This window comes from Erinaceus europaeus, chromosome 10 (genome assembly GCF_950295315.1).
Source record: "Erinaceus europaeus chromosome 10, mEriEur2.1, whole genome shotgun sequence".
In the NCBI taxonomy this organism is placed as follows: Eukaryota; Metazoa; Chordata; class Mammalia; order Eulipotyphla; family Erinaceidae; genus Erinaceus; species Erinaceus europaeus.
The window spans coordinates 96,377,154-96,511,326 of NC_080171.1; the positions used below are offsets into that span (position 1 = coordinate 96,377,154).

The 134,173-nt window shown below is 46.4% G+C and overlaps 3 protein-coding genes and 1 pseudogene across 4 annotated transcripts; 1 reads left to right on the plus strand and 3 right to left on the minus strand.

Annotated features, from left to right (window-relative positions):
- Positions 1-13,766: 13,766 nt before the first annotated feature.
- Positions 13,767-37,550, plus strand: ADGRD2 (adhesion G protein-coupled receptor D2). Its single transcript, XM_060200795.1, is given in 8 exon segments — positions 13,767-13,831; positions 14,110-14,335; positions 15,088-15,287; positions 15,289-15,445; positions 15,447-15,577; positions 16,785-16,924; positions 36,353-36,422; positions 37,460-37,550. Coding segments are annotated over 8 exon segments (1,080 nt in total).
- A 5,407-nt stretch (positions 37,551-42,957) lies between these two features.
- Positions 42,958-70,194, minus strand: NR5A1 (nuclear receptor subfamily 5 group A member 1). Of its 2 annotated transcripts, none has more exons than XM_007539974.2 (7): positions 70,032-70,194; positions 66,544-66,660; positions 66,283-66,424; positions 63,249-63,874; positions 55,419-55,538; positions 53,760-53,907; positions 42,958-44,698 (listed from the first exon to the last, which is right to left on the minus strand). In XM_007539974.2, exons 2-7 carry the CDS (start codon positions 66,643-66,645, stop codon positions 44,451-44,453), a joined length of 1,386 nt encoding a protein of 461 aa, XP_007540036.1. In that variant the 5' UTR covers positions 66,646-66,660; positions 70,032-70,194; the 3' UTR covers positions 42,958-44,450. The 2 variants fall into 2 exon arrangements, with proteins under 2 accessions (XP_007540036.1, XP_060056140.1); XM_060200157.1 differs by lacking the exon at positions 70,032-70,194 and adding an exon at positions 69,771-70,000.
- Positions 70,195-81,144: 10,950 nt separating this feature from the next.
- NR6A1 (nuclear receptor subfamily 6 group A member 1) lies at positions 81,145-112,761 on the minus strand. The gene is made up of 7 exons (XM_060200159.1): positions 112,711-112,761; positions 107,058-107,212; positions 104,807-105,031; positions 102,892-103,146; positions 92,308-92,429; positions 89,458-89,610; positions 81,145-86,524 (listed from the first exon to the last, which is right to left on the minus strand). The coding sequence occupies exons 1-7, from the start codon at positions 112,747-112,749 to the stop codon at positions 86,436-86,438; spliced, it is 1,038 nt and encodes a 345-aa protein (XP_060056142.1). The 5' UTR covers positions 112,750-112,761; the 3' UTR covers positions 81,145-86,435.
- LOC132541002 (small nucleolar RNA U3) lies at positions 100,628-100,707 on the minus strand (annotated as a pseudogene).
- Positions 112,762-134,173: the final 21,412 nt, after the last annotated feature.

Here is a 134,173-nt window from a genome sequence, read left to right on the forward strand (position 1 = left end):
TCTGTCCTATCCAACAACAATGACAGCAAATAACAACAACAGTGATAAAAAACAAGGGCAACAAAAGGGAAAAAAAATGGCTTCCAGGAGCAGTGGATTCGTAGTACAGGCACCAAGCCCCAATGATAACCCTGGAGGCAAATTAATTAATTAATTAATTGATTAAAAAGAGGAGATGGGCTCAAAAGATGGTTCAGTGGGTAGAGTGCATGTCTGAGGCCTTGGGTTCCATCTTCAACACCCCTATCTTCAGCACTTCCATCTTCAGCTTGGAACACTATGGACAACAGTAAGGGAGCTTCACGGGTAGTGGAGTAGTGCGTTGATATCTCTCTCTCTCTCTCACTCAAAATATGGAATAAAAAATCTGGCCAGGGGATCAGAAGACAGCATAATGATTAAGCAAAAAGACTTGCATGATTGAGGTTCTGAGGTCCCAACTACAGTCATCAGAACCACCCTAAGCTAGAGCTGAGCAGTGCTCTGGTAAAATTAACAAATAAACTAGGCCATGGAGACAATTCAGCAATACTGTGCATATTTTTCTGGGTTCATTCTCCTACAAAGCATTAGGGAAAAAAATTAACAGATCTGAAGCTAATGTGATTTCCCACATTGCAATTTGGAGGCAGCTATTTCTGGGCAGTAGCCATGTTGTCGCTGTCACCTGCCTCCATAACTGACACTGTCTATACAGCAGGCACTGCTGGAGAGCAGACTGGCTGTAATCCACACCCACTGGGGATACCCAACACAGGACCTAATGGAGAGGAGATGTCAGGTTATTTATTGGAAACCAGGGAAAGGAAGAGAGATGTGAGAGAATAGGGGGAGGAGTGACACCCCAAGTTTTCTTGTTAAAACAGCAACTTAACAAAATTCCACAGAAACCCACAGAGAGTCACAACTCACTCTGGCGAGAGGGGCAGGGAAGCAGCCAGCAACATCTACATGAAGTTTGAAGTTTGACTACTGTTGTGTCCCCAACTGAATGACGGCAGTCTGAGGAGGTGCTTCAGAGAAGGGAGTGTATAAAAAGCATAGACTTGGAGCAGGTCTCTCTCTTTGGCTGCTGCTTCTTCTCCTGGTCAGACGCATCTTGGCAAAGGTGCTCCAGGTATCCGCCATGGATATTTCTTCTGGGAACTGAACACGTGTGACTCTGCTAGCTGGTAAACTTTTAGACCCCTCTACAGCCATGAGCAATCTATACCTTAGCTGATAATTGTTTAACTTATGGGACTTAACTTTTGATAACTATACTCAGACTTTATGGACCTAGAGTGCTTTTTTTTTTACATTTACTTATTCCCTTTTGTTGTTCTTGTTGTTTTATTGTTGCAGTTATTATTGATGTTGTTGTTGTTGGATAGGAGAGAGAGAAATGGAGAGAGTAGGGGAAATAAGAGAGAGGGAGAGAAAGATAGACACCTGCAGACCTACTTCACCACCTGTGAAGCGACTCCCCTGCAGGTGGGGAGCCGGGGGCTCAAACTGTGATCCTTACGCTGGTCCTTGCACTTTGCACCATGTGTGCTTAACCCGCTGCGCTACCACCTGACTCCCCTGACCTAGTGTACTCTTAACCTTTGATGATAATTGCTTATTTTGCCTTTTACCTGTTTCACCCTAATAAACCTTGCATTGTTTAAACCCGTTCCCAGCTCCCCACTGTGAATCCTTTTATGTGCCTCAGCAGCCCCAAACCCTTTTTAAGTTACAACAGACTACAAACTCTTGAAAATGTCTTTTATTTTTAATTATCTTTATTTACTTATTGGATCAAGACAGCTAGAAATCAAGAGGGAAGGGGGTAATAGAGAGGAAGAAAGACAGAGAGACGCCTGAAGACCTGCTTCACCACTCACAAAGCTTTCTCTCTGCAGGTGGAGGAGACTGGGGGCTTGAACCCAGATCCTTCAGCATTTGTAACATGTGCACTCAACCAGGTGTGCCACCATCAGGCCCCCAGACTCTTGAGAATGTCTGGACACCCACTGAGCAGAAAAACAGGAGGAGGCATTGCAAGTACAGAAGTGTGCAGACATGAGCAGACACAGTATATCTGGACCTTCTCAAAAAGTCTGCCACAGTTCAATAGGAGGCTGTCTGGAGAAGAGGGAAGAGGAGAGAAGTTAGGGACACTAGAAAGGACTTTCTGAGCTGGGTCAAATTCTGAGGATTTTATCCCCTTGATTTCAGGGAACACCCACTAGAAATTCACAAGATTGAATTAATGTCATGGTCAGTTGCTGAACCAGCATAAGAGGAGGGGGACCAAGCTCCAAACACTAGAGGGGCAGAAGCCCCAGAACCTTATTCCCTGCCTGGGCCCCCAAGCAGCTGTTCCTCCCTTCCCGTTGACTTGAGCCTGGATGTTTTCCTCTGCTCTTGATGAAGTTAAAATAAGCTCTCTCTGGGGTGAACCACAGCCGTTCAAATTGGATTGGCACTCAGACGTGGAGCAGTTGGTGGCAGGAGCCGGGGGACCCAGAGAGCAGATTTTCGCTGGAGGGGACATGAGCTTTATTTCCCTCTTGGTTGCTGACAAGGAAGCAGCTGTCCTTCCCTGATTATTTTTACCTCAAGTCACAGTCACTGATGTTGATCCTCCCCAGCTCCCACCTGCCTGCCAGGGCCAGGTGAAGAGCCTGCACCCCAGCCCACTCTGCTGTGAGCCGCGAGCTCCACCTGCTGCTGCCTTGCTTGCTCAGGACCAGGAAGGAGTCCATTGCTAGGGGCCAGACCTTCCCACTACAGGTGAGGTCAATGTCCAGGAGAGAGAGCATCAGGGTGGACTTAAAGATTATTTGAGAGAAAAGAGAGAGGAGAATAGGATTGGCCAACCATATAGCTTGTGGTAGAACATACACCTTGCAAACAAGGTTCAGGACTCAGCCGCTGGTACATATACACGCTCATACACCCACCAAAAATAATAATTATGATACTAAGAAGAGGAGGAAGAGGGTGGGCAGTGATGCATCTGGTTGAGCACACACATTACCGTGTGCAAGGACCCAGGTTCAAACCCCCAATCCCCACCTATAGGAAGTGTATCTCTCTTCCTCTCTATTCCTCCTTCTCAATTTTTCTCTTTCCTATCAAAATAAATAAAATAAAATTTAATTTTTTTAAAAGAACCAATTTCCATCCTCTTAACACAACAGCTCATTTCTTCTCCTTCTATTCCTCCTCCTTCTTCTTGCTTTACTTTAGAGTTTGTGTTAGGTGACACTAATCCTGAGTGTCATTTTACTGTTAACTCAGGACTCCCAAATTTGCCATGTCATCCTGTCTTTGAAATCCCCCAAATAGACACACACACACAAGTGGGTTACATAGTGGAGGAAACTGAGAGTGGAACTGGGAGGAATAAAATTTGAGGCCCAACTTATCCAGCTTCAAATTCTAGACACCATCCACTGTGCTCTCCAGTCTTAATTAATTTATCAGTTAACAACTGCCACTAACTCTAAATAAATGGGAGCTCATTTTCCCTGTACACCATAAGATGAAAAGTTAGTAGATATTTCTATGGTTGGGAGGCAGGACAATGTCTCATGGGACCAGGGTCTTTGCATCTTACTGTTCATTCCATTATCCTTGACAAATTACCTTTTCTTTTTGAAAAAGAGCCAGAGAGGCAGAAGCAGAGAAAGAGAGTGAAAGACACCACCACACCTTCATTACCTTCAATGCAGTGGGGGCCAGGCTCAAATCTGGGCTGCACACACAGCAGGTATCGTGCCTGAGGCTCTAATGTCCCAGATTCAACCTCCTGCACCAGCACAAACCAGAGCTAAGCAATGCTATGGCTAAAAAAATAAAAATAAGATATTGTACCAAAGCAAAGGACTTTGTGCAAGGAGAGCAAGGAGGGGACTGGAGGAGGGGAGCTTTGGAGTCCTGATGCATGACGATGGAAAAGGACCTGAGTTGGGGGGTGAGGGAGTTTTGCAGATACCTATCATAAGAAATTTTACCCATGTGTCAACAACTGTACTGTAAACTATCATTCCCCCCCCAATAAAATGAATATTAAAAAAAAGAAGGGGAGTCGGGCGGTAACGCAGCAGTTTAGGCACACATGGCGCAAAGCAGGTCTGCAGGTGTCTGTCTTTCTCTCCCCCTCTCTGTCATCCCCTCCTCTCTCCATTTCTCTTGTCTTATCCAACAACAATGACAATCATAACTACAACAATAAAACAACAAGGGCAACAAAAAGGAATACATAAATAAAATATTTTAAAAATTCAAAAAAAGAAGAATTATCTGGGTTAAAGATTTTAGCTTTTGGGGGGGTCGGGTGGTAGCACAGTGGGTTAAGTGCATATGGTGCAAAGCTCAAGGACTGGAGTAAGGATCCTGGTTTGAACCCCCAGCTCCCCACCTGCAGGGGGGTCGTTTCACAAGTGGTGAAACAAGTCTGCAGGTGTCTATCTTTCTCTTCCCATCTCTGTCTTCCCCTCCTCTCTCCATTTCTTTCTGTCCTATCCTACAACTATGACAACAACAATAAAACTACAACAATAAAACAACAAGGGCAACAAAAGGAGAAAAAATAGCCTCCAGGAGCAGTGGATGGCACCGAGCCCCAGCAATGACCCTGGAGGCAAAAAAAAAAAATTGTTATCTTTTTTTGTTGTTGCTCTTTATCTTCCTGATTTCAGAAAGAATTGTACAAGTCTACACTGTGTAATAATGCCTGCACAGAGTATTGCCATTTTAAAGACTTTTAAAAATCCCTACTATCATAAAAATGATGCCTTAAAGTTGTTGCCATGATTAAAACTAAGAAAGAACACTTTCCCTGTGTGTTCTTCACTTAGTATTTTCTCTCTTTAGTAAAGCATTCCTTTCTTTATCCAGTCACACTCTGGAGAGAGGGACCCATTTTTGTAGAAATTATTCTACCATTTCTGGTATGAACTCTGGGTATATTATAACTTAACTCTTTCATTTGATCCTACAAATTCCTGGGCAGAAGAACAGAAAGGGAAATGCAAGGCAGAATCTGACTGAGTTTGCAGTATTACACCAAAGTAAAAAAACTCTGGGTAGAGGATGAGGGTAGACATTCAGTTTCACTATACAAGGGTGGGTATAGGGACAGAGATCTTTGGTAGCAGGAATGGTGTTATTATACACATTAAAAAAAAAACAACAACAACAACAAAATTCCTGAGAAGAAGGCAATGGAAAGAATAGGCTCTTAGCTACAGTTCAGCTGTTCTGTAAACCTGAGGCCCCAAGTTCAATCCCCTGCACTGCATGCGAGTGAAGTGATGCTCTGGTTCACTCTTCCTAAGTAAATGAGACTTTTTGAAAAGAAAAAAAAAAAAGTGGAAAAATTCTAGTTTCTGACTCTTTCATCCGAGATCCCTGTCCCTGGCTGAGAGGTAAGGACAGGGCCAGGCCCCAGGGGTGATGTGCCCTCACTGCCCCCACTTACCCATCTACTCAGACAATTAAGCCTCAGGGCCAAAGACTATGTATGGCTCACTCATAGCCTCCAGGAGAAACAAGAAGCTTGTCAGAGTTGTTTGCCCAGAAAGCTGATGAATGGCCCCTGGCCACCAGCCGGACACTGTCCAGGCCCTGGAGAGCAGAGATTGGGCTGGCGGTGGCCCAAGCTAGTCCCAAGCTAGGTCCCAAGTGCTCCAAGTCAATGCACACCCTCCCCACACCCCTCCCTGACATGTCTAGAAATGACTCCTAGGAAATGTGTTTCTACAGAAGCAAGGAAATTGGACTGGGGGCCTCCTGGCAAGGGAAGGTCATTACTTAGGCTACTGGGAAAGATCTCAGATGATTCAGGAAGAGAAGAGAAGGCATACCATCAAGGAGGCTGGGAGAACGGGGTGGACACAACACCCCTCCACACACACACCCAGAGAGAGGAGGAGCACTCCTGTGTAACTATGTCACCTAGGGTGAGACCCATCTTCCCCTACGGCTCCCTTGCACATATGTAAAGTGGGGGTTCCACCTCTACATCCCTGCCGCTGCACCCCTGGGCCATCCTCTGCACGCCAGCTACCACCTGGCCCAGACTCTCCCTCAGAGACCAACCCCACTCCCCTCCCTTCAAACGGAAGTCTCTTTCTTACCCCTCGTCTGGACTTTTCAAATGAACTACAGGAAGACTCGAAGATGCAGGTTCAAGGCTGGGATCTCAGGGCCAGGTGATGGCAGCACTCCGTTAAGCACAAGTTACCATGTGCAAGGACCTACTTAGGTTCGTTCAAGCCCGAACCCACCACTTGTGAAGCCCTGTGGGGATTGTGTTGCTGTTCTCTATCTCTCTCCCTCTCGATCTCCTTCTTCCATCTCAGTTTCTCTCTGTCTTTATGCAATAAATGAATAAATAAATTCAACAAATATTTAAAAAAAAAAAAAAAAAAAGACTGGGTTTTGAACCATTACGATCTCCAACCTGGGGCGAGAGATGGGGCTGGGAGGGCAAGGCTTCTTTGCTTCCACAAGTTACTTGAGAATTAGATCTCACAAAGGAGCCCAGCCCCCAACCCCTGCCTCAGGCTGGGAAGTCACCTATCCAATCCCCCATACAGAGGAGGGAGGGGTCCCAGACTCTGCTGGGCTGCGTCGAGAGGCGGGGTCTCCTGGCGTGGCCTTCAGACACCTCCCCTGCCTGTGTTCCAGCTGGGACACAGATGGCGCAGCAACTGCGCCCCAATTCGCTCCCAAGCATCTCAGAAATGATCACAGAAGCCAGACCAGGTAAAGCAGCCGAGGACCTGTGGAAAGACCTGCACCGGTGGGAGAGAATTTACTAGGATTCCACCACCCTCTTACACAAATTGGTGAGCAAACTTTGCATCTCCCTTTTGGGTGCCAAGCAGTGACTGGTGAACAGGACTGTCAGGTGACAAGGAGGGGGGTGGGGTAGGTAAATACAGGGAACTGCGAACTGGATCGAACAGTCAACATTCTCTGAGCCATACTATGTGTTCAACATATATAGGCACTGGCTTTTGTGGGTTTTGGTTCTTGTTTTTTTGTTTTGTTTGTTTTCCAGAGTACTGCTCAGCTCTGACATATGATGATACTGGGGATTCAACCTGGGATCTTTGGTGTCTTTTTGCATGGCCGCTATGTTATCTCCCCATTCCAGGAGACACATATCTATATATCTGCATAATCTTATTTATTTTACACAAAATAGAGAGGTAACAAGAACCAGAAAATCACTCTGGCACAAGAGGTGTGGGGTATTAAATTTAGCACCTCTTGCATCCAACTTCAGCACCCTTACTCACTGTACCTCCTCCCAGACCTTAGGCTCTGGGTCCTGACCCCTGGACCCACTCCTGCAGGACTCCACCCAATTGGGGGTGGGTGGACACAAGTGCTATTTATAATGAGGGGAATGGCAATAAGTTAGTGCTTTTCAGAGTCCCCTAAATATGAACCTCTGTGTCATTCCATGCTCGGTCATGTTTGATTTTCACACTTACAGATTTTTATCTTAAGGGGAAATGGGTATGAATCTAGGCTGCCAGCTGGTGTGAGGCCAACTCACAGGACACAGCAGGGCTAAATAATTGTTGTGAAATAACATCTCTGTTTTCTGAGATTCATTTATGGTTGACCACGGCTGGAGTAGAGAACCCCCCCAGGCTGCCAAGAGGGACCCCAAATCATCCATGATTTGCTCCTGTTTGCCAAGCCATCGGTGCTATGAAGGAGAAGGCACTAAAAGCTGAAGGCCTGAGAGGACAGAGCAGGCGAAAAAGGACAGCCTTGGTCAAAGATGTACAGAAGGGAAGTCCTCCCCCCCAAAAAAGAAATTATGTAGATATAGATAGTTATAGAGGGGCCAGGTGGCGGTGCACCTGGTTGAACACAGGTGCTACAATGCACAAGGACCCAAGTTCAAGACCCTGGCCCCCACCTGCAGGAAGAAAGCTTCACAAACGGTGAAGCAGGGTTGCAGGTGTCTCTCTGTCTTTCTCCCTCTCTACCTCCCCCACTCTCTCAATTTCTCTGTCTCTACTTGCCGGGCTAGCTTCGCGGGTGGGAGAGAGAGAGGACCAGGGACTCATGGTTGAGTGGTATGCAGTTCAGTCTTTATTTATGTGGAACGCAGCACAATCTAAGCTATCTCTAATCACAATCCTGTCCTTATATATCCTGAGGTGGAACTGTCAGGTTGGAAGAAGATCTACATAGGATAGGGGGTAGGGAGAAGGAAAAAGTGAGCTAACCAATGAGGATTAAGCCAATGCCCTGGAGGCAGGGCAGTGCTTAGTTAACAGTGGTTATGTAAATAGAATACAGTGTTAAGCAGGGGGGATTAAACCAATGAAACAGAAGGGGTCTTAGAAGCAGAATTTAGAAGCATACCAACATCTACGCACATTAATAAATAAAATTTTTTAAAAGAAAAGTTTAAAAAAATAGTTATACAATCAGCCTATATTTGGTGACCTTGGGAAAACTACTGCCCTTTCTAATGGAAGTGATGAGGATACGAAACTCTGGTGTTGGGAACCATAAGGTTCTTACAATTTTGGAAATCAATATTAAATCCCTAATAAAAATTTTATCTTAAACTATTTTTATTTTTTTTTATTAGATAGAGACAGGCAGAAATCGAGAGGGAAGGGGAGGATAGAGAGGGAGAGAGACAGAGAGACACCTGCAGCCCTGCTTCACCACACTGCAGGTGAGGTACCCAGGTCCTTGTGCACTGTAACACATGTGCTCAACCGGATTTTTTTTTTATTTTAACCAGAGCACTGCTCAGCTCTGGTTTATGGTGGTGCAGGGGATTGGACCTAGGACTTTGGAACCTCAAGAATGAGAGTCTCTTTGCATAACCATTATGCTATTTACCCCCGCCCTGAAAATTGTTTAAATAAATAAAATAGATAAGGGAAGTTCCCCAGGAAAAAATATTCCATCGACAACATATATCACACTTTCATATTTACTCACCTATTGAATATCATCTTGGTTGCTTCCAACTTTCGGTAATTTTAAATAAAACCACTGCAAATGTTTATATTCAGGGTTTTGGTTTTGTTTGTTTGTTTGTTTAGTTTAGTTTTGTTTATAGAGTAAAAGTGACCACAGCACCAAAGCTGTCTTCATTGTTGTGGGGGCTGGATTTGAACTTGGATCACATACATTATGAAATACTATGCTCTCCAAGTGAGCTCTTCCCTGCCCTCATGTGCAGGTGTATATGTGAACCTACGTTTTCAGCTTAGATAAACTCAAAGTTTATATTATAATGCCTCTATCTCTTAATGATATTAATAAGACTCTTTTTCCTTTTATATCCTCACCAAGGCTTCACTGCTCCTGGATGACTTTTTTAGGCAGAGAGACAAATACAAAGAGGCAGAGAGAGAGTGAAAGACCACAGCACTGAAGCTTCCTCCAATGCCATGGGGCCTTGGTTCAAACCTGGACTGTGCACATGGAAAAGGAGCACACCCTTCAGGTGATTGCCAACCTGATTGTGTGGCTTTTATAAGCATGTTGTTTTTAATTATTTTAATTTTAATGTTTTAAGTGAGAGAAAACCAGATGTGCCAGAGATCAAATCCGGTTCCTCGTGGTTGAAGGTGCAACACTTTATCCACTGGACTATTTACTAAGCCACTCCTGAGAACTGGTTTTTTTAAAAATATTTATTTATTTATTTATTCCCTTTTGATGCCCTTGTTTTATTATTGTTGATGTCATCATTGTTGGATAGGACAGAGAGAAATGGAGAGAGGAGAAGACAGAGAGGGGGAGAGAAAGACAGACTTGTGAAGCGACTCCACTGCAAGTGGGGAGCTGGGGGCTCGAAACCGGATCCTTATGCCGGTCCTTTTGCTTTGCACCACGTGCGCTTAACCGGCTGTGCTACTGCCCAACTCCGTTTTTTGTTTTTTTTAATTTAAATTTCTTTATGGGGATTATTGCCTTATAGACTCCTGAGAGTTCTTGTTCAGCATTTTCATAAGTATTTGATGGTGCTGTTGGATTTAGGACTTTGCAATAAGCGCATCATTGTATTTTTCTTGATTTAATTTGCACTTCCTTAAAGCTGGATGTGGAGCATGTTTTTATAATCCTAGTTACATAAAATCATCTCTTTTCAGGGTTTCGGATTATCTCCAGGGTTTCACTGCTCTGGTTCAACCTTTTCAGATAGGTACAAGACTGAGCGGGAGAGATGGGGGTGGAGACAAAAAACTACAACACAGAAACTGCCTTCTGTAGGTGGGGGGACCAGGCTCAAACCTGGATCATACATGGCAAAGCAGTGCGCTTTCCAGATGAGCTATTTTGCCAGCCTGCATATCTTTACCTCTGGTGAGGTTATCAGTTTAGTTCAAGCCTTTTGTTTATTTGTTTATTTATTTATTCCAAAGACTTACTTTTCTATTTACCTATTTATTAATATTTATTTATTCACTTTTGTTGTCCTAGTTTTTTATTATTGTAACCTGGGTCTTTCTCCCCCCCGCCCCATCTTCCCCTCTTCTCTCCATTTCTCTCTGTCCTATCCAAGAATAACGACATCAATAACAACAACAATAATAACAATAATCAGAGCTCCAGGACATATTGGTGGGGTTGTCCAAGCCTTTTTTTTTTTTTTTAAGAAACATCACAGTGCTGAAATTTCCTTCAGTGCAGTAGGGACCACGCTTAAACATGGTTCACACACATTTTTGACCCGTCTCAACTTTTTTTAATCAGGTTGTTAATTTCTGTGTTTTTCTTTTTGACTGGTTTATTAATTCGCCATTGGTTTAAAATTCTGTAGCATTTCAGGAATTTTTTTTTTAATAGCTTGGAGACACAGTCCCTACCAGATGTCTTTTGCAAATGTATTTTCCAGCCTGGGGTTTGTCTTATTTTCTTGATTAGTTGGTATATATCATTGATGTTTAAAGTGACTAATATGTGTATTTGTTACTATTTCCATCACCCTTGTTTTCTATTACCTTTATTGGCTCTCCTTTCTCTTCCTTCTCTATTTTTAGATTTTTTTTTTTTTTGCCTCCAGGGTTATTGCTGGGGCTCAGTGAATCCACTGCTCCTGGAGGCCATTTTCCCCCCTTTTGTTGCCCTTGTTTTGTAGCCTTGTTGTGGTTATTATTGTTGTTATTGATGTTGTTCATTGTTGGATAAGACAGAGAGAAATGGAGAGAGGAGGGGAAGACAGAGAGGGGGAGAGAAAGACAGACACCTGCAGACCTGCTTCGCCGCCTGTGAAGCGACTCCCTTGCAGGTGGGGAGCCAGGGGCTTAAACTGGGATCCTTACGCTGGTCCTTGCACTTTGCACCACGTGTGCTTAACCCGCTGCACTACCACCTGACCCCCAAATTTATTTATTTTTATGACAACAGAGAGAAAAGACTAAAGCACTGTTCCTCTTTGGGATATAGTGATGCCAGGACTGAGTCTGCATCCTCAGTCATGCAAATCTGGTACTCTAGCATTGAACTATTTTGCTAGTCCACTTTTTGTTTTAGTTGAGCATCTTAGGGTAGCATTTTCCTCTTCTCTTCATATCGGTACTTTTCAGTGTTTTTTTTTTATAGTGTTTGTGTTTGAGTTTGTAATATATAGTTACAAATAGTCCAGCTCCTCTTTCAAATGATCCTCTGTCGTTTCAAGAATATTACAGGTGTCTTGCAACACAGTATTCCCAATCCCTTAAATGTTCCCTAAAGCATTGCTGTAGTTGACCTGACTCATTCATCAGTTTATTCATTCACTCATCTTTAGAATTAATCAACTGAAAATAAGAAAAATAGGGCGAGTGTAGATAGCATAATGGTTATGCAAAGCAATTCTTATGCCTGAGACTGCATAATGGTTATGCAAAGCAATTCTTATGCCTGAGACTGGCTCCAAAGTCTCAATCCTCCTCATTACTATCATAAGCCAGAGGATGACTCCAAAGATTCAATCCTTCTCATTATTATCATAAGCCAGACCTTGACAGTGCTCTGGTTAAAAAAAAATTAAAAATGATAAAATAAAATAAGAAAAAAATTGCTGGATTAATGGATTACAATAAAATACAGTAACAAAAAACAAAATCATGTACAAGTATAGCATTTCTCAGTTTTCCACATAACAATTTAACCCCCTTTAGGTCCTCTGACATCATGTTCCAGGATCTGAACCCCCCCCCCCCCCGCATCCCAGAGTCCTGTACTTTGGTACACTACACACACACACACACACACACACACACACACACACATACACACACAAAAAAAGATTTTTAAAAAAATTTTAAAACCTTGGGGAAAGGGAAACCCAAGGTTTCTGTGTGGGGTGGGGGGAATAGTGACACTGGAGCTTCCAACTGCAAAGAATACAAGGGTGCCTCCAGGGTCCTGAGGACCCCTTCCCATGGGGCCCCTCTCTGGCCAGTGGGTTGCTTCACCCGTCCCTGCCAGGCTAGCATGGGGGGTGCACACCTCCCCACTTGTCAGGGTTCCAACGACTCCCAGCTGTAGTCCTGGATGGGGCTCCCTTTATGCAAGTTAATGTCACCTCCAGTGGTGGTCTCCCAAGTCCTGGGTGCTCAGCCCACTGGTTGGCTCCCAGACCAGTGGGGTCTGGAACCAAACAAAGGGCAAGATGACCCCTGAGCAGACAAAGTGGGTAGTGTAGCAAGACAGGACATTGAGTTGCTTATTTTGCTCTATGCCTTCCTCAGACTACACTGGCCATGGCCTGTGACCCCTGCTGTCCTGCCCCTGCCCTGCTGGATCCAGAATGTCCTGATGGTGCCACTGTCTCCTCTGTCTCCCAGTACCTGAGTTTCAGGAGTAGAGTGCATAAGAGAAGGACAAGAGGACTCAAAGCTGCTAGATTCCCAAATGGCCATCTCTCATCAAAAAGGTTACACAAGATAAGCCCCTCATATCAAAATAGAATCAAAGCAGCCCTCAGATAAGGGATGGAAAACCTTTCTTCAAGCAAAGGTCACTTGGGTATTTATAACATCCATTTCAGGCCGTATAATATTATCTATTTAAAATTAACATTTAAGTTGCTATGATAAAAAACCCCTAGATCTTGGATCCATTTTGATTTGACTTTGGTGTGTTGTGTTTTGTGTCATCTAGTTTCTTTTTTTCTACATGAAGCTGTCCAATTTTCCCAGTATTCTTTTACTGAATGTCAATTTCCATCTCTGGTTGCCTTGTCAGGGTCAGACTGAATGATTTTTAAAAAATATTTATTTATTTATTTATTTATTCCTTATTATTTTGTTTCCCCTTGTTGTTTTATTGTTTTAGTTATCGATGTCATCATTGTTGGATAGGACAAAGAGAAATGGAGAGAGGAGGGGAAGACAGAGGGGGGAGAGAAAGATAGACACCTGCAGACCTGCTTCACTGCCTGTGAAGTGACTCCCCTGCAGGTGGGGAGCCAAGAGCTCAAACCTGGATCCTGATGCCAGTTCTTGCACTTTGCACCACGTATGCTTAACCCACTGCACTACCGCCTGACTCCCCAGACTGAATGATTTTGTAGGCCACATACAACCAGCAGGCTGGATGCTCTCAACCCCTGCTTCAAATACTACACAATCACTACTGTACCACTTGTTTATTCCTCACAGAGGGAAAACAAGTTCAAGGCAGTAAAGAGACACTCTGGGCTGATCTGCCATGCACCTCACTGGAGTACACAGTAAGCATTCCTAGCTGTATACATGGGTGTGGGAACCTGACCCAAGTGAGGAACCCTCAGGTCACAGGTTGGTATGAGGGTTCCCTTCAGAGAGGCTCTCCTCTCCCCTCAACCTACTGACGAGCCTCTGGTAGTATGGTACACTGTCCTGTGTACAGAGGAGGAGAAGAATGCTATTTACCTGCGTATACCAGAATCTGGGCTGAAAGCCTCACTGCTGTCCATCTTATTCTTGTCACTTCTACAGATGGCAAAACAGGCTGGGCACAAGGACAGACCAATTAAGTTAGAGGGTCTAACCATGCCTCAACCTCATCCAGCCCAAATGACTCCAAGCCTTGCCCCTGATCCTCCCCCCCCCCCAGAGTCTGATGATTTCACCCCACTCTCACATCATGTGTCTTCTCCCTCTGCAGCCCTAGTGGCCCCAGGTCAGGTGGTGGAGACCATGGATGGAGGTTTTCAGGGCATCGGCTGAGCTCGTGGCATGCCCAAAAGGCTTGTGAACAGCAATTTAGTCATACGGCACTGGAGCCCTTGGATAGCTTACTGACTCCACAGTTGCTCAACCCCATCTGGGTGGGCCAAAGAGAGGCCCTTCTGTGGAGACTCCCACCCCAGTGCCGTGAGTTTGGGCCTAGGGTTTGTGAAGTGGATGTGGAAGATTTGATCCTCCTCTAGAGATGGGTACCCACAGTGCAGTCCCTTTGGAGTGAGCTAAGGAGGTCCCTGTTGCATCTCCAGGGTCCCTTGTACTGACATGAGTGCTTTCATTTCTTTTTCTTTCTTCTTTTAATTTTTTATTGTCACCAAGGTTGTTGTTGGGTCTTGGTGCCTGCACAATGAATCCACCACTCCTGGTGGCCTTTATTTTTTAGCACCCTCCTACACTTTTTATAAAAACAGAAATTGAGAGGGAGATTGATAAAGAGAGAAAGTCAAAGAGCCACCTGAGGGGCCAGGTGGTGAAGCACTTGGTTAAGCGTATAGGACCCGTGTTCAAGCCCTTGGTTCCCACCTGTAGGGGAAAGCTTTAAGAGTGGTGAAGTAGAGCTGCAGGTGTCTCTCTGTGTCTCTTCCCCTCTCTATCTCCCCCTCCCTTCTCAATTTCTGTCTCTAGCCAATAATAAATAAATAAATAAATAGAGACACCTGCAGCACTGCTTCATCGCTTATTAGATCCCCCCCCCCGAAGGTGGGGGGTTGGGGCTTGAACCTCAGTACTTCCCACACAGTCATGTATGCGCCTTTCTGGGTGCGCTCCGTTTCTCCCTTTCCAACTGAGGAAGTCAATTCCAGAGGCCAGGAGCGGCCTGCAGCAGCGCCAAAAGGGGGGTGGTGGGGAAGGGTGACATGCGCAGTAAGGGACACTGAGGTCCCGCCTGCCCCCGCAGGTGCGAGAGCACCCGCAGGCTCTGACCGCGTGTGCGCAAGTGCAGTGGGACCCGGCCTCGCCCCACGCGGCGGTGCTCTTCTCCCAGGCGGTGTCTACACCGGCCAATGCGCTGCAGCTGCGAGCCTTTGCCGAGCCGGGCGGCGTCGTACAGGCCACGCTAGTGGTGCGCAGCCACCATGCACCCTTCCTCCCCGCCTTCCCGGGACGGCCGCAGGCACCGCGTGTGCTGCACAGGGAGCAGCTTGAAGCTGGGCGTTGTTCGCCGACGCGAGGCGGCGCGAGGGGAAGAGGGGGTGGGCGCCGACCATCGGGTGCCCCCTGGTGGCATCCTCCCTAGCGGCATCCAAGATCTGGACGCCCATCGCCCCCCAAGGCGGCTTCTCGCGGCCTGACGCCTTCAGCGGCATCCTCACCCACTTTAATTTGTGGGCCCGGGGTGCTGAGCCCCGCGCAGTCTCCTCCTTCGCTGGCACCTCGGCGCCCTGGACGTCATGCCCTTGCTGTCGTCCTCGGCGCAGGTGCACCGCCTCTGCCCACCCCGCCCCACCGTGCGGCTAAACGCCTGGTCCCGGTGCCTCCATAGGCCCCTTCCCATCTTGTCCACCCGGCCACGCCCAGCTCTGACCGCCTCAGGCTTCCGCCCAGTCCCTGTAACCCCTTGCTCCTGCCAAGCTGGCTGCAACTCCACCCTCCCATGGTCTCATCCTCCCCACAGTATGGTGTTCTTAGGGCCGGAGGCAGAAGGTGGATCTGGGGATCACTAGAGAGTTCAGCCTTAGGTTGAGGAGATAGCATACCGGTTATGCAAAAAGCCTTTCAGGCTTAAGGCTCCAAAGCTTTCATGTTCAATACCCAGTACCACCATAAGCTAGAATTGATCAGTGCTCTGGTATAAAAACAAAACAAAATTTAAAAAGGCCCTCCAGGGGCCAGGTGGTGGCTCACCTGGTTGAGCACTCACACTACAGTGCGCAATAACCCAGGTTCAAGCCCCTGGTCCCCACCTGCAGGGGGAAAGCTTCACAAATGGTGAAGCAGGGCTGCAAATGTCTGTCTCTGTCCCTCTCTATTTCCCCCACCCCTCAATTTCTCTCTGTTTCTGTCCAATAATAAGTAAATAAATAAACTTTTTTTTTTTAATTTTAAAAAGGGGAATCACGCTGTAGTGCAGCGGTTAAGCCCAGGTGGCGCAAAGCACAAGGACAAGTGTAAAGATCCAGGTTCCAACCTCCAGCTCCCCACCTGCAGGGGAGTCGCTTCACAAGCAGTGAAGCAGGTCTGCAGGTGTCTTTCACTCCCCCTCTGTCTTCCCTTCTCTCCATTTCTCTGTCCTATCCAACAACAACAACAACATCAATCATAACTACAACAATAAAACAAGGGCAACAAAAGGGAATAAATAATAAATATTTTTTAAAAATTTAAAATAAAAAAGCCTTCCATTATAGAGCCAGGTGGTGGCGCACCTGGTTAAATGCATGCATTACAATGTTCAAGGACCCAGGTTCACCCTGGTTCCCACCTGAAGGGGGAAAGCTTTACAAGAGTTGAAGCAGGGCTGCAAGTGTCTCTGTATCTCCCTTTCTACCTCTCTCCCTTCCCTCTCAATTTCTTTCTGCCTCTATCCAATAATAAATAAATAATTTTTAAAAAGAGGGAAAGAGTTCAGCCTTGACACCTCCCCTACTTGGCCAGTGCCCTCAGAAGAAGGCCCTTCGTGCCTTTGTGGGACCTGGGGCCAGGCACCAAGAGCTCTTCGCTGTGTCTGCAGTTGCTACCCTTTCTCTGCTACCAGACAAGTGCTTCCTGCCCAGGATCTGCTGAAGAGAAGCTGGGTATGGAGCAGTGTGGGCTGGGGGGGGGGGGGGGGGCGCAGGGAGGAACTGAGCAGTTGGCATAGCCTTAGAATACAGAATCTTCTCAAAGGAGCTCATGCAACACCACCATGCCAGTGAGCCCACCACCCACATCCCTCACACCTGGGTTATATATGGGGCCTGGGTTCAGATACCTGTCCCCAGTCTTGCTCACAGGGATTCTCTGCTCTTACACAGATCACTCATTCTTCTCCCTGTCTTTGTATGCCTTGTGCCTCTTCTCCATGGACCTGCCAGCAAACTCCTATATATCCTTCAGAACCCTGCTTGAATGTTGAATGTCAGCAACTCTAGGGAGCCTTCCTGGTTTTAGCTCTCTCCTAACATTTCCTCTCTCCTGTTAACCTGGTGTCTTAAACATGGTTTTCGTTGCACTGGTGGTTATTACATATCTCTAGTAAACACTCCCTGAGTGGCAGGGCTATTTCTGAGCTAAGTCTGATCTCAGGGCCAAGTCAGCAGTAGAATGAATGGCCAGGGGTTCGTTTAGGGTGGGGTTTCAGGAAAGTGTGTCCTGGTGAGCAGTGGTTTCAGGTTGCTCACTGGTTTAGGTGCTGTGCCCCAGTGAATCCTCTGAGCTCTATGACCTCCTCCCCTTGGACTTGAAGAACCCACGCTTAGAGTGGACACACTGTTGGGAATCTCTGAGCAGGAAGGTTGGCTTCATTTAGAAGGGCGAGGCAAGGGGAGGCTGACATGGAAGGCTATAGTTCACTATGCCCAAGGGGCCCAGCCACATCCATATTCCTGCCAGTGAATTGAGGCAGCTTCTCAATTAGGTGAGGTGCTGGGGCCCTGAGGGTCAGAGACAAGAGCACTAAGGAGACTTATCGTCATTGCCACCCCCCAGCAGTGGACTGTTAGACTAGGGCAAAAGGCTAAGGTTAAGCACATGGACCAAGCTTAGCTGGAAGTCTGTCTCCACCACTTACTAAAAGTGTGATGGGTGCAAGGTAACCTAACCTCCAATAGTCTCAGTTTCCCATTCTGTACAGTGGGCAGAATGTAGTTTTAGGGATTCAGGTGGTAGCACAGCAGGTTAAGCGCAGGTGGCACAAAGCGCAAGGACCGGCATAAGGATCCCGGTTCCAGCCCCCGGCTCCCCACCTGCAGGGGAGTCGTTTTACAGGCATTGAAGCAGGTCTGTGGGGGTCTATCTTTCTCTCCCCCTTCTCTCTCCATTTCTCTCTGTACTATCCAAGAATCACGACAACAATAATAACTACAACAATAAAACAACAAGGGCAACAAAAGAGAATAAATAAATAAATATTTTTAAAAATCAGAAGGAAACAAACTTTTAAAAAAAATGGGAGCCGGGCGGTAGCACAGAAGGTTAAGCGCAGGTGGCGCAAAGCCCAAGGACCAGCATAAGGATCCCATTTCGAGCCCCTGGCTCCCCACCTGCAGGGGAGTCGCTTCACAGGCGGTGAAGCAGGTCTGCAGGTGTCTGTCTTTCTCTTCCCCTCTTCTATCCATTTCTCTCTGTCCTATCCAACAACGACATCAATAACAACAACAATAAAACAATAAGAGCAACAAAAGAAAATAAATATAAAAAAATATTTTTTAAATGTAGTCTGAGGGGACACCCCATGGTACTGGTTCAGTTGCTGAGCAGTTTCCTGGGCTGCCTCTTGCTCTGCCAGGCCTCTCTGGATTGACTGGTTCACAGCTGGTTCAGCTCAACTATTCCAGCATGCCCTGGGGGCGAGGAGCTAGCCTAGAACCCCAAACACCTGATAGCATGGAAGAGACAAGCAGAGTGCAGAGGTGAGTGTGGCCCAGAACCAAAATCCCTGCAACCCTACACACACACACACACACACACACACACAATACACACTTCTGGGGTGTTGGTGGGTATAGGACTCCACCCATCTGAGCTTCTGGCTTCAATGTGGGGACCCAAGGAAGGAGATCCTGAGGCAAGAGCGTCACCCAGGTGCCCTGATACCCAAAACAAAGCTTTTCCTGATGTTCCTTTTGACACAGAACGTCCTCTCCTCCCCAGAGACTCAGACGGCTCCAATGACTAGGCATGATGTTCCCCCTGATAGCCAATAGCTGCTGATGAACACTCCCTTTCTCCAGGCAGGTTCCTAAGTACTGGCATGGGCTGAGCCATCATCTCCTCTGAAGTGTGGGAAGAAACTGGGGAAGTGAACACAGCTGTGACTTTCTACAACACCAGGCCCAGGTACTGGGAAGTGCTTCTGGCAATCAGCTTCCCCAGTGCTGTGTTGTGCCTGGTTTGGTCTCTCTCCACTCCACCCCCAGTACGTTCATTGCAAAAGTAAAAGCAAAATCTAAAAATGCTCAAGCAAAGACTTACCCACAGTCACCACATTATCTTTTTTTTTAATATTTATTTTATTTATCTATTCCCTTTTGTTTCCCTTGTTGTTTTATTGTTGTAGTTATTATTGTTGTTGTCATTGTTGGATAGGACAGAGAGAAATGGAGAGAGGAGGGGAAGACAGGAGGAGAGAAAGACAGACACCTGCAGACCTGCTTCACCGTCTGTGAAGCGACTCCCCTGCAGGTGGGGAGCCGGGGGTTCGAACCGGGATCCTTATGCCAGTCCTTGTGCTTTGCGCCACCTGCGCTTAACCCGCTGCGCTACAGCCCGACTCCCCACATCATCTTTAAGGAAACAGCGAAGTCATGTGTTGTACTTCCTTTATGCTGGCTGCCTTAAATAGATGCATTTAATCCTGCATTCACCCTAGGTGAATGATGGGCTTGGGATAGGGACTAAGATTGGGTCCAGCTCGTAAGTGTCAAAGTTGGGACTTGATTCTAGGTCTGAGGAATTCAAACCTTCATGGTTTCTGGAGCCAAGGGATGACTCACCTGGTAGAGTGCACATTTCCACCATGCATGGGGTCCTAGGTTCAAGTCCCCAACCACCATGTGTGAGAACCATGCAAAGGGGAAGCTTCAGGAGCTTCTCTCTCTGACTTGATCCCTCTCTGTTTCACCCTTTCTTTGGATTAAAGAAAAAAAAAAAAGTGGATGGGGGAAGTCTACTGGAAGCAGTGCAATCATGCAGGCTCAAAGCCCTGATGGCAAAAATAAAAAGATCCTCAGATCAAATCAATGGGGTTTACAGCTAACAGTATTTATATACTTTTCCCAGATTTGGGAGCTATTCTCTTCCCTGATCCAGTTTTCTGGTCCTTTTTCCAACTATGACACCATCCCCCCAGACAATAACTTAAGTCACTTGCATATTAGATGTCAGGTGCAAGCAAAAGCTAGTAAAGTCATGGGCCCCTTGGAATATACCTAAAATAGACCTACTAGCTTTTTCCAAAACGGAGACCCCCAAATCTTCATCTGCTATATTCCAGCCTTTCGGTTCATGATTAGTCAACAATTTGCTCTGCTTTATATTTTAACTGTTTTTCAGCCACCAGGTTCCAGATGCTATCATGATGCCAACATGACTTCCCTGGCCAGATGACCGCACCCATGTGTCCTGGAGCCCCACCTCCCCAGTTCCCTACCCCACTATGGAAAGAGAGTGAAAGGCTGGGAGTGTAGATTCATCTGTCAATGCCCATGTTCAGCGGGGAAGCAGTTACAGAAGCCAGACCTTCCACCTTCTGCATCCCACAATGATCCTGGGTCCATACTCCCAGAGGGATAAAGAATGGGGAAAAAAAAAAGACAAAAGATGGTGGCAAAGTTGTGGAATAACTAGAAATCTCTACACTGGCAATGTAAATGGCCCTGTTGCACTGAAAGACCTATTTGCGGTCTTTAAAAGTTAACATCCACTTACCATACAACCCAAAAGTTCACTTCTAGGAATTGCCAAGTAGAAAGAAATCACATGTCCACAAAGAGATTTGTATGTGATACTTATAAACAATAGCTTGTCCAAACTGTAACAGCTCAAAACGCCATCAAGGGAGGGGATGGGATACGGAGTTCTGGTGGTGGGAATTGTGTGGAGTAGTGCCCTTCTTATCCTATGGTCTTGTCAATATTTCCATTTTATAAATAAAAATAAAAATAATGAAACTCATGGTTCCCACTGGAATATATAGGGTGGTATGCAGAGGCCTCCACTGCAGCAGGTTTCATAAGAGTTAAATAACTCAAACGGACTCAAACGGAGCTGCAGTAGATAGCTTAATGGTTATGCAAAAAGACTCATGCCTGAGACTCTAAAGTCCCAGGTTCAATCCCCTGCACCATCATAAGCCAAAGCTGAGCATTGCTCTGGCAAAATTAATGAATTAAAATGCTACTTTAAAACCCATGTAATTATACCATGGCATTGACAGCTGGAGTTGCATAAGGAGTGAAGTCATTTGCTATAAACCAACACAGCAAGATCACCAAGACACGCTGTCTAATCTCCATTTCCAGATACAGTTTGATGAGGTTTAGCCAGAGAAGGCCTGACCATTCCCAGATCCCTAAGGCCCCTTCATCCTACCATCTTAGTTGTCTCCACTCTTACCCCAGGTGAGATCTACCTGTGTCTATAGATTCCCTCTGCCATTTCTAAATTGAATCAGACGTGCTTCTTTCCGATTTCTTTTGCTCAGATGGTGTTTTATGAATCACCCCTATTGTTGGCTGTCTCAGTAATTCACTCCTCCTTACTGACCTATAGAATTCCATCACAGAGCTGTACCACCTTTTGTTTTTCCATTTACCTTACCTGTTGATGGCATTTTGAGCTCTTACAGTTTGGACAAGCTATTGTTTATAAGTATCACATACAAATCTCTTTGTGGACATGTGATTTCTTTCTACTTGGCAACTCCTAGAAGTGAACTTTTGGGTTGTATGGTAAGTGGATGTTAACTTTTAAAGACCACAAATAGGTCTTTCAGTGCAACAGGGCCATTTACATTGCCAGTGTAGAGATTTCTAGTTATTCCACAACTTTGCCACCATCTTTTGTCTTTTTTTTTTTTTTTTGTCTTCAAAGTTATCACTGGGGCTCAGTGCCTGCACTACAAATCCACTGCTCCTGGAGGCTATCTTTTCCCTTTTGTTGCCTTTGTTGTTTATCGTTGTTGTTATTGCTTTCGTTGTTGCTGGATATGACAGAGAGAAATCAAGAGAGGAAGGAAAGACAGTGAGGGGGAGAGAAAGACACATGCAGACCTGCTTCACCACTTGTGAAGAGACCCCCCTGGAGGTAGAGAACCAGGGGCTCAAACTGGGATCCTTACACCAGTCTTTGCACTTCTCATCATGTACTCTTAACCTGTTGTGCTACTGTTGGGAACCCCATTTTTGTCTTTTTAATGTGGTACATTTTAATAATGACATATCAACAATTTGTTGAAGTTCTAAGTTGCAGTTCTTTGAAAAGCAATTATTTTGAGCATCTTTAATGAGTTTAGTAGGTCTTCCTTAGACAAATCTATATGCAAATCTTCCCTCAATTTATTTTATTTTCTAAATTTCTTTAAAACATATTTTATTTTAATGAGAAAGAGATACAGAGAAAGAGAGAGACACACCATAGTACTGCTCAGCTCTGGCATATGGTAGTGTGGGGAATTGAACCTGGGACTTTGGAGCCCCAGGCATAGAAGTCTTTTTGCATAACCATCATGCTGGTTTCCCACCCCCTAATTTTAAAATTATTTGTTTTGGTATTAACTTTTTTTGGTGGAAAATATTGTTAATGGAACAGTAGATAAAAATTAGAGAGAAAGGGGAGTCGGGCGGTGGCACAGTGGGTTAAGCGCACGTGGCGCAAAGCAAAGCGCAGGGACCGGCGTAAGGATCCCAGTTCGAGCCCCCGGCTCCCCACCTGCAGGGGAGTCGCTTCACAGGCGGTGAAGCAGGTCTGCAGGTGTCTATCTTTCTCTCCTCCTCTCTGTCTTCCCCTCCTCTCTCCATTTCTCTCTGTCCTATCCAACAACAAAGCAACGTCAACAATGGCAATAATAACCGCAACGAGGCTGCAACAACTAGGGCAACAAAAAGGGGGAAAAAAGGCCTCCAGGAGCGGTGGATTCATGGTGCAGGCACCGAGCCCAGCAATAACCCTGGAGGGAAAAAAAAAATTAGAGAGAAAGAAAGGAGCAAGTAGATAAGAAATATGTACTTCTTTTCTTTCTTTTTTAAAAAATTTTTAATGTTTATTTATTTATTCCCTTTTGTTGCCCTTGTTGTTTTATTGTTGTCATCATTGTTAGGTAGGACAGAGAGAAATGGAGAGAGGTGCAGGGAGGTTGTGGGGATGTGGTGGAGCCTGGTAGGGCTTGATCTGAGAGGTAAGTTCATCTGGTAAGTCTCTCTCTCTACAGAGGGGTTGAGCAAAAAGGGGGACACATAAACCTCAAAAGGTTGGCGGCCATGTGAGTCTTCCCTCCCCCACAAAAACATCCTGCATCTTCCCACCTGAGCCCGACATTCCTTAAAAGACATTAAGCCAGCTCCACGCTACATTCCCTGATACTATGGCTCGTCCCTTTATTATCTACATATCAGTCTTCTGCTTTGTCTTACAAATGACTAAAGGTCTCCTTCCTAATTCCCCACAGGGTATTGCTAATCCTGCCAGTTGAACCCCTAGCAACAGTTGCTGGGGAGGTCCATACCATTCCCAGTCCCCTTTGCCTTTCTCCACCCCTTTCCTAACCATGTGTGGTATTGTGAAGCCACTTCTAGTTCTGTTTTGTCTCTTCCATGTCCCGACCTGGGGGAGGGCGGGCGTGTAGACCAGGAGGCTGACGCTGGCCATTGTGGTTTGTGCCATGTGGCTTAACCAGGTGTGCTAGCACTGGACTCTGGGGCACTCGAATGAATATAGATTTGTATTGCTTTGCCTCCACAAGCTTAGTTCCTGGCTCATCTCTCCCTCTCGTGACAGTAGCCCGACAGAGAGGAGGGGAAGACAGAGAGGAGGAGAGAAAGACCTGAAGACCTGCTTCACCACTTGTGAGGGGCCTCCCCAGCAGGTGGGGAGCTGGGGGCTTGAACCAGGATCCTTACACCTGTCCTTGCACTTTGACCATCTTTGTTTAACCTGCTGCACTATCACCCAACTCCCTTTTTAAATTTTTTATTAACTTTTTAAAAATTTGTTAGATAGAGACAGCCAGAAGTCAAGAGGGAAAGGGGTGATAGAGAGAAAGAGAGACACCTGCAACACTGCTTCAGGACTTGCAAATCTTTCTCTCTGTAGGTGGAGACTGGGGGCTCAAACCTGGGTCCTTGTGCATTGTAAGATGTGCACTTAACCAGGTGCACCACCACCCTGTCACAGAAATATGTACTTTATATATATATATATATATATATATATATATATATATATATATATATATATATTTTTCCCCCCTTTTGTTGTCCTTATTGTTTATCGTCATTGCTGTTGTTATTGTTGTCATTGTTGTTGGATAAGACAGAGAGAAATGAAGAGAGGAGGGGAAGACAGAGGGAGAGAGAAAGACAGACACCTACAAACCTGCTTCACCACCTGTGAAGCGAACCCTCTGCAGATGGGGAGCTGGGGTCTCAAACTGGGAATCTGATGCCAATCTGTGCGCTTTGCACCATGTGCATTTAACCCGCTGTGCCACCATCCAGTTCCATAGAAATATGTACTTCTAAGTCATTCTTCTTTTTTTTTTAATTTATTTATTTCCCTTTTGTTGCCCTTGTTGTTTTTATTGTTGTCGTAGTTATTATTGTTGTTATTATTGATGTCGTCGTTGTTGGATAGAACAGAGAGAAATGGAGAGAGGGGAAGACAGAGAGGGGGAGAGAAAGATAAGACACCTGCAGACCTGCTTCGCCACCTGTGAAGCGATTCCCCTGCAGGTGGGGAGCCGGGGCTCAAACCGGGATCCTTACGCTGGTCCTTGTGCTTTGCACCACATGTGCTTAGCCTGCTGTGCTACCTCCCGACTCCCTCTAAGTCATTCTTCTAAAGAGAAACTGCCTTTGTTATTGCCTTTTTTTAAAATTGTTTTTCATTTATTTATTCTCTTTTGTTGCCCCTGTTGTTTTATTGTTGTAGTTATTATTGTTGTTGTCATTTTTGGGTAGAAGAGAAATGGAGAGAGGAGGTGAAGACAGAGAGGGAGAGAAAGATAGACACCTGCAGACCTGCTTCATCGCCTGTGAAGCGAATCCCCTTCAGGTGGGGAACCGGGGGCTCGAGCCTGGATCCTTACACCAGTCCTTGTGCTTTGCACCACCTGTGCTTAACCCACTTCGCTACTGCCCGACTCCCATATTATTGACTTTTGAGAGTACAAGTTCTTTATCAGACACAGGCTTTTTAAAATATATTTTTCCTAGTCTATGCATCATCTTCTCAGTTTTCTTAATACACTATCTTTCAAAATTAAGTATTTAATTATGATGAGTATACATATACATATACATATACATAGAGAGAGAGAGAGAATGGTTATACAAAAAGATTTTCATGCTTGAGGCTCCAAAGACCCAGGTTCAATCTCCTGTACCACTATAAGCCAGACTTGAGTCGTGCTCTGGTAAAAGTAGATAAATTAAATAAATAAAAATTTGATGATGATAAGATCCAATTTACCCATTTTTTTTCTTGCACAGTTCATATTTTTCTCAGATAAAAAATCTTCGTCTACCTCAAGGTCGCAAAAATATTTCCAAAGGATTTTGTCTTTTAGCTTTTACATTTACATCAATGATTTATTTCAAGTTTATATCCATGTGTTATGTCAGCTGAGGATCTAAGTTCATTCCTTTCCATATAGACATAAATGTTTTAACACTATTTGTTGAAAAGATTACTTGTTCTCCCATTGAATGATTTTGTCACCTTGCTGTAAACCAACTGTCCATGTATGAGTGAGTTTATTTCTGAGCTTTTTATTCCTATCTATTGTCTGTATGTATCTCGTGTCAACCCCATACCGTCTGAATTCAGATATCACTATGGTGATCCTTGAAATCAGGTAGTTTAAATTCTTCAACATTGTCCTTTTTTAAAAACTGTGTAACTATTCTAGATTCTTTAGCATTGCCACATAAATTTTATAATCATCTTGTCAATGTTTTTTGGGGAAAAAAACTTCTAGAATTTTATTTGGTGTTGTATTAAATTTCCCAAACTAAATGGCATCCCTTAATCCCTTAAACTGGCATCCTTAGAAAGTTATCTGCAAGTGAAGACTGTCTTTGTTTCCTCTCTTCCAGTCCACATCTTTCCCTTTCTTCTACCTCTGTGGAGTGACTAGGACTAGGTCAGAGTTGAGTGGGAGTGCTGAGAGCAGATATTCTTGTCTTACTCCCCACCTCTGGGAAAGTGTTCAGTCTCATAGCTATTTGATGTTAACTGGGAGATTTTTGTGGATGTCCCTTCTCAAATTGAGTTTCTTTTCCCTCCAGTTTTGCTGAGAATTGTTTCTTCACATTGATATGATTATGCTTTTATATCTTTTTTATTTTATTTTATTTTATTATTTTATATCTTTTATTCTGTTAATATAGTAAATGGCATTGATTAATTCTGTTTTTAGGATTTAAAATTTTTATTAGTAATTTAATATTAATTTACAAGATTGTAAGATAACAGGGGTATAATTCTATACATCTTCCACCACCAGAGTTCTGTGTCTGATCCCCTCCATTGGAAACTTCCCTTTTGTTTACCCCTCTGGGAGTATGGACCAAAATTCTTTATGGGGAGCAGAAAGTGGAAGGTCTGGCTTCTGTAATTGCTTCTCTGCTGAACAAGGGCATTGGCAGGTCAATCCAGACCCCCAGCCTGTTTCTATCTTTCCCTAGTCGGGCAAAGCTCTGGAGAGGTGAGGTTCCAGGAAGCATTGGTGAGGTCATTTGTCCAGAGAAGTCAGGATGGATTCATAGTAGCCTCTGAAACTTGGTGGCTGAAATGCAGTAAGGTGGAAAGCAAGACAAAATGTTTAATAAACGGGAACCTTAAAATGGTAATAAAGCAGATGAAAGTGAGAACCTTAGGGTAGAAGGAAACTAGGAAGTCTATTTTAAGGATGTTCCTAGGAGACTATGTCTTAATAATCTTTGCTTGAGATTGATAACTGACGTGTGAATGGACTAGAAATATTGTCTGGGAAGATGGTGTCAGAGTTGAGAGTAGAACTAGGAAGCAGGATTAGGGCAGAGAGTTACTCACAAACTTGAAGGAAATATACAAATTCAATTAACTGTTTACCACAAGGATCTAGCCCTGGGCCCATATCTATTCATATTTAGCACTAGAGTCTGTACAACCTCCAAATCCCTGTCAGACTGAGCTTACCGTCCATAATCACAGCTGGGAACATTCTAGGCTGCACTCACTTAAGAACCAGTCTTCCTCAAGTGGCAGAGTAAGATGACCCAGTCTCCCTTCGGAGAGTGCAGCAGTCCCTACAGTTCATAGTGAGGGTAAGGTTCTGAAGAAGCCTACAAAAGGTCTTATGATGACATTTTTTTTTTTTTTCCTCCAGTGTTATTGCTGGGCTCGGTGCCTGCACCATGAATCCACCGCTCCTGGAGGCCATTTTTTTCCCTTTTTGTTGCCCTAGTTGTTGCAGCCTCGTTGCGGTTATTATTGCCATTGTTGACGTTGCTTTGTTGTTGGATAGGACAGAGAGAAATATTTGGAGAGAGGAGGGGAAGACAGAGAGAGAGGGGAGAGAAAGACACCTGCAGACCTGCTTCACCACCCGTGAAGCGACTCCCCTGCAGGTGGGGAGCCGGAGGCTCGAACCGGGATCCTTACGCCGGTCCCTGCGCTTTGCGCCACGTGCACTTAACCCACTGCGCCACCGCCCGACTCCCTTATGATGACATTTTTAATGGGTGTGACCAGTGATGGTAGAGAGAGGGATCTAGGGCAGGGGTAGATAGCATAATGGTTATGCAAAGTGACTCTCATGCCTGAGGCTCCAAAGTCCCAGGTTCAATCCCCTGCACCACCATAAGCCAAAGCCGAGCAGTGCTCTGGTAAAGAGAAAGAGAGGGAGAGAGAAAGAGAGAGAGAGAGATCTATTAGAGGTCTAAGCACATATTATCTATGGGGGAATTCAGGGACGCCCTGTCTAGGATCCTGGGTGATGGGGTGGCCTGATGAATGGGATCTGACCTCAGGTTAGGGAGTAAATAGACCTAGGATTTTAGTGGGGTCTTAGACTCAAGTTTTTCTGTATTTACTTGTGTGATGATTCTAATCACACAAGTAAATGCAGTAAAAGTAAAAGGTTGTCACAGGGATACTCATTGTCCTTTACTTGATATGTAGCTTTTGCCAGTATGACTCTTGTCTAGTTGTATAGTGTTTCTTCTAGAGCTTATCAAGGGGTAACACTAATGCTGATGCTCTGTGAGAAAAGACTAAAAAATATGGAAGAACATATCTTACTTCCTTTTCTATAGTTAATTGATAGAGTGATTGAGGGAAGTGAAATAAGAAATAGGAAAGGAAGGTGTCTAAGCTTAAGTAATAAATACAATTGGAGACATCATGATGCCTAAAATGCCAGGTTTATTAGGCCTAAGTCTAATCATAGGGCTATTAAGCACTTTTACTTCTGAGGTATATGATTGCCCCTTGCTTATGGATATATGTACCTAGTGCCCTTGGCCCTAGTCTTTATCTAGTATCTGTATTTAGTGTTTAGTATTTAGTATCTGTAACTAGTATTTAGTATCTGTATTTAGTATCTGTAACTGTGTTAGAGAACATCCCAACTGAAATGCAACTACGTAGTTCTATATGTTAAGGAAGATCTCACCACATTAGAGGAGTTGGAAGGTTGACATTTCACACTATGTGTCTCTGGAGACAATTCGCAGTCACAAGTCAGTAGCAGCATGACATGGCTTGGCACACTTGGTAGCATTGATTTAGTTGAAGACTTTGTTTTTTGCCACCAGGGGGGAAAAAAACTGAAGTTCAATGCCTCAAGACAATTCCTCTGCTCTTGGCAGCCATTTTATTTTTCCTTTTTTTTTTTTTTTCCTAATAGAGAAATCGAGAGAGCAGAGCAGAGAGAATGTGTGACAGAGAAAAGGAGAGACACCTGCAGCACTGCTTCACCACTCATGAAGTTTTCCCCCTGCAGGTAGGGCCTGGAGGCTTGAACCCAGGTCCTCATGCATAGTAACACATGATCTCTACCTAGTGCACCACTACCCAGCCCAGCAATAATTAACTTTCAAATGCTAACTCAACCATGGATTCTTGGGATATACTCCACTTGCTTATGGTATAATATCCTTTGTGTAAAGTGTGAGATACAGCTGGACCATATTTTATTAAGGGTTTTGTGTTTATGTTTATGAATACATGTTTTGTAGTTTTCTTAAAATATCTTCCTCTTACCTAGGTATTTGAGTAATCTTGAATTACTGAAGTGAATTGGAAAATTATCTCTTGGGGGCCAGATGTTGGCACACCTGGTTGAATGCACATGTTATAATGCACAAAGACCCAGTTTCAAGCCCCTGGTCCCCACCTGCAGGAGGTAGCTTCATAATCAGTAGAGCAGGGCTGCATGTGTCTCTTTCCCTCTCAGTTTCTGTCTTTAAAATAAGTATTAAAAATATTTTTTAAAAAGGAGAAAAAATTGTTGCCTTATCTGTTTACTGAAAGAGTTTTATGGGGCTGGTCTTGATTCTTAAATGTTTAACAGACTTCAACAATGAAGTTTTTGTGACCTAATGTTGACTTTACAATGTGATTTGAGAGCATCCATTATAAATCTTTGATTGTTAGAAGACTATTTTGTTGTTTTAGTTCTTCATAAGGTGGCTTCTAGTAATTTGTGCCTTTCAAGGACTTTATCCATTTCATCTAGGCAGTCATATTTCTAGGAAAAAGTTATTCATACTATTCACTTATCTTTTGTTTTTCCTCCAGGGTAATCTCTGGGTCTCGGTGCCTGCACTACGAATCAACTACTCCTAGAGGCCATTTTCTCCATTTTGTTGTTGTTGTCATTGTGCTGTTATTGTTATTATTATTGTCATTGTTGTTGTTGGATAGGACAGAAAGAAATTGAGAGAGATGGGGAAGACAGAGAGGAGGAGAAAAAAATAGACACCTGCAGACACAATCCCTCTGCAGTTGGGGAGCCAGGGGCTTGTACTGGGATCCTTACGGCTGGCTGTCCTTGTGCTTTGCGCCATGTGCTTTTAACCCGGTGCGCTACCGCCTGGTCCCCCCTTCACTTACCTTTTTAACATCTGTAGTGATGATCTATAGTTATGTTTGTGTTTTTGTTGTGTATTGGTCCAAATTTTCCAACTTTGTTTCTGTTTTCGACCTGTAGAGACTGCATTTTCAGATGAGCTAGCTGATTTGAAAAAGCACATCAAGGGCCAGAAGCTGGTTGAATGGTTAAATTCATGCCTTGCTTGTGAAGCCATTAGCTTGAGCCCTACAAAATGTATATTTACAGTGATGAAGCAGATTCTCATCTCTCTAATAAATAAATATATATATTAAAATGGAAAATTAGGGACTGGGCAGTGGTAAAGTCCAGTAAAGCACAGATTAGTTACTATCCATTAGGACTAGGTTTGAGTTCCAATCTCCACCCGCAAAAGAGAAGCTTCAAAAAGCTTCAAAAGTGGTGGAGCAGTGCTGGAGCTGTCTATCTTTCTCTCTCCCCTTCTCCCCCTCTCTGCTTCTCTCTGTCTTTATCAGGGGGGAAAAAGGAAAAGCAAATGGCTGCCAGGAGTGGTGGTGCAGTCATACAGGCATCAAGCCCTAATTACTACCCTGGTGGCAGAAAAAAAAAAAACTAATGGAAAAAATAAATAAAAGTATTGGAGAAAACTCATAGACTTGCATGTCTAAGGCTCCTGGTTCAATCTCTGGTTCTGATGAATGTGCTTTGATTTTTTTCTCTCCTCTCTCTTTCATATGACTCTACAACATACAAAATATTTTTCCAAAGTAACAGCAAATTTATAAAATATGGGAAAGCATAAAGATATAATCTTCTTACTCAGAGACAGCCACTGTGATCATTTTGTCATTGTTGTTGTTGTTATTTTGGTATATATCCGTTCATCCTTTTTCAGGGGATGTAATTTTCTCGTGTGTGTGTGTGTGTGTGTGTGTGTGTGTGTGTGTGTGTGTGTGTGTGTGTGTGCGTGTGTGTGTGTCCTGGTATGTATATATCCAATTATTTTTTCCTTTTACAAGATCAAAGACCTTGTTTTTTCAGCTAAACCATGGAAACATTTGTGTTTATATTTTCATGTTCCCTGCAGGTGGTTTCTGCATTGTCACAGTCACAGATCTCCCTTTGTCACCCTGGCCTCTTCCACTTGCTGTTGATCCTAGCGTGTGTAGGCCTTGACTAGAAACAGGCCACAACCAGAACCACCACCTACCTTCCAGGGCTTGGTCCCAAATGAATGTGAGCCTCCCTTGCCATGAATTCAGAGTATCTGCAGGTTTTTCCTAATACAATTAACCTTGCCTAACCCCGCAAAGATTTTCACTTACCTTTTGATTCAGGGGACTGTTGACTAGGGATGTGGTCAGGTATAGGATCACTGAACACAAATCATTTTGTGACTTTTGAGCAAGCAGCTGCATCCGGTGAGGTAGCAACCCCAGACAAGTGTATGGTAGGTTATCTGCTCTTTGAACCTCAAAGAGCAGATTTATACTTGTCTCTTAAGCTGCTGTGAAGGTCAGCCACAACAGGCTGGGAGACAGCTCGCCCAGTAGGGAGGATGCCCGGCGCCATTTGGGAGCACCAACAGACCTGGGGGAGTTCCACAGACGGTGACACAGTGCTCTAGCATCTCTCCCTTTCTCTCTGTCTCTTACTCTCTTGCTGTCTCTTTTTATTCCTCTCATTATACGTCTATCTTTATATGTATACCTAGAAGAAGAAGAATAGAAAATCAGCCTAGGAGTGGTGGGATCACATAGGCATGAAACTTCAACATTGAGAAAGAGAGAAAAACAAAAACTGAAAATCAGCCACAATGAAGGCATCACTACTTAATGACATCTTATAAAATTGTATTGTCGTCCTTGTTCAGTTACAGAAGAACTAATACTTATTGAGCATGTGCAAGCTGAGACCTGATCAGGGTTAGATTAGCCATATTTGATTCTGGATCTTTCACCTGTGTGTGTGTGTGTGCGTGTGTGTGTGTGTGTGTGTGTGTGTGTGTGTATGTGTTATCTGTGTGTGTTTTACAATTTATAGACCCTCTTTTCTTTTACATAAATGTGCTCATACTCTGTGGGATGCAGTTTTTTTTCTGTTACTGAGAAATGTAGCTTGGAGCTCTCCCCCTGTCAGTGAGAGACCTGGCTTTTCACCTTATAGGTATACAACATCACAACGGGAGAATTATGTGATTTGACCACTCCCCGATGGGTGGGCAATCGACTTGTTCCCAACATACAAATATCACACGGATCAGTGACTTGAAAGCCTACTCTCCCCACCCTCCTGTCCCCAGCCATGGCGCATGCAACCTCAGTGTCCCCGTGCATCCTTTTCATCTCTCGTTTCTCATGTCCCTCCCAACACACCCACCTGACCCCCCATACCTGTCCATGTCCATCCCATCTCAAGAATCTTTCTGTCCTTCTGTTCTATCCTTCTCTCCCCAGCCTAGATACAGGGGGCTCCTGGAACACCAACAGGCTGTTCTGTGCCTACCCTGTACCAAGACTTTCATGCTTGCTTCTGCAAGCACACCACCAACTTTACTGTCCTGTTGCAGGTGTTCAATATCCAGGTGAGCAGGTGAGTGTGTGTGTCGGGGGGTTGATTTAGCATCATCTTAAAAGATGTGGAGAAGCCATTACAGAAGCCAGACCTACCACCTTCTGTACCCCACAATGATCCTGGGCCTATGCTCCCAAAGGGATAAAGAATAGGAAAGCTATCAAGGGAGGGGATTGGATATGGAGCTCTGGGGGTGGGCATTGTGTGGAAATGTAGCCCTTTTGTCCTGTAGTCTTGTCAATATCTCCATTTTATAAAATAAATAAATAAATAAATAAAGTTAAACAAGTGTTGAGCAAAACATCCTCCCAAGCAGAAGCCCAGTCTGGATTGGCAAGGAGGCTGGAAACATTCTGAAATTCTGATGTACCTGGAAGCTTCGCATGCAGAGCCTAGGTGTGGAAGCAGATAGAAGGCAGGGTGGAGATAGGCCCTGTCATACAGGGCTTGGAATGCCAGGCCCAGGCACTGGTGTTTCTTTCCACAGAAAAGAGGAAGTGTTGTATTTGAGTGTGCCACCTGGTGATGAGAAAGGGAGTTGCAGGTCCAACGTAAACAGGAGGGTGCAGAGGGGAGAGATGGTAGAGAAGCTAAGGAGGCTACACTGAGGGGTGGAGCCTGGCCTAGGATAAGACCTAAGCATCTCCTCTCTGGGGGACGTGGGTGACTAGCAGGTGTGGGGTGGACACGGGCCTGAGGGGTCATAAGGTCATGATTGCTCTTTGAAGCAGAAATGGTTTCATCAGGAGGCAGGAAGCAGGTATGTAAAACCATGGCTAGCATGAGTTCAGAAGTGAGCCCAGCCAAGAGAGGCCTCTGAGAGGTCCCAGCATTTACAGACCAAAGGGGAGGGCACCCACAATCCAGGAAAAGACCATAAGAAGGTGGCCTGCTGGAGTCAGAGAGACTGTGTGGTCCCTTACTGAGATGGAGCTGAGTCTCAGAAATGCTGGGGTTACTGAATGTGTTAGGGAACACACTAAAAGAATGTGCTATTTTTCCTAGAAGATCAGAATATGGTGTGTGTGTATCTGAAGAAGACTCCTAGGGTCTTGCACACGTAGCATACTGCTGCTAAGTGGCCTCCCTCCAACTGATTTTTTTTTCTAGTCTTTATTTTAGAGAGAGGGAGAGAGGGAGCCAGGCGGTGGCACACCTGGTTAAGCACACACATTATAGTGCACAAGGACCCAGGTTCAAGCCCTCAGTCCCCACCTGCATGAGGATAGCTTCATGAGTAGTGAAGCAGGGCTGCAGGTGTCTCTCTGTCTCTTTCCCTTTCTATCTCCCACTCCCCCTCTCAATTTCCCTACTCAGACACTGTAAAGGACATAGACTGAGGTCCAGGGAACTCTGCTACTGTAAAGTCTGGGGGGTGGCTTAGAAATGGATCCAAAGGGAGCTGGGCAGTAGTGCAGCAGGTTAAGCGCATGTGGTGCAAAATGCAGTGACCAGAATAAGGATCCTGGTTCAAACCCCCGGCTCCCCACCTGCAGGGGGTTATCTTCACAGGTGGTGAAGCAGGTCTGCAGGTGTCTGTCTTTCTCTCCCCCTCTCTGTCTTCCCCTCCTCTCTCCATTTCTCTCTGTCCTCTCCAACAACAATAACAATAATAATAGTAACAACAACAACAATGATAAACAACAAGGACAACAAAAGGGAAAAAATGGCCTCCAGGAGCAGTGGAGTCATAGTGCAGGCACTGAGCCCCGTGATAACCCTGAAGGCAAAAAAAGAAAAAAAGAAATGGATCTAAAATGGATCCTTGGGGGCAGGAGGTAACTCAACAAGTTGTGTGCACACTTTACCATGTGCCAAGACCCAGGTTCAAGTCCCTACACGACACGAAGCTCCACCCACAGAATAAATTTCACAAATGGTGGGGCGGTGCTGTGGTGACTCTCAACTCTCCCTTTCTGCCTCTCACCCTTAATCTAGGAAAAAGGGGGAGTGGGAAAAGAGTCCAAAAGAGCATGAAATTGCAGGCACAAAACCCCAGGGAAACTCTAGCAAAGAAGGAAAGGAAGGAGGAGTTGGGCGGTAGCACAGCGGGTTAAGCGCACATGGGCCAAGCGCAAGGATCCTGGTTTGAGTTCCTGGCTCCCCACTTGGAGAGGGGGGGTCACTTCATAGGCAGTGAAGCAGGTCTGCAAGTGTCTATCTTTCCCCCTCTCTGTCTTCCCTTCCTCTCTCCATTTCTCTCTGTCCTATCTAACAACGATGACGTCAACAACAAATTAATAACTACAACAATAATAAAAAAACAAGGGCAACAAAAGGGAAAATAAATAATTTTTTTAAGAGATGGAAAAGAAGGAGGGCAGGAGGGAGGAAGTAGAAGGAGAGGAAAGAAGAAGAAAATAAGGAAAAGGCTCCTTTGATCCCTGCCACCACCACCCAGGAACAAGGTCCCCTATGCCCAGCCCAGAGGCTAGGCTTGCCCTGGGTCTCCATGGGTTTCTTGATAGGGCCTGGGGCTTCTCAATGACAGGTCTAGGGTACTGAGATGGGGCACAGGTTAAATGATTTCAAGATGAGAGGAGAAGTTCCACTCCCAGCTCCTTCACCTGCTATGTGCCCTTGGGCAAAACACCTTCCTTCTCTGGACTTTAGTTTTCTTATCATTGACATAAATTCTTAGGGTCTCTGACAATAAGGTTCCCATCCAGGATAGGGCAACAGAGAGAGAATTTTCTTTTTTCTTTTTTTTTAATATTTATTTCTTTATTCCATTTTGTTGCCCTTGTTTTATTGTTGTAGTTATTATTGTTGTCGTCATTGTTGGATAGGACAGAGAGAAATGGAGAGAGGAGGGGAAGACAGAGGGGGGAAAGAAAAATAGACACCTGCAGACCTGCTTCACCACCTGTGAAGCGACTCCCCTCCAGGTGGGGAGCCAGCGGTTCAAACCGGGATCCTTACGCCAGTCCTTGCACTCTGTGCCCCCTTCCGCTTAAACCGCTGCACTACCACCTGACTCCGAGAGATAATTTTCTTTCTTTTTTTTAATATTTATTTTATTTATTTATTCCCTTTTGTTGCCCTTGTTGTTTTATTGTTGTAGTTATTGTTGTTGTCGTTGTTGGATAGGACAGGGAGAAATGGAGAGAGGGAGGGGAAGACAGAGAGGAGGAGAGAAAGATAGACACCTGCAGACCTGCTTCACCGCCTGTGAAGCGACTCCCCTGCAGGTGGGGAGCCGGGGTTCGAACCGGGATCCTTATGCCTGTCCTTGTGCTTTGCACCACCTGCGCTTAGCCCGCTGCACTACAGCCTGACTCCCGAGAGATAATTTTCTTTCACAGTCTCCCAAAAGTTCACCAACAGGCATGTTTTCTACTAATTAGGAATCTCTAGTCCCAGAATCCCCACAGCTTCCTCATCCATTGCAGGACCCAAAAGACCAGTGAAGCTGGGGCAGGGGTAGGTCAAGAAACTAGTGAGCCCATCAGGGTGGGAGAAAGAACAGGGCCTGGGCTAGGATGGGGAAGGGATTTCCCTTGGGGACCCAAAGGACCTCATGTCTCAATTACCATGCTGTGGGGCTGGTAAATGCCAAGGCCACTGAGGGCAGAGAGGGGTGTCACCATTCAGGTACCTAAAGGCTTCCAGTAGTAGGGAAATAGAAGTGTGTGTGTGTGGGGGGGGTCCCCTGATGCACTTCCTTTGCTCACAGGCTGTGGAGCTGATGGCATTGAAGACTTCGAGTACGGCTCTCCACGTTCGGGACTCCCCTTGACTCCACAGTACACGCACATTTCCTGGGCCCCACCCTACCTGACAGGACAAGAGCTAAGAAGCAGCCACATATAAGCTCCCACAAGGAGAGTGCAAACCTATGCTGGGGGAGGGGGTCATCACCTTCCCCACCTCCCAGGCCTCGCCTCCACTGCCTCCTCTGCCATCAGGGGCAGAAGACACACTCCTCCAAGGCTTTGGCTCCCCAGAGGGACACTGGACAGCTGATGGGGGATGGCGGAGGCCCTGCCTAAGGAAAGGACTAATCCTGGGCAGCTCCCCCTGGCCCATGGAAGGACCTGCCCTCTGACATCCTTGGGAGGGCCAGGCTGAGGTTGCCCCACCCCAAACCAGGAGGCTGTCTTTTCTTTAAGATGTAGTTATTTAGGAGGCCAATGTGATGGCACACTTTACCAAGAGCAAGGACCTGGGTTCAGCCACCCAACCCCCACCTGCAGGGGGGAAGCTTCACATGTGGTGAAGCACTGCTGCAGGTATCTGTATCTCCCCTCCTCTCTCGAGTTCTTTGAGAGAGAGAAATTTACATGGACGCAAAAAAGTGAGAGAGCGGCCCAGAGCAGCACTAGCACATGCAGTGTCAGATATGGGACTCAGGATCTCAGATTTGAAAAGTCCAAGACTCTGGCCACTGCAACAAAACACAGGATTTCTCCCATCCAAGAGTCCCTTCTACAGCACTTTTACTGGAGCGAGACTCTGCTTACCCTTGGCACTAGCTGGCTCCTCAAAACAGGCTCCCTGAGGGAATGGGGGTGCTGCCGCATCCACTGTGCAAATGGGGAAACTAAGAAACAGAAACTTAGGGCTGGGATCAGAAACCCCAAAGTTGGGAACCATAGGCATTCATGTCTGAATAGCCTCAGGACCCCAGCTAACCTTCACACCCAAGTGGCTTCCTAGTCCCCTGGAGCCTCCACTACCTCTTCTGCAAAATGGGCTTGCGGGCGCCCCCTGCCGGCCAGCGGGGAGATTCGCGGTGCCTGAGCCTGCCGGCACTCTCTCCTGGTCCCTTCCGCCCCCGCAGGCGCAGCGCATCTCCAGGAACAAGAGAACCGCTGCGGTGTGAGCGCTTCAGTGTCAGCGCCTTTGTCTCCGCTGAATGGGTGCGTTGCTAAGGCTGCTCGTAGCAACCGAGCCTCTTCCACCTGAACCGGCTCGGCCCTCCCCTGACCCCCAACCACCGATCCTCATGCCCTAGCCCCCTAGTCCATTGCTCTGACCTGAGTACAGGGTTGGGGAGGGTGGGGGTGGGGGCTTAAAGGCAGTGTTATGCTTTCAGGTACCTGTTCCCCCTGGGGCATGCCGGTGTCCCTAGAATGGAGAAACTGAGGCTGCCCAGGGTCCCCCTAGGTCACCCTGGCCTCCTAAAGTCTTCCCCCACCCAGCCTCAATTCTCAGATTCCCCACCCCACCCCAATCTGGGGATTTATGGGGTTCCCCACCAGCCCAATCCTTAAGGTACACTTTTCTCCCAGGCTGAGAGAGAGAAGGTAGATCTTTGCTTCAAGCTCCCCTGGCCCATCTGGGTACCTCGAGAGACAACATCAAGGTGTGGTCCACCTAGCAGCCCCCTCAGCGGCCTCTCCACCCAGCCAGTGAAGGTCCCACTGGGACCTGCTGCCTTTCTGTGTGTGCCTGCCCCAAAGCCTCCACAGGTCTGCAGTGTCTGTAATAAACTGCACCCTTGTGACCTGTCCCTCTCTGCAGTCACTCTGGCCTGGAGCCTCCCAGGAGCTGCCACTTTGGCCTTGGGATTCAAGACCGCCCAGTCTCACCTCATGAAAGGCGCAATCTACACATATTCTCACCTATGTATGCCTGGCTGGTGCTGCGTCCTTCACCACCTTAGTGCTGTGGGTCCTTACCTCAGCCCTGAGGCCACAGTCGCCCTTGATGAATCCCTTATTGGGGGCGGGGGTGGGGGGTAGAAGTTAGTGTAAGTGGGGAGAGCCTCCCAGGCAGGCTGCTGAGAGGAGGCTCCCCTGTGGTGGGAACCATCCTGTGGCATGGGGCCTGGCTCCTCTCTCTGAGCCTCACTGCGGGCTCAGGTCCACTGTTAGCCCACCACCCATTCTGGGTACAGTCTAGGGTCCTGGTCTCTTTTTGGGGAAAGGCTTCAGGGTTGAGGTGAGGGGCAGCAATGATGTGGAAGAGTTTTATACAGCCTGGTGCTGGGCTGAGTGTTCAGGCAGGGACCCAGGGAAACAGAGGCTCAGGGGGTGGGCCTCGGGTTACACAGCCTGCTAATACCATACTACTGACCTCAGCTTTGCAAAGGCTGTGACCCAGCTGAGGAGCAGCAGAGCAAACCCCTGGAACTATCAGGAACATGGTTGGGCGGTGTGGGCATTGCACAGCTGAGGCAGAGGGAGTATAACACTGAGAAGGGGCCCCAAAACCTAGCAAGCACAGACGTCACTTAGAAATCATCTCTGAAGGTCAGGGAGACAATATAATGATTATGTAAGAAGACTTCCATGCCTGAGGCACCAACGGTACCAGGTCCAGTCTCTAAGACCACAATCAGCCAGAGCTGAGCAGTGCTGGGGTGTGGGGAGCTTCATCCACCTAGGTCTGGGACAGAATTTACCTGGTGGTCCAGGACTATACAAAGTCAGGGGTTTGAGTATTTCACTCTGACTCTGGGTTCGGTTGAACTTCTTAAAGCCCAGGAAATGGTCTGTGGAATGGGGAATACCAAGACCCTCTCTGCACATGACATGAGAAGCAAGCACCATCTACTACTAGCTCAGGGCCCAGTACCCACCAGGCACTCAGCAAGTGGCAGCTGCTGGCGGGAGGGTAGGCCTGGCCCCGTGACCTGGAGGAGATGTTTCAGACCTTAAAGGCCCAGACTGGGAAGGCATCTTGAAGAGAGAAGACAATATCCTCCTTAGGGGGGGGGGCATGCAGAAGTGCCCCAGGAGGAATGGCAGGCTGGGTACCACTGCTATGCTTCCACAGCTGTGGGCTCCAAGTGGAGGGCCTGACTTTTGGGCTCAGGAGGAGGGTGCTGAGCTAGGCAGGGCACTTGGGAGACTCCCTCTACTTGAATTTGAAGGTGAGCACTCCTTCCTCTTAGCCCCCAAAAGTTCCTGTCTCCCCCAAAGTAATTAGACAGCCTGGTAAGTGGAGGGGCTCAGGGGTAGAGTTCATGAAGGGGGTCTCAACTCTCCCTCCTCATGCACACTCTCTTTACTCTCCAGCAAAAAATGGCTTTGCTGAGAGTTGGGCGGTAGCGGATTAAGCACACAAGGCACAAAGCACAAGGACCAGTCTAAGGATCCTGGTTCAAGCCCCTGGCTCCCCACCTACAGGGGAGTCGCTTCATAGGTGGTAAAGCAGGTCTGCAGGTGTCTTTCTCTCCCCCCTCTCTGCCTTCCCCTTCTCTCTCCATTTCTCTCTGTCCTGACAATAACATCAATACAACAACAACAATAACTACAACAACAATGAAAAACAAAAGGGAAAATAAATATAAAAAATAATTTTTTAAAATGGCTTTGCTTTGGTCTCCAAACTCCCCTCCATTCCTTTGCTTGCACTACCCCCAGTCCATCTGCCCTGACTGCCCCCAACCCTTGTCTACTTGGTAAACTCCTAAACATCCTTCAAAACCCAATTTAGGTAACACCTCTGCTATAGAGCTTTTTTTATCCTCCAGACAGACTCAGTCACTTCCTCATCTGACTCCTATACAAGCTGTGTTGCATCTGACCATGGCCTGATTAATGTAGCCTTCTACAAGACTGAGAATCCCAGAGAAAAAAGTAAGAGTATCTGCTTTACTTTTTTTTTTTTTTCATCATGGTTGTCCCTGGGGCTTCATATCTGCTCAATCCCTCCATGCTCGGTTGACTTGTTTTTTAAAGATAAATGATGAGACACAGAGAGAAGTAGAGATACTACAGCACTGCTCTACCACTCATGAAGTTTCCACCATGCAGATGCTCCCATGTATGAACTGGCCCTCGAGCATGTTGAAGTGAGTAAGTTATCTCCTGGCCCTGCTTTCCTCTGGGACTGTGTCAATAGAATTTCTTCCATAAAAAAAATGACAAACTTGCCGGGCAGGTGACTGAATTGTGGAACACATGTCTTGCATGCAAGAAGCCCCAAGCATAATTCCCAACACAGTGTAGTGCTCTAGTCTCTCATTAAAAACACAGAAAGAGGGGGTCAGGCAGTAGAGCAGCGGGTTGAGCGCAGGTGGTGCAAAGCACAAGGACCAGCTTAAGGATCCCGGTTCAAGCTCCCCCACCTGTGGGGGTGGGGGGGGGGGAGAGTCGCTTCACAGGCGGTGAAGCAGGCCTGCAGGTGTCTGTCTTTCTCTCCTCCTCTCTGTCTTCCCCTCCTCTCTCCATTTCTCTGTCCTATCTAACAATGACAATATCAATAACTACAACAATAATAACTACTACAACAATAAAAAAAAAACAAGGGCAACAAAAGGAAAAATAAATAAATAAAAAGGAAAAAAAATTAAGTGAAAGATGAAAAACAAATAGACATAAAACAGCCATGTCCCAGCCATTTTCTAATTTTCTCAGAGGTGGCTTGGGCTGTAAACTAGTCAGGTGGGTGGGGGTGGGTTGAGGTGAGGTTTGCATGTGATGCCTCTCTCTGCCTTTGCTCTGTGTGTCACCTCAGGTCACTTCACCTCTCTGTGGCTCCATTTCTTTGTATGTGATCTGGGGCTGCCACCCAAGGAAGATGCTACAAAAATCAGATGGAGGGGCTGGGGGGAGAAGAGGCTGGTTGAGGTCTCAGGAGCGTCCAGTTTTTTGTTTGTTTATTTGTTTTTAATCTTTATTTAAGTACTGTATAGAGACAGCCAGAAATCGAGAAGAAGGGGGAGTCAGAGAGGGAGAGAAAGAGAGACACCTGCAGCATTGCTTCACCACTCGCAAAGCTTTCCTCCTGCAGATGGGGACTAGGGGCTTGAACCCAGGTCCTTGTGCATTGTAACATGTGCGCTCAACCAGGTGCACCACTATCCAGCTCCAGGAGCCTCTGTTTACAATCCTGCTCACTGCTGCCACCAATTGGTGGGGAGAAGTCAGAAGAATGAGTGTGCAGAACCAATCCACACTAGGGCTAATGGCTGAATCAGGCAGAGAAAGAGTCAGTGCTCTGGAGCCATTGGTTTGCAACTGAAAAATTATGACTCAGAACCACTGGGCACTTATCATGTCTGAAGGGCATTTATAATCTCCTGGATTATAATCTCTGCAAACAGGGCTGCATGGAGACGGCGTGATGAGGTGTGCCCACTGGATGACAGCTCCCTTTGCTCATGGTGGGATTTGAGTTGCAGGGCCTGGGCAGAACTGGGATTGAGGCCCCAGAACTTCTAAACACCTCCCAGGCCTCTTGCATTGGCGGGGTCCCAGGAATGAGACCCCCCCACCCCCACACATACACACTCACACCCCATGCTTGGTGTCATCCCACTCTCACCACCACCACCCCCACCTGCCTCCCTGATGTTGTTTTTTTCTTTAATTTTAAAAAATATTTATTTATTCCCTTTTGTTGCCCTTGTTGTTTAGTTGTCGTTGTTGTTGTTATTGATGTCGTTGTTATTGGATAGACAAAAGTGGAGAGAGGAGGGGAAGACAGAGAGGGGGAGAGAAAGACAAACACTTGCAGACCTGCTTCACTGCCTGTGAAGCAACTCCCCTGCAGGTAGGGAGCTCGAACCGGGATCCTTAAGCCGGTCCTTGCACTTTGTGCCATGTGCGCTTAACCCGCTGCGCTACTGCCGGACTCCCTTCCCTGTTGTCTTGAACTAATGATCACCAGAGGCCCAGGCAGTGGTGCACCCAGTTGAGTACACACATTATCATGTGCAAGGATCCAGGTTCAAGCCCCTGCAGAGGGAGAGCTTCACAAGTGGTGAAGCAGTATTGCAGATGTCTCTGTTTCTCTCCTCCCTTCTTTTTTTTTTAAATTTTTTAAAATATTTATTTATTGGGAGTCAGGCTGTAGCGCAGCGGGTTAAGCGCAGGTGGCGCAAAGCTCAAGGATCTGTGTAAGGATCCCGGTTCGAGCCCTGACTCCCCACCTGCAGGGAGGTCTGCATGTGTCTATCTTTCTCTCCCCCTCTGTCTTCCCCCTCCTCTCTCCATTTCTTTCTGTCCTATCTAACAATGATGACAACAATAATAATTACAACAATAAAACAACAAAGGCAACAAAAGGGAATAAGTAAATAAATAAATATTTTCCCTTTTGTTGCCCTTGTTATTTTATTGTTGTTGTAGTTATTATTGTTGTTATTGGTGTCATTATTGTTGGATAGGACAGAGAGAAATGGAGAGAGGAGGGGAAGACAGACTTCTTACCCTCCCTTCCCTTTTTATTTCTGTCTGCCCTATCAAATAAAAAAATATATATTTAAAAAAAAAAAAAAGAGGAATGTCACTTCCATCTCAACAGCACTGTGGCCTCACCCTAGACCATCCAGACCCTCTCGGGTGCTTCTTATTTGGCCCCAGAATGGAAACAAGCAAAGGTAGCTGGAAACTAATTGCAAAATTTATTTCAGGACTGCTGGGGCTGGGGACATATGTAAGGGCACTTCTTGTTTGGGAGCTGTGGGTCTCTGGCCTTGGCAAGGGGCACATGTTTAGGTGGACAGGGTGGGGACTGAGACAGGGTGGCAGGAGGAAGAGGGGCAGGGAAGCCCAGTCACCCCCAATGGGGCAGGCTCAGTGCAAGCGGCATTGGCAACATGAAAGCAAAACACACGGTGGCCCAGCTCAGGGACAGAGGCCAGTCACGCCTCTCTCTAGGGCCTGGCCCTGGAGGATGTCTTTCAAGACACAGTCAGGAGGCCAAGGAGTTGAGGTTCAGCTTCCAAGGAGACATTGCATTGAGTCCACCAGGGGACTATGGGGTGGAGCAGGGACATCACTGATGTCCCTTATTTAGAGGCAGAGACACCATCCCAAGTTTGCCGGCATTCCCACCCACAGAGACTCTGGGTCCCTCACAGGACTTTCCACTGTTCATCTCACAAGAAGGGGAGTGAGCAGTAGCTCTTCTCTGGACTCAAGTGGGGATTTAGAAATAATGGCCCAGCACTGTCCAGGGGATACTTGGCATCAGGGTGCTTGGGGAGAGACCACAGGCCATACTTGGTGTAACCCCTGAGTCCCAGCGGCAGTCTTCAAATGTGTTCTCTACCCCTCTCCCCATACAAACCTCTCAAGGAGTATTTAAGGGGGCTGAAAACTAAAAACAAAGCATGCCTCTGGACTACAGCCTTGCAGATCAATACCAGCCTGGATGGTGGACAAGGGAGGGGCATAAATGTACATTAATGGAGGGGTCTCTCCTCAGTAGGGAGCCAGGAGCCAGCTAGAGGTGACAGTACAACTAAGCACTGTCTAGGTGACAAAGTTCTCCCTTGCAGGACCTAGGTGGAGAGAAGGACCAGAGAGGAAGGCATTTTGTCCTAACCAGTCTCCCAGTGTCCTCTGGGCACAACAGTCCCTGCCCAATTTTGCAAACTCTGTTATCCCCAGATTTCAAAGTAGAGTTTCCCTCCCCCAGTCTCTGTGAGGGGGTTCTGGAGACCCTCTGTGCCCCCCCCACCCCCAGTGGGGCCTGTCCAGCCTCTCTCTGCTCTGCTTCCAGAAGCGGGAGGGATGACTTCTGACCTAGGGGATAAGGAGATCACTGCCTACCCCACCCCCCAGGGGTCCCAGACCTCCTCTGCGGATTTTCCTGAGGATAGACAGATGGGAGCAAAGGGAGGGAGAGGTGACCAGGAACCACCCTCACAGGGCACTCTGAGTGGCAGGTAAGTGCCAGTGTCTAGCAGGGGCCACCCCACCTCAGTCAGGCCTGGACCACCCTCCACCAACCTCCCAAACACAGGCTTTAGAGAATTCAGGGGGTGGGAGCCTATAGGGCGGGGCTCCTGGGTCAGCATAATAAAATAAACCATCTGGAAATCCTGGGGTGGCTGGGCCCCTCCCCAGCCCCGCCCCCCTCCTGCTCCCCGCTCAAGTCTGCTTGGCTTGCAGCATCTCGATGAGCAAGTTGTTGCGGGGCATCTCGTTGCCCAGGTGCTTGTGGTACAGGTACTCCTTGGCCTGCATGCTCAGCGCCCGCACCTCCACCAGGCACAGCAGCAGCTGCTGGAACTTGTCCCCACAGTGTGGGTAGTGGCACAGGGTGTAGTCAAGCAGTGCAGCATTGGCCTTCTCCTGAGCATCCTTCACCAGGCTGTGGTTGTTCAGGAACTTCACATCTGCAAAGACAGGCACTGAGTCACAGCTGGGCCCCATCACCAGCTGGCCACTGCCTCACCAACACCAACACTCCAGCCAGCCAGCACCCAAGACGTGGGTGCCACCGCCACCATCACCCACACTGTCACCGTCTCCTCATCATCGTCACCCACATGTGGATGAGGAGCACTGCAGCCATGGGCAGTCACCCCTCCTGATGCTGCTGACCTCCCCAAGCCCAGCCATTGCTGCCACCAAGTGCTGGGTCACTACCGCCTGTCGCCACCATCATCTTGGGCACTGCCCTCAACAGTCACCGACAGCCCTGTGACTGTCACATATACAGCCACCACCAACCACCCAACCATAGCTCCCAGTCACCACCATTACTGCCATTGTCATTGGCACTGCCATGACCACCACCAACTTCACCAACCTCACCATGGCTTAACCAAACCCTCGGTTTCCTCTATGAACAGGGATCACCGCAGTACCCACTCTGCCAGAGTGTTGTGAGGATTCAGAGTTGCCCCGGTTGCTCCTGCTCTTGTCACATCTAGGATCAACAGCAATCCCTCACCCTGGCCAAAGCTGTCCTGTCACTATGACCCTGCAGTGGTCACCACCAGTATCAACACCCATCACAAACATCACCGTCCCTTCATCAGCACCATCGCCAGGGGTCACTGTGAATGTGGGAGAGGCTCTCCTCACAGCTGTTGAGGCACAGGGACCCGGAGACCCATCTAGAGCAGCAGACACTACTTGGGGCTCCCCTTTGAGCAATAAAAAGCCTCCAGTACCCCCAAGGAAGTTTACTTCTGGAGCCATGATGAGAGAGTAGCCTGGGTGTCTAGGTGGTACTGCTCCTGGGGAGTCCTGGGCCTTGGACAGACAATGGAACAGATGTGACACAGAGCATGTGGCTCTGTGAATATATGGGCTGAGCAGAAATAAGTGGAGAAGAAGATCCAGGAGACCTCTAACGCAAAGGCACCCAGACACATTGGGAATGCACTCAGAGGGAGCTAAGTGGTGTCACAATACGTTGAGCATACATGTTGCCACATGCAAGGACCCAGGATCAAGCCCCCACTGCCCACTTGCAGGGGCCAAGCTTCAAGAGCAGTGAAGTAAGTCTAGGTCTGCAGGTCTCTCTCTCTCTCTCTCCTTATCTTCCCCTTTCCTCTCAATGTCTATCTGTCCTATCTAATAAAATTGAAAGAAAGAGAATGAGAACAGAGCTCAGTGTGTAAGAACAGGGACAAGCTGGCTGGCAGACAGCATAAAGGTTATGCAAAAGACTTTCTTTTTTTTAAATATTTTTATTTATTTATTCCCTTTTGTGGCCCTTGTTGTTTTATTGTTGTAGTTATTATTGTTGTTGTCGTTGTTGGATAGGACAGAGAGAAATGGAGAGAGGAGGGGAAGACAGAGAGGAGGAGAGAAAGATAGACACCTGCAGACCTGCTTCACCGCTTGTGAAGCGACTCTCCTGCAGGTGGGGAGCCGGGGTTCGAACTGGGATCCTTATGCCGGTCCTTGTGCTTTGCGCCACCTGCACTTAACCCGCCGCGCTACAGCCTGACTCCCAAGACTTTCTTTCATACCTGATGCTCTAAAGTCCCAGGTTCAGTCCCCAGTACCATCACAGTGTTCTGGTGTCTCTGTCTCCCCTTTTTCTCTGCATTTCTCTCTCTCTTATTAAAAACAAAAGAACAGGGGTAAGAGCAATGAACTAAGTCCACTGTGAGATCATGGTGGGCTCCAGACTCTGCAGGAACCAAGGATCAAGCCAAGGAGGAAGAGAGAAGTTAATGAACACAGACACATCCCCCTTCCCACACCTGTGGGCTGGTGAAAACACCCAAGATGTCCTGAGAGAGCCATTCTAAAAGAATTCAGATCCCACCCCACCATTTCTGACCAGTGACCTTAAACCCTGAGCTGAAAGGCCTTCCCCCTCAATGGCAGAAGTGAATAGTTGGGGGTCTGCACAATAGCCACAGAGGGCCCCCCCAGGAAACACCGGGGTTTTGTGGGAATCCTCACCACAGTTTCTAGGCTGCACTTCCTGCTGGGGGGCTGAGGGTCAGCAGGGATTCACAGACTTCTGTCCCCACTCCCCAAAACCTAGCCCAGCCTGACCTAGGACCAGGCTCAGGAAATGGTTCCTTATCCACTTTCCATCCCCACATTGCCCCTAGACTAGCTGCTGTGGGGGAGTGTGGAGCCCGACATGTGCAGCCCTCACTCAGCTCTTTTAATCCCCTTAACACCCACTGCGCCAGGAGGGCTCGGGGCTCCTGGCAACCCTGATCCCCAGCCACCCCTAGCACGCCAGCCCAGACCTATGTTGTCCCAAGATGGATTTAGGGAAATCTGAGCTAGGCCCCAGGGCGTATGGCAGGATCTGGCCCTCAGTCCTCTACCATTTCCCCTCACCTCTGTTCAATATGTGAGCCAGGGCTATTTTCTTCGTGACCCACCCCCTCGCCCACCAGGATTGCCATTAGACCACCAGGCACCTTTGTGCCAATTAGAAAGTTCTTCCTTGGGGAGTCGGGCTGTAGCGCAGCGGGTTAAGCGCAGGTGGCGCAAAGCACAAGGACCGGCATAAGGATCCCAGTTCGAACCCCGGCTCCCCACCTGCAGGGGAGTCGCTTCACAAGCGGTGAAGCAGGTCTGCAGGTGTCTATCTTTCTCTCCTCCTCTCTGTCTTGCCCTCCTTTCTCCATTTCTCTCTTTCCTATCCAACAACGACAACAACAATAATAACTACAACAATAAAAAAAAACAAGGGCAACAAAAGGGAATAAATAAATAAAATAAATATTTAAAAAATAAAAAACAAAAAAAAACTTAAAAAAAAAAAGAAAGTTCTTCCTTGTCTACAGAGAGACAGTTTGGCAAGGGCCATACAAGATGGATTTCAGCTCCTACTTGATTCCTGGCTAGGTACCTCTGTGCAGTGAACAACCTGCCCAACGGTCCATAGCAGCCCCACTTACTAGTCTGATCTGCTCTAAATACTCACAGACCCTGAGAAGTTGCCCCACCTAGTTGGTCTCCCAGGAGCAAGAGTTGCTTGCTGGCCTCATCCCTATCCCAACCTCTTTCCATTCCAATTCTGTCTCAACTTTCATCCCTCATGTCCCACCTCCCATGAGGCTGGGCAAATCCAACATTGTCTTCTAACAATTCAGAGTCAGAGACTGGGGGGGGGGGTTCCACAGAAAGGTAGGAACCAGCTCAAGGCCACACAGCAGTCAAGGGGGCTGGCCAGGAGAAAGCAGCTGGGAGTGGAGTGGGGGGTGTACTGACTCGAGGGGCGTTGGCTTTACTGGGATTTACTGTTCTCAGCAGTGCAGTGTTGTGCCAGGGATAACGTAGTGGCACAGGGTGTGGGCGTGGAACAAGGACACCTTTCAGGGACAGCCCCCTTCCTGGCAGTGCTACATGACCCTCTGCAGGCTGGAGACCCCACTGCCCCATGAAAGCTGCAGAGGACAGCAGTCACTGAGTCCCCAGCTCAGCTACACCCTCACCCCCGACACACCCACATACCTCCCAAGCATGCTAGGACAGGCTCAGAAACAGTAGATTTCAGTGACTGAATTCAAACCCAGGTCTCTCTGGTTTTTGAGTACTGGGGACAAGTAGGGGTGTCATCAAGCATGCTGGGGGCCAGACACAATACTATCACATTCCTGCCAATCCAGGAGACCTGTCCAAAGGTCCCCACCTTTGGGCTCCTGAGTTTCTCCCGAGAAGGTAGTGTGTGCTGCAGGCTTGCATCTTTGTATCTTCCTCGTACTGGAGAAAACCCTAGTCTAGGCCTGCCCCTTCTCCCACCCTCCTTGCAAGTCCATTTGAGAGAACTGGTTCTCTGGGATGTCAGGCCCTCCCCCCATTAACAGGGCAGCAGGGTTCAGTAAACCCAGAGACACCCCTTCTTGTGGCAGGAGTTCGAATCCCAGCCTCACTACCAGCTGGGTGACCTTGAGCAAGCTCCTTTCCCTCTCTGAGCCTCAGTTTCCTGCCATCTGCCAAGCAGGAGCCAGCTCATCTCAGCCCCACCAGGTGCCCAAGAGCCAGACCTAATGTGTGTACCCAGCTCTGGGCCCTGAGCCACAGCAGGTGCAACATGAGCATGCTAGAGACCTGGCTCCGTGGTCCCCAAGCCTGCTCAGCTCCCAGCAATCCTAGAGGTGGGCGGCAGGAGGGGGCAGGGGAGATGGCACCCCCTCCTCAGAGAGCAGCCCGCTAGCTCCGCTGAGCTGGGGCCCCCCAGCTTCTCAGAAAAGCCCCCTTTTCACGGTTTAATTGAATATTTGAATAATCTTTTCATTCCAGCGAGGCATAAAGAATGTTGTCCCAATAGCGGTGACTCAGGCAGGCGCCCCCGCGCACAATGGCCCCTCGAGTGGGGCTGCTATTCAGGCCGCCTTTTGTTGGCGCGGAGCAGTGGGTAAATTGCAAACGCTTAAGGGAATGCTGCTGCCGCCGCCTCAATGGAAGTCAGGAAATCGAATGTTAGGTCAATCCATTAAGCTTCGATTAAGTCCTCTGCGGAACAATGCCAGCCGGGCCCATCTTCATAAACACCGTGATTGCCAGGAGAGAAGCACTAATTTTAATTAAACCTCCTTACCTGCCTCGGCGTCTGCCGGAGCCGGCTATTTAGATGCCAAATGGTACCCTTCTGCGGAGGCAGGCGAGAAGGAGGCGCTGAGTGGGCTATAGGGAGGTGGGGTGGGGTGGGGTGGGGTGGGTGGGGTGGGGTGGGGTGGGGTGGGTGGGTGAGGGAGCAACCTGCATAGGCGTCCCAGGCCTGGGAGGCGAAGCATGACAGCTAGTGGTCTTTGCACAAGTGGTCACCCTTCTCTCCAGGTCTGCTTCCCCTTTCAGACCCAGTTCTGGTGTTTGGGGTGGGGGCCACCCCAGATCCCTTTCAGACTCTGGACAAAACTTCCCTTTATCTTGTCCACTGCACACCAGCCTCCAGTGGTGGTTTTTACTGGGGTCCAAGGTGCCACCTGCCACCCTTTTCTCACACTAGTTAGAGGAACCTTGCTAAAGCACACATTTTGATTATGTTCCTCTGAATTAAACTCCTCCCCCAAAGCAGGTTCAGGTTATTTGGTCTGATATTCAAGGTCTTGTCCAACTCTGCCCCTGCCCACCTCACTAGTGCTGTTCCAACCCCTCCCTGCCCCACAGTTCCACCAAGGTAGCAGGAGTCTTCACCACCACCACCACACGGGCGCTACTCAGCTTTGATTTGTAGCAGTGCTAGGGATTGAACCTGGGACTTTGGAGCCTCAGGCTTGAAGTCTTGTATAACCATGATGCTTATCTCCCTGCCAGGAGTTCCCACACTCTGGTACAAACTCTTTTTTTCTTTATTTCACCCAGACCACTCCTTATACTGTAAGACCTAGGTCAGAGGCCCCCTCCTCTCAGAAGCCTTCCCTGATATCTTCAGGTGGGAGTGGTTTCTCCTCCCCAGCCTAACCCTAATTACATGTGACTAATTAGGCTCCTCTCCAAACTGGCCAGCCCATGTCTACTGGGGCTTTTTCCGTCCATCCTTGTGCCCAAATCACTCAAGTTTCCAGTCTTTTGGACTGGATATCCCACTTCAGTCAGACTGGTATCTGTATTTCCAAAGATAAGACACCATAACAAGCACACAGTAGACAAGAATGATAGTGACTGGCTCTTCACTTATTTGTCAGTTATTTAATAAGTTATTGTCGGGTAATTGTGAGGAGCCTCACAAAGCACCCTGCATTCCTGATACTATGGCCTATCTACATAATCATTGTTTTGCCTGAGAGATCCCCACCCATTTCCATTCCTTTGATCTGTCTTCTTTCTACCTCAAGACCCTCCATGCCTGCAGGGTAATATTAATCCTACCACTTAAAACCCTCGCAACAGTTGCTAAGGAAGTTCCTGCCTTTCTCCACCCCCTTCCTAGCCATTTCTGTTTCCGACTTGCCACTTCCGGGTCTACCATTTAAAAGCGTTGGCTCTCTGATCAATAAAGACATTTCATTGCCACTCCGCCATGAGTTCCTGAGTCATCTCACCCATGTCGCTGAGTGAGTAGTAGCCCAGGCTGGCTCCGGTCGAGTTCTCTCCAACCCAGAGAGCACGCGCCCGGGAAGAGGCACCCCCACACTAGCCCGGCAAGTTATAACAAAAACTGAAAATTGTCAGGGGTGAGGGGTTGGGAAGTGTCTCAGGAAGTAAAGTTCATGCCTTTCACATACAAGGCCCTGGGTTTGATCTCTGGCATTGTATGAAACTGTCATGGACAATACCAAAGGTAAGAACAGGTACAGTTGCATGGATGGTGGAAAGATGCTTTGGTATCTCTCCCTCCCTAAAAATAAAGAGTAAAAACTGATGGGGCCCAGGTGGTGGCACACCTGGTTGAGCACAAATGTTACAATGCTCAAGGACCCAGATTCAAGGCCTCAATCTTTCCCCACCTGCAGGGGAAAAGCTTCACAAGTGTTAAAGCAGATCTGTAGGTGTCTCTCTCTCTCTTCCTCTCTAGCCCCACCTTCCCTCTTGATATCTGGCTGTCTCTATCAAATAAATAAAGATAATGAAAATATCATATAATAAAAATAGATAAAATAAAAATTGATCCCAGTAGGGTGCTCAACTGTATCTTGCGTGCATGAGGACCTTTGTCATCCCCAGAACTTCATTTAATAACAAGAAAACCGTCAGGGAAAATATGCTGGCACCTATTCCATGGGGCCAGGTCATGTGCTGATAATTCTGGAGAATCACTCATTGGTCTTTCTAGCAAGTTAAGGGTTATAGTGAAGATCATTTTACAAATAGAAGAATCAAGGCTCAGAGAGGAAAGTGACTTGCTTATAGGCATACAGAGAGAAAAGTCCAGATTTAGAAACCAGGTAATCAGTTCCTGTTCCCCATCCTGCCCTTCTCACATATGCACACATCACACTCAACCAGCCTACCCTTACCCTCATCCAAGCCCTGTGAACAGTGCCCATTTCTCGAGCTGCAGCTGCCTCTCTGGAAAACAGGATAAAGTCCAGCAGCAGGGAGGGTGGGGAACTCATGGCTCTAAGCCTGACCATTTGCCTGGAGTCTGGAGAGAAGGGCTGGGCTCAGTCTACTGTCCCCTTCCGCTCCCATCTCCACCCCTCCCCCCCCCCCCCCAGAGGAGTGCTGGAGCCCAGAGCTATTCCAGGGAATAGGGTTGGGGGTGCAGACCTGGGTCTCAGGCCCTACTAGAAAGCTAGTACCTGAGTCCCTGCTCTATAGGGGGCGCCCAAGGAATGATGGAGCCCTGACCCAAGAGACTGGTGGCTGTCAGTCCACTCTCCTCTCACCCTCACAAATCATGAGGACTGTTTGTAGATTCCATCTCTATGTGCCCCTCCTCCTAGCACTGTCCTCCCCTCCACAACCCTCAGATGCTCCCATTGCTGGCCAGTTACCCACAGGTTCTTCACACAATGGGACCTTCCTTATAAGCTACAGGTCTGTGAGAGTTTAGTCTGTACATGAGATGCACACACACATACACAAAGATACCAAGTACACAGAGAGAGAGAGAGAGAGATTGATCTCCCCATCCCAGACCAGCTCTGCCTTAAGTCAACTATTGGGACCTCAAAACTCACAAAGGGGACCCCAAAACTCACAAAGACAAGGTGGGCAGGAGGATAGCCCCAGTGGTCAGGAAAGATGGGGTTCCCCCTCAACAAGCATCAGCCTGGCCTGGGTGCCTGAGGCTCTACCAACATTCTGATGCTGTCCCAGCCCTGCCAGCCCTGCCAGCCCTGCCAGCCTCTGCAGCAGTAATCAGCCCTTCAGCCTGAAGTGCCAGAGGCCAGAGACCCAGCTCATGAGGTCAGGACATACAGCCACAACCTGAGCACTGGGCTCCCTACACTCACACTTCACTAGTCACCCCCTCTGAGTCTCTCAGCTCTCTCTACTCATAGGAAGGCACCCCTCTAGTGGACTGTGACTAAACTGCCACCTGCCAGATAGACAGTATCTCATCTCAGTCCCCTTCCCAGATGATAAAGCTCACATGCCCCTCTGTATACCAAATTTTCATCTTTTCTGCAACTCTGTTAGACGATTAATCCACCCACCAAACCCCTATCCATCTTCTAAAATCCTGCTCAGACGTCCCTCGTCCAAGAAGCTTTACAAGCAGAGCCCTGACTCCCCATCCTGGAGTCCCCATCTCTCAGTCCCAGCCCCTCCCAGATGGGAAGCCATCAGAGAAAGGAAGCCTCTAGGCATGAAGCATCACTGGACATGGGAGATAGCTTACTGGGTGAATGACAGAGCGGGGGAAGGAGAGTGGAGGCTGACCTGAGTCAGGAGGATGGAGACACCTCTTGAGGCAAACAGTGGGGGGCAAGTTCAGGCTCATCCTCTGCCCCTTATCCACCCTTCATTCACCTCTTTAGCACTTAGCATAATCCCCCAGACTTGGCATTTTACTAATCATTTTTGCTTACTGGTGTATTTCATGAATTAAGTTCCCCTACTGTGGAGGTCAGTTCTGTGAAGACAGGGGCCTGGGGCTCTCTGTGTGTTCACTCTTATCACCAGTGCCTTGTACAGGGCAGATGCTGAGCAAATGTTTTTATGAATGAATGAATGGGTGAAGGGGTTAGCACCCCAAAGTGGTCAGAATTCAGATCCACTTCCCCTCCTCCTCAGAGCAGAAAATGAAGAAGAAACAGGATCCTGTGGCAGGATCAGAGATCAGAAATTCCTGAAAGCAGGTGGCACTTGAGGTGGGTTGGGCATTTTTTTAGGGATTCCAGCTGGTTATGACCAAATTCCATTAAAAGGGAAGTCTCGGGCATTATCTCTGCCCTCTGGGCTTCCAAACAGAGAAACTGAGGCCCAGAGAAGAAGCAACCCATCTTAGGAGCCTAAGCCAGATCTCCTCAAATGCTTATTTACTAAGCAGGGGCTCTTACCCACCTCCAACCCACCATCCACCCTTCCCCTGGCCATCTGGTGGGCCCAACCTTGCTCAAACCACTCACCACTCACCAAGGCTGAAGAGGATGAGGAACTTGAGGCAGACAAACTCCTGGCGGTCCAGCTGCAGTGTGTGGAGCTGCAGCACCAGCTCCTGGGCCCGTAACACCAGGCTGTGCAGCAGGGAGCCAGCCTGGGCAGCCACTGTACTGAGCTCCACCTGGGAGGGCAGAGGGCAGCAGTCAGAGCATCAGACCATGCCAAACTATGAGCAAGAGATGCTGCTTAGGGGGCAGGGAGAGGCAGTGCTTGGAAGCTGGGGTCAGGTGTACCCAGCCTGGGGCTGAGTCAACTGGGGACCACTGCCTTGGGCCTAAGGGCCCTCCTAGCCCTGGGGATAGGAGTGGGAGGAACAGGCTTCCCTGTTTTCCCCACAGTGCTAGCCCAGAGCCAATGCCCCTCTGCTATAGGGCCATATCAGGCCAGTGGGTGTGGAGGAAGAACTGAAGTATTCTTTATGTAGAAAAAGCTGCAGCAACCAAGCCCAGCAGGGTGGACGAGTAGCTTTTGTTTTGTGTGGTGTCTGCTGCAGTGAGCACCTTCTCATAGCAGGTGTCAGGGCCAGGCAAGTCAGCCTGGCTACACGTGGACTCAGCCACATGATGACTGCCCAGGGGCCCTGCAGCCCATACATGGATCCTTAGACTAGACATGTGGCCACATCTGGACTCACATTTGCACTCATGCACATCTGTGAAGACACTCACGGGGTTGCCCCCCCCCCACTGTAGAAAATGGGGGTGCACACACTGGCTATTGTGCTAGTTCACATGATGGGGTCACATGTACACCCACTTTGACATGTGACAGGCAGATCTTGTCTGTACAACAGACTTCAGGAAAGCGCACGCATATGTGACATCCCTGGAGGCTTCACCATGTAAGTGGCACAGCACAGGCCAACACACTCACAGCTCAGACTCTGCATTTGCACTCACAGGTGGCCTCAGAGACAGGAGACCCCTGGGACCAGCAGTCATTCCCCTGCATAGTCTAAGATACCCAGAGTGGAAATTGAGAGTGTGGACAGGGGCCTTGGTCTGCAGCCCACTCTCCCCTGCTCCCTCCCCCAGGCCAGCCTGTGGGCACCAACCTCCGTCTTCCCCCATGCAGAAGTTTGCTGAGGGCCCTGGGTTCCCACACTAAGGGTCTTTATTCTCTATCCTAAAGAAGGCCCAAATTCTGACTTTAGGGGGTGCTCAGATCCCTCTGCCAAATCATTCATTCAAAAATCAAAGGACTTCAAGATCTTATCTGAGTCAGTTCCTAACATCCTCTCAAACCTCACTTCTCAGCTCATTTTACCCACCATGGGGCACGTGATCCACACACCCAGCAGACCCAAACTTCTCCCAACCCTTGGCTCTGTGTGAAGGTGGGGACTGCCCCCACCACCTTTCATTCCTGCCCAACCTCTGTTTATCTATTTTTAGATCCAAGCCCCCAAGGACCCCCGACCTTCCCCATGTTCCTGAGTGGCTTCCCCCAGAGCAGCACTCCTTGGGGTTGATTCCTATCAAAGTCATGGCCAAGGTGGGTCAGAGGAAGGTTGGGCCAGAGGTGCACATAGGATGGACTTGAGGAAAGGGGTGACATTCAGGCAGCAGGAGAGGCCCAGTACTCTGGAAGAGCACAGGGGCGATGGGAGGCTGGCACAATAAGGTTGGTCACCTCTTGTCCTGTGACCAGAAGGATGCTGCCCTCCTTGCCGTGCTGGATCTGGCGGTAGATATGGTCGAACACCAGCAGCTCGCTCCAACAGTTCTGCAGCAGTGTCATCTGATCGGCCACCTGGGGGTGGGGGAAGGAGAGAGAGAGAGAAGAGGCCCATAGGGGCCCAGGGTCAGGTCAGACATCCTCACCCTACACCCAATTCCAAAGTAAAGGAAGGTGTGGGGTCTGGGTGAGCTGCTACACTGCCTGCACCACTAGCCCACCTGTCCACCCCAGGCTGCTAAGGGCCTGGCAGAATAAAAGGAGGGTCCAATGGCTGAGGTGGGGCTCTAACGGGCCTTACTCTTGGTCCCAGATTGACCTCTTTCAGGCTGTAGGACCACAAGCAAGTTCTATTACCTTTCTGGGCCTCAGCTTTCTCCTCTATAAAGTGGGCCAAGTGTTAGGTGTCTTGGCACATCGTAAGCACTCGATAAATGTTAGTGACTGCTGTGGTTGAAATTCAGGAGGAGATGGCCATCCACCTTAACCCTGTGTCTATTAGAGATATTGCCACATCTTAGCAACTTCAGGAAAGTCCACACATATGTGACACATTTTAGCACAGCAACAGTAAACATTCATAACTATGGTCTATAGGACCTGAGGACATGGGATGCCAGAGCCTGCAGGGCCCTCAGTCTGGCCTAAACCCGTCTGTATGTTTCAGATGAAGAATCAGACTCCCAAAGAGGTTGAAGGGCTCTCTGACATTGCGCTGAATGAAAGCCAGGCCAGGACCATGCTGGACACTCTTTAGCCACAGTTCCCCATGGTGGCACATTGAGCCCTTCAGGCGATTCAGAATTGTACAGGATGCTGACGGCCAGTCCCTCTTAGCATGTCAGCTTCTCAGCCAGACTCACCTACCCCAGGGCTATTTCCAGAGCATTCTCCTGGGCCATGTCCATGACCACTTAAGTAAATCTTACTGACAGTTCCCACACTGCAGTTCTACAACCCTATGAGGATGGCCCAGCTATTCTCCCCTACATATATATATATATATATATATATATATATATATATATATATAGAGAGAGAGAGAGAGAGAGAGAGAGAGAAGATTGAGCCCAAAGAGGTCAAGTAACTTGCCCAAGGTCACACAGGTCTGTCTGACTCCAGATCTCTACTTTTATCAGCCAGATGTGGCAGAAGGCCCACTGTTGCCACCCAACAAGTTTGTTACCTCCTCCATGAAGCCCTCCCAGGTCCCTCCTCCTCCCTTGGTGACCTTATCATCCTATGTGCACCTGTAGTGGCATCAGTTCATGCCTCTGTGTCCTCTAGTCCCTAGCATCAGGGAAGGCAGAACTAGTGTCCTGCTCATTGCTGGGCCTCCAGAGGCCAGAGTACAGACCGAGAAACCAGACCCAGGCTAGAGGAATCCAGGCAACCTTTGGCCTGAGGGGAACTGTCCCAGGACCTAAGAAACAGCTCTTCTGAGGAGTAGGAACCCCTTCTTTCCTTCTGTTCTTTGTTAGGGGTGCCCCAAGGGGGTGATCACAGAAAGAAAGAGTGGACTGAGAACAAAGTGAGCAGATAGAGACATAACCAGGCCTCCTTTGGCCTCTCTGTCCCCTCTGCCCACCCCCCAATCTATGCAGATGGAGACCCAGAGGGAGGATCTATCTCTGTTCTCCCACCCTCCCTCAAACCATCTCCATGAAGAACCCCCACCTCTGTCCTCCTCTCCTAGCAGAAAGTCCTCCCACAAGCCGCCCCCCTTTTTTTGGCCAGGACAGGAAGCCCAGCAAAGGACCTCAGATCCAGTCACAGCTACCCTTGGATAAAGAGGCCAGGAGAACTAAGCACCGGGTAGGGACGAGACACCTCCTTTTAGGTCTCTGAGGGGAACTCCCCAGCTTCCAAGGCTAGAGGGGTGGGAGGGTGGTAAGAGGGGCCCCACAGCCAGGTCCAGGACTGGGAGCACTTCTAGCCCACCCAGGACTTTTCACCCTGACCCACTGACACTGCCCACATTGTAGGTGAGGAAACAGAGGCTGCAGGGGAATATGCAGGAGCTGGGCTCTGCCCAGGTGCCCTCAGCTGGGCACATATCTGGGGAAAGAGGCACCTGGGGATTCTTGAGTCCCCCCACCCCCCAGTGGAAGGAAGACTTCCCTGAGACTCATACTGGCCCAAAGGGAGAACGGGGGGTGGGGGGGGGAACAGGCATAGCTGGCTCTGCCTTCTCCAACCACTGAGGCCCTGGGGAAGCAGACACGCTTGTGCCTGGGTTGAAGGCACAGGGGGTGGGGAGGTGAATGAGCTGGAGATAAGAATTAGGAGATAAGCAGACAGAGCTTGAGGCAAAAAGCAGAAGGGGTCACAGTGACCTGGCTGGCCCAGTCCTAGAAGCAGACTCTGTAGCCAGACCTCAGACCCTGGAAGTGAGGCAGACAGTGGGGCAGATAGGGGCAAGATGGCAGCCAACACTTCATGGCCTGGGCTCTTCATCTGAGACCCAGCTCAACTCCACGCTCATCTTTGCCCTGGTTTCCTATTCTGAGAAATGGTGAAAATAAATCCTTTGTCTTAGGTAAAGAAAAACACAAGCCCAGGGCCATGAGTCATGAAGGGCCCTGTGAAGCCTGCATTGGTCTCCCTGGGTTCCACCTACTGCCAAGCCAGGCGATCTTTCCTGCCAAACAGTCGCTCACTCTCTCTTCTAGACAGACAGATGGACACAAAGACACCAAACTCCAAAACACCCACCCCCACTCACCCTCCCCCACACCCACCCACATACTCTTCACTCTATTTTAAAAGAAAACCCTCAGGCAGCAGCCACCAGCCCTCTCTATGGAAAGCAGGTGGCTAAGAGGCTCACTTACCCAAAGAGGGTTGGTTTTCCACTTTCTAGGTTTCTTCCTAAGCCAAAGGTTCCTCTTCTACCCCCAGGCCTCCCTACCACCCTGGGAACAAAGACATTTGCAGGTCCCGACCCAGGGTCTTCGGTGTGGTCTGCCAGCCGCTGTGCCTCCTGCCAGTCTGCCACAAATCTTCCCAAAGCCTTGACACTTTGCAGCCTGCCTCAGAGACAGGGTATTTATGGGTGCTGAGCTGTCCTCCCTCCCAGCAGAACCACCTCCAGAGCCCCTTGGGGTCTGATCCAAAGGTTAGAGGGCCCTGTAATTCTCCAGGAGCTGACATGCCATGGGCCAGCCATGGTGCTTCCCCAGCCAAGTGGAGGCAGGCCACCTTTTGTTAGCCTGGGGCTAACAGAGTTACTGTCACAGAAATGAAACCATGTATTTGTGCTGTGAACTCTGTGGCCAGCCCAGGGCTGCAGAGCTGGATGTAGAGAGTAACCTGATGTCAGCATAGGTCACCAGGCACTCTGGCCCTCACCGTCCCCCTCTGTGGTCCCCATCTTGCACACTTCCCATCTCCTCTTCATGGGAACTATCCAGAAAGCAGCAAGGACAGGTGAGTTTCTGCCACCCTGAAGATAAAAAGTTGTTTCAGTGAGCCCCAAGGGGTGGCATAGTGGCTAGAGTACTGGACTTTCAGGCATGCAGTTCCTAGTTCATTCCCTGGCACTGCATGTCCTATTGTGATGCTCTGGTGTCCTCTCCCACACATCTTAAAAATAAGTAAAAAATAAATACAAAACAAGAGGGTGGGCAGTGGTGGAACCTGGTTGAGCACACACATTATCATCAGTGAGGACCTGGGCTCAAGCCCCCAGACTCCACAAACAGAGGGGAAGTTTCATGAGTGGTAAAGCAGTGCTGCAGGTGTCTCTTTTTCCCTCACTCTATTTCATCTTCCCCTCCCAATTTCTCCCCATCCTATCAAATAAAAGGAAGGAGGAGGAGAAGAAGAAAGAGAAGGAGATGGAGGAGGAAAGGGAGGAGAAGGAGAAGGAGGAGGAGAAGGAGGAGGAGGAGAAGAAGGAGAAGGAGGAGAAGAAGGAGGAGGAGGAAGAGGAGGAGAAGGAGGAAGAGGAGGAGAAGGAGGAGAAAGAGAAGAAGGATAAGAAGGAGAAGGAGGAGGAGGAGGAGAAGCAGGAGGAGGAGGAGAAAAATAAATAGTCACCAGGAGTGGTGGATTTATCCTGCAGGCACCAAGCCCTAGTGATAACCCTGGCAGCAGTAATAAAAATAAATAATTAAGAATTATCCCCAAATTGGAGATAACAGCAGCTAAATAGTAAAAAAAAAAAAAAAGGGGGGGGGCAGAATAAGTAAATAAATAAAACTGCTTAATAAGTCCATGGCAAAATCTGTGCCTACCTTCTCCCAGAATTCTCTTCACTCAGAAGAAATGACTATAACCTATCTTTACTCATTCTTCTTGCCTAGGTCTATATGCAGACCTAGTGTACAGCAAATATAGATAAAATCCTACAGCAAGAGGTGGGGTTTTCACTGTGTGTGGGGGGGGAGGGTGACAGTAAGGAGGCAGATGTTGCTTCCACTTACAGAACACTTCAGGTGCACCAGGATCTATGCTAAACACTTTACCTGAACTGGAGCACATGTCTCCCTGATGCTGGCCTCTGTGACTAACTTCTGTGCCATGGTCAGACCTACCACACCCTGATTGTGTGAACAGGGAAAGTAGAGACTCAGGCACATGTGAGCTAGGAAAGACAATAGCTCCCCAACAGCTCAGCAAAGAACTGAGTCAGAGCTTCCCCTGCCAATAAGTTGCCATTAACAACTTAAGAGGGCTGAGTGGGGGGTTCTAAGGAGAACTCAGGCTCTGCCCCAAGATGAAGGGGGAGGGCAACCAATCCTTAATGGCTGTGTCAGGTGGCAGCTCCTGGGTCCTGTCAAGCCCTCGAGCCCCACCTCAGAGGATACCCAGAGCTCCCTAACATGTCATGCCTTTCCTACTCTGGGACCTGCCACATGCTATTCCCACTTATTGGGATGCCCTTATGCTTCCCGAGATACTTCCTGGAAAGGCACAGGTCAAAGAACTCATCCCTGACTCCTTTCTCACAAAGCCATTTGCTTTCCCACTCAGCCTGCTCAGCCCTTTCTCATTCTCTCAGAGCCTGGGCTCCCTGAGGCATCACCATGTGCATATCTATCTCTTTAGCTGGCCTAGAAAACTTCCTGAGTCTGATTCACTTCAATGTCCCAGTCTTTGGCCCCACTGGGTTGGACTGTCCCACCATTAGAGTCAGAGAGCCCCCCTCTTCTGAGTGCCAGTTCTGTCCCTTCCCTGAGGATGATTAAGTCAATAAGAAGAAAGAGCACATGATCTGCATTCCTCCCACCTTCCTGCCCATGCCCCCCACCCTGACTCTGCAAACGGATAGCAGCCCAAGACTCACTGGGCCTGCAGGGAAGAAGTTCCACATGGGGCTGGGAGAAAGCTGTCAGTGGGACAAGCACCTCACCATGAACAAAGTTCTGGGTTCAAGCCTGGCATCCATCACATGGGAACACCATAGCACAAGTGATGGAGCAGTGCTATGGTGTGGGTTTGTTTATGTGAAAATAAACAGACAAGAAACAAACAACAGTAGCAACAACAGACTCATGATACCCTAGCAATGAAAAATGAAGTCCTATGAGGCCAATCCCTATAATCTGGGCTGAGCTGGTCCTAACCTGCAAGGTTCCTTTGCAAAAGGTACTGACCAGGGCTTATAATCCCTGGGCTCGACTCAGAGACTCTGGGAAGGGGAAGCAGGATGGTTTGGACAACAGAGAAACTAGAAGCAGGAAAAAACACTCAGCAAAGCTGGGACAAAGGCCCATCCCATCCTGCGTGAAAAACCCCAAGAGACCAGGAAGGCAGCCAGAGGAAGTGCCCAGCCCCTGGATCCAGGTTCTGGAAGGCCAGCAGTGCCCCCTCCACCCCACCCCCCACCCCCACCCCCACTGTACAAGGGACTCACGGGAAGTCTGGCAGGGAAGCTGGCAACCACCCCATGGATCCTGGGATCCTCACCTCCCCACCACCAGGGGCTCTAGCTTGAGTGGAAGGTGATGGGGCTGTTCAAAGCCCTGCCCCACATCTCATCTCTGGTCTCCCCGAGAGATTAAGAGAAGTCCCACCCACTAACAGACTCAAGGGACAGCACAGTCAGGTCACCACCAAGACAAGCCCTCCACTACAGAAGTAGAAGCCACCGACACATGTTCTGGACTACCAGAACAGTCCAGGTCCCCCCACCCATGGGGGCATGGTCCCCACATGCCCACCCCACCCCCCACATGCAGCCCAGGTAGGCAGTGCCCCTGGCCTATCCGGCCACATGCCCCTGGAGGAAGCCCAGGCCTGAGTGGCGTCAGTGCTGACAATGCTGCTCAAGGCTGCGGTGGGCCCAGGGGGGAGGGCAGCAGGGCCCTACTCTTTACACCCAGCCCCAGAACAGCCTGGGAAGTGGCCCAGGGAGAGGACCCGTGCCCAGGCGGGAGGGATTGGGCCTTGTGGGGCTGGGGAAACTGTGAGGTTGGCAGAACACCCTGATCAGAGGGAGATGGAGCACAATGGAGGCTGAAGCTTCTGGTCAGGGTGCTTCAAGCCACTAGGTAGGATGACTGACGGGAGGTTCTTCCTTGCCTAGCCTCAGTTTCTCCTGCTACTCTCTGCTTTCTTTAGCCCTCTGACACCTCATCTGAGGAGGGGCAGAAGACCTTGCCATAGGAAAAAGTCACCCTGCTGGGAAAATCAAGGGCTGCATTGTCTCACCTCTAGCCTCCCCCACCCCACCCCTTACCCCTTTGCATACACAGACACACACCATCCCACCTGAGCAATGCAAGGACAGCAAGACCTGACAGACACCTCCACCAGGAATAAAACCCAAGAGCCCTCAGACTAAGACACTGTGACCTCCCCATCCCCATCTATGGCATGAGAGGACTAACTGGGTGGGGTCCTCTTCCCACTGAGGGGCTGGGACAGCCAGAGACTCTCAATTAGTCCTCAGCAGGAACCCAGGGTCTCAGAGAAAAAAGACATAAATACTGGAGACACCCAAACTGGGAGAGAAGCAGAGAGAGAAGTAGCTAGAGAAACAGAGAAGCTGAAAGACACACGCCTGAGAGAAAGACAATAGAAATAGATGGAGGCAGAGATAAAAGTAGAGAGCAGCCTGGGAGGTAGTACAGGCGTTAAAGCATTGAGCTCTCTCAAGCGTGAGGTCCTGGAGAGTTCAATCTCCAGCATCACCTGTGCCAAAATGATGTTCTGGTTCAATCTCTAATACATAGTTAAAAATAAATCTTTAGGGGCTGGGTGGTAGCACAGCGGGTTAAGTGCACGTGGCGCAAAGCACAAGGACCGGCATAAGGATCCCGGTTTGAGCCCCTAGCTCACAGGCAGTGAAGCAGGTCTACAGGTGTCTGTCTTTCTCTCCCCCTCTCTGTCTTCCCCTCCTCTCTCCATTTCTCTCTGTCCTATCCAACAACACGAACAGCTATAACAACAGTAACAACCATAACAAGGGCAACAAAATGGGAAAAATAGCCTCCAGAAGCAGTGGATTTGTAGCGCTGGCACAGAGCCCCAGTGATAAGCTTGGAGGCAAAAAATAGAAAAATAATAAATCTTTAATAAATAAAGACTTTTTTTTTAAAAAAAAGGCAAAAGTAGAGACAAAGGAGGCAAGAGGAAAGGATTGAGTGAGAAGTGAGCAGAGAGGCAGGAAAGGCTGTGGTGGGCTGAAGGCACTCCTCAATATCCCATGTGGACATAAAGCCATTGGACAGGATGGACCCAGCCCCAGCCCTTGGGAAGGAGTGACCTGGATGGAGATTTGGTCAGCTGAGAGGACCCCCAAGTCCAGCAACCAGTCAGGTGGAAGGAGAGGCTCACCTCCAGCTCCTTGAAGACCATGCACCTGCGTGCCCAGTCCACGATGGAGATGAAGGTCTGATCAGCCATTCTACACAAGAGGCTGAAGGGCGCAGGCTGGTCGGGGCGCCCCTTGGCGGGTTCCTGCAGGCACCCCACTATGCGTGCTCGCACCTGGTCCTCGTCAGGCTCCAGCTGCAGCAGCTGCAGGATGAGCTCAGGCACCCCTGGGCCCCCGGAGAAGGGCTCCGGGTAGCCGTAGGGTGGCCCAGGTTGTGGGGGGCTGGTGTAGGGCTCCGGGTATTCAGACTTGATGGCTCGGCCGGGAAAAGAAGGATAGAGGTAGCCAGCCAAGGGCCCGTGGGTGCCAGGCACAGCCATGGGCAATGTTGGGGCTCCAAAGTCGCCCAGTGTACCCGCAGGTGGAGCAGAGCCCAGGCCCTTGGGCTCCGGCACATGCAGACCTGGGGGCAGCATGTAGTCCGGTGGGGGAGGGGGCGGAGGAGGCACCCCCATGGGGGGCCCGGTCTCCAGCTTGAAGCCATTAGCTCGGATCTGTGCCTTCTTCTGCTGCTTTAGGGCTCGGTCCCGCTTGTACATGGGCCCAAACTTGTTCCGGCCACCCCTCATGCGGTCAGCTCGCACAGCTGTGGGCAGAAGTAGAGGCAGAGGGTCAGGCTGTCCCCCTCTGTGCTGCCTTCCCTCTGTCCCCACCCAGAGTTTGTCCCAACTGGTCTGACCTGGTGTTCCCCTGCCTAGTACCCACTGTGGCTTCTGTTGCCCAGAGATGCAATGAGTCTCCTTCACCAGGTCTTCTGGCCCTGGTCCCCCTCAGCCCATGAGACTTCAGGACACCCCACATGTGTGCACTTTGCATTCACTCTACTCATCTTCAGTGCAGCTTCCCCTCTGTCTTCCCCCTGCCTTTGATATTCTTTCCCTCTCAAATCCTGAGGTCACCACCTCCACAACATGTTCCCAGATTCATCCATGTAAGCAGGACCCATGGCCCTGGCCCCCAGTGCCCTGCCTCCTGCTCAGTCACATAGCGGGACGAAGCTGTGAGAGTCAAACTCAGAGCTCCATGAGCTCAGCCATGAAGGTGCCTTACTGGGGGGTTGGGGGGAAACAGAAGCAGGAAGTGGGCCCCTTGTGTCCAGTTTTTCCCTGTCTGGCTATCTGGCTCTGTCAGCCCCTCTCTTGCAAAGGACCTGGGCTTCTCTGCTACCTTCAAGAGAGAGAGAGAGAGTGTGTGTGTGTGTGTGTGTGTGTGTGTGTGTGTGTGTGTGTGTGTGTGTGTGTTTGAAAGAAACCACAGCACTGAAGCGTCCTTCAATGCAGTGTGGACCAGGCTGTAACCTGGGTTGTACACAAGGCAAAGCAGAGCACTCACTATCCTTGTTTATTTATTTATTTATTGGATAGAGACAGACAAAAATAGAGAGGGAAAGGAATGATAGAGAAAGAGAGAACTATTTCACCAGCCCTGCCTTCAACTGGGTTTAGGGCTAGCTGGGGCTGTGCTGGAAGAATGGACCTCCTTGCTGAAATGTCACTCCCTCTGGCTAGGAGCATGTTACCAGCTGGAAGCTACAAGTGGGTCTCTGCAGCTGTAGTGTGGTTCAGACAGAACCCTACTCCTGGCCCAAGGAGAAGAGAGACAAGGGGTGGGAGAGGGGCAGCCTCCAGCAGGATAGACTTCAAGGTCCATCCAGTTATCCTTCCACCACAGGCTTGGGTGACCCTGCTCTGTTTCCTCAAATCCCACCAGGAGATTTTGCAACTTGCATATGCTGGTTCATGAGGACCTGAGCTGGGACATGAGCTCTGGGGATAGGACAGGATGGCCCCCTCCCACTCAGGACTCCTTCCCCCATGACAGGATCTGCACTCCGCAGCTCTCACCAGGTGCCTTCCACACTGTTTACAAACTTAGCCAGTGGCTGCCTGCTCCATGCACAGCCTGACCGGGATCCACAGGGTGGACACCTCCAACTATCCACCTTCAAAGAGCTTGAGTCTTTCCTTCCTTCTTGACAGAGTTGGGGGTGAGGAGGCAAAGACAGGCCTGAGCACTTTGGGGGTAATGTTTCCCACTCCTTGTAGCTAGAGTGGAATATCACCCACCATCAAGTGAGTGAACTGAGTGAGCCTTTTGGTTGGTAGGTAGACACTCCGAACAGTGAGCTGGCAGTGCTGCTGGATGATTATATAACAATCGATGAGAATAATAATAACAGGAGGCTGAGTGGTGCCACACCTGCTTGGGCACACGTGTTACAATGCCTAAGGACGGGGTTCAAGCCCCTGGTCCCCACCTTCAGGGGGAAAGTTTTGTGAGGGGTGAAGCAGTGCTGTAGGTGTCTCTCTGTCTCTCTCCCTCTCCATCTCTCCATTCATCTTGACTTCTGGCTGTCTCTATCAAATAAATAAAGACAATATAAATTAAAGGAATAAAAGAATGATAGTAATGACCAAGCCAACGAGCATTTGCTATGTGGCAGGCACCGTGCTAGAAGCTTCTCAAAGATTCCCTGGCACTGACTGAAGGAGGAGGTACTGCTATTCCACCAGTTTCTCCGAATGGAACTCTGGCTGTAGGTGCGGTTAAGGAGCTTGTCTAGTGTCACTCAGTCTGTATGTGGTAGCTCTGGGAGCTGAGCTCTCAGTAAAAAAAAAAAAAAAAAAAAAAAAAAATTGACAGGGATGGAAACCTACCCAGACCTGGCCTTGAGGGTCAGAGGGGGTGCTGCAGAAGGCTCTATTCGGTGCCTCATCTCACCCTGGGACTGGGGAGCGAGGGTCACTCTCCAGGATTCCCTTTCGGCTTCTCAGTTCAGCCCAGGCAGATCCCCTAAGCCAGCTCCTCACGCTGTTGGATGCTGGTTCTACCCCTGTCCTCCCCACTCCCCGCCCCCCGCAGAGGTAGGGGCTTAATGTCACAGTGGGGGCCCCAGAAACTTGAAGGGTGCCAGTGGGGCCCTCCGCGGTTCTCCCACCCAGCCCCTGCTCCCGCGGGCAGCGGGCGGGCGGGCAGCGGAGCACAGACACGCACCTTCCAGGCGCATCCCCACCGTCAGGCACTTCTGGAAGCGGCAGAAAGGACAGCGCTTCCGCTGCGTCTTGTCGATTTTGCAACTCTGGCTCTCTGTGCACGTGTAGTGCTTGTTGTTCTGCACCGTGCGCTTGAAGAAACCCTGGGGGGCGAGAGGGGGGCAGGAGGTGGGCAAGCCCGGTCTCCCTCCGCGGGCCCCCGGCCCCCCGCCCCCCTGGGCTCTCCCCAGCCTGCCCCCGCCCCGGGCCCCCGGAGGCTCACCTTGCAGCTCTCGCATGTGAGCAGCCCGTAGTGGTAGCCGGACACCTTGTCCCCACACACTGGGCACAGCTCGTCCAGGTCCTCGTCGTACGAATAGTCCATGCCCGCGGCGTCCGCCTGTGGAGGGAGGCGGGGGTCAACGTGAGGGCCGGGTGGAGGGTCCCGCACCGCCGCGCCCGCCGTCCCTCACCATGGCCCGGCGCCCCAAGGCCAACGCAGCGACCCGCTTCAGCAGGTGCCCGGCCGCCCGCCCTGCCCGAGCCCCGCGCCCCTCCTGCGGGCTGCTCCCGCGCCGCCCGCGCCGGGCCCAAGCCCCGGGCCTGGGATTCGATGCGCTTTGATCTGCATTCGTTCGTCTGGAAATAAAACCCCGATTCTGAGAAGAAAAGAAAAAAACCGGCATGGGCTGGGCTGCTGGGGAAACGCCAGCGCCAGTGGAGGAGGGGTCCAGTGCTCTGGGCATCCGACAGAGAAGAGAGAGACGGCATCTCAGAGATACCGAGAAATGGGCAGAAACGAGACCCTCAGGAACCGGCAGAGGCCACTTAACCGGGAGTAACCCGGGGCAAGGACAACGAAAACCTGCGTAACCGTGGCTCTTTGGTGCCGGGTCCGAGACAACCTGGGAAGACAAGAACGGGGAGAGACAGAGACAGAGGCAGAGACAGAGAGGGTGGGTGACGATACATAGGCCATGGATAGTTCAGAGGTAAGAGATACCACAAGAGAGAACAGAGACACCGGGAGACAGGGACCCAAAGAGAAAACCAAGAAGAGACATACGCCCTGCCAGAGACGCGGTGGTAAACTACAGACCCCGAGAGACTAGAGAAACCTGAGGATGGAGAGAGACAGAGAGTGTCAGAGACACCAGCAGAAAACCTGGAGAGACGAAGGCGCCCCGGAGGAAGGTCGGGGCTGGGAAGGCGCGGGGAGAAGGGGCCCCCGGGAGCCGTCCGGGCCGGGACCCCCAGCCCCCGGCAGGACGGAGCCCGAGAGCGCGGAGCCGGGAGAGACAAAGCCGGCGGCAGCGACGGCAGCGCCCCGAGAGCCAGGCGTCGGGCGCGGAGCCGGGGCGCAGACCTCGGGCGGGGACCCCGCGGACCTCGGAGGTCCCGCGCCCGTCTGGGAGCAGCCCGGGCCGGAGAGTCCCGGGGGGAGCGGGGATGGGCGCGCCCGCAGCCCACCTGGCGGCTCCTGCGAGCAGCAGCGCCCCGCGTCCCGCCCGCGCGGAGCCCGCACCTCCCGGCCCGCCGCCGCCGCGGGGATGAGCCGCACCCGGGCGCAGCGCCGCCCGCGATGACTGCCGCTCGGGCCGGGGGCGGGGAGGCGGGGGCGCGGGGCTGGCGGCGAGAGGCCTTGGCCGCCCCCACCTCCCGTTCCCCGCCCCCGCCGCCTGCAGGGCCGCCGCGGGGCGCACCTGGGACCCTGCCCCCCGCCGCCCGCACACGCAGCCCCCGGAGGGGGGTCCGGCCGTGTCCCCGCCACCCCAGGCCCGCCTATGCCCTCCCTCCGCCCCAGCCCGACTGGAGCCCGCAACCCCCCGCCGCCGGCCACCCCGGAACCCGGCAGGTGCTGGGGGCCGGAAGCCTGGGGCCACCTGCCTGCGAGTCCGGGCCGGCCTACGGGGCGGGCGCGGGGAAGGGTGGAGGCCGCCGCTCGGAGCGCGGGGTCAGGCTCTCAGCCCCGCAGCCGCGGCCTCTCGCTGGACAGCAGACAGCACCGCCTCCCCTCAGTTTCCTACTCTGTGAAGTGGGAACCTCACGGTGGGGCTGCGGCTGAACCCCAACGGAGCTGGCTCTGCGGAAGCGAGGGGTTGTCCAGCTGGGGGTCTCGGGAGAACTCCTGCCCCTCTGAGGGCCTCGGTCATCCTCTTTCCCCTCCACAACCCCCCAGTCCCCAAGACTGTCCAGCTGGAAACGGGGTGGAAATGGGAATGGTGGTCTTTTCACGTTGAGAGTTTGCGGAGGTCTGGTAAGGACCCGAAGCCACCCACCGAGGGCCGGGAGCTGGGGCGCAGAGCCCAGTTCGGGAGGACCCCTGCCTGCCGGGGCTCTGCTCCCACACTGGGCGGGGGAGGCGGGAAGGGAAGCTCCCGGCCGCCCCCGACAAGGGGGTCCCAGGCCTGGACTCGCTCATTTCAGGGCTGGGGAACATCTACCAAATTTGAGGCCTGAGATAGGAGGGGTCTGTGCGATGCCTGCCCTCGCCCCCTCGGGTACCTAAGGGCCCAGAGATCTTTGAAAGCAGCCAAGCCGCCCGAGGCGCACCCAATGAAGAGCACCCACCGCCAAGACTCTGAAGCCTGGAGCCAGGGCAGCCTCTTGTTTCCTTGGGCTTTTCTGCTAGAGCCTCGGTCCTGCCTGCACAGACTCAGGGAGCCCCACACAGGCCCTTCCTCATTTCATTCACCCCAGGGCCTGCACCAAGGGATCTGCCTTCCACTTGCTGTGCAAGCTTGGGCAATTAACTGCGCTTCTCTGAACTTCTCAGACCCTCCCAATATAAAACGGAAAAAGACAGACTACAGAAGAAAGTGAGTTTTCATGAATGAATCTTGGTGAGGACTGGGGAGGAGCCCAAGATAGAAAGTTAATTACAGACCCCTGTCCCTCACTGCCCCTCTATCCCAAACCCCTGAGAAACAACAGCTTCTGCTGAAACTGGAGGTGGCAGAGCTACTGCCTCTGAACATCTGGAAGAAAGAGGGCTCCTGAAAGTGACAAGTGCCGGGGCACCCATTTGTAGGGAATTAGAGAAAAGCAATGGAGGACATCTGGGTAGGATGGTCTCCAGTTGCTTCTCTGTGGCAGATGCCGCCACAAGTCTCTTGGACATAGCTGAGGAAGATGCAGAGGGGTGAGAGTGGAGGTCTGGGAGCTCCTGCTGAAGTGGTGGTCAGGCCTGGAATCAGTTTGCCCTTTTTGTCCCCCCTCCACGTCCTCTCCCCCAAGGATTGCTCTGCCACAGATTGGGATCCCCAGAACCGACCCTCTACTTGTGTTTCACTCAGCCCACTCTAGCCTCAGACTCCAGCTCATCATCACAGCCCCTCACCCACTTATCCCAGGAAGCTAGTCAGACCTCACCCAGCTACAGAACCCTGACTGACTGACAGACACAGAAGACAGACACATGAATCCACAGAGACGCCAAGACAGCACAGACACACTGACAGAGAGCTTCAGAGACCTAAAGATAGGCCCTGGGGCCCCAGAAACACTCACAGGCTACAAAACTTGGGTCCAACACAGTCCCATGAATCCACTGATCGACAGCAGAACACCTCCGGACACCCTAAGGCCTAGCTCTCCAGTCATTTGTCCACGGGTGATGGCAGGGAAGTTCTGGGGACAGACCAGGCCCCTTTCCTGCCAAGGGCAGCGGGCACCAGTCACTCGGTAGGGCAGGCAGTGGCTGGCCCAGGCCACTGGGAGGCTGCAGAGGGAGGTTGGCCAGTGGAGGCCTGGGCCCCGGCCCTCACTTACGGAGCAGAAGCAAGCTCTTGCGCTGGATGAGGGTGGTCAGTGGGTGCAGGGGGCCCGAGGGGAGGCCCAGATGGGGCAGTGGTGACCGTGGGCACACGGGAAGTCCTTCACACCACGGCGGGCGGCGGGCAGACAGTAGGCTGGCCCTGTCCGTCCGTCCTCCTTCTCCTCCCCGCCCCAAGGGGGGGGCCACCAGAGGCCCAATTGGTCTCTGCCCCCACGTGACTCCGCAGGCCTCTCTCCTTCTTTGTTGGTGTTTCTCTTCATTTAGGTTTATTTTTTTCTTCTCCTAATAGAAAAAAAAAATGCCCCTATCTATCTGGGGGCCGTGAGTGGGGGTGGAGGCCAAGGCACTCTGGAGGCCTTGGCCAGCTGGCTGCTCCAGGCCTCTGTGGGGGCCCAGAGGCAGGGACCCCACAGAGGCGGGTAGGCAGCCCCGCTTGTTAGTGACCGGGTGGGAGTGGGACCTGATTTATGAGCTGCTCCCCCACCGGGCTTCAGCTGGGCCTCTCTCCCCTTGAATGGCTACCTCCCTGGGGCTGGACCCTGTGGGGTGCGGCCTGGCTAGACTTGGGAGTGGAGTCAGGTTGGGCTGCCTCAGCCCGTGGCCTGGACGAGACCAGGTAGCCCTGCTGCTTTGGCCGGGTCTTTTACTCTCCAGAAGGATGCAGGGAAGAAGAAGGCAAGCAGGTGAGCTGACTGAACACCCCTTGTGTCCATCCCTCAATGACTTCTCTGAATGTCACTATTCTGTATGGGCTGTTGATGTGTCTTCTCACCAGCTTGGTGGGAGTGGGTTGTTGAAGCTATGTTGACATTGTCCTCAGAGCCAGGTAGTTTGGCCGCAGGTTGGGCCACTGGGTAATTAGGCCAGGGCAGGGCAAGGCAGAGGAAAAGGGGTTTTGTCTAGAAAGTCAAGTCTCCCCAAACAGCCAGAGCTATCCCTGATGAAGATCCAGATCCAGAAGGTTCTAAATTGACCTTGTGATTTAGGATTTAGAGAGTTCTGCTCTGTTTCCCTCCCGCCCAAGACAGACTCTTTCATGCCTTCCATCTTCCTTCTCATGTTCACTGAGTCCACAGTGGGTGCCAGGCTGTGATACAGGGACTAGAGAAGAGGGGGGGAAAGTCTTTGTCCTTGGAGAGTTTACCTCCCAGACATTTATCCTGAGCTGTGAGGAGGGGCACAGGGGACCTCGGGGCAATCCCTACTGAGAAACCCCACCCCTCTCCCCTCTTTTAAGGAAAACAGTAAACCTTGCTATAGTTTAGGATAAGAAGAATCTCTCTCTTAGGTAGAGATTGAGAAGGCAGAGAGAGAATAAGAAACCACAGCACAAAAGCTTTCTTTAATGTAGTGGGGCTGGGGTCACAAGGCTAAGCAGTGCACGCTCCAAGTGACTTATTTTGCCAACCCAAGAGAAGGGTCTTTCTGGATAACTGAAACCAACAATATTTAAAACCTAACATGTCTGCCTTACTGTGCCACTGAAAAATTCTGAAGACTTATTTTTATTTATTCACATATACTTGTATGTATACACACACACATGGGTGGGGCGGGGTGGGAGAAAGCATGCAAGAGAGTTTTGAGTTCTGAAGAGAGAAAAGTCAGAGTACCACTCTGCCACATACTGTACCTGAGATTAAACTAGGACCCCAAATTCTACCAGCTGAGCTATTTCCCCAGTGCTAAGACAGTTTTGTTAAAATACACTTCAGTCATTTTGTCAACAATCACAAACAACTGATTCTACTAGTTAAATCTGTTTTTACTCTACCAAAACATAATATGTAATTTATTCCCCAACATGCATGATCTCATAAGTATAGCTATTTTTTTTGTCCCCTAGAGCACTGCTCAGCTCTAGCTTATGGTGCAGGGAACTGAACCTGGGACCACGGAGTCTTTTTGCATAACCACTATGCTATCTCCCTCTCTCATAATTATGTTTTCTTTTTTTAATATTTATTTATTATTCCCTTTTGTTGCCCTTGTTGTAGTTATTATTGTTGTTATTGATATTGTCGTTGTTGGATAGGACAGAGAGAAATGGAGAGAGGAGGGGAAGACAGAGAGAGGGAGAGAAAGATAGACACCTGCAGACCTGCTTCACCGCTTGTGAAGTGACTCCCCTGCAGGTGGGGAGCCGGGGGCTCAAACCCGGATCCTTACACCGGTCCTTGTGCTTTGTGCCACGTGCACTTAGCCCTCTGCGCTATTGCCCGATTCCCCATAATTATGTTTTCTATTTCACCCACAGAAGCTCTTTATTTCCCCTACTTGGGTTATCACTGGGATTCAGTACCTGCACAAATGACTACACATCCTGTTCTCAGTAGTAGAGAGAGAGAGAGAGAGAGATGGGGGGGCCAGGTTGAGCACACTTGGTTGAGCGCACATGTTACAATGGGCAAGGACCTGGGTTCTCCACCAGCAGGGGGAAAGCCTCATAAGTGGTGAAGCAGGGCTGCAGATGTCCCACTGTCTCTTTCCCTCTCTGTCTCCTCCTTCCTCTCAATTTCTGGCTGTCTCTATCCAAATAAACAATAAAGATAATAAAGGGGGAAGGAGAAGGAGAGATACCTGCAGCACTGCTTCACTGCTCATTGATGCTTCTGTGGATGGTGGAGCAGTCAGTGCTTTACTCTGTACCTCCTGTCTACCACCAGCATCAAAAAGAAAGAAAGGGGCCAGCTGGGGAGTTGTGCAGTAGCGCAGCGGGTTAAGCGCACGTGACACAAAGCCCAAGGACCGGAGTAAGGATCCTGGTTCAAGCCCCTGGCTCCCCACCTGCAGGGGGGTGTGGCTTCACAGGCGGTGAAGCAGGTCTGCAGGTGTCTATCTTTCTCTCCCCTTCTCTATCTTCCCCTCCTCTCTCCATTTCTCCCTGTTCTATCCAACGACGATGACATCAATAACAACAACTATAATAACTACAACAACAATAAAAAAACCAAGGGCAACAAAAGGGAATATAAATAAGGAAATATAAAAAATTAAAAATAAATAAATATCTTTAAAAATAAAAGAATAAAAGAGAAGGGCCAGGTGGTGGCGCACCTGGTTAAGTGCCCACATTACAGTGCACAAGGACCCAAGCTCAAGCCCCTGGACCCCACTTGCAGGGCTGCAGGTGTCTCTCTGTCTCTTTCCCTCTCTATCTCCCCTTCCCTTCTCAATTTCTCTCCATCTCTATCCAGTAATAAATAAAATAAATTTAAAAAGGAAAAAGAAGGGAGTTGGGTGGTAGTGCAGCAGGTTAAGCGCAAGAGGCGCAAAGTACAAGGAAACCGGTTTGAGCCCTGCTCCCCACCTGCAGGGGAGTCGCTTCACAGGTGGTGAAGCAGGTCTGCAGGTGTCTGTCTTTCTCTCCCCCATCTGTCTTCCCCTCCTCTCTCCATTTCTCTCTGTCCTATCCAACACAATGATATCAATAACAACAACAATAATAACTACAACAATAAAACAACAAGGGCAACAAAAGGGTATAAATAAATATTTAAAAATTAATTAAAAAAAAAGAAAAAAGAAATCTTAAAAAAAGCAAAAGTTTCTAGCAAACGCCTTTTATCGCCAACATGCCACTGACATGTAACTTTATCAAACAATTCTTTGTGTCTTTCTCCTTTTGATGAGAGATTCTGTAAAGTGGGCTATACCTTCGCTGTTGTTGTCATCTCTCCCTGTTCCGTTCTTGTTCCCTTATCATTACTGGTGCTTAACTGCTCCAGGCTGACTTTTTCAGATAGGCAGAGTCAGAGATAGAGAGACAAAGAGAAAGACACTACAGCACTGAAGCTTCCTTTGGTGCAGTGGGGGTTGGACTCCAACCTGGACGAAACAAGTGCATTATCCAAGTGAGTTATATTTCTGGCCCCTCTCTATCTGCTTACCAGGCCATCAGGCCTCTCTCCACATCATGGTGCCAAGGAAATAACCAGCCTGGCTTTACCAGTCTCCTAATGAGGTTCTGAGTCCTGAGAATGAGAGTTTCTGTCAGCCTAGTGGTGGAGACCTGGGAGTCAACTCCAGTCCTGTCATTGTCTAGTTGTGTGACCTGGGATTCATTACTTCCCCTCTTTGGCCCTCATCTCCTTCCTAGGAAGTGAGGATGAGATGAGACCATCCATGTAACATACTCAGTGGCTACTTGGCCTATTGTGTTTGCCCAGTGAATACCAGCAAGACACAAATAGCAAACTAAAGGACTAGAGGGTCTGTCCTTTGTGGCCCTTTCTGTATGTTGTGTGAAATTACATCATCTTGAACACTGTGTACCCTCCTATGATAGACTGACTCACTCCAGTCTAGTGAACCCTCAAGGAGAGACTCAGGGATAATTTATCTCTGGGCACTCATTAGGGGTAGCACAGAGAAAGCACCAGTGACTGAGTATCAAATAACTGTTTGCTCCAGCACCCAAGGACCCACATGCTGTCTTCTCTGTCAGCAGTCAGAAGTCACTTTTTGCCGCAAAGGCAGGATAAATCTGTTCTAACTCTACCACAGTATAACATAAAATTTATTCTCCAATATGCCAACCTTATAATTGTGTCCTTTCTGCAAGATAGAAATCTACTAGTCCCCCACTGTAAGGCAATACATTTATTTCTCAATTAACATCACTCATCCTCCGAATACCTTACCTCTGGTCTCCCTAGGTATACACCTTTCTCTGTGCCACCCTTCTGCTGCCCTCACCCTATCTGGCTTACCAGGAATGGCCAAAAGTATTTCCTATGTGCTGAGACCCCTACAAATCTTCCTTATCTGTGGTCAGCCTTGAACCTTCTTTACCATGCTGAAAAGGATCAGAGAGATGAGGCTTTTTCCCGAAGTCACAATGTAAGGTATTTCTCCCATCACTTCTCATGAACAGTTATTCATGATTTATTTATTTTGGATAGAGACAGAGAGAAATTGAGAGGGAGGAGAGCGAGAGGGAGAGAGAATGAGAGAGGACTGCTCTTGGAGCTTCCCCCCTGCAGATGGGGACCAGGGGCTTGAATGCACATCCTTGTGCATGAAATCATAAGCAGCATTTGAAAGATGAGGACAATCAGGATGACAGAGATGAAGCATTTTCCCAGTCACAATGTAAGAGTGTGATGAGACCAGGAGTCATTGCTGATAGTGCAGAGTCCTGTGCGTGTACATGCAAACTTAAGAGTCTTCTCTCACACTCTGACAGAGCCCCTGGGTGGCCTGTTTGTCCTTTCCTTCAGCCTCCTGCCCCAGTGGTGCCGGGTCATGGGACCAAAAGCAGAAGAGTGTCGTCCTGATCCATTGCTCCCATCCCCCATTCCCTCCCCCTCCCAAACAAACAAAGCCCAGGGTCTCTCTTCTATGGGGGGACTTTCCCAAAGTGCCAGACCTATTTCCTGGAGGTGGGACAAGGAACAAAGAAACCAGAGGCCCAGAAACTGAAATGGAGAGGATAGAGACAAAATCATCAGGCTGTGGTGTAGGTAAGTGCAGAAAGACAGACAGAAAAAGAAGTCAGAGAGAGAATGTGGAGAAAATGAAGAAAGGGAGACTTGTTAGCAGCTTAACAAATTCAGATGGTTAGAGAGGGGGAAGAGGGAGGGGGGACAGATATAAGGAGGGGAGGAGAGAGAGAGAAAGAGAGAGAAAGAGGAAATGAGAGAGTCTGAGACAGAGAACGAAGAGAAAGAGGGGCAGGGACCCTGAGTTTGGAGGCTGAGGGCGGATGGATGTGGGACCCTCACATGGCCACGCAGGGGGTGGGGCTGCTGGCAGCAGCAGAGGCTGTTTCCGCTGCGCCCCTTATCAGCCTGCTGCCAGATGTTCAGATCCGATGCCAATGTCAGAGAAGTCCGTAGTGCTGGGTCAAGGCCGTGGCCAGCAGGAGCCTCAGCTGCAGTGTGTGTGTGTGTGGGGGGGGGTGGTGGAGGGGCAGGCGGTAAGGGACCTGCTCGCTCTCCCCCACTGCCTCATGGTTCTCTGGGTGGACCAGGTGCCTCCTGGGGTTCCTTGTCCATCTTTGCTCACTCCCACATAGGAGGATACAAGTGGATACACACGAATGCAGAGGAGACAAGGCAGAGTTCTGTGCACAGCTGATCCACTGTGCACCCCTCTGCTGGAGTCCGCTGAGTAGCCTTCAAGTCTCCCTCACCTGTGTCACAACTGCAGCCAGAGTTGGAGAAGTGAGGCTTTCTGTGGCCAGCGGGCTCCTCTGGAGTGGGGCCCCCTCTGAAGTCTAGGTACCCTAAGAGTCAAGCATGTGGGGCTGTGCTAGAATTTAAGGCCTAGTGAAGCACCTTAAGAGATGAACGAATGGGGCATCTGGCAGAGTTGGGGCTCAGCCTTGGACTTGGGTGTCCCCACCATGCTCTGGAGTGTGCAGTCACAGCTGGAGCCCCCTTCCTAGTTTGTTTTATCTCTCAGCGCACACGCTTGGCCCTCAAGGGGTGACCCAGCCTTGCTCCCCACATTCTTCTTCAGCCGTGCAGCTGATGGGCCCCCCACAGCCCTGAGACAGGGCCTGTACTTGGGGGGTGGTCAGCAGCAAGCACTCAGAGCCACCCTGCAGCCGCTTTGGCCCTAGCCCTTTGCAGCCATCGCTTTTCCTGCTTCTTCTCAGAACATCTAAGGTTTTGTCTTTTCTGCCATCATCAGTCTGTGTCTATCACTATTTTTGCTTCAACCCCTTTCTGGAAATGTCTCGGTTTCTGTTTCAGACTCTCAGATTATGTTGTCTCTCTCTAGGGCCCTAGAATAGGAGCAAATCTGGGGACACCTGTGCTCTTCTCCCCAACTTAGTGGCCAGCCTCAGCCAGAATGTGTGAAGCATCAGGCAAGAGGGCACAGGGCTGGAGCAGGTGGAGGAGGCCTTATCTTATCTTTTAATGGGTGCACTAGGGCAGCCCAAGGAGCCAGTCCAGAGCCTTTCCCACCCACCTGCCAAGAGTCAGCCTAGATGATGGACAATGATCAGGGCCTGGAGCTGTCTTCCCCCCTACCCCAGAAAAAACCTGGGGGGGGGGGAGGAGGAAACTTGGGCTGGAGGTCTGCTGGCCTGAGGGCCTTCTTCCTGTTTGGAGGGAAATGACTGCCTCAGAAAGCTGCTCAGGGGAGAGGAGGGAGGCCATGGTGACTTCCGGGAAGCTGGCCAAGGGCCCGAAGCCTCCCTCCCCGTGCCACATGGGGCCAGCCGGCCCTGACTTAAAATAGTGCAGTTCCTCTATTGCTGCTGCCAGGCCCAGCCCAAACCTGAGTGGGCTGCTACCACTGCTTATACTGAAGCCTCTGGCAGAGGGGGTTCACCTACCTACCCCCCCCCCCTTCCCAGGGAACTTGGAGACTATGTTCTGACAATGAGGGTGTTAAGAGGGGATTCGCCCACCTACCTCACCCCCTCCCACACACACACTAAAATTGAGGCTGGGGACTGATTTGGCAAGGTAGGGTGGGTGAAAGAGAACATGGACTTCTGAGGCAGAAAGCCTGGATTTACCTCTGCTCCAACACTGAGCACCTAGGAGACGCTAGGGTGGTCCATCTTGTCTCCTTAGGCTTCATTTTCTACAGATGCAAAACAAGGGCAAGTGTTTGGTTTTCAGTCTAAATGACACCACATATGTGGATGCCTCAGAACTTTTTAAAAATATTTATTTTCCCCTTTGTTGCCCTTGTTGTTTAACATTGTTGTGGTTATTGATGTTGTCTTTGTTGGATAGGACAGAGAGAAATGGAGAGAGGAGGGGAAGACAGAGAGGGGGAGAGAAAGACAGACTTGTGAAGCGACTCCTCTGAGGTGGGGAGCCAGGGCCTTGAACCAGGATCCTTATGCCGATCCTTGCACTTTGCACCACGTGCACTTAAACCGCTGCACCACTGCCTGACTCCCCGCCTCAGAACTTTTGTGGGGAGAATAAAAAAAAGAACTTTTGTGGGGCATCAAGTGGGCACACAAAAAGGGTGATTCCCTTCGATTTTTTTTCCTCTGGCTGTCTCAAATCTATCACCAGAAAGCACTCCTTGGAGCTTTCCTTGATTCCTACACTGCTCCTAGGACTAGGTGCTGAGCAGGGAAGGTCTGTGGAGAGGGAGCTTGCAAGGAGGGCAAGGATGGGGCTGTGGTCTCCATGGTGAGACTTGTTGCCAAGGGAACAAGACTCCAGGAGTCCTGGGTCTGACAGTTGGGCACTTTTGCCACAGGATCTGAAAGTCTGATTACTACTGGTGGCCCTAAAGCCCCGGTGGGCAGCTAAGCCAAGGGCAGGTCAAGTCAGAGTGGTGGTTTATGGCTCTGTTGCTGGAGTGAGAGGGGCTAGAGCTCTCCTCAGCCTCCTTTTATGATTTGATTTCACTGAGCCTGACTTAGCACTAGCCAGGGTAAGTCCTCTTTAAGTCCCCAAGAGTCTGGGAGACAGCTCCAGCTGTACATTGTGAGTCATGCTATATATACATGGGGCCTAGATTTGAGTCCTGGCACCATAAAGAAGAACCCCAACACTGAGGGGGAAGACGAATGCTGTGGTGTTTGTCTCTGAAATAAAAAAAGAATGACAAAGTTGGCTCAGGAACAGTGGAACAGAACACGCTGGAGACCCTGGTGCGGCAAAACAAATAAACAAAACCCTAAGACACAGGCACTGTCCATTTGTCTGACAGGGGAAGTAAGGATCACAGCATTATCTATCTGGGTCAAGGTCACTGAATGGGGAAGGGGAAGAGCTGGAATTATAACTCAAGATAGTGAGACCCTTGGTTGATGAGCTTGCTGTCACATAAGCAGTCTGAGGTAAATGATCCCTGGGAAAGGGCTCCATGTAGCCACATCCAAGTCATCCTATTTCTGGGGCTTCTGGCTTCAAACTGGGTATATCCTACTCCTCTTTATTTTTGTACAGATGACCTAAGTTACCTCAGAGGATTTGTATCAGGATATCAGCACAGATCCTGCCTAATAGTGGTTAGATAGCTTTACATAAAATATCCTTTCTGGGCTGTGGGTTTTCTTATGTGTAAAAAGGGATCATTGCAACATTGACCTTGTAGGGTTGCTTTGAGAGATCAGCAATCAAATGCACATAAAATACTATGAGCATAGTCCTGTCTTGCTCTCTGTTAAACCAGGGCCAGTGAAATAGCTCACTTGGACCGTGCACGACTTTGCACATGTGCAACTCATGGTAGAGCACAGCCCCCACTGCACTGAAGGAAACATTCAGTGCTATGGTCTCCTTCACTGTCTCTGTCTACAAAAAAATAAATACAGCTCTCTCTTCATATATATATATATATATATATATATATATATATATATATATATATCCAGATTATTGTACTGTTTGGCACTCAAAGAAACCTAAAACTCAGCATTAAATAGCGATTTTTAAAATTAGAGCACTGTCTTAAATTTCATTCCATGGAGCAGTCCCAACGAAATTATAATGAGGGGATAAAATATTTGAGGTAGGTCCTGGGCTGAATGACATTACTTCAGGAGGGACTTATTAAAGCCTTTGATATGCACCCACCCCCCACCCTTAGTGGAGCCACCATGTGGGTTGCCTATGTTCTGATGAATCATACAGACTTGGTATCTGTAGCACTCTATATACGTTGGGGATGGCACTGCTTCTCAGATCCATTTGGGTTGGATCTGTTCATTTACCTCTTACAGAAAAACCCTTTAGTAGTTTGACAGAATTTTACTAGCAAAAAGTTCAACTAAAGGGCATTATTGAGCTTTGTTACAAACTCCAGACATTCATATTCAGCACTCTTGAATTGCTAAGGCGGAGCAGGGAGGAAGCTTGTTGTAACTTTGGTATCAGATAGACCTGGATTCAAAAGCCATCTTAGGTAAATGGCTTAATTTCTTCCAGACTCAACTTGCATAGGAGCAGAATAGGGCTGAGGCCTATACCTTGCAAAGCTGCTAAAAGAATTACATAAGACAATGCCTATTAAGCACCAATCCTAATGTCTGCACTCACTAGGTGTTTGGCAAATGTGTTCCTTCTCAACTCCTTGAACCTTTATGTTTCATCTGCCCTCTTGTGGGGCTAGGAAGAATCTATTAATTAGTTCCTCAGTGCTTCCTTTGTTCAAAACCATCTCTTTCAAACCTCAAGAGCTCTTTAGTCCCCTGTGCCCGAGGAGGCTGAGGTATGGGAACGCAGCTGGGACTCCCCTCATTTTACACAAGAGGATTTAATAGACTTTGATCAGACTCTTCTCAACCTTTATCTTCCTAAACTGAGGAACATCATCTTTCCCATCTGCCTTCATATAATCCTCAAACCAATCACTCATTTCTCAGAACCAATGAAAAGGTTAGGCTTTTCAGTTGGGCAGATCTGGGTTCAAGTCTTTTCTGAGACTTCGCAGATGACCTTCATTCCCCCAAACACCTGCACATGACACGGAAGGTTTCCAAGTGCTTCTTCAATCACAGCTCTAGTTTATTCCTTCCATGAGCCCATAATCCCTGCTGTGGGACCCTTTGCTGCACTTGAATATTTCATGTTTCTCCTGTCAAGCTTTCAAACATGCTGTTGATCCCTCAACCTGGCCCATTCTCTTCTGTTTTGTGACTTTTTTTTTTAAATTAGCTTTATTTATTGGATAGCCAGAAATTGAGAGGGAGGAGGTGATAGCGAGGGAGAGACACATCTGCAGCACAGCTTCACCACTTGCAAAGCTTTCCCCTTGCAGATGGGGACCAGGAGCTCGAACACAGGTCCTTGTGCACTGTAACATGTACAATCAACCAGGTGCGCCACCACCTGGCCTCTGTTTTGTGACTTTCAAGGGCCCCCCTTTAACACTCATCTGTGAAGCCCTTTTTGACCATCCTGAGTAGAACAAGTCACCCTCCTCTCAACTCTTACCTTAAAACTCAAGGAGATTCAAGTTTGTGAACCGTCTCAGCACAACGCAGCGAATAGCAGTCAGTGCTGGTTTCTTGATTCAAGCAATTCTGGGAAAAACAACCCTCTGCGAGACTTGGCAATAGAAATTAGGGTGTCAGCCATAAACAGTAGCAACAACAGGTCTGCAAGCACAAGACAACTCCTCAGGACACCTGTCATCCCCCTCCAGAAACCTCAACAAAAGCATCAGACACAAATGCCATGTGCAGGATTCACATTTATTGGTTCAAATACAGTACCTAATACTTGCTAAACATGCATTTCACACTAATTGGTCACATTTCCACAGGTAGTAAATTCACAGAAAAGGGCCCATCCCTTGCCAGCTGGCAGGGCGGGAGGTAGCAGAGGGCCTGGGTAGCCCGCAGAGCCCACCAACTAAAATTTGGTCATGCAGGGTTGATGGAGCCAAGCTGACAGGCAGCCCTTGGCCAGCCCTTTGGGGACAAGGGCTCAGAAACATCCAGTTTAGCTGATTCCTATACAGAACTGTGGGTAGAGCTGGACCTAAGATCAGCTGTTCAGTGGTAGCCTAGTAGGTCCATGGGCTACCAGGGCCCCTGAAGGTGGTGTTCATGGAAAGCTATGCTCCCTGGCTGGGCAGGTGGGAAGGACTCCCCAGACGTGGCCCAGACATTACAATGCAGCCACAAGTCCCTATCACAGGCCTGGGATGGCAACACAGACAAAAACACCAGCTCTCCAGGGCAGGCAGGGTTTTGCTTCCAACAGAAACATGTAAACAGAGCAGAAGCTACAATATTCTTTTCCCACAGGATTCATCAGCGAGGAATCAACTAGGATGTCATCTCAAGAGGTAGTTTTTTTTTTTTCCATGGAAATTTTGACTCAACATTATCACCTATTATAAGACATTTCATAGAAAGAAAACATTGGTCACCAAAGGGAAAAGATGAACCTTTGGCTGGTAGGGCTAGCTCAGAATTTGGAAGACTAACCTCCACCAGTAACATAACTTTCTTCTTGGGCTTGGAGCAAACTCTGGCCTGGCTCACAGCTCCCTTTTGAGCTTGCAGGTGATTCCTGAGCAGGCTGTGACCTATGCAGGCCTGCAGACCAAGAAGGCCAGCTGGGGACTGCAGAGGGACCAGATATCTTATGAACTAGTAGAGGCAGGGTCACTGTGGCTCATGCTGCAGGAGAGCCAGACAGCTTTATGTCTCAAGGCAGCCCAGGTCTGGACAGAGAGGAAGCCCCATCTTGCTCACAAGTTCAGCAGGCTCTCTGGGGTTCCTGCCTCTGAGGAAACAGTCCAGGGTTGGCTTCCAAGCCCAGTAAAGAAGGTGTTGCTTATGGCAGCTGAGAAAGGGGTTTCTGGGGACCCTGTATTTAGATACACATCCCTGAGCTGTGGCCCTAGAAACCCTTGTCTCAAGATGAACCAGTTTCCAGCACCTAGTGGAATGATTGCCGTTTCTCATCCTGAGACACAGATAAAACCTCATTTCACAGACACTGGACATAAATGCTTCAAGCCAAGGAAAAGGGGAGGAATGATCAACTGCAAAGGCAGAGGGGAGGACAGGGTGACTCTCATGGGTCACGTTGGGGAAAGTAAGAATAGTGGGTAGGTGGAGGGCTGTTTAGGATTTTAAAAAAACTTTTTTTTTTTTTGCTTTAAAATCAATAGAAAAAATTTAAAAGTTTAATAATAAGGATGTTTTCTTAAAATAACTGAAAAAAGAAATAAAAAGCAACAAGGTCAAAAGAAACAGATTGGGGTTCAGAGTTAAGAACTTGGAACTGCTGCTCAATTTCCTGACCCATCGGGAAAGACATAGCTTAAGATGTTGCCCATGCTGGGATTATCTGTCTCAGTCCACAGGAAATCAAGAAGGAGCAAACTAAGGTAGGAGATGTAGCAGAGCAAAGCGGCTAGCTCAGAGGGCCCAAGGTTTTAAGGACCTGGTGACATTGGCTATAGCAGGCCCTTACTTTCCTGCAATAGCAGATGTAAGGCAAGTTGGTATGGAGTGGATGACTTTCAGTGAAGATATGTTCCCTCTGTCCCTCCTCTGGTTCTGGGAACCAGGACAGGGTGGTCACTACCTGCCCTGCTGTCTTTAATCCCTGAAGGTGTGCCCACTTTACTAGTAAGTTGGGCATGGGGATTGGTATCTTCTGAGCTAGGGGGATTGCTTTGAGACAGGCTCTGGAGTTTCTCCAGGCTAAGGGCAAGAGCGTCAAACTTTGCCAAAGACTCCAGCAGTCTATACAGGAGTCAGAGCATGGGTTGTCTGTGAAGTTCCAAGATTCCCAATTTTTGTCTTCAGTTTAGAAAATGTTCAAAGAGAAAGGAAGAGAAAAGCTTCCATAATTCCACAGTGTAAGAATGTAGGATTCTCATTTCCCACAGCTTTTAGGGTCATATTTTTATGTGAAAAAACTCACTCAAAGTGAGTGCTCTTATGGCAAGGAATCAGAGAGAGAGGACCAATGAGAGGGGAATTAAAGACAACATGCATAACCTTTTTCTTCTTCCACTAGCAAAAAGGCTACCTGTTAATCAAACATTATGGGAAGAAAGGCAAGAAACACACACACCAAACCATCTCCTCCAACCTTTCTCTGTGTCCTTCACACCAAATTCACAAATACATTTAGTGGCTGACCTAATGTCTCCACACTGCTAGCTACACTCCTACCTTCTCCTCATAATACCTGAGTTTGCAATGCAACACATTCACTTTACCCTGTTTAAAAAAAAAAAAAAAGCAAAAACCACAACCCAGGTCATAAAAGGACTGGGTGCTGAAGACGTTAAGGGCAGTCCACAGGTCAGTCTCTGGCTCAGAACACACGGCCATTTGGCTCAGAGATTCTGCAGGGCTTTCGGTAATGAATGGGCTCTTTGTTCTGCGGAATCTGCTGCAAACATTTGTAAAAATGGATCTGTACAATAGCAACTTGCAGAATCTTTCCCCTACTTCATAAATCAACAACTTGCTCTGTTTAATGTGGTATCATAGGAGAGTCATGTTTTTGCCTCATCAGAGGACAAACTGACACTCAATACGATCAGCAACATGCTAGAATAGAAAAAAAAAACTATGTAAAAATAAAAAGAATTTGATGGATGGAAGTCTAACTAAGGAAAGATGTTGTACACAGAAGCCACCTTAAAGAAGGGTAATCTATTATGTTTCCTTGCATCTTGAGGAAAGTGGCTCAGACTCTGACCTGAAGCCAAAAAATATGATCTTGGTAAAAACAAAAACAACAACAACCACCACCAACCAAACAAAAAAACACAGGAAAAGAAAGATTGTGGACTCAGAAATAAGCACACATGCATGCACACAACCATACACACACCTTCCTATTGGCATGGAAAAGGTTCTGTTTGGAATTTTTCCTGAAGAACACGTCTCTTTCTTTTCTTCGTCAAAGCAGCTGGATAAATGACACTGAGGAGTAACACTGAGTTTTAGATCCTTCAAGGAACAAAGTCTTCATTGGTACCCGTAACATTTTACCGGAAAGAAAAAATTACAATCTGACACAGACTACCCAGTACGCACATTATGTAGGGGTCCACTGGGTCAGTTTTCTAGACTGATTTAGGGGGAGAGAGCAGAGACAAGGAGGTGCTATACCCCTCCCCCTATCTAGGGATATTCAACTAAGTGGTCTGTCTGCTGCAATGGCAATGGCAGAAACCTGGGTATAGGCAGAGACAATCACATTAATAAGGCAGAGGAGGGAAAAGCACCTCAAAGATTTCCCAAGTCACACCACATACCTGGTATGCCTGCTGGCCAAAGCCAAGAGGGTAAGAAACACTTCATGGGACTAGGTGGGGCAGGTAGTGAAAGAACAAGGGATCCAGGCCGGATATGCAGAGGAAGCAGCCAGGCCCTTTGGAGCATGAGGTAGTTTAACCGCCCCCTTCCTTCCAGGTGCTTTAGATTCTAGCCCTCTGGGCAGTGGTAAGCCAGGTCATTGATACTCTTATGGGATAGTTGGCCCACTCTGGGCCTTAAACTTACTGTTCTGAGGAAGCCTGATCTCATTCTGGACAGATTAGGAGAGTGTGGAGTACAGTGTAGGGGCAAAAATACTGGTTAGCAGATGGAAAAATTCCCTTTCTACTGTTTGAATAGGAGTCTGCAGTTTTAAACTTTAGTCCTAGGGGTGGAGCGAGACAGAGGAACTTGGGTGGTAGTGCAGTGGGTTAAGCACACGTGGTGCAAAGCACAAGGATGGGTGTAAGGATCCTAGTTGGAGCCCCCGGCTCCCCACCTGCAGGGGAGTCGCTTCACAGGTGGTGAAGCAAGTCTGCAGGTGTCTCTCTCTCCCCCGTCTTTCCCTCCTCTCTCCATTTCTGCCTACTTAACAACGATGACATCAATAACAACAACAAAAAAGGGAAAATAAATAAATATTAAAAAAAAAAACAACTCCAGAGGAGTGTTTGTTCTTTTAGAAATCTGGTTGGATTTTGAAAAAAAGAAAAAAAAACAAAACGAACAAAAAACAAAACATAAAGGTAGAATAAATCAGTAGTGGACACCAGGATTCAGACCATGACATTCTATTCAACTGTTTTCTCAAAGGGCTACTGTGAAGTCAACTTTGTAAGGAAAAAAGGCAAGGAGCCTGAGCAAGGCAGGCCTTATAAGATCTATTGGTAGCCAAGAAAACTAGGGAGCTGTGAGTCGGAAGGGAGCTGACAGACAAGTTCCAAGAACTGCTTGATGCCAAGAATTTGCCCGGAGGAAAGGATGGCAGTGGCAGAAACTGGTAAGTGATGGTGCAGACTGGCTGCTGGGGGTACAGTGGAGTATGAGACAAGAAATCCTCCCTGATGACTTGTTTGGAGTGGTGCCCTTCTCTTTCAATTTTCAAGCTTCCCAAAGAAAAGAGATAGCCAACTCGTGTCCTGCCCTGTTCCCAAAGTCTCATCCACTTTGTTTCATAATCTGCTTCACACTACTTTGCTCCTTTTTATGGTGTGCTCTTTCACCTAGCAAATTCTGTAGCTAGGAAAAGGCAGTTTGCTCTCTTACAGACAAATGTACGAGTCTGCTGAGAATATGTGGGAAAAGGAGGGATGGCCACATCCGTCCTCTTTCCACTGAGGTAGTTGTCTTTATCAACATTATGGTAATAGTCATCTCAGTCCCATCCCACCCTCTCCCTCAAAATACAAAAGAACTATCTCTAACAATTACAACACTGTAACATTAAACATCTTCACATTCTGTAAACTGCAAGGAAATGCATCAGCTGCATTCACACAAAAGCATGTGCATCATGTTGAAGGCCATACATTCAACTCTGTCGTGAAATAAATATATAGAAAAATGAGGTTTAAAAAACAGACAAACAAAAACTCTTCTTGTAATGGAAGCATCTGGAAATGCTGCTCCATAGCTTCCATCTTGGTCTCTTTGGCTCTTTCTTCAGGAGCCTGTCCTGTCCCAAGGCATTGTGGCGGCCTGGGGAAGGAGGGGCGATGGGGACAGGTCATTCCTTGCCCACACTTGTCTTGCAGGAATGCAGGACCACCTTAAAGAGGAGGGGTAGCTGCTCCAGTGGCACATTCACCATCTTCCCTGGGAACAAGGTAGAAAAAAAAGTTAGCAATGGTCACTAATAACTGTATCTGCCTGCTCTTGGGCTGATGAAGGGACAACACTGCCTTTTGAGTCAATAGGGCAACAAAGCACAGGAGCATCACAAACATAACACAGACTGGGCTAATGTCTTGATGCCCAGATCTCAATCTAGAATTCATTTTCTGAGCAGCTGCTCAGTATACTCTAGCTATACACCAACAGCAGGTGAGCCAAAAATTTACCTTGAAATGATGGCATTTACTATTTAATCGAGAGAGATGGGGGAACTAGACAGAGACACCTGCAGCACCGCTTCACTACTCACAAAGCTTTCCCCCTGCAGATGGGGACTCGGGGCTCAAACCTAGCTACTTGTGCATTGTAACATGTGCGCTCAACCAGGTGCACCACTGCCTGGACCCTACTGTTTACTTTTATTTTAGATAGAGGCGGGGGGGGGGGAGGGAGAGGGAGAGAGACCATAGCACTGAAACTTTCTTCAATGTAGTGATAGTTGATCTTTGACCTGAGTCTCGCATATGGCAAAGCAGCGCACTATCAAAGTGAGCTATTTTTGCCAGTCCTGGGCTCATTTACTATTATTTTTTGCATTTTTCACTAGTCCCAAATATCATATCTCAGATGCTCTTAAGACTTATTTTGTGTGTCTGAACCCTTAATACTTTACCTACAGCACATTCTAAAAAAAGATTCTGTTTTATGTTGGCAATGCGATTACCAGGTCAATGTAACTATTAATCCATGTGAATGAAAATTTTTTTTATTATTTATTTATTTTTTTCCCTAAAGAACCAGACATCACTCTGGTACATGTGCTGCCGGGGATTGAACTTGGGACCTCATGGTTGAGAATCCAATGCTTTATCCACTGTGCCACCTCCCAGGCCATGTGAATGAAAATTCTTTTTTTTTTAATTTTTAAAAAATTTTATTTATTTTCTTTTGTTGCCCTTGTTGTCTTTTTATTGTTGTTGTAGTTATTGTTGTTGTTATTGATGTCGTTGTTCTTAGGACAGAGAAATGGAGACAGGAGGGAAAGACAGAGAAGGGGAGAGAAAGACACCTGCAGACCTGCTTCACCACCTATGAAGCAACTCCCTTGCAGGTGGGGAGCCGGGGGGTCGAACAGGATCCTTAAGCCGGTCCTTGCACTTTGCTCCACATGTGCTTAACCCATTGCGTTACTGCCTGACTCCCGTGAATGAAAATTCTATAGGCACTTGGGTGAATAAAAATTTACTTAAAAAAATTAGAAAGGGGAATTGGGCAGTAATGCAGCGGGTTAAGCACAGGTGGCGCAAAGCAAAAAGACCTGCATAAGGATCCCGGTTCAAGCCCCCGGCTTCCCACCTGGAGGGGAGTCACTTCACAGGTGGTGAAGCAGGTCTGCAGGTGTCTGTCTTTCTCTCCCCATCTTCCCCCCCCATTTCTCTGTCCTAACCAACAACAACATCAGTAACAACTACAATAATAACTATAACAACAATGAAAAACAACAAGGGCAACAAAAGGGAAAATAAATAAATAAAAAAAATTTAAAAATTAGAAAGTTCTTTTTTTTAAAATCCAAAGTATGTCTGGGTAGCCTATAGTTAGAAGATAGAACTATTTAAATGTCAAGAAGCTGTGAAGTGGGTCAGGCCTCAAAACAATAAAAAAATCTTTGCAAACACAGAATTTATTATTTTATTTTTTAGTAATTAAAAAAAATTATTTTACTTATTTATTGCCTCCAGAGTTATCATTGGGACTTGGTGCCTGCACTACAAATCCACCGCTCCTGGAGTCTATTTTTTTCCTTTTTGTTGCCCTTGTTGTTTTTCACTGCTGTCATTATTATTGCTATTGTAATGACAGTATTGCTGTCGTTGTTGTTGGATAGGATAGAGAGAAATTGAGAGAGATGGGGAAGACAGAGAGGGGGAGAGAAAGATAGACACCTGCAGACCTGCTTCACTGCCTGTGAAATGACCTCCCTGCAGATGGGGAACCGGGGGCTGGAACCAGGATCCTTACCCCAGCCCTTGCTCTTCACGTCATGTGTGCTTAAACTGCTGCACCACCACCCAGCCCCTATATTATTATTTTCTTACCAGAGCACAGTTCAGCTCTGGTGGTGCAGGGGCTTGAACCTGGGACCTCAGAGCCTCAGGCATGAGACTTTTTTTCTTTTCTTTTCTTCTTCTTCTTTTTTTAAATATTTTTTTATTCATTTTCCCTTTTTGTTGCCCTTGTTGTTTTATTGTTGTGGTTATTACTGATGTCTTCGTTGCTGGATAGGACAGAGAGAAATGGAGAGAGGAGGGGAAGACAGAGGAGGAGTGAAAGACAGACACCTGCAGATCTGCTTCACTGCTTGTGAAACGACTCCTCTGCAGGTGGGGAGCCAGGGGCTCGAACCGGGATCCTTACGCTGGTTCTTGTGCTTTGCGCCACCTGCGCTTAACCGCTGCGCGACCACCCGACTCCCAAGACTCTTTTTTCTATAATCATTATGCTATCTCCCCTCCATACAAACAGGATTTTTGAGAATTATTTTAAACAAATGATTCCTGAAGACCTATAGATAATTCTATGAAATTAAGTTAATTCATGTCATGAAATGCAGCCTTTTATAGGCATTAATTCAGAAAATGAAGTTTCAAAACGCTGAGCTTGAATCTTTCCATAGAATGGCCGTGATGTTGCCAGAGGTTGTTCTAAGATTAGATGATGTAAGACCACAACTTACATCATGAAGCTCCAGGAATGTTAGATTCTCTTCCTTACACAGAAAAGTACTGCTGAAACTTTTCTGAGGACAAAAGTAGCATCTCTTTTATATGGTTAGAATGAGCATCCTACAAAAACTGCCTTCACAAACTCAGAGAAACAAAGAAGGGTGAAAAGTCCAGGATGTGGAATATTACCTGCAATATATCGAATCTCAGGTAAGCACATCATGAGGTCAGGAAAACGGTTTGGCTGATGTGTATATTTATATTCAGTGAAGTCCTGGCAAATGTACCAGTATCGCTTGTTCAATTGCTCCAGCTGTGAGGCACTGGTCAGACCCCTGATATCTGTAAAAGAACACACACACACACACACACACACACACACACACACACACACACACACACACACACACACACACAGAATGGGAGAGGATTTGTGATGGGGACAAAACACAAGACTCTTGAATATGAATATACTTCAATTAAAAGTTATTAAATATTGCTGTAACAAGAAATCTTCCTTTCTTTCTGATATGGAAAAAAACACCACTGTGGAGAAGAGACAATAAAGGGGAAACTGTAAAGGACAATCACTCGACTAAGACAGTTAAGGTTTAGGCTCTCTCTTGTCTTAATTTCTTTCATTTTAATTAGAGAGATAGAGAGAAAGATTGAAACAGAACCACAGAGAAAATCCAGAGCAATGTTCAGCTTGGGTTTATAGTGGTGCTGAGGACTGAACCTAGGACCTCAGAGTCTTAGGCATGACAAGTCTTTTTTGCATAGCCATTATGCTATCTCCCCAGCCTGGCTGTAGCTTTCTCAACTTTATACCAGACCCTAGTAAAAGGCATGGGACAAAACAGATACCAATGGATACTGAAGAATCCTGCTTTACCAATTCCTCCCTCACAGTGTCTTTGAATATGCCCTTTTCTGGAGCTAATTAGGCAGTCTGTTGATACTTACACATTAACATTTGTACATATACTCACATGCAGTTGTTCCTGTATGCTTGTTTTTGCTATCGTATCTTAGAATAGTTTTAATTTTTACAGTCTATAGATAATACTTCTACATATTTCTCTTTCATGTGTATTTGTGTGTTATAAGTGTGTGTGCATGTACATGTGCTGGGACATGTGTAATTACACTGTCCTGGTGGACTCTTCCACCACCCCCTTTTAATTTCAGATAGAATGAGAGAGAAAAAGGTAAAAGAAGGATGCTATAACACCGAATTACTATTTATGAAGCTTTTATGGTGAAAACATGGAGTTGGGATGAGAGCCTGGGTCTCAGTGTATGGCAAACTGTACTAAGTCCTACTGGTGAGCTATCTGCCAGTCCTTTTAAATATGTAAAATGTAAGTAATCTGTACTAAATCATACCCAATGTTTGAGGCCCAGTTCAGACTGCTCTTCCTTTAAGTAGGAGCTTCTGACCCCCCCATCATCTGAGGGTCAAATAACATGTCAAGTGCCAGAAGAATGTAAAACTTGTGGGCAAGGGCCAGGTGGTGGCACACCTGGTAGAGTGCACACGTTACCGTGCTCAAGGACCTGGGTTCAAGTCCCAGTTCCCACCTGCGGGGGGAGGGAGGGTGGGAAGTTTCATGAGTGGTAGGGCAATGTTCAAGTATCTCTCCTTTATCTCTGGTTTACGCCTATCAAAAGAAAAAAAAAAAATCGAAGGAAAAAAAACTGTAGTCAGCACTAAACTCTTACGATAACCCTGGTAGAAAAAACAAAACACAAACAAGCAAGCAAGCAAATAAACAAATGAACAAAAACACTTTTTCCTGAGGTCAGTGACTTGGGATCTAATTTATTTCAATGTCTCTAATATATGACAAAGGGACTGGCCTAGGGGAACCATGCAGAACAGCACACCGATACTTCAAAAAGCAGGGGGTGGTTTGGCCAGGAAACTGAATATGGGAAGAGAGCACTTTCAACTCCACAGACAGTAAAACAGAGTACTTACATGCCATTTTGGAAAAAATGAAAATAAGTGGTCCAGGAGGTGGCACAATGGATAAAGCACTGGACTCTCAAGCATGAGGTCTTAAGCACATGTACCAGAGTGATGTCTGGTTCTTTCTCTCTCTCTCCTCCTCCTTTCTCATAAATAAAATCTCTAAAAAAAAAATCTTTATACTCTGGCTACCAAGTGATATTCTGTAGGTAATACTCTTATGTAAATCACATCTAGCACTCTTCTGATTAAGCCATGCTTAATATACACGTGTTTGTTTTTGCTACCAGGGTTATCATCCATTGGGGCTCACTGCCTGCATGATTTCACCACCATTTCCTGTTAGCATTTTATTTATTTTCTTTTTCTTTTCTCTTTCTTTTCTCTTTCTTATCTCTCTGTCTGCTGAGAGACAGAGAGATAAGAAAAGGAAAGGGGGAAACAGATGGTAAAGAGACATCTGCAGCACTGCTCCACCACTTGTGGAACTTCCCCACTGCAGGTGGGGATAAGGGTTTGAACCAGGGTCCCCACAAATGATAATGTGTGCACTCTATTGGGTGCACCACCTCATGTGAGTTTTTGTACACCCCCACTCTGCCCTGAAGGGGCTGTCAGATCCACTGCCAGCCTGCAACAGAGACCTTATCTCTAATAGTTTCATCACTCTGCTCTTCTTCAACTGCTGGTAAACTTGGTACATATTTTAAATGACGCATGTACTGTCCTTGGTGTCTCCATTTAAATGCATTAAAACTGACTAAACAAAGTGAATCCTTTTCCTTCCCCGTTAGTTACAGAGACTGTGGCATTTAGATTTGAAGGAAAAATCCAAAGCATTCTCTGAACTATCGAGGGGCAGTCTTTTAATATTGGTAGCTACACAGAGTGATAAATTCTCGATTAACAGTACTATGGAAAAGGTGGGGGTAGGGATATAAAGACCAACAGGGATATAGGTCAGTGGTACAGCACAGATTGTGCAATAATGAAGTCCTGGATGTGATTCCTAGCACAAAACCAAAACGAAACCAATTCATTTACTCTCACTCCTATTCACTCACCTTGATTTAGGAAGTTAATTGCTTTCATGCAAGCATATTCCTCATTGCTGACTTTCAGCTGATGGAACTTGTGATACAGGTAGATGAGCCGCTCAATTACCTCCATCCCTTCATCACTAAATCTGGAGAACAGACACAGGGGTTACAAGTATTAGTAGGGGAGGTTAAGACAGAGGTCTCCTATAGCTCCATAAGACATTTAAGATAGGAAAGAAGTTTATTTTGGGGAAAACAGAATTCAAAGACACTTGTGTAGGCCAAGTTTGTCTAGAGGCCAACACAGTTCACATAAATAGTAATTTCCAAGGTTAGGTGGGATCAATCAAATTCAACTCCATTATATATTAAGCTATGAGAACCTGGGAAAGTTACTTCTGTTGTCTTTGAGATTCTCTACTATAAAATAGTAACACCTGCCTGCTAAGGCTAACAAGGGGCAAAGGAAGATTTGGGATGTAAATGTGGATAAATATGACAATAACAAGATATTGTTATTGCTGAGATCTAGACACCAGAACCAATGGCAGCTGCCACAATGCAGACAAGGCTGCTGTTGAGTGTATTCATTTATGTTCAGTTTCCTGTACTGTTGAAATTATGTATGGAAATTTTTTCATAGGCACCCTTGATTTCAGCTAGAGAGGGGAGGAAATATTAGCTGAGTTTCTGTTCACATGAATTCCTGTGCATTGTCTCATTTAAATTTTCTCAACCCTATGGGCTAAGTAAGACGATCATCATTCTACACATGAGAAATTGCAATTCAAAGAATAAAAGGAACTGCACACAACTGGTAGCAGAGCCAGAACTTGGAACCTGGGCTAACTACCTAATGCTTTAGTTTCCTCAGTATCTCTGATGGCATTCCTCAGCAGAGAAGACTCAAAGCTGACCATGTCCTTTGTTAAAAGGACAAGAAATGAATTCCTCAGGAAGAGATCAAATTTTAGGCAAAGGAGGACCAGGCAAGGCTGTCATAAGGACTAGTATTCTGGTTTTAGTGCAAAATACCTCATACAAGAGATGGAGATAACTACCAAACTAAGGCTAAATGTAGAAGCACAAGGTTACAGAAACTGGGCTCAGGTCCAACCTATAGCAATATAGGCGTAGACTGGACTCTGGAGCAAGGAAAGTTTCAGATAGGCCTTAGAGTGACTCAGTCACAGAGAGATGCTCAATGCAAGGGTAGCTTCCTGATAACCTGTTCAGATTTGGGCACAACAGTGTTACACCAGGAAATAAGGCTTTATCTAGGGAGGACCCAGAATACCTAAGAATATGTGTCTAGTTGGGGCCAAAGGCACCTGTATTTCCTAAAAACATGGGGTAGGGAGTCTGGAGCAGCAGGTACCCACTGGCAGGAGCTCTGACCGGTTTCCTTAAGGTCTGACTCCCAGTCAGACTGAGCTGGAGTTTTTATTATTTATTTTAGTTTTTAACCAGAGCACTGCTCAGCTCTCTTATGGTGGTGCTGAGAAATGAACCTGGGACCTTCAAGTGTGAAAGTTTTCTTTGTATAACCACCATGGTAGCTCTCTTTTCAGTCTAATGATCTGAACTATAATGGGTATCTTTATTTCACTCTGTGCCGGACCCAATCAATGGCTTTTATAACTTTATTAGTACTTTCCCAGACTTACTGATAAACGAAATACGTACTGACTCACACTATAACTTTATCTACCATTTTATCACTTGCTGAGAGCTTGTTACTTTCCAGGCACTTTGTTAAATATTCTAACAGTTTACTGAGTATTCACAAAACAGATATTATAATGTATTATTATTATTTATTTACTTCTGAGAGAGAAAAAATATGACTTGGCATATGTTGATCCAACATTTTGTCCATTGTGCCACCTCCTGGGCTGCTATTATAATCATTTTTCTTCACAATTGAAAATGAGGACTTGGAGAGGTTATTTACTGGGCTCAAACTGCACTTTTATATTTCACTATCTTGACACTTAAGAGATACAGATGTGTCTTTATATTAGGGATGTGGACACAGAAGAGTTACCTTGCCCAAAGTTGCATAGTAAGTAAGGGGTAGTGGGGCCAAGGATTAAATCCAAGTTTTCCAGACTTTGACCTTCTGCACCCCATGAAGAATTTTGGTCCATACTCCCAGAGGGGCAAACGTTAGGAGATTACCAGAGGGCTCTGAACTCTAATTCCACCAGGACCCAGAAAGAGAGAGGGATATTAAAGAGAAAGGGGAAAAAAAAAAGTAGGGCACTCATAATTAGTAGGTGATTTAGAAAGGGAGAAAAGGCAGGACCATAGGGGGAAAAATATGTGTGTGTGTGTGTGTGTGTGTATATATATATATATATATATATATATATATATATATATATATATATATATATATACACACACACACACATATACACAGTTACAGAAATAACAGTCAACCCTTATTTGTGACCTTGGGAGAATTAATGCAGTTTCCAATGGAGGGAATAGGGACACAGAACTCTGGTGGTGGGAAAGGTGTGGAATTACACCCCTGTTGTATTACAATTCTTTTTAAAAATATATTTAAATTATTTATTTATTCCCTTTTGTTGCCCTTAGATTTTTTTGTTGTTGTTGTAGTTATTATTGTTGTTATTGATGCCATTGCTAGATAGGACAGAGAGAAATAGAGAGGAGGGGAAGACAGAGGGAGAGAGAAAGATAGACACTTGCAGGCCTGCTTCACCGCTTGTGAAGTGACTCCCCTGCAGGTGGGGAGACGGGGGCTTGAACTGGGATCATTCCACTGGTCCTTGCACTTTGCGCCATGTGCACTTAACATATTATAATTCTTATAATTTTGTAAATTAGTATTAAATCACTAATAAAAAGTCCAAGTTTTTATAATCTAGGCCTGCTGTTTTCTCAACACCACACTGTTCAATTCTTGACTGAATTGCCTTTTCTGTTTCTCAGCTTCAGCATCACTGTATTAAGGAAATGCTAGGTTATAGGATTGCTGCTGCCATAAGGGTACATTTCCACCTTTCCTCAAAGATCAATCCATCTTGGGGGTTGTATTGATAAATGGGAAACTGGGGAATGTTATGCATGTACAAACTATTGTATTTACTGTAAAAAAAAAAAAAATCAATCCATCTCACCATCCAAATGTCATCATGCTCTATAGAGACATAGATCTCCAAGGTCTTTAGTGTTCCGCCCTTCCTCTGAGCTACCTATCTCCTGTACTAGACTGCAGTCCATTGAAGTTGAACCTTGTATTATTTTTTGCTTTGTTTCTTAGATTGCACCTGTAAGTGAGATAATCTAGTGTTCATTCTTCTTCTTCTGGTTTACTTCACTCACCAGAAATCCCTCCAATTCAATCCATGTTGTAGCAAAAAAGAAAATTTCACTGTTTCTTACAGCTGGGACACACACACACACACACACACACACACACACACACACACACACACACACACACACACACACCTCTCTACCTCTCTCATGTGGGGATGAGAAGTGAAAAAAAAAAAGATTGAAAACGAAGTAGTGTCAGCCAACAGTCTGATGGCTGAGCAGTGTAGCAAGCAAAGATAACTCTCTCTGTCTTAATCAACAACCCCTGGCCTCAAGTGCTCACTCTGGCACTGCAGAGCCTGCAGGTGTGTGGCTATCAGCCAGACCCCTCGCAAGCAGTGCCAAGATTATTTCCGAATGAGTCTTGACCAGTGGGATACAAAGGAGCTCCCAAGTGCCTGTCCTGAGCATGTGCTCCAGATTTGCTTTTTTTTTGGTGGGGGGGGGGGGGCAGCAAGAGTACACACCTTTTCCAAATTTCCTAGATAGGCAACCACTGTGGACCCCTGGCAGTGGCGGGGGGCTGGCAGACAGCCCAGCAGCCCCCACTCAGTCTCCACTGCCTGACTGTGAAACTCTGCTCTACACCCCGCATCCCACCCCTTGATAAACAAATTGTTCTCTGTTCCATGGGCCTGCTTTCTCTTGCAGCCATGCCTCCTCCACATCTGCCCACTAAACAGTTCTAACGCCCCTGGATTCCCTGTCTACAAATTATCAGCATTCAAAGCCAGACAGTTGGACAAACACACCCATTCTTCTTCTAGGTTCCTTTTACACACATATGCTAGGACAAGGAAAACATTCCTGACAGTATCCTCCAAGCCACTGGACCATTCAGTTAGCAATTGAAGCTGACAAGGTGTAAGTTATGTCCCAGTAAAGGGGCTGAGAGGCCTAGTTGTTTCTTCTTCATTCATCCAAATGCACTCCCCCCACCGCCAGTAGTCATCAGCCAGAGCCTTCCAGGAATTGCCACATACAGTTTTTAAAATGAAAAAGTCAGATCACAGCTCCAGAACACACTCCACAAAGCCATACATTCAATAAATTTAAAGAATTCAGTATAAAGGTAATGGGGAAGAGCCTAGGCTTTGGAGCACAAGAGATCCCAACTTCACCTCTTCCTAGCTTTGTAGTCTCATGTTTTCACCTCTGAACCTTCTGCCTTTCATATATAAAACAGGGGAAATTAGACTAAGCAAAAAGTGCAATGCACATGGTCCAGGAGGTGGCACAGTGGCTAAGACACTAGATTCTCAAGCATGAGGTCCTGAGTTCAATCCCTGGCAGCACATGTACCAGAGTGATGTCTGGTTCTTTCTCTCTCTCCCCTATCTTTCTCATAAATAAATAAAATCTTAAAAAAAAATGCAATGCACTTGAGATGTAACTAGCACAATACGCAGTTTGTAGTTCTTAGCTATTATCAGTAACAACAGTATCACCATCATCACTGCCATAATCATAGCAAAAATAAAGAGTGTTTCTGAAACCTTGTAGTTAGGGCTTGGGCAGGGTAGCTGAGAGGCAACTTTACAGAGATGTGGCCTAAAGGGAGCTAGCACTCAGGAGATAGAATTGCCCATTAAGATTCATCTAGTGTAAGGCATCTTCTCCTGAGAGCAAAGGAGGCTTGATTAGGACCAGGAGCAGTCACTGGCTGGTGCTACAATCTGTTTTAAATCACACACACCCGGTTCCTGTCTGATAACAACCTGATTAAGGAAAATGGGCACCATAAATTTGATTCAATATTGGAGAAGAGAGGTCATGTATCATCTGGGAAAAGCCTTTACATGACAGCAGGAACTCACTTGCACTCCAGAGTTGTGAAAAAGAAAAAGTATTTTGGAGGAGTAGGAGTTAACACAGGATTAAGCTAGGTAGGAAAGAGCTACGACCAATTATAGCCCCCGTACCCTATGGACTACTTTACAGTGATGAACCCAATTCTAGACACTCTAGTACCTGCATTTTCCTACAACCTTCTGGGCAGTTCCACGTGCACCTCAGACACAAGCTCAGACTGGCTCATCTACTAGTCTGTTCTCAGGCTCCATTATTTTGGCTAAAAGGACTGGGGCTTACTTGCCTGGCAGCATCCTCAACTTTTTCAATGGCCTTTCTGAATCACAACCGGACCATGTAGTCATTCTACTTTTTAAAAATGAGCTATAACTATACTATTTTCACAATAAAATTCAAAACCTCTAGACTGGCATTTAAGGCTCACCATGATGTATCTTTTCTACATCTTTCTCTCCAGCCATTTCTGTCCTTAAGATACATTCTCTCAATGCCTTCATATACAGGACTTTTATTTCACTGCACAAATTAACTACCCAGGATCTCTAATTTCTAGGACTTTATATTATCCTGTTTTTTTTACTATCTACCTGTACAAATCACATTTCCAAGATGCAGCTCAGTGATTGGGGAGGTGGTTCAGTGGCAGAGCACAGGACTTACACAGACTAGTCTGCAGGCTCTATCTCTGGCACCACATAAGCCAGAGCAGAGCTCTATGTCTCTCTGTGATCCCAGCAACTCTCCTTTTTGACCAACACAAAAGGATATGGAGTGAAATCTAACATGGGGAAACTTAACCCATTTTTTCATAGAAGGGTTCCACAGCGAAGTGAGAATCTTAACAACATATCTGTTTCTTGTCCCCCATAGGAAATCTCAGTAGCAGTACGTGTTCTAGAGTCAGCACTGTTCACCTGAGCTGCTTTTGATAGTGGAATCTTCTGTATCTGCACTTCCCATAGTAAACACTACTGAACACATGCACTATGGACAGTGCAAATGAGGAACTGAATCTTTAATTCATTATCCTTATTACTTTCTAATTATATTAATATTTATTTCCTTTTGTTGCCCTTGTTTTATTGTTGTAGTTATTATTGTTGTTGTTATTGATGGCATCGTTGTTGGATAGGTCAGAGAGAAATGGAGGGAGGAGGGAAAGACGGGGAGAGAAAGAGAGACACCTGCAGACCTGCTTCACAACTCCCCTGCAGGTGGGGAGCTGGGGGCTCGAACCGGGACCTTCACACCTGTCTTTGCGCTTTGCACCATGGGCACTTAACCCACTGCACTACCGCCCAGCTCTCTGAATCTTTAAAGAACTTTAAAAAGTCTCAGGAAATAAGTCTCCTAACAAAAAGTCTCCCAATTCAATTGTACCAATTCTTGCTTTAGCTCTTGGGGCTCAAGGATTTTGGTAGCATTGGGATGGGATGCCTTGGGAATCTCAAAGTCACAGAGGGCCCTGCACAGCCAGGGATTCCTGCCTACCTGAAGAGCTCCTACGTAAAAAACCCATCACTAAAAAATAATTTGTTTTGGGGAGTGAGGCAGTAGTGCACTGGGCTAAGCGCACGTGGCGTAAAGCGCAAGGACCGGCGTAAGGATCCCCTTTCAAACCCCCGGCTCCCCACCTGCAGGGAAGTTGCTTCACAAGCGGTGAAGCAGGTCTGCAGGTGTTTATTTTTCTCTCCCCTTCTCTCTCCATTTCTCTCTGTCCTATCCAATAACGACATCAAGAACAACAACTATAATAACTACAACAATAAAACAAGGGCAACAAAAGGAAATAAAAAATAATAATAATAATAATTTGTTTTGGGGCCGGGTGGTTGTGCAGAGGGTTAAGCACATATGATGCAAGGCGCAAGGACAGGCACATAAGGAGCCTGGTTCAAGCCCCCAGCTCCCCAACTGCAGGGGAGGTTGCTTTACAGGCGGTGAAGCAGGTCTGCAGGTGTTTATTTTTCTCTCCCCGTTTCCCCTCCTATCTGGATCTCTCTCTGTCCTATCCAACAACAGCAGCAGCAATGACAACAGCAATAATGACAACAAGGGTAAAAAGGGCAACAAAATGGGAAAAATGGATTCATAGTGCAGGCACCAAGCCCCAGCGATAACCATGGAGACAAAAAAAAAATGTTTTAAATGTATTCATTTCTTACTAGATGGACAGTTTCACAGGAAGAGAAAGAGAGAAGACAAAGCACCTGTACATATGATCTCTGGGCTTAAATGGAACAATCAGGCATGAGAGTCTCATATTACCAGTCCAACTATCTTCAGTTACAACCTCTCATTTCTACAGGGAGTGGAGAACACAGACTGACTTTGTAGATAGCTCCAGGCTATTAGATAGACTTCCAGGCAAATAGGAAGGGTTTGCTGCACCAGTTCTGCCAACTCTGACAATTTTAGAGCAGACTAACTGCTATCCAAACATTCAGTCAGTCCAGGATTGCAAAAGGAAGAGAGGAATTTGATGGAAACAATGAGTTAGAGGCTCTAGATAAGGGGGTTAGGTCATATGAAAAATCAGATAGCTCTATTTAAAGGATAATGTCAGCTGGGTTCAAAACTCTGTCATTTATATAGATCACTCTGAAGCATACTGGAAAACCAGGAAAGAGCACCCATACCCAGAACTATGTCTCACAGCAGCACAAAGGTTCCTTGAGGGGGGAGGAGGGGAAAGAGAGACCAGAATGTCATTTTGGCACAGGGGATGTCAGGGACTGAACCCAGGACTTTGTTTCCATGTTCAGTACCCTACTTCTAGGACCCTTGGCTTACCTTTCAGGCTATGGCTATTAGGTACAGAAGAGAGATGCAGATTTTAAATGTGATTAAAAGTTTAGCTCTGGGGAGTCGGGCTGTAGCGCAGCAGGTTAAGCGCAGGTGGCGCAAAGCACAAGGACCGGCATAAGGATCCCAGTTCGAACCCAGGCTCCCCACCTGCAGGGGAGTCGCTTCACAGGCAGTGAAGCAGGTCTGCAGGTGTCTATCTTTCTCTCCTCCTCTCTGTCTTCCCCTCCTCTCTCCATTTCTCTCTGTCCTATCCAACAACGACAACAACAATAATAACTACAACAATAAAAAACAACAAGGGCAACAAAAGGGAATAAATAAATAAAATAAAATAAAATAAAAAACAGTTTAGCTCTGGTTTATGGCAATAGCCAAGGATTAAACTTGGGACCTCAGGCAGGAAAGTCCTTTGTAACATACTATAGAAATGATCCCTGAAAGTATAGTCTTAGGAAAGTCTTTTGTATAACATTATTCTATCTCCCTGGATTCATTTAAATGTGATATAAACTTTATTTTCAAATACATAAATAAATGAGAAAAATTATATTGTCATCTTGTCCTGATTCAATGCTCCAGGTCTCCAAAGTGAGTCAGTAAAAGACCTGCTCTAGACAGTGAGGTCAGAAGGATCTTGTCCAGCTAAAAGAAGACTATACCAGGAAACACTGAAAAAGCTTAGTCTCAAGCAAGCTGTGGTCTACATACACAGTGGAATACTACTCAGCTCTTAAAATGGTAATTTCACCTTTTCCAGACCATCCTGGATGAAGCTTGAAGGACTCATGTTAAGTGAGATAAGTCAGAAACAGAAGGATGAATACGAGATGATCTCACAGGCAGAAGTTGAAAAATTAGAGCAGAAGGGAAATCACTAAGCAGAACTTGGACTGGAGTTGGTGTATTGCACCAAAGTAAAAGACTCTGGGGTAGGTGGGTGTAAGTGGGTGAGTGGGAGAGGGGAGAGTTCAGGTCCTGGAACAAGATGGCAGAGGACCTAGTGGGGGTTGTATTGCTGAGAAGTGTTATGCATGTACAAACTACTGTATTTACTGTCGACTGTAAAACACTAATCCCGGGGGTCAGGCGGTAGCACCGCAGGTTAAACATATGTAGCACGAAGCACAAGGACTGGCGTTAAGAATGCCGGTTCAAGCCCCTGGCTCCGCACCTGCAAGGGAGTCGCTTCACAGGCAGTGAAGCAGGTCTGCAGGTGTCTGTCTTTCTCTCCCCGTCTCTGTCTTCCCCTCCTCTCTCCATTTCTCTCTGTCCTATCCAACAATAACAGTAACAACAATAACTACAACAACAATGAAACAAGGGCAACAGAAGGGAAAATAAATAAATAAACCACTAATCCATAAATAAATAAATAAATAAGAAAGACTCTGGGATGGGTGTGGGTAAGGGCTCAGGTCCTGGAATATGACAGCAGAGAAGGACCTAGTGGGGGTTATATTGTTATGTGGAAAACTGGGAAATGCTATGTATGTACAAACTATTGTATTTTACTGTCAAATGTAAACCACTAATACCCCAATAAAGAAATTACAAAAGAAAGAAAGAAAGAGCTCAGTCTCATGCTTCTTACCATTTTATTGCATGCTAGAAGTAAGGGGGAAAAATTAAATTTTAGATGCAGTAAAGAGCCTAAGCTTTGCCACTGGTTCTAGAGCTAAACCTCAAAACCTCAAGAACAGATCCCTCTGAACTCCAGTTTCCTCATTTCTAAAATATGAATCAAGGGAGTCGGGCTGTAGCGCAGCGGGTTAAGCGCAGGTGGCGCAAAGCACAAGGACCGGCATAAGGATCCCGGTTTGAACCCCGGCTCCCCACCTGCAGGGGAGTCGCGGTGAAGCAGGTCTGCAGGTGTCTATCTTTCTCTCCTCCTCTCTGTCTTCCCCTCCTCTCTCCATTTCTCTCTGTCCTATCCAACAACGACAACAATAATAATAATTACAACAATAAAAAAACAAGGGCAACAAAAGGGAATAAATAAAATAAATATTAAAAAAATAATAAGTTTGGACTCTCCAAAAAAAAAAATATATATATATATGAATCAATACTACCTATGTTAGAGACTATGAGAAAGAAGACAGCAATATAAAATACCACAGAGTGTGTGGCACACAATAAATAGTTGCCACAATGACACCTAGGTCTTATTCCTAGATTGTAAACTACAGCTCAGACCCTTTCATCTTGTAGACAAACTTAATTTTGTTTTTTTGATACTTATCTCATTATTTATTCCATTTATAAATTCAGAGGCTTGACCACAGTTATAAATCTAGTTAGGGGCAGAGTGAAAATTAAAATACAGGGGGCCAGGCAGTGGTATACCTGGTTAAGAGCACACATTACAGTGCACAAGAACCCAGGTCCAAGCCCCTGGTCTCCACCTGCAGGGGGAAACCAGAGCTGCAAGTGCCTCCCTCTCTCCCTCCCTCCCTATATCCCCTTTCCCTTTCAATTTCTGTGTCTATCCAATAATAAGTAAATAAAAACGTAAAAAAAAAAAATGCAGCTCTATGTGGCTTTAATGCCCATTCGGTAGCATCCAGCCAACCCTGTCTTACAGGGAGAACAATGGCGGTGCCTGGGACTTTCTCCCCCGTAAGTAGCCCTTACCTGTGTAGCTCTTCATCAGAGGGTGAGTACTTGGCAGTGACATCAGCCAGCTCCCCAAAAATCTGCTTGCTATAAACAGTGAGGGAGGACAGCAGGATGAGTTCCTGCCATGTAGAACTCAGAAGGCATGTGTAATCCTTGATTGAGAGCTCACAGAAGAAGGGCAGTTTCTTGATCCAGGCAATTTGCCTAAAGAGCAGCTCATCAGCCAGGCGGCAAAGCAAGGCAAATAGCTCTGCCTGGGTCACAGCATACCTGAGGGGTAGGAATAGAGGAAAGTTATTCCCAGTGACCACAGCATGAGAACTGGGGTAAGCCTATGGGAACAAAGAGGTCACCGGCAGGGGAGTTCCCTGCCCTTGGTCATGGGTCTCCAGCTCTATTCGCGTCAGCCTAATGAGAAAAGGTAGGACTGGTTTGGGCAGCAAGTTCAGAGCCGGTGCCATAAGTCTGATGTGAAGAAATTGCTGAGGGGGGAGGTTATCAGGGAGTATGACTTTCAATGTTAGTGTCCACTAGTTTTAGCAATGGGTAGATCTGGTGTCCGTGTGATACAGAGACTGACTCAGCTAAATAAATGGCTGAAAGAACAGAACACATTTCCTGCTCTCACTGCACCCCCTGGTGGTGAGTTAGGAAACCATAGCTGCTCAGTCCTAAGCTATTGCTGGACGGAAGTAGGGCTGGATCAGATAGGAGTTCTAGATTTTGTTTGTTTTGTTTTTCTCTCAAGACCCTTTGGCTAGATTCATCAACCACAACTTCATATCCTAACTTTTGTGTGGTATTCTTATAGGGAGACATTTGAATTTCCTCTTCTGAAAATGGAACTAGTTTTAGAAATCTCAGGATATCAGGGACTCAGGGTGGTATGCCTGACAAAAGCACGCATTACCATGCACAAAAACCTTGTTTTGAGCCCCAGGTAAAAAGAAAGGTGGCTATTAGGAACAGCAAATTTGTAGTGCAGACAACAAGCACCAGTGACATGCCTGGAGGTATTGAAAAGAAAAATCTCAAAATATCTATGCTCAGTAACAATTTGAATAGCCTATGCTCCAGAATAAAGGAATACCAGTGGCAGCAGTGGGTGGACTTAAAGGCTTCACCATTCATAAAGTGTCCCTCCTACATGTGGGGACTGGAGGCTTGAATGCCTCATTAAAGAGGCACTTGATGTATGATTATCTTAAGATTTCTATGGTTCTGAATTCTGACCCATCTTAGGGTCTGGCAAACCTACTACACCTGAAATACAAAAACCTTTTTATCCCAATTCCAAACAGTTGACAAATATCCCGAACGCCAAGAGAAAAAAATGCTCAGGAAAACAGTGAAGGACACTGATTTTAAAGATGAAGGCCAAACTTGTCCTCTGGTGCTTGAGTCATCATCTACTCACCGTTCCCAGCACATTCTGAAGTCTAGGGTGTATCAATCAGGAATGCAGATGGGTATAGAGTAGGTACAGTTAAAAATATTTTTTAAAAAAAATATTTTATTTATTAGAAAGATAGGAGGAGAGAGAGAAAGAACCAGACATCACTCTGGTACATGTGCTGCCGGGGATCGAACTCAGAACCTCATGCTTGAGAGCCCGATGCTTTATCCACTGCGCCACCTCCTGGACCAACAAAAACATTTTTAAAATAACATCATGTTTTTAGATTTAACTGTGTTCATGAGGGGAGAGGGAGAGAAGGAGAAAGAAAGATGCTGGGAGAGAGGGGAGGTGGAGGGCAGGGAAGGAGGGGGGAATACTATAGCACTGCTTAGCTCTGGCACAGGTGGTGTGTAAGAGATTGAACATAAGGACTCCGGGCCTCAGGTATGCAAGTACTATAACTACCTCCCTTGCTTTGGGTAGGGAAGCTTTTGAAATCACAAGGGGCCAAAGAGGGCAGGGATGACTCACCCATCTTCAATTAACATCGGTGTGCCCAGTGGCTCCAGGTCCTCAGCTGACAGCAACTGGTGAATTAAACTGTATGACTGGGGATCCAGGCTGCGAGCTTGTGGGGGCAGAAGTGGCGAGTGGGCGGAATAGCTAAAAAGGTGCGGTATATATTGATAATGTGGAGGTACAGACACCCCCATATACTGCTCCCTGAATGCCATGAATCCATTCAGTTCCACAGACCTACTGGAGAGAAAAGTCTCATGTCAAGCATGATTACGTTATAATGCTTATTCAAAGGAAAGAAGTCAAAAAGGTGTAACTTTTCTTCATCAAGCCAATGACATAAATAATAGTTACATGCATGTGGTCCCCTACCATTGGACATCTACCAGTTGGCAGAGTGGGCGCTGAATAATTATTGGTTAAATGACATCTTTCAGCAGATGCCACATTTTAGAATGCTTTTAATGGATACTCATGAAATTTGATCACAAAGGGGAGTATGAATGTTTTTTTTTTCCTGCTAGGAAAACTTAGGTACAGACAGGTTAAGTTCTTAGCAGAACACAAACAAATCCAGCACCTACCAAGAGTCAAGTGGCACAATTCCCTAAACAATCACAGATAGGAGTAAACTAAGGATCAATGAGTACAACTTAATGAACAATGGTTTATCACTATTTTGTAATGTGAGGCTGGGGACCTCACCCCTGAGCAGCACCTTGAGCCAACTTTTTTTGCACTATTTTAGAAGGAGCACTACTCCATCATCCCTGGAGTTCCTCTGCTGCTATACATGGTACTCCCATGTGGTGCCAGGGTTCAAACCCAAGATCTCAAGCATGATTAGGTACACACACTACTCAATGAGTCAAGACCAAAATACAGAGTCTTATCTTCCTCTTCTTTAAGAGAGAAATCTTTTCCACTCTATCAACTAATTAAAAAACATTCCCTAGGGTTTACCTGAATGCATCTCCTGTAATGGGCAAACTATGGACCATGACCTGTTTTGGAAAATGAATTTTTATTGGAACATAGGGACTCATTAATTTACATATTTCCTAAAGTTGCTTTTACAATCTATGACAGAAGTAAGTAGAAGCCCTGAATTTATCAGACTATAACCCACAAAGCCAAAAACACCACCTGGCCTTTATTTTAAAAAAGTTTACCAATCCTAATTAAAAAAAAAAAAATGAGGACACCTTACTCGTTAGCAGTTCTACTTCACATCTAAGATGATTTTATTCGGGAGTTGGGCGGTTGGGCGGTAGCGCAACGGGTTAAACGCACCTGGCGCAAAGCACAAGGACCGGTGTAAGGATCCCTGCTCGAGCCCCTGGCCCCCAACCTGCAGGGGAGTCGCTTCACAGGTGGTGAAGCAGGTCTGCAGGTGTCTTTCTCTGCCTCTCTGTCTTCCCTATCTCTCTCCATTTCTCTCTGTCCTAACAATGACGACATCAATAACAACAGCAATAACTACAACAACAATAAAAACAAAGGCAACAAGGGAGTCGGGCGGTAGGGCAGCGGGTTAAGCACAGGTGGCGCCAAACGCAAGGACCGGCGACAGGATCTCGGTTTGAGCCCCCCGGCTCCCCACCTGCAGGGGAATGGCTTCACAGGCGGTGAAGCAAGTCTGCAGGTGTCTATCTTTCTCTCCTCTTCTCTGTCTTCCCCATCTCTCTCCATTTCTCTCTGTCCTATCCAACAACGACATCGACAATAACTACAACAATAAAACAACAAGGGCAACAAAAGGGAATAAATAAATATAAAAAAAGGGGGCAACAAAAGGGAAAATAAATATTAAAAAAGGATGATTTTAATTCTTGAACCAAGAGTCTCCAAATACGTATTTCACAGTAGCCTAGCTACTGTTTCTTAAAATTTCCCTATGAAGTGAAAACACTTCACTCTTGCTGAAGAAGAGAAAATAGTAACAATTCAATATTATCAAGACAAAGAAAATGAGAGAAAAGAACGATATTTAAAATGTCACTCTTGTGTGAAAGAATGTATAGGCATGGACAGCTATAGCACTTATCAGTCTCAAGAAGAGATTGCTGACATTTTCAAGGTCGTTGGCAAAAAACTGGCTGCAAAATGCTGCTTTGTATCAACCTGGTCCCTATCCCAAAAGGCTGAGAGAGCCAAGAGTACAACAGCTCAGACAGACTGGCAGCAATAATCAATGCAGGGGTGTCTTTTGGCTCTACCCTTAGATGATCCCTTTTGAATCTGGATTTGCCTTGAAGCTCACCTGGAAGACAACGTGGAGCCTGGTGAGGGCTGGTTGTTCTCTGAAGCTCTGTTCCCAGGTGAACTGTGGTCACTGTCACCATGGTTGTTCCAGTGATTAGCCTCTTCCTCAAATTCCTGACCAGACATGATCCTTTCAATCTCTTCTTCTGATATCTTCAACCAGGAATTGATACATGTTAGACTGGGGACTCAGGATAGTCTGTTATAAGACTAAGAAACATTTAAACTTCATAGAAGTCCCAGAACTTTCTAGAGAAACTCTAGGCCTCTCACCAATCTTAAGATGCTTGCATGCCATGGCAGTTGCTTTTACAATCTATGACAGAAGTAGGTAGAGGCCCTGAATATATCAGACTACAGCCCACAAAGCCAAAACTATTTACCACCTGACCTTTAAAAAAGTTTGCCAACCCTGATTAAAAAAAAAAAAAAAAGCTTTCTATGGGAAGGACACCTTACTTGTTAGCAGTTCTACTTCACATCTAAGATGAACCAAGAGTCTCTAAATAGGTATTTCATAGAAGCCTATGGTATTTTTCCTGCTTATTTACCCTACCCTCAAGTTACAAAGCTTCCAGGTTTTCTAACACTCTTCTCCCCACCCCTGAGTCTACCCTAGCTCAGAAATACCATTCTTTAATAACAAAAATCCTAGCTGCCCTTTAAGGCTCAACTTAGCAGTCAGAGAGGTAGCACTAGTATCAGTAGGCAGAATGCATGCTTTGCATGTGGCAGGATGAGTCCTGGCACATGACCAAACTGGTACTCTAGTTTCTTGTTTAAAACAAAGTCAATTCAGGATAGTAAAATGGCTCACTTTGATAGTGTGCTGCTCTGCTATGCTAGTGACCCAGGTCAGAGACTAGCTCCCACACTGGAGGAAACTTTGGAGCTGTGGTCTCTTTAGCTCTCTCCTTTTTTGCCTTTCTGTCTTTTAGAAAGTCAGCCTGGAGTCTGGAGTGGTGTAGCCCCAGAGATTGAAGGAAAAAAAAAAGTCAATTCAAGTGTCATCATCTTGACTTCTTCTATCACTGCTAGACAGATTTTAGGTTATTCTACCCACTCACAATTGTGTATTCTGAGAGAGGTAGAATAGCTAACGGCTAAAAGTATGAATTCTAGAATCACATCACCTTTGTTCAAGTGTAGGATCTGTCACATTTTAAGTGGTACAATCTTTAGAAAGTCATTTCATTTGAATTCATGCTAAGAAACAGGCCTAACATATGGCAACAAACATGGAAGGTTGACAATAACAATTCCATATTGGTGTTATTTTTTGAAGTTTTAAAAAAATATTTATTTTAAGGGAGACGGGCAGTAGCGCAGCGGGTTAAGCGCAAGTGGCACAAAGCATAAGGATCAGTGTAAGGATCCCGGTTCGAACCCCGGCTCCCCAACTGCAGGGGAGTTGCTTCACAAGTGGTGAAACAGGTCTGCAGGTGTCTATCTTTCTCTCCCCCTCTCTGCCTTCCCCTCCTCTATTTATCTCTGTCCTATCCAACAACAATATCATCAATAATAATAATGACTACAACAAAACAACAAGGGCAACAAAAGGGGATAAATACTTAAAAATTTAAAAAAATATTTTATTTATTTATTCCCTTTTGTTGCCCTTGTTTTATTGTTGTAGTTATTATTGTTGTTGCTACTGATGTTGTTGTTGTTGGATAGGACAGAGAGAAATGAAGAGAGGAGGGGAAGGAAGAGGGGGAGAGAAAGACAGACACCTGCAGACCTGCTTCACCGCCTGTGAAGCGACTCCCCACCAGGGTGTCTTTCTCTCCCGCTCCCCCTCCATTCTCCATTTCTCTCTGTACTATCCAACAACAACATCAATAATAACAACAATAACTATAACAATAAAACAAGGGCAACAAAAGGGAATAAATAAATATAGAAAAAATATTTTTAAAAAATCATCTTCTATAAGACCTAAGCAATTGGGCTGGGGAGACAGCATAATAGTTATGCAAAAGTCATTCAAACCTGAGGTTCTGAGGTCCCAGGTTCAATTCACAGCACCACCATAAGCCAGAACTGAGCAGTGTTCTGGTCTAGGAAAACAAAATAAGACCAAAGCAATAATAAGTAATATAAAGAAGTAAATATGGTGACCCAGGAGATGGCACAGAGTATAAAGTGCTGGATTCTCAAGCATGAGGCAACTGAGTTCATTCCCATTATCACATGTGCCAGAATGATGCTCTGGTTTTCTCTTTCTCATTAAAAATAAATAAATCTTAAAAAAAAAAAAAAAAAAAAAATGCAGCAGCTTTTTCACAAACCATTTCTACTTCTTTTTTTATATTTATTTTCCCTTTTGTTGCCCTTGTTGTTTTTTGTAGTTATTACTATTGTTGGTTTTTGTAGTTATTATTATTGTTGTTACTGATGTCATTGTTGTTGGATAGGACAGAGAGAAATGGAGAGAGAAGGGGAAGGCAGAGGGGGAGACACTTGCAGACCTGCTTCACCGCCTGTGAAGCAACTCCCCTGCAGGTGGGGAGCTGGGGGGCTCAAACTGGGATCCTTATGCCAGTCTTTGTGCTTTGCGCCACCTGCACTTTATACTTCTTTTTTTAAAGTCTTTTTATAATCTTTATTATTTATTCCCTTTCGTTGCCCTTGTTTTATTGTTGCAGTTATGATGATGTCGCTGTTGTTGGATAGGACAGAGAGAAATGGAGAGAGGAGGGGAAGACAGAGAGGGGGAAGGAAAGACAGACACCTGTAGACCTGCTTCACCGCTTGTGAAGCGACTCCCCTCCAGGTGGAGAGCCGGGGGCTTGAACCAGGATCGTTAGGCTGGTCCTTGCGCTTTGAGCCACCTGTGCTTAACCAGCTGCACTACTGCCCGACTCCCTCCCATTTCTACTTCTACAGTGATCATTCTAAAATGCAAAATTGACCATGTCTTCCCCTCTATTTAAAGCCTATTATTGGTTGCTTCTTGGCCCGTAACAATAATTTCTTGTTTGCCATCAGGTTTATCACTGGGGCTCTGTGCCAGCATCATTCCTCTATTCTCAGTAAACTTTTTGCTCCCTCACCTGATAGAGGGTGAAAGAGTGAAAAAGAGAGGGAAGGGTGTGTGTGTGTGTGGTGGGAGTGGGGGTGGGGGGAAGCAGAGACAAAAAAGCCTCACTCAGGAAGCTTCCCCAGTTTGGCCCCTACTGCACTGAAGGAAATTTTAGTGTTGTGGTTGCTTTCACACTCTCATTGACTAGCTACACACACTCCCCCTTCCCTTCCCCACCCCACCAAAATCCAAAATCTTCCTTTATATAGTTGCTTCCATATAGTGACTTTGGACTTCAACTTGAAACTTCAGTCATGGAAAAGTGTGCTCTCTACCAAATGAGCTATTTTTTGGTCCTGACATCAGTATTGTTTTTAAAATTTCTTTGTTGGGTTTACAATCAAAAATAAAATAAAGTACAATAATTTGTACCTGTGAAACATTTCTCAGTTTTCCATATAACAACTGAAACAGTATTTCCCTTTTAATTATTTTACGTTTAGTGAGAGAGAGAGACAAAGAGCGTCAGTATACTGTTCAATTCTGACTGATGGTGGTGCTGGGGACTGAATCTGCGACTTCTGAGCCTCAGGATCAAAGTCTTTTGTATAATCATTATGCCAGCCCATCTGACACGTCTTTTTTTTTTTTAATAATTTCTTTTTTAAGAAATTTATTTATTTTCCCTTTTGTTGCTCTTGTTGTCTTTTTATTGTTGTTGTACTTATGTAGTTATTGTTGTTATTGATGTTGTTGTTGTTGTTAGGACAGAGAGAAATGGAGAGAGGAGGGGAAGACAGAGAGGAGGAGAGAAAGATAGACACCTGCAGACCTGCTTCACCGCCTGTGAAGCGACTTCCCTGCAGGTGGGGAGCCAGGGGCTCAAACCGGGATCCTTAGCTGGCCCTTGTGCTTTGTGCCACATGTGCTTAACCCGCTGCACTACCACCCGACTCCCAACACCAGTCATTTTTAAGGCATGGTCTCTGCCCAATAGTGTGTTGAAGAATTTACTTGATGGGTCATAAACAAATTTAATTCTCTATTCTCATTTAGTTGTTGTTCTGCTATCAAAGAAGAAGAAGAAGTTGACTGCACAAGGACTTTAATTAAGGAATCTGCCCTACACTAGGGCCCAGTGCTCTAGGTCTGTCTGAATGAACTCATCATTCTTTACAGCTTTATCTTTGGGTCCTTTATAATTTGTTCTAACAGAAATGTTGAGCTCTAGGAGTTGGGCGGTAGCATAGAGGTTAAACGTAAGTGGTGCAAAGTGCAAGGACTGGAGTAAGCATCCCAATTCGAGCTCCTGGCTCCCCACCTGCAGGGGAGTCCCTTCACAATCTTTCTCTCTCCCTCTCTGTCTTCCTCTCCTCTCTCCATTTCTCTCTGTCCTATCCAACAATGACGACATCAACAGCAATAGCAATAATAACTACAACAATAAAACAAGGGCAACAAATGGGCATAAGTGAATAATAAAAAAAAAGAAAAAAAGAAATGTTGAGCTCCTCAGCTCTTTCTAACATAACTAATTCATCCTTTTCTTTCAAGACTCAATTCAAATTTTACTTTCTCTAGGAAAATTTCCCTAACATCGGTCCCTAATGATTGCTCTCTGTCTCTCACCTAAATGGAAAAGAAGCTCTTTCCCTTCTATAACCCTTTAGGCATCTTTCTTACATCACTGTACTGTGGTGTCTGTTTATATGTCCGACTCTCCCACTAGATGGAGTACAGAATACATGGCATAGCACAAAGTACCTGGTAAATATTCATGGTACTGACAGGGTATTATAATCCCTACTCTACAAACAAGACAATGAAATCTGCTGACACAGAATTAATAGCATTAAACAGCCAATGGTCGTACTGATTTCTGTCAGGTTTAAGGTCATCCACAACCTTAGATGACCTATATAAAAATCCTCTGGCTGTTTTAGAAATAGAATTGAGGGGAGTCGGGCAGTAGCACAGCAGGTTAAATGCAGGTGGCGCAAAGCATAAGGACCGGAGTAAGGGTCCTGGTTCAAGCCCCCGGCTCCCCACCTGCAGGGGAGTCACTTCACAGGCAGGGGAGATGCTTCACAGATGGTGAAGCAGGTCTGCAGGTGTCTATCTTTTTCTCCTCCTCTGTCTTCCCCTCCTCTCTCCATTTCTCTCTGCCCTATCCCAACGACGACATCAATAACAACTACTACAACAATAAAAAGAAAGAAAAAAAGAAATAGAATAGAGTTTTGTTTCTTGTAAACTCCTTAAGAGTAGTGAGAGATCACAGAAAGTTTTAATGGTTATCTTATTTATTTAAAATTTTCAGAACAGTTTTAGAACTTGGATATGCCAAAAGACCTAGTGAGGGTTAAACTGTACTGTGGAAAACTGAGAAATGTTATGCATGTACAAACTATTGTTTTTTGCTGTCAACTGTAAACCATTAATCCCCCAATTGAAAAAAAAAAAAAAAAACTTGGGTATACCAAGTTCTAAAAGCATTTTTATTGTAATGAAAGTAGAGATTCCTCCTACCCCCAACAACAGATGAGAGGGTCAAGGTGAATAGCTACAGGAATAACTAGCATCTGAGATCTGGGTTGGATCACAAAGAGTGAGGCCTGGAGCTTACCTGGACTGGCCCAATGCTCTTATTCCTGCCCCCTGGCATGCCATCTTCTCTGATTGCTAGAAGGAAATATGAAAGATGGTCAGTGAAATCGTCACTGAAGTCTAGGCACAGAAAGAGACAAGGTAGTAACTTAGCCAAGACTAAATCAATTATTCTCTCAGGATTCAAATCATATGCCCTTTCCAGGGCTACCTTTTGCCTCCCTCCTTCATTCCCCACCAAGTACCACTATACACTATATACATAATACATATTCAATATGCTTTTAAAGAGTGATAGTACTACTACTAAGAGTAAGGCATAGATGGGATATTCCCAGTTTTTGAAAGACTTTTGATTATTTCTTTTCAAGTCTCTCTCTTTACAGCACTGGACTGATACCTGTCACATCTGGGATCTGAGATATGAAAGTCAGGTGCACTACTGCTACAAATCTCTCAACTATCCAATTTTTTTTTCCTCCAGGGTTATCACTGAGGCACCATGTCTGCACTATGAACCCACTGCTGGATCCTGGAGGCCATTTTTACATTGTTGTTGTTGCTGCTGCTGTTGTTGGATAGGGCAGAGAAAAATTCAGAGAAGGGGGAAAACAGAGGGGGAGAGAAAGACGCCTGCAGACCGGCTCCCCTGCTAGTGGGGAGTCGAGGGCTCAAACTGGGATCCTTATGCAGGATCTTGTGCTTCGAACCACGTGAGCTTACCCCAGGAACTGCCTGGTCCCCATAACTCTCCAATTTTTAAAAATATTTATTTATTTATTCCCTTTTGTTGCTCTTGTTGTTTTATTGTTGTAGTTATTATTGATGATGTTGTTGTTGTTGGATAGGACTGAGAGAAATGGAGTGAGGAGGGGAAAACAGAGAGGGGGAGAGAAAGACACCTGCAGACCTGCTTCACTGCTTGTGAAACAACTCCCTGCAGGTGGGGAGTCAGAGGCTCGAACCGAGATCCTTGTGCTTTGTGCCACCTGTGTTTAATCCGCTACACTAATGCCTGACTCCTTAACTCTCCAATTTTTAATAAAAGCTTTTACTTTGTTAAAAAAAAAAAAAAGCATCATTCTGGCACATGTGATGGCAGAGATCAAACTCAGGACCTCAGGATTACAAGTCCAGCACTCTAGCTACTATGCCACCTCTTGGCTGGGAAGTTTCTACTTCTTACCTAAATTTGAGTTTAATTTCCACCTCTCAAGATGCTGCTTTAACTTTGCTGTTTCATTTTCTCCAATACTGTCTACTTTACTGTTTCCTCCCTATAAAGGCAATCAGGAAGATGAAATTTTTATTTTATGGCCTCCAAGATTATTGCCGGGGCTCAGTGCCTGCACTACGAATCCACTGCTCCTGGAGGCTATTTTTTCCCTTTTGTTGCCCTTGTTGTTTATTATTGTTGTTGTTATTATTGTTGTTATTGCTGTCATTGTTGTTGGATAGGACAGAGAGAAATGGAGAGAGGAGGGAAAGACAGAGAAGGGGAGAGAAAGATAAAGACACCTGCAGACCTGCTTCACTGCCTGTGAAGCGACTCCCCTGCAGGTGGGGAGCCAGGAGCTCGAACCAGGATCCTTACGCCAGTCCTAGCATTTTGTGCCATGTGCGCTTAACCCGCTGCACCACCACCCAGCCCCCTATTTTCTTTCTAATGAGCATTCTTCAAATAGGAGTAGCTTCATTCAGAATAGCAATTGCTTGGATCAACAATGGTAAGAGAATGTTCCAGCCTCTGAAGGGGGGTTGGATATCATATTCTATCTACCACCAGAGGAAGATGGGTCCTGAAATTGGAGCAGCTTGGATGTTCCTACTCATGACTACAAAATGTGAGTTTGGACCTACAGGGATGCAGAGGTTACATAGGCTCCTATGCTGAATATGGGCCCCAGATCAAATCAATGGGGCTAACAGTCAACAATATTTATACACTTTTCCCATATTTGTGAGCTACTCTCTTCACTGATCCAGCTTTCTAGCCCTCTTTCCAACCATGACATCATCTTCCCAGACAGTAACTTGGGTCCACCTGCATATCAGATGCCAGGTGTAGGCAAAAACTAATAAAGTCATGGGCCCTTTGGAATATACCTGAAATAGACCTACTAGCTATTTCCAAAACAGACCCCAAATCTTCATCTGCAATATTCCAGCCTTTAGGTTCATGATTAGTCAACAATTTGTATGGCTTTATATGTTAACTCTTTTTTCAGGCACCAGGTTCCAGATGTCACCATGATGCCAACCGGACTTCCCTGGGCAGATGACCTCACCAATGTGTCCTGGAGCCCCGCTTCCCCAGAGCGCTGCCCCACAGGGAAAGAGAGAGACAAGCTGGGAATATGGATCGACCTGTCAATGCTGCCCACATTCAGCAGGGGAAGCAATTACAGAAGCAAGACCTTCAACCTTCTGCACCCCATAATGACCCTGGGTCCATAGTCCCAGAAGGTTAAATAACAGGAAAGCTGGGAGTAGGGCAGTAGCGCAGCAGGTTAAGTGCAGGTGGCGCAAAGCGCAAGGACTGGCATAAGGATCCTGGTTCAGGCCCCCGGCTCCCCACCTGCAGAGGAGTCGCTTCACAGGCGGTGAAGCAGGTCTGCAGGTGTCTATCCTCTCCCCGTCTTCCCCTCCTTTCTCCATTTCTCTCTGTCCTATCCAACAATAACGACATCAACAACAACAATAAAACAACAAAGGCAACAAAAAGGAATAAACAAACATTAAAAAAAAAAGAATAGGAAAGCTATAAGGGGAGTTGATGGGATATGTAGTTATAAGGTGGCAGGAACTGTACCCCTCTTATCCTATGGTTTTGTCAGTGTTTCCATTTTATAAATAAATAAATAGAATAGCAATTGCTAATATAATTGCCATCAATGTTCATGGAGCACCCAAATGGGGACAGAGAATAAACTCCTGATATGCAATTTAAGAAAGATTTTAGTGTTCTGGTGAGGCTTTCTGGAAAAGACAATTCTGAATTGAATATCCAAGGATGAGTAGAATTTATGCAGGTAGACAAAAAGCTGAGTGAGCACTATACAGAGAAACTTCAAGTTGAAAGTAAGTATGGGGGTATTCTGATAATTTTATTTATTATTAGATAGAGACAGAGACAAATTGAGATGGTTGAGAGAGATCGAGAGGAAGAGAGAGAGAGACACTACAGTCCTTACAGCACCACTATAAGGATCCAGGTGCTAGCTCCCGCTCCCCACCTGCAGGGGAGTCACTTCACAGGTGGTGAAGCAGGTCTGCAGGTGTCTATCTTTCTCTCCCCTTCTCTGTCTTCCCCTCCTCTCTCCATTTCTCTCTGTGCTATCCAACAACGACATCAAAAACAACAAGGGCAGCAAAAATGAAAATAAATAAATATTTAAAAAAATTTTAAAGGGAAAGTAAATAAAAAAGGGCAATAAAAGAGAATAAATAAATATGTAAAAAAACAAAAAAAGACCACATCCTGCTCCTCAAGGTGAACATTTTTCAAAAACCTTTTTTTTTTTTTTTTAATTTTAAATCAGAGCATTGCCAGCTCTGGCTTATAGTGGTGTGAGCAACAGAACCTAGTACTTTGAAAACTCAGGCATGAGGGCCAGGTGGTGGAGCACCTGGTTGAGCACATATGCTATAATGCACAAGGACCTAGATTTGAGCCCACAGACCCCACCTGCAAAGGGAAAGCTTTGCAAGTGGTGAAGCAGTGCTGCAAGTGTCTCTCTCCCTCTACCTTCTCGATTTCTGGTTATTTCTATCCAATAAATAAAGATAATTTAATGGCAACATGTAGGAACAAGCTTTAAATAAAATACAATTTAGTCTTCATTTTAGGTATCTGATATGTTCTTGGAAATGGTAAATTTAAGTGAAACAATATATAACAAAACCAATTTTGTAACAGGTTAAATGACACATACAATAGTTAAGTTCTGGTGGCTTATTTCTCGACACAAAAACATCAGCAGGAAGAATCAAGATGGTGCAATAGGAAGGACCTGTGTTTCCCTCCTCCATCAAGCACAGCAAATTAAACCAAAGTGGAGAGGAACCAACAAAATAGCTCACTTGGACAGTGTACTGCTTTGCCATGTTAAAGCCTAGCCCTCAGTACATCAAAGGAAGCGTTGGTGTTGTGATCTCTCCCTGCCCAAGCCCTGATCTTTGTCTCTATTTGAAAAAGTCATTCAGGAGTGGAAGTCCCAGAAATGACCAATAAATAAACAAAAGTGGGAAACAATTTACACAGAAAGTGTGGTGAAACCTGTGTGAACAGTTCTTATAAGGGAGGGAGAGGGAGAGGGAGAGGGAGAGGGAGAGGGAGAGGGAGAGGGAGAGGGAGAGGGAGAGGAAGATACTGATTGATCACCAGGAAGGAAATCCCACTCTGCAGCATTCAGCTGAAAACAGGAAGAGACTTCTTTGGGAAAGAAGAAGATCTGCTTACCTAAAGCCTGGCAACTCCAACTCTACACTCCTCTATATACATTACTATATGGGCAGGAAACTACAGGTAGTAAATTCTGTGGAAGTCACTGACAGGCAGGTTCCATTTTATCTTACTCCTACAACCTTGGGGAGCAGGGGGCTCGAACCAGAATCCTTACACTGGTCTTCGAGTCTCACACCATGTGCGCTTAACCCGCTCTACTACAGCCCGAACCCTGGAACCCAATTTTCAGTAACAGATCCTAAAGGCAAATCCCTGAGGAATGTTCCACCCACTCCTAGCTAAAAGCTGAACCAGTTGGAGAGACAGAGACATATATCAAGAGTGCTTGCTCCTGGCAAACAGAATTGGTTCCCATCACAAATCTGATGCCAGCACCTTAGGTGCCCCCTATAGTCAGCAATCCATTAGTCACTGCTGGTCAGGTGTGACTGCAAACACCTGGTCTTGCTCAGGTCTGCTTGAACTAGGCGCATGAGGACTGTTTGGCAGCCACTTCATCAAATCCCTGGTCACTGTCCAGACATGCCCAACTCTGGTGCTACAGCTATTGCCAGGCACTAGTGGCTGCCAATCCATGATCTCATCCGACCTTCTTAATCCTGACACATAGCTGACACTGCATACTTGCAACATTTACACCAGATTGCTACCTTGCCCATTTGACCCTGGTGAAACTGTCATGCCTGAGCACTCATGACTATGAATAGTAAGCCCTACTCAGCTACACTCAAACTTGTTAGAAAGGAGGTGCTACTGCAATTATTCTACAGAAGTGGTCCCTGTCTAGTTCTGCTGGAATCCAGTGCTAGAGCTACTGTCAGGCACCTGTAGCTATGAGCCACTGCTCTCACGAAGGTATATTCAAACTCCCTGCACAGGTGCCTGGGGCATACAGGTATGTATGCTCAGACTCAATGCCAGGGTCAGGTACTCCAAGGCTACAGTAGATGTTAGGGACAACTATGAATCCCTGTCACCAAATCTGTTCTCACAAAGATCTTTGGCTTAAGCCCTCATAAAGCACCAGCTACAATGAGAGGATAGAGGAATTCACCTGCACAAATGGATCAGGACTACTGAGAAATATCTCAAATACAGCAGAGCTATAAAAGCTAACTTAGGTTACTGTTGAATGTAAAACATTAATTTTTTATTTAAAGAAATAAAAAAAAGCTAACTTAGGAAGACTTTAGAACAATTCTAATGATACTCGCTGAAATGAGGTTAATGGGTGAGAAAATCAATAAGGTTGGAGCTATGAGAACTGTCCAAACAGATAAAGAATACAGCAGCTGAATTACAAAATATAAAGAAGGGACTTAACAGCAAACCAGTAGAAGATAATGGCTGAATAAGTATGCCAAAATAAGTATGCCAAAAGATCAAACAGCAGCAAACATAAACAAACAGGAAAAAAAGAAAAGCTATTTATTATTTTATTGTTTTTATCATTGTTGTAGTTATTATTGTTGATGTCGTCATTGTTAGATAGGACAGGGAGAAATGGAGAAAGGAAGGGAAGACGGGGGGAAAGATAGACACCTGCAGACCTGCTTCACCGCCTGTGAAGCGAGTGACTCCCCTGCAGGTGGGGAGCTGGGGGCTCAAACCGGAATCTTTATGCTGGTCTTTGTGCTTTACGCCACCTGCACTTAACCTGCTGTGCTACTGCCCAACTCCCAGAAAAGTAATTTTTAGTCTTTCTTTTTTCAATATTTTATTTATTATCGGATAGAGAGAAATCAAGGGGGGGGAGACACCTGCAGCCCTGCTTTACCACTCGTGAATCTTTCTCCCTGCAGGTAGGGACCAGGGGCTTGAACTTGGGTCTCTGTGCACTGTAATGTGTGCACTTAACTAGGCACGCCACCACCTGGTCCCCAAAAATAATTTTTTATATATATTTTTTATTTTTATTTATTTATTCCCTTTTGTTGCCCTTGTTTTTTTGTTTTTTCTTTTTTTTCATTTTTTAAATATTTATTTTATTTATTTATTCCCTTTTGTTGCCCTTGTTGTTTTATTGTTGTAGTTATTATTGTTGTTGTCGTTGTTGGAGAGGACAGAGAGAAATGGAGAGAGGAGGGGAAGACAGAGAGGAGGAGAGAAAGATAAGACACCTGCAGACCTGCTTCACCGCCTGTGAAGCGACTCCCCTGCAGGTGGGGAGCCGGGGTTCGAACCGGGATCCTTATGCCGGTCCTTGTGCTTTGCGCCACCTGCGCTTAACCCGCTGCGCTACAGCCCGACTCCCCCCAAAAATAATTTTTAAACATTTTTTAGGGAGTTGGGCGGTAGCACAGTGGGTTAAGCGCAGGTGATGCTAAGCGCAAGGACCGGCATAAGGATCCCGGTTCAAGCCCCTGGCTCCCCACTGGCAGGGGAGTCACTTTACAAGCAGTGAAGCAGGTCTGCAGGTGTCTGTCTTTCTCTTCCCCTCTCTGTCTTCCCTTCCTCTCTCCATTTCTCTCTGTCCTATCCAACAGTAACAACATCAATAATAACTACAACAATAAAACAAAAGAAAATAAAGAAAAAAAAATTTTAAACCCATTTATTTATTCCCTTTTGTTGCCCTTGTTGTTTTATTATTGTAGCTATTATTGTTGTTATTAATGTCATTGTTGTGAAGCGACTCCCCTGCAGGTGGGGAGCTGGGAGCTCCAACTGGGATTCTTATGCAGGTCCTTGTGCTTTGCGCCACCTGCGCTAAACCTGTTGTGCTACTGCCCGATTCCCCCAAAAATAATTTTTTAAAAATTAACAACTTAAGTGATTCAAGACATAAGGAGGAACACACTCACATTCTAAGGGTTCCAGAATGAGAAGAGAAAAAGTGGCAGAACAATTTCTTGAAGAAAAAATAGCCAAGGTGTTTCCCAAACTGGAAAAGAAGAGATACCCAGTTCCAGGAAGCACAATTAATTCCAAATAAAGTAAACCCAAACAGATGTACAACAAGGCACTCTACTATGAAAATAGCTCGATAAAAGAAACAGTTCTGAGAAGCAATAAGAGAAAAGCAAAGAACTATATAGAAGGCAGGCCCCATCCCCATAAGACTATCAGCACATTTCTCAAATATCCCTGACATATCCAGACTGACAGGATATAATAAAAATGTTGAATGAAAGAGGACTTAAGCAGGGGGCCAGGCAGTGGTGTACCTGATTAAGTATACACATTACAGTGTGCAAGGACCCAGGTTCAAGCCCCTTGTCTCCACCTGCAGGGGGGAAAGCTACAAGAGTGGTGACGCAGGGCTGGAGGTGTCTCCCTTTGTCTCCCCCACCCTCCAATTTCTCTGTCTCTGTCCAACATTTTTTTTTTAAAAAGGGAGTCGGGCAGCAGTGCAGTGGGTTAAGTGCACGTGGCGCAAAGCGCAAGGACAGGTGTAAGGATCCCGGTTTGAGCCCCCGGCTCCCCACCTGCAGGGGAGTCGCTTCACAGGCGGTGAAGCAGGTCTGCAGGTGTCTATCTCTCTCTCCCCCTGTCTTCCTCTCCTCTCTCCATTTCTCTCTGTCCTATCTAACAATGATGACATCAATAACAACAACAATTACAACAACAATAAAAAGATAACAAGGGCAACAAAAGGGAAAATAAATAAATAAAATTAAAAAAAAAAGAATACCTATGGTCCGGGAGGTGGCACAGTGGATAAAGCATTGGACTCTCAAGCATGAGGTCCTGAGTTCAATCCCTGGCACCACATGTGCCAGAGTGATATCTGGTTCTCTCTCTCTTCTCCTATCTTTCTCATGAATAAATAGATAAAAAATCTTTAATAAGTAAACAAATAAAAAGAATACCTACTAAGCCAGGTTATAAATCAGACTTGAGAGAAAGAGCTTCTTAGAGAAAATAGCTAAAAGAATTCATCACCATCATACTGATTCTGCAAAAAGTACTAAAGGGACTTTAAATAAATGAAGAGCGCCCACTCGGTAGTATCAAGATGCCGAGAGGTTTTCATAATATAGTAACAAATCATTTTTTTCAATAAAAATCTTTTTATACCAATTAATTTCATGAAACTGAAGGTAATGATCTTTGCTCACCAATCAACAGGCATGGATGAGTGGCAGGATGATTTGAAGAAAAGCACTGGAAACCAATCATCAAGTCAAGTGGAAGCCAATACACATGGTAGGCCTCAAACTTAAGTAGGTAATTAATCAGAAACATGTGCAGCGTGGGGAGATAGCATGATGGCTATGCAAAGAGACTTTCATGTTTCAGGATCTGAAGTGCCAGGTTCATCCTGGTTCATCCCCACACCACTATAAGCCAGCATTAAGCAGTGCTATGGTAAAAAAATAAATGAAAATACCAGGTACAGACACTGTATAATGATTAAAACATAAATCCATCAAGATACCTTAAAACACATCTGCATCAAATGAAAGGGGATCAAAATATATAAAGCAAATGTTAACAAAATGTCTTTGATAGAGCCAGAGATAAATTGAGAAGGAAGGGGGGAGAGAGAGAGAGGGAGTGAGAGAGACATGCAGCACCGCTCCACCACTAAGAACCCCCCATAGGTATGGAACAAAGGGGCTTGTGCCTGCATCCTTGTACGTGGTAAAGTGTGTGCCATACCCATGAACTACTATACTCCTAGACAGATTTTTAGAAGCATATAATCTGCCAAGACTGAATCAAGGAGAATTTGAAAACCTGGACAAATTAAAAGGAAGGAAATTAAAAGAGTGATCATAAGTGTCTGTCCCCTTTCCCCACCCCAAGACAAGGGCTCCAAACCAGAAGGCAGCAGTACTACTAAAACCTCAAAGATGACCTATTAAATATCCTTATCAAAATTACTCAAATAACTGAAGAAAAGAGAATTCTCCCAAAGACCGAGGTCAACATTACCCTGATATCAAAGACAGAGCTATCACACACACAAAAAAGAAAACCAGATAACAATACCCTAAAATAAATATAGGTGCAAAGAATTTCAACACGATCTTAGTGTATCAATTCTATAACATATTAAAAAGATTATACATCATGACTAGGTAGGATTCATTCCAGGGGGGGTAGAACATACACAAATTTATTAGAAAGACATTAAAATTCTTTGACAAGAACTAACATTCATTTATGATAGAAACTTTCAACAAAATGGAGGTAGAAATAGAATGGGGACTTACCCCAACATACTAGGTTGTTTGAAAAGTCATAGTGCAGTTTTTTTCCCTCTATTAGGGTATTAATGGTTTATAGTTGACAGTAAAATACAGTAGTTGGTAAATGTGTAACATTTCTCAGTTTTCCACATAACAATCTAACCCTGCCCCTAGGTCTTCCTCCACCATCATGTTCCAGGAGCTGAACACTCCCCACCCCCACCCCACCCCCCCAAAGGTGCAGTACACCAAACCCAGTCCAAGTTCTGCTTTATGTTTTCCCTTCTGCTCATATTTTTATATTTATTTATTTACTTATTCCCATTTGTTGCCCTTGTTGTTTTATTGTTGTAGTTATTACTGTTGCCGTTGTTGTTAGGTAAGACAGAGAGAAAAAGAGAGAGGAGGGGAAGATAGAGAGGGGGAGAGAAAGATAGACACCTGCAGACCTGCTTCACTGCCTGTGAAGCAACTCCCCTGCAGGAGGGGAGCCAGGGGGGATACTTATGCCAGTCCTTGTGCTTCACGCTGCATGTGCTTAACCCACTGTACTACTGCCTGACTCCCACTTATATGTGGAATTTAAGAAGGAAAGAAAGCAAAAACACAGGGCTAGGTAAGATGTATTGCAGCTAAGCCAAGGAGCCTGTGGGGGAGGGGTTCAGGAGAGGAGGTTGAGAGGGTGTTGGGGACACAGTGCAAAATGGTGGAGGAGGACTTAAATCAGTGGTAGTAGTGGTGTGCAGACACCCATCAGGGAAAGAAAAAACTACTCACGTGACAACATCTGTCTTATAAATCATTATTTCTTTAAAAAAAAATTTTAAAAACCCAATTATTTATTTCTGATCATGCATTTCCCAATATTCTTACCCAGGTTCAAGGCTGAGGGTGGCTAGAATCTGTGCTGGAAACTCAGGATCCTTTCACCTCAGAGTACACTCAGGCACCCCAACTCACTGAGACTGGGACAAATCAGACATGCCAACAAAGTTCAGATGTACATCTCTGGGATGTGAGAGAAAAATCCAGAATAGTCACAGAAAACCCACACAGACATGGGAAGACATGCAAACTATTCCTCCTCATCAACATTATAGCAAAATGACAATGACTTAAACACTAGTCAAGGTGGCAGCAGGTGGTGCATCCAGTTAAGTGCACGTATTACCATGCACAAGGAGTCAGGTTCAAGTCCCTGGCCCCCAACTGTATGGAGGGTGAAGCTTTATGAGTAGTGAAGCACTGTGTTAGATCTGTCTCTCTATTCTATTTAAAAAAACAAAAGGCTGCAGGGAGCAATGGATTCTTACTGCAGAAGCAGGAAGGAAGGGAGGGAGGGAGAAAGAAGGAAGGGAGGAAAGAAGGCAGGCAGGCTGTTCAAGAACCTACTATGTTTGCTTTAAAACATTTAAGATGGGACCGGGAGGTGGTTGAGTGCACATGTTACAGTGCTCAAGGACCTGGGTTCAAGTCCCCGGTCCCCACCTGTAGGGGGAAAGCTTTGCAAGTTGTGAAGCAGGGCTGCAGGTGTCTCTCTCTTTTCCTATCTATCTCCCCTACCCTCTCGTTCTGGTTGGCTCCATCCAATAAATAAAGATAATAAATTAAAAAAATAAAATAAAACATTTAAGATGGGGTCAGAAAGTTAACATCATGACTATGCAAAAGACTTTCATGCCCAAGACTCTGAGGTGACAGGTTTAATCACTAGCACCCATAAACTAAAGCTGAGCAGTATTCTAGTAAAATAAACATTAAAACAAACACAAACAAAAACCTAGATGAGCCAGGTGATGGTACACCTGGTTGGGCACACATCTTACAGTGCACATGGACCCAGGTTCAAGCCCCTGGGCCCTACCTGCAGGGGAAAAGCTTTGCAAGTGATGAAACAGTGCTGCAAATGTCTTTCTGCCTTTCTTCTTCTCTCAGTTTCTGACAGTCTCTATCCAATAAATAAATAAATATAATAAAAAAAGATTTTTTTAAAAAAAAAACTAGAAAGTCCTTAGGTCAGGGTGGGGGAAGAAAGGGCTCCAAACCCTCTAAATTCTGTGATAACAAAAAGTTCAATTTACTTAAAGCACCCATCATTCTTCGCAGCTTCAGAAGATCATACATTTAGAAATAGACAAGACTGAATCTAAATGCCATTTCTACCTAGTCCATGTTTTCACCTCTCTGAACCTCAGTTTATTAAAGGATAAAGAGAGACAACTGGAATCTGTCTTACTGTGAAATGCTGTGAAGATTATATGTAATATGACACAGCTAAAATGTCAGTCTCAGATCCTGGCACAGAAAGCAGATTTTCAGTAGTGCTTCCTTCTCCCTAGCCTTTGTTCTCTGAATAGAAGTTTAAAAAGATCAAGGGTCCACTCTCAACTTTGCTAAGTTTAGTAATCTGTGAAAGAAAGTACCATAGTTGGGGCCAGGTGGTAGCACACCTGGTTGAGCGCACATGTTACAACGCAAAAGGACCCAGGTTCAAGTCCCCAAACCCTACCTGCAGGGGGAAAGCTTTGCAAGTGGTGAAGCAGTACTGCAGGTGTCTCTCTGTCTCTCTTCCTCTATTCCCCGTTTCCCTTTTGATTTCTGGCTGTCTATATCCAATAAATAAATAAAGGTAATAAAAAAAATTAAAAAGGGGGGTCGGGCGGTGGCACAGTGGGTTAAGCGCATGTGGCGCAAAGCGCAGGGACCGGCGTAAGGATCCCAGTTCGAGCCCCCTCCCCACCTGCAGGGGAGTCGCTTCACGGGCGGTGAAGCAGGTCTGCAGGTGTCTATCTTTCTCTCCCCCTCTCTCTCTGTCTTCCCCTCCTCTCTCCATTTCTCTCTGTCCTATCCAACAACAAAGCAACTCAACAATGGCAATAATAACCACAACGAGGCTGCAACAACTAGGGCAACAAAAAGGGGAAAAAATGGCCTCCAGGAGCGGTGGATTCATAGTGCAGGCACCGAGCCCAGCAATAACCCTGGAGGAAAAAAAATTAAAAAATAAAAATAAAAATAAAAAAAGAAAGAAAGTATCATAATTTACTTTACAAGGCTGCTTTGAATTTGGAGTAAGAACATGTTGGGTTTATGGAAAAGTCATGATGCAGGGAGGTAGCACAGTGGATAAAGCACTAGACTCTCAAGCATGAGGTCCAGAATTCAATCCCTGGCAACACATGTACCAGAGTGATGTCTAATTCTTTCTCTTTCCTCCTATCATTCTTCATGAATAAAATCTTTTAAAAAAAATTCATGATGGATTTTTGCATAGAAAAGCATACACAAGGTGGTAGAGATAACATAATGGTTATGCAAAAGAACTGTCATGCCTGAGGCTCCAAAGTCCCAGTTTCAATCTGTCACATCTTCATAAAACAAGAGTTGAACAGTGTGCTGGTAAATTAAAAAAAAAAAAACAATTAATATTAACAATAACAACAACAACAACAACAAAAAAGTCATGACTTTTCCAACAACTCATATTAACTTAATGCTAGTTATTGTCTGGGGGCTCTCTTTTTGCCTAGTTTTAGGGTATAAAGATCCTCTCTTACTGTCTGTCCCAGAGTCAATGACGGTCTCTAAACACTTCTATTTTCAATACTGACATCTCACATCTTTGTTTCTTCAGCTTACAGGTACAGAATGAATATATAGCGTTGGCAGATACAATAATGAATATATTTCCCTTGATATATCATTCTCACTGTCTTACAAGTAAGGAAAATAATTCAGTATTTCTGCCTAAAGGGCCACAAATTTTAAGAGATCTACATCTTGCCAATCTCTTGTCCTGGTATTTAAAATCATTGTCTCTCAATTTCATCTGGAATAAGGAAACTCATATACAATGGAAATTTACTTTGTGCCTGGTACAATCTTAATCCATGTGGAAAGTACTTGAGTACCACTCTTACTGAACAGATATATGTAAGTCTCAGAGAACTGAAGTGTTTTGCTTAAGGTGACAGAAACTGAACAATAGAATCAAAGTGGAACATAATTTTAGGTAATACATAGCTTCTCTCTCTCTCTCTCTCGTGTGTGTATGTGTGTGTGTGTGTATTTTTTTAATGTACTGCCTGGGAACCTGATACACAGCTTCTCGTGTGTGTGTATGTGTGTGTGTGTGTGTGTGTATTTTCAATGCACTGCCTGGGAACCAACCCTGGGACATAATTTTAGGTGATACATAGCTCTTTTCTCTCTCTCTCTCTCTCTCTTTCTCGTGTGTGTGTGTGTGTGTGTGTGTGTGTGTGTGTGTGTGTGTGTGTGTGTGTGTGTGTGTGTGTGTGTGTGTCTGGGAACCAACCCTGGGCCTCACTTATGAATAACTACCACATGACCTCTATAGTTCAATTTTTATTCTGGCTTTAGAACCAGACAGAACAGGGTGTTTATGTGCACATTACAGTGGAAAAGTCTGACAACACTACATAGCTCACACCATCTTAACCATGCAATTCAAATTAATATGACCAATAATGTGTCCTCTTTATGATGCGCTTAAAGGATACAGCATTTCTTTTGTGGCATTCTTGCCATAAATATGTATCTAATCATGAGAAAATGGGCAGACCAAAGTTGAGGGACATTGTACAAAAATAAATGGCCTGTTTTCTTCAAAACTATTAAGTCACTAAGATAAAGGTTGAAGAATTAGCTTTAAGGTGGTCTGGGAGGTGGTGCAGTGGATAAAGCACTCGGGACTCTCAAGCATGAGGTCCTGAGTTCAATCCCCAGCAGCACATGTACCAGAGTGATGCCTGTTTCTTTTCTCTCCTATCTTTTTCATAAAAAAAAAAAAATTAGCTTTTAGGAGTCGGGTGGTTGTGCAGCAGGTTAAGCACAGGTGGCACCAAGTGCAAGGATCCAGGTTCAAGCCTCCAGCTCCCCACCTGCAGGCGAGTCACTTCACAGGTGGTGAAGCAGGTCTGCAGGTGTCTCTCTCTTTCCCCGTCTTCACCTTCTCTCCCCACTTCTCTCTGTCCTATCCAACAACAGTGACATCAACAACAATAACTACAAAAAAAAAATTAGCTTAAAAGGAGACTAAAGCAACATAAAAGTCAAATGTAATGTGTGTTTCTGATTTGGTTCTCAGATTAGAATAAATTTATATAAAGGACATTAGGACAATTAGTGAAATTTGAATAAGGCATGCAAATCAGATAATAGTATATTACATTATGTGTTCCCTGATTCTATACCATTACTATGGTTATGTTAGAAGCAAAAGGGAATGATGTGGGAGTCGGGCGGTAGCACAGCGGGTTAAGCGCAGGTGACGCTAAGCACAAGACCAGTGTAAGGATCCCGGTTCGTGCCCCCGGCTCCCCACCTGCAGGGGAATCGCTTCACAAGCGGTGAAACAGGACTGCAGGTGTCTATCTTTCTCTCCCCTTCTTTGTCTTCCCCTCCTCTCTCCATTTCTCTCTGTCCTACCCAACAACAACGAGATCAACAACAACTACAACAATAAAACTACAAGGGCAACAAAAGGGAATAAATAAAAAAAAAAAGGGAATGATGTGCGTAATTTATTCTCAAATTACTTATATACACAAATAATGAGGGGTAACAGAGCCTTTTTTATTTTATTCCCACCAAGATTATTCCTGGGGTTCAGTGCCTGCATGACTCTACAGCTCCTGGCAGCCTCCCCCCATTTTCTTTTGATAGAGGGTGAGACATAGCTAGAGAGTAGGAGCACCCAAAACACTGCTGCTCTGGCTTGTGAAGTTTCCTCAGTGCAGGTGGCTACCAAGGGCTTGAACCTGGGATCTCATGCAGGGTTAATGTGTGTGGACTGTGAGGTGAACCACAATTGGTCCCCTAAAGAAGTCACTTTTAAAGAGTTTATTAAGCTTGTAAGGAGCTTGAACTTTTTATAAGAATCTGCTTAAATATTGTCTTGCATGGAAAACTTTCAGTTTCCCATTTTTATCTCAGTAATGTTATATGAAAATGCCATAAGATCACTGTCTCCTAACACCCTATTTTGCAAATATCAACCTCCTCCAAGAAGCTTCTCTTAGTCTTTTATTTAATAAAACTTGTTAGCAAGCAAGTTCTAAGACAACACAGTCAAGAAATCTTAGTATCTGCACATCTCATTTGACATGAATTCCCCACAATGCTTATACAGGAGGGTTTCTCTTGTCCCTGACTTTATCAACATTTCCTCCATCCCACTTTTTTTTTTTTCTCCTTTGGGGTTGTATGTGTTACCGCAGTCAATCAATCAAACCAGGAAGCACTCTGCTAGGTTTATCTGCAGAGGGCAGGATTTGATCATGACCCCTGGAGGGCTCATTGTTTAATAATGAGAGAAACAGACAAGTAAACAAAGACTGTACAAGGTGATCAGGGCCACAATAGAGGGCAGCAAACAGGAGAGTCATCTGGTGTGTGTTTGTGGGGGGCGGGGATATCAGAGATTTCTTAATAAGCTGAACATGGAAAGTATATCCAGGCAGATGAAGATTAGAACATCCCGAGAATATGAAACATATGCAAAGTTCCCAAAACATTTTTTTTTAAAGAACAAGAGTGGAATTTGGACTATATGGAAAGAACAGCAGAGGGAGAAAAGGAAAAGAATGAAGTAGCTGAAGCAAGTCAGATGGGTCTTGAAAATCAATCTGAGGAGTCTAATTGCATCTGAAGACTACAAGATGAGTATGAGGAGTATGTTTTCTTTTGTTCCTGTTGTTGGGAAGGGAGAACGGATAAGCCACTTACAACCCATACTGCCTTACTAATTCCTAAATAGTCAACTTCCTGGTCTAAAAATATATCTATGTGCAGAGGTGGGAGATTAGAGTACTTCATTCAGATTTCCTCAGTTGTTCTACTGATGGCCTTTTCCTTTTTCTTCTTTTTGCCTTCTGGGTTATTGCTGGGGCTCGGTGCCTGCACTACAAATCCACTGCTCCTAGAGGCTATTTTTCCCCTTTTGTTGCCCTTGTATTTTTATCGTTGTTGTAGCTGTCATTGTTGATGGAAAGGACAGAGAGAAATTGAGAGAGGAAGGGAAGACAGAGCAAGAAAGAAAGATAAGACACCTGCAGACCTGCTTGACCACCCATGAAGTGCCCCCCCCCGCAGGTGGGGAGCCAGGGGCTCGAACTAGGATCCTTACGCTGGTCCTAGTACTTTGTGCCACGTGCGCTTAACCCGCTGGGCTACCACCTGACCGCCGATGGCCTTTTTCTGTTCCAGAATTCCATATGGTATCTAGTTGGCACGCCTCCACTATGTCCCTCAACTTATGACAGGTTTCTAGAATTCCCTTATCTTCTGAAACCCTGACACTATTGAAAAATATATCTTAGATTTTTTGAAACCTTGACACTATTGAAAAATGTATTTTAGAATGTCAGTTATTTTGTACAGGAGTGCCTTATTCTACCTCAGTGTATCATACATGACTCCAATGTGTTTTACAGTGGTGCCAACTGTGATCTCTTGGCTCAAGTGGTTATTTGTGAAAATTCCCTACCCAAACTCACTTTTTCTTTTTTGAACTACTGAACATTCTGAGATTATTTGTTCGAACCTATACTGTTATTTTAGGGTCCATCAGGACTTTGTCTCAACAGTAATTACTGTCATCGAGGTGCTCCTATTTTCCATATTCTTCCTCCTTTGTCAATTAGGCGACTTTTGTGAGAAAAATTAACACTTCTCTACTCAGTTAAGTCTTGCAGTATCAACTCATGGATTTTTTTGTTGTTGCTCTTTATAAACTAGTATTTTTTATTGCTACTAAAATTCTTCCAGGTCAGCTTGTGACCTTCCCATGTTTCCTCCTTCTGTCTCCATATTCATCTTTTTTCTTTTAAAACAGAACGTCATAGAACCAAAAGATGCTCCAGGATCATTTTTATACTTTCCCTGTCCCAGTCCTGTCCAATGAATCCTGATTCATTTTACTGATATTTAGAAATGAAGATCTGTGATACACATGAACATGAAGGAAAAAAAAAAAGTAAGCAAGCAAACTGAAATTTATGAGAACTATAATGGTTACCTTTGGGAGGAGGGAGGGTGGTGACAAAGAACTTTGGTGGTGGGTGTGGTGTGAAACTCTACACTGTAATCTTAGTATCTTGTACCTTACTGTTAATCACAAATAAAAATTAAATAAAAAACTAAGATCTAGATTATTAGGCCTGTTTACTGTTATTGGTATCTTACTGGTTCTAGGCCCTCTCATGGCTTGAGCAGGACAATACACACAAACATACAAACTCATATAGCCATACACGTATCTATGCTTTTTCATTTACCTGTTTACCTAAGCATGATTCCAATCTAGCACATCAGAGGTTTTGCTTTAGTCTCCCCACAACACACACAATCTTTTCTATTTCTTACCAGAGCACTGTTTAGCTCTAGGTTTTGTGAAGCCAGCGACTGAAGGATTGAATCTGGGACTTCAGAGACTCAGGTATGAAAGGTTTTGTAAAACTTTTGTGCTATCACATCCCTGGGAGGTGACATAGTGGATAGGGCAATGGACTCTTAAGCATCAGGTTCCGAGTTCGATCCCCAGTATGGCATGTGCCAGAGTGATGCTCTAGTTTTTACACACTCCTCTATCATTAATGAATAAGTAAATCTTAAAACGACAACTTTGTTATCTCTATTCCTGATTTATAACATTTCTCTGATGTGAGGAACTTGATTCACATTATCTATAATACATTTACATATTTGTTTAACTCTAGTATACAAAGAGACAGAACTCCTAACTCATAACCTTGAGAAAACAATTTTTACAAGCCCAAGTGCTTTGTTTGCATACAGTTCTTTTTGTCTTCAGCGTTACAATATATATAGTCAAAACACTGCTTCCCAAGGTCAGTTCCTTTGTTCCCCGTTCATTCTTTTCATTGTGGTTATATGATTTATTTGTAATACAAGTAGACTTCTTTGTGATAGTCTGCATTCCATATCCTCCACACTGGTTTTTATATAAATACACACACACACACACACACACACACACACACACACACACACACACACACACAAACACACACGAGTAAAATTTATTTCTTTTGGTGAATAGGGGAACCATCCAGGTGAGCTGTTCTGCTGGTCTGGGAATAGTATTTTTAAGTTTTTGTTCTCCTCGGCTACAACCAAATCCTCAGCAGGGTTTCTTTCTCCAAGGCACCTTTCTCAGGGAAACTGAACCTGTGGGAAAGCAGCTTTCTACCTTACCTAATCTGTCATCATCTCCTGGTTATGAGGTTAAGAATCTTCTAGCTAGAAATTGATGCGTTTGGCTAGAATCCTAGTTTCTCACACTTAGCTGAATAAGCAGGAGAGAATAAACAAGAAGGTAACCTATAAACATGCTTTGATAAAATAGTGTGGGCACAGTGGGTTAAGCACACGTAGCGCAAAGAGCAGGGACCGGCGTAAGGATCTCGGTTCCAGCCCTTGGCTCCCCACCTGCAGGGAAGTCGCTTCTCACAGGCGGGGAAGCAGTCTGCAGGTGTCTATCTTTTTATCCCGCTCTCTGTCTTCCCCTCCTCTCTCTATTTCTCTCTGTCCTATCCAACAATGATGGTGTCAATAACAACAACAATAATAACTATAACAATAAAACAAGGGCAACAAAAGGGAATAAATAAATATTTTTAAAAAATAGTGTAGGCAATAAAATGTGATAAAAAAAAAAAAAAAAAAAGGAATCAAAACCCAGATCAGGTGAGGGTAAGATGATGACCAAGACTTTCTCTTCAAGGTATTATTTGTCTGGTACTGGTGGTTGTGAAATAATTTGTTTTTATACATGGACTTCACTGCTCCAAGGCAACTTTACAGGGCATGTTTGAGGCACAATAAGTAGGTTCTGAGCAGAAGATTAGGTTAGAAAGAAAGATAGGAGGGAGTCAGGCGGTAGCGCTATGGGTTAAGCGCAGGTGGTGCAAAGCGCAAGGACCGGCGGTAAAGCGGGTTTGCAAGTGTCTATCTTTCTCTCCCCCTCTCTGTCTTCCTCTCCTCTCTCCATTTCTCTCTGTCCTATCCAACAACGATGACATCAATAACAACAATAATGACTACAACCACAATAAAAACCAACAAGGGCAACAAAAGAAAAATAAATAAATAAATATGAAAAAAAAATAAAGATAGGAGAAAACAATTTAAACTGGCCTATTACATGTGCTTGTTTATCATCTAGTAAACAAGACATTTCATGGAAACACCTATGCCATACAATAGACACGAGGAAGCAGGTTGTCCATGTGCTTGGGTATAAACTCTTGATTAATAATACAAGTTAATACTTAGTAATTGTCAACCAAATCCCCAATGAACTTCTCATTTTACTTCCTAAGCTGCATTTGTAACTGAATATAATAACAGGGTTTCTGGGGGTGGGGGAAGAAGAGCGCCTGAGTACATAACGTTCAAGCCCCCAGCACTATGAAAAGAGGAATCTTCACAAGTGGTAGACTGGTGCTGGGGTATTTTTCCTCTCTCTACCTCTCTTTCCTTGCGCTTTCTATCTGGGAGTTGGGGTGGGGGAAGGGAAGAGTGCTGGGAACAGCGGAATTATGCAGGTACAAAGTCCTGGTCCCAAAAATTGGGCAGGAAGGGGCAGGTGTTGCTGGTAGTATTCAAGGAAATAATGCACAAAACAGGGTGTAAGAGTTTCTGGCACAAAGTGTTGTATCAGGGGTGAGACCAAAACCAGTGTGAAGCATACAACAACAAAGTGCTCAATAAATATCAGTACTATTAATAATCTCAATTTATCTAAATGCCACTCTGTATCGTTTATTCACAATAGATTCTCTCTCTTTCTCTCTCTCTCTCTGTCTGAAGAATATCTGTGTATTCATAATACTACAAGACCAACTGGGACAGTTCAATAAATCTGACTATCACCCCACCACCCCATGCTTAATACTACTATGAATACTTCATATTCTGAGGAGTCTTTAATATACACTGCCATATTTAATTCTCTAGATAACCCCAGTTTTATCATACCACTGCCAAGGTGTAATAACTGAGCATCAGAGATGTAAAGCTAGTCTGCCCATCTCCAAAGTCTCTACTTTTTCTACTTGGTCATGTTAGGCCACTCTCTATCCTTTATAGAAATACTCAGAGTGGGAGTTGGGCGGTAGCACAGCGACCAGCATAAGGATCCCTGATCAAGCCCCTGGCTCCCCACCTACAGAGGAGTCGATTCACAAGTGGTGAAGAAGGTCTGCAGGTGTCTTTCTCTCTCCCTCTGTCTTCCCCTCCTCTCTTCATTTCTCTGTCCTAGCCAACAACAATGACATCAAGAACAATAATAACTACAACAATAAAAACAACAATGGCAACAAAAGGAAATAAATAAATGCTTTAAAAAAAGAAAAGCAATACTCAGAGTTCGGGCATTGATTCTCATCTGTATTCAAATTCTTTGTTTCAGTGATTTATACCCACTAACAGAACTTTACCACCCCCATGTCAGCACTTCTAGCTTGCAGTCAGGGCTTTGTATCTCAGTTCCAATTCCATTTATCCAGTTTTCTTGGGCAGTTGACTGACCTTCCCAGATACCTCAAAGCTAGCATTGTCAATGCCAACATTTTATCCCACACTGTGTTTTAAGCCTTGCTCTCCCACCCCCATCCCAGTCTGGTAGTATCATTACTATCCTCCTAAATATTCAGCTTCTGGTGCTGACCAGTGTATCACCAACTTCTTTCAGGTGAATGCCTACATCTTCCCATTAGTGCCATTATTACCCCTTCAGAGTCTTTAAATCTTCAAAATTTCTTCTGTGTTCATCAAAAATGTCTATAGGTGGCTTTTCTGGTTCTTCCATCCCAATCCTTTATTCAAAGATG

What these genes read in the sequence shown, in the direction of transcription:
- NR5A1 (XM_007539974.2), bottom strand. Translation starts at nt 66,645, where the DNA reads ATGGACTATTCGTACGACGAGGACCTGGACGAGCTGTGCCCAGTGTGT. An exon ending in GGTGGGGATGCGCCTGGAAG is followed by an intron (nt 63,875 to 66,282) that starts GTGCGTGTCTGT and finishes TTCTGCCCACAG; the next exon opens with CTGTGCGAGCTGACCGCATG. An exon ending in TGGTCTTCAAGGAGCTGGAG is followed by an intron (nt 55,539 to 63,248) that starts GTGAGCCTCTCC and finishes CCCCACCCCCAG; the next exon opens with GTGGCCGATCAGATGACACT.
- NR6A1 (XM_060200159.1), bottom strand. Translation starts at nt 112,749, where the DNA reads ATGCCAGGGGGCAGGAATAAGAGCATTGGGCCAGTCCAG. An exon ending in CCGATGTTAATTGAAGATGG is followed by an intron (nt 103,147 to 104,806) that starts GTGAGTCATCCC and finishes CCTACCCCTCAG; the next exon opens with GTATGCTGTGACCCAGGCAG. An exon ending in AATTAACTTCCTAAATCAAG is followed by an intron (nt 89,611 to 92,307) that starts GTGAGTGAATAG and finishes GTTCTTTTACAG; the next exon opens with ATATCAGGGGTCTGACCAGT.